At 33.0% G+C, this 135107-nt stretch overlaps 18 protein-coding genes and 2 non-coding genes across 32 annotated transcripts; 10 read left to right on the top strand and 10 right to left on the bottom strand.

The window, feature by feature from the left end:
- The first annotated feature begins 2682 nt into the window (after nt 1-2682).
- On the top strand, nt 2683-8190 carry LOC118052887 (uncharacterized). The gene is made up of 7 exons (XM_035063974.2): nt 2683-3021; nt 3176-3537; nt 5159-5253; nt 5339-5455; nt 5620-6438; nt 6774-6990; nt 7139-8190. The coding sequence occupies exons 2-7, from the start codon at nt 3234-3236 to the stop codon at nt 7648-7650; spliced, it is 2064 nt and encodes a 687-aa protein (XP_034919865.1). The 5' UTR covers nt 2683-3021; nt 3176-3233; the 3' UTR covers nt 7651-8190.
- Nucleotides 8191-8594: 404 nt separating this feature from the next.
- LOC118052886 (transcriptional adapter ADA2b) lies at nt 8595-14011 on the bottom strand. Of its 3 annotated transcripts, none has more exons than XM_035063973.2 (14): nt 13607-14011; nt 13433-13528; nt 13079-13134; nt 12430-12608; nt 12000-12065; nt 11768-11893; nt 11606-11681; nt 11156-11219; nt 11016-11071; nt 10801-10914; nt 10307-10529; nt 9799-10009; nt 9321-9587; nt 8595-9074 (listed from the first exon to the last, which is right to left on the bottom strand). In XM_035063973.2, exons 2-14 carry the CDS (start codon nt 13483-13485, stop codon nt 8883-8885), a joined length of 1683 nt encoding a protein of 560 aa, XP_034919864.1. In that variant the 5' UTR covers nt 13486-13528; nt 13607-14011; the 3' UTR covers nt 8595-8882. The 3 variants fall into 3 exon arrangements, with proteins under 3 accessions (XP_034919864.1, XP_034919863.1, XP_034919862.1); XM_035063972.2 differs by having other exon boundaries at nt 13433-13517; XM_035063971.2 differs by having other exon boundaries at nt 13433-14011.
- A 10650-nt stretch (nt 14012-24661) lies between these two features.
- Nucleotides 24662-27202, top strand: LOC118052885 (uncharacterized). The gene is made up of 5 exons (XM_035063969.2): nt 24662-25291; nt 25373-25591; nt 26050-26145; nt 26509-26613; nt 26732-27202. The coding sequence occupies exons 1-5, from the start codon at nt 24764-24766 to the stop codon at nt 26957-26959; spliced, it is 1176 nt and encodes a 391-aa protein (XP_034919860.1). The 5' UTR covers nt 24662-24763; the 3' UTR covers nt 26960-27202.
- A 729-nt stretch (nt 27203-27931) lies between these two features.
- Nucleotides 27932-29903, bottom strand: LOC118052884 (uncharacterized). Its single transcript, XM_035063968.2, has 3 exons — nt 29744-29903; nt 28863-29019; nt 27932-28109 (listed from the first exon to the last, which is right to left on the bottom strand). The coding sequence occupies exons 1-3, from the start codon at nt 29744-29746 to the stop codon at nt 28063-28065; spliced, it is 207 nt and encodes a 68-aa protein (XP_034919859.1). The 5' UTR covers nt 29747-29903; the 3' UTR covers nt 27932-28062.
- A 1328-nt stretch (nt 29904-31231) lies between these two features.
- On the bottom strand, nt 31232-36059 carry LOC118052883 (protein NAR1). The gene is made up of 11 exons (XM_035063967.2): nt 35783-36059; nt 35582-35649; nt 34873-35026; nt 34591-34777; nt 34192-34318; nt 33526-33697; nt 33341-33390; nt 33065-33236; nt 32688-32814; nt 32476-32567; nt 31232-31850 (listed from the first exon to the last, which is right to left on the bottom strand). Exons 1-11 carry the CDS (start codon nt 35915-35917, stop codon nt 31698-31700), a joined length of 1437 nt encoding a protein of 478 aa, XP_034919858.1. The 5' UTR covers nt 35918-36059; the 3' UTR covers nt 31232-31697.
- Nucleotides 36060-37653: 1594 nt separating this feature from the next.
- On the bottom strand, nt 37654-41261 carry LOC118052882 (CASP-like protein 2B2). The gene is made up of 3 exons (XM_035063966.2): nt 40676-41261; nt 40435-40567; nt 37654-38242 (listed from the first exon to the last, which is right to left on the bottom strand). Exons 1-3 carry the CDS (start codon nt 40897-40899, stop codon nt 37991-37993), a joined length of 609 nt encoding a protein of 202 aa, XP_034919857.1. The 5' UTR covers nt 40900-41261; the 3' UTR covers nt 37654-37990.
- Nucleotides 41262-42793: 1532 nt separating this feature from the next.
- LOC118052881 (PLASMODESMATA CALLOSE-BINDING PROTEIN 5) lies at nt 42794-43765 on the bottom strand. Its single transcript, XM_035063965.2, has 3 exons — nt 43608-43765; nt 43273-43524; nt 42794-43163 (listed from the first exon to the last, which is right to left on the bottom strand). Exons 1-3 carry the CDS (start codon nt 43717-43719, stop codon nt 43129-43131), a joined length of 399 nt encoding a protein of 132 aa, XP_034919856.1. The 5' UTR covers nt 43720-43765; the 3' UTR covers nt 42794-43128.
- A 6692-nt stretch (nt 43766-50457) lies between these two features.
- LOC118052880 (NADH-ubiquinone oxidoreductase 20.9 kDa subunit) lies at nt 50458-51115 on the top strand. Its single transcript, XM_035063964.2, has 2 exons — nt 50458-50685; nt 50782-51115. The coding sequence occupies exons 1-2, from the start codon at nt 50532-50534 to the stop codon at nt 50943-50945; spliced, it is 318 nt and encodes a 105-aa protein (XP_034919855.1). The 5' UTR covers nt 50458-50531; the 3' UTR covers nt 50946-51115.
- An 11524-nt stretch (nt 51116-62639) lies between these two features.
- Nucleotides 62640-66805, top strand: LOC118052879 (scarecrow-like protein 13). Of its 2 annotated transcripts, none has more exons than XM_035063961.2 (2): nt 62640-62758; nt 64706-66805. In XM_035063961.2, the coding sequence occupies exon 2, from the start codon at nt 64953-64955 to the stop codon at nt 66591-66593; it is 1641 nt and encodes a 546-aa protein (XP_034919852.1). In that variant the 5' UTR covers nt 62640-62758; nt 64706-64952; the 3' UTR covers nt 66594-66805. The 2 variants fall into 2 exon arrangements, with proteins under 2 accessions (XP_034919852.1, XP_034919853.1); XM_035063962.2 differs by having other exon boundaries at nt 62667-62767.
- A 798-nt stretch (nt 66806-67603) lies between these two features.
- LOC118052878 (uncharacterized) lies at nt 67604-70842 on the top strand. The gene is made up of 7 exons (XM_035063958.2): nt 67604-67790; nt 68237-68591; nt 68665-68823; nt 68995-69102; nt 69169-69306; nt 69440-69531; nt 70543-70842. The coding sequence occupies exons 2-5, from the start codon at nt 68240-68242 to the stop codon at nt 69291-69293; spliced, it is 744 nt and encodes a 247-aa protein (XP_034919849.1). The 5' UTR covers nt 67604-67790; nt 68237-68239; the 3' UTR covers nt 69294-69306; nt 69440-69531; nt 70543-70842.
- A 3761-nt stretch (nt 70843-74603) lies between these two features.
- On the top strand, nt 74604-74693 carry LOC118053208 (small nucleolar RNA SNORD96 family). The gene has a single exon (XR_004688326.1). It is a non-coding gene; the product is annotated as a small nucleolar RNA SNORD96 family (small nucleolar RNA).
- A 483-nt stretch (nt 74694-75176) lies between these two features.
- LOC118052877 (uncharacterized) lies at nt 75177-79491 on the bottom strand. 2 transcript variants are annotated; one of them, XM_073409734.1, is made up of 3 exons: nt 77114-79491; nt 76737-76880; nt 75957-76273 (listed from the first exon to the last, which is right to left on the bottom strand). In XM_073409734.1, the coding sequence occupies exon 1, from the start codon at nt 79293-79295 to the stop codon at nt 77121-77123; it is 2175 nt and encodes a 724-aa protein (XP_073265835.1). In that variant the 5' UTR covers nt 79296-79491; the 3' UTR covers nt 75957-76273; nt 76737-76880; nt 77114-77120. The 2 variants fall into 2 exon arrangements, with proteins under 2 accessions (XP_034919845.1, XP_073265835.1); XM_035063954.2 differs by lacking the exon at nt 75957-76273 and adding an exon at nt 75177-75921 and having other exon boundaries at nt 76737-79491.
- A 706-nt stretch (nt 79492-80197) lies between these two features.
- LOC118052876 (thymidine kinase a) lies at nt 80198-82817 on the bottom strand. The gene is made up of 4 exons (XM_035063951.2): nt 82358-82817; nt 81241-81385; nt 80840-80961; nt 80198-80679 (listed from the first exon to the last, which is right to left on the bottom strand). The coding sequence occupies exons 1-4, from the start codon at nt 82669-82671 to the stop codon at nt 80424-80426; spliced, it is 837 nt and encodes a 278-aa protein (XP_034919842.1). The 5' UTR covers nt 82672-82817; the 3' UTR covers nt 80198-80423.
- Nucleotides 82818-90226: 7409 nt separating this feature from the next.
- On the top strand, nt 90227-94222 carry LOC118052875 (heterogeneous nuclear ribonucleoprotein 1). 6 transcript variants are annotated; one of them, XR_012170214.1, is made up of 6 exons: nt 90227-90565; nt 90670-90710; nt 91068-91290; nt 92042-93236; nt 93677-93798; nt 93949-94222. XR_012170214.1 is itself a non-coding variant. In XM_035063949.2 (5 exons), exons 3-5 carry the CDS (start codon nt 91069-91071, stop codon nt 93960-93962), a joined length of 1431 nt encoding a protein of 476 aa, XP_034919840.1. In that variant the 5' UTR covers nt 90229-90565; nt 90670-90789; nt 91068; the 3' UTR covers nt 93963-94222. The 6 variants fall into 6 exon arrangements, 1 of the variants encoding a protein (XP_034919840.1); XR_012170212.1 differs by having other exon boundaries at nt 90228-90565; nt 90670-90789; XR_012170213.1 differs by having other exon boundaries at nt 90228-90565; nt 90670-90789; nt 93677-93838.
- A 9482-nt stretch (nt 94223-103704) lies between these two features.
- LOC118052873 (putative yippee-like protein Os10g0369500) lies at nt 103705-105085 on the bottom strand. The gene is made up of 3 exons (XM_035063948.2): nt 104856-105085; nt 104643-104751; nt 103705-103969 (listed from the first exon to the last, which is right to left on the bottom strand). The coding sequence occupies exons 1-3, from the start codon at nt 105026-105028 to the stop codon at nt 103889-103891; spliced, it is 363 nt and encodes a 120-aa protein (XP_034919839.1). The 5' UTR covers nt 105029-105085; the 3' UTR covers nt 103705-103888.
- A 760-nt stretch (nt 105086-105845) lies between these two features.
- LOC118052872 (ras-related protein RABA5a) lies at nt 105846-108853 on the bottom strand. 3 transcript variants are annotated; one of them, XM_073409647.1, is made up of 4 exons: nt 108639-108853; nt 107576-107640; nt 106561-107315; nt 105846-106334 (listed from the first exon to the last, which is right to left on the bottom strand). In XM_073409647.1, exons 3-4 carry the CDS (start codon nt 106898-106900, stop codon nt 105997-105999), a joined length of 678 nt encoding a protein of 225 aa, XP_073265748.1. In that variant the 5' UTR covers nt 106901-107315; nt 107576-107640; nt 108639-108853; the 3' UTR covers nt 105846-105996. The 3 variants fall into 3 exon arrangements, with proteins under 3 accessions (XP_073265748.1, XP_034919836.1, XP_034919837.1); XM_035063945.2 differs by lacking the exon at nt 107576-107640; XM_035063946.2 differs by lacking the exons at nt 107576-107640; nt 108639-108853 and adding an exon at nt 107933-108123.
- Nucleotides 108854-112953: 4100 nt separating this feature from the next.
- TRNAL-CAG (transfer RNA leucine (anticodon CAG)) lies at nt 112954-113034 on the top strand. Its single transcript has one exon. It is a non-coding gene; the product is annotated as a tRNA-Leu (tRNA).
- A 3759-nt stretch (nt 113035-116793) lies between these two features.
- LOC118052871 (inositol transporter 4) lies at nt 116794-119997 on the top strand. Its single transcript, XM_035063943.2, has 6 exons — nt 116794-117126; nt 117233-117303; nt 117390-117725; nt 117819-117926; nt 118413-119018; nt 119229-119997. Exons 1-6 carry the CDS (start codon nt 116988-116990, stop codon nt 119697-119699), a joined length of 1731 nt encoding a protein of 576 aa, XP_034919834.1. The 5' UTR covers nt 116794-116987; the 3' UTR covers nt 119700-119997.
- Nucleotides 119998-122044: 2047 nt separating this feature from the next.
- LOC118052870 (inositol transporter 4) lies at nt 122045-125266 on the top strand. 2 transcript variants are annotated; one of them, XM_035063941.2, is made up of 7 exons: nt 122045-122226; nt 122626-122815; nt 122964-123034; nt 123141-123476; nt 123558-123665; nt 123820-124425; nt 124623-125266. In XM_035063941.2, the coding sequence occupies exons 2-7, from the start codon at nt 122680-122682 to the stop codon at nt 125103-125105; spliced, it is 1740 nt and encodes a 579-aa protein (XP_034919832.1). In that variant the 5' UTR covers nt 122045-122226; nt 122626-122679; the 3' UTR covers nt 125106-125266. The 2 variants fall into 2 exon arrangements, with proteins under 2 accessions (XP_034919832.1, XP_034919833.1); XM_035063942.2 differs by having other exon boundaries at nt 122610-122815.
- Nucleotides 125267-128969: 3703 nt separating this feature from the next.
- On the bottom strand, nt 128970-131487 carry LOC118052869 (uncharacterized). The gene is made up of 2 exons (XM_035063940.2): nt 129628-131487; nt 128970-129488 (listed from the first exon to the last, which is right to left on the bottom strand). Exons 1-2 carry the CDS (start codon nt 130999-131001, stop codon nt 129414-129416), a joined length of 1449 nt encoding a protein of 482 aa, XP_034919831.1. The 5' UTR covers nt 131002-131487; the 3' UTR covers nt 128970-129413.
- Between the last annotated feature and the right edge of the window lie 3620 nt (nt 131488-135107).

Below are 135107 nucleotides of genomic sequence, written 5' to 3'. Positions count from 1 at the left end.
ATATTTTTGTATTTTTACAAGGATTCAAGTGACATTTTTTAATTTTTTGGGGGCTTTACATAAATTGTTTGCACAATGATTTTTTTACCCCAAAAAAGCAAAATAATTATACTTATCACTTGGGGGTATTCTTAGCATTTTAGATTTGATTGTGCAGTGAATTCACGAACTTACCCCGAAAGGAAAAGAAAAACAAGTGTGCAAGGGTATTTATATGTTTTTCTTTTAGTTTTTTGGGTAATTATTGAATTGAGGGAGGGGTTATCGTGTCTTTTACCAATTATATAATATTACTTAGATTATTAAATTGGAGGCGCATGGGGCTCAGAAAATTTGTGGCAACGAGTGTGGCCAAGTTAAGTGCCTAAATGATGGTTTTCCAAGGCGGTTATGAAATCGTATCGGTGGTTCCTACCTGACAATGTAACATGTGTTTCTTTTAAGCATGGGGTTGTGGCCTAGTGGTTGAAGGGATTTATTCTCTTCCTCTACACCAGGGTTCAAGCTCTACTTGTGTACGTCTGTCACCCTCGTGGTGCCTTACATGCTCACTGGGCTTGTAGGATGTTCAGCGAGCTCGGGGATTAGTTGTGGTGCGTGCAAGCTAGCTCGGACACCTCGGGTTACCAAAAAAAAAACGTGTTTCTTTTTTATTTTTGATTTGTTGTTAACAATCTTTTTCTTTTTTTTGCTTTTCATTTTTTCTCTCATCCTAGGAAAGCGTGATGTCCATAAAAAAATTCAATGCAACCTTTTAATTAGTTGTCTTCAGATACAGTCCTCATTCCCTAGTCTTTTTATTATTTTTTTTATTTAAAATAATTTATAAAAAAAAATTAAATTGTTTTTAATTTCATCCACAATGGATTTTTTTATCATTGAAATTTAATCCTTACAAAATTCAATGCAACCCTTCAATTATTTATGTTTGATCTTGCCTTTTAAAAATTCTTAATTAAATTAATCTATCTTACCTTTCAACATTAAACTTGTTTTATATTAAGCTTTTTAGTTGAGTCTAAATATAGAATTTAATGGTTTGCAACTTTGAAAAATTAACTTGGGTTTAGAAAATTCACCTAGATTTACTTGGTTTTTTCCTCTTTTTTAGCTCATTTTTTCAGTTTCATCCTCAAATATTTTTTTAGTTTTTTTTTCCACTTTCTATGGGAATTTTCAGTTTGTTTGAAAAAAAAAAACACATGTTGTCTAAATTTTTTTTTTTCAGGCTTTGTCTATTTTAGTTTTTTATGAGGATTTGTACTTTTGAATTAAATATAAGCATCAAGTGTTTTTCGTGCCTTGTTGTAATTTCTTTTGAAAATTTGGCCATCTTAAAGCCCCATGTCCTTTAAGTCACAAGTTAACTTATCGAGTCGCATATAGTTTTAAAATAATGTATTTTGATTTTTATTCAATTGTTATTTTTTTTTGTCAAATTGTTTCCTTTACTCTTTTTGTTTTTATCTTTGTTTTGGATTATTTTTGTGAAGTTGTGGCCTCAGGAATTTTTAATTTTACCATTTAATTTAATATTGGAGATTTTAGTTTTTAATGTTTTGATTTTTAATTTTTATTCTTCACTTTTTTAACAAATTTTCATTTGTTTTTAATTTTATCTTTAGATATTAATTTTTTTTTAATTTCATAACCCGGATGTGTTGATAATTTTTTCCTGATTTCATGTTTTGATTATTGGGGATTAACAATTATTTTTTTTTTCAATTTTCTTTCTATGATATCAATTCATCATTTTTTTTCTTTTTTTAAAATATACTTACAAAGCTTAAGTATTTTTTTTTTTCACAATTCAAAAAAATTAATCTAACCCATGGTGAAGCACGTGCAAGTTATCTAATGTTAACGATATTAGATTATTACAGTTACTATTCTGGAAATTTCAATTTCTAATTAAGGTGCTGAAATTTGATGAATGTTTCTTCAATGAAAAGTGACCTTTATTCAACACAGCCTAGTTGAATTAACGCGAGACTTAACTGACTTATTCTCTAATTTTTTTTAAATCAAATTAAAGTTAATTTAATTTATCGACGATTTAATCCATAATCATATTAATAAGGTCAAATCTCTTTATTTTTTTTAATTCAAATATATTATTTAAAAAAAAAAAAATTATTACCTTGAATTAATTGAAGTTCATCGTGTCAATCATCGGTAGCTAATAACATTACCGAAATCTGAATTCCCCCCCATCTCTCCCAGCCTAGCTAAAGGAAAGGGCATATCTTAATTAATTATAGTAATCAAAACCAATAAGGGAATTTGAGAGGTCTAAATTACTTTATATATATATATATATATATATATAAAAGTGAATTATTATTTATCCCTTTGGTTTTGGAAGCTCAATATTAAATCTCTATATCTTTATATTTTCTTACACGGTCATTGCATTGTTTTTCATGATAATTTAATTGTTTTTACTAATCAATTTAAAATGCATTTAAAAAGGGATAAATTATTAAAATAAAATAAAATTAAGAGTCAACTTTGGCCAATGAACTAACATATAATTTTCAAAATAAAAGGACTAAATTATAAAATCATTAAACAACAGGGATTACATTATAATTTACTTTTTAAAGGGGATTTCCTCGGGTTTAAATAAAAATTGTTTGACTTTTTTTTTTTCCTTCCAATTACAACGACATATTACACTTGTCTCTTATTCTTTTATTTTTTCATCAATTTTGTTTGCACTCTCAAGTCTCGTCTTTTATCCGTTTTTTTTAATCTTTGCATAGCAATCTTGAACTCATCACTTCCTTTTTTGGCTGCATTGGTGCCCCTGACCCTAAGCTCTTTGTAGCTTCTCAAGCTGAGTGAGACCGGCCCTCTTTGTTTTTTGACCTGGGTTTAGGATTTAAAACTCAAATCTTCTCTTTTTAGTCTCTTTTAAGCTGTTTTGCTTGCAACCCATTTGCTGGCTGCTGTTTGTGTGCTTGATAGAGAGGATAGTTTGGATAAAGTTTGAGTCTTGTGGGAGATTTTTAAGCAAAGGTGAGTTTTTTCTCAAATGGGTTTGGATTATTTTGTGTTTATGTTTATTGTCTTTAACTGGTTTTTTAAGTTTTTTGGGTGGCCATTAGGGTTTTTTGAACTGTGTTGGTTTAGTTAGTATCAAAGATTTATCGCTTGAGTTGGTGAATTTCAGGTAAAAATGTTGATAGAAACCATGAAGTTGAGATTTTGAGCTCTTTTGGGGGCTATTTATGGTCATTATGTCTGTTAGTGATGATGTTTTTGTGGCTTGGGAGGAGCACATTATATGCCATGAACGTGGTAGCCGTGTGGTTCATTATCACTTGAAGGATACCTTTGGGGGTTTAGTTCTTGCTGTTATAGGGACGGAGAGGAGTATAAGGCACATGACATATGTAGTTTCTGACGAGTTTTTGGAAGCCTATGGGTCCAATGAGTCCATCAATGCATCTACGAAATGGAGAGCCCGGCGAGAAGTTGTGGACTGGTTGACATCAATGGTGTCAAATGAAGGATCCCCTCTACATGTTTCAAGTACGTACTCTACGTGTTACTGGTTATGATTTTGTAGGTTTATATGGAATGATATTGAGGGATTACAGTTCTTATTTTGTAGTTGTATTTGTAATTACATTAAAAGCATTGCCTTGCCAATCTAGTTTTGAGGGTCGAGTATAGCTTTGGGAATAGACTGCATGTGATGTTCTGCTTTACTAATGACACCGGCATGATTTGAATTTCATCTTTACATCTGCTTTACATCTGTCCTAGCCTTATTTATTTTGTCGGAGTTGGTCAAGCATTGCCATTTTTTGAGATTTAAATTGCACATATTGCAACTCAATTTCTCAAGGTGGAAAACTAATTATGTTGAGATTTTTGTTAGTCATTTGGAAGTACCCTGTGATGTAAACCAATTTTGCATTTTATATCCTACTGGAGCATAGGAACCATGTGCTTAGTTTATCTATTGGTGGAGCCAATATCTTAGGCCATAAATGTCCATTCTCTGCCTTCATACCAGGGTGGATATCATGCCCTTCTTTTAATTGCGCATCCATTTTTTTTTCTGGATTGTGTTACACATGTGCTAAGACATCTAGCTTTATGTGTGCGTGAACTCACTCGCATAGTCAAAAAACAAAATAGCTCGATTTGTCATGAAGCTAATGGGTTACTCTCATAAAAAGCAGTACTCCACTACTTTATGAAACTTTCAATATAATTACAATCAAATGGTTTGTGAGCAATGACTTATGGAATCTGAACCATTCAATTTAAAATTAGTTATGTTATGAAACTTAGATTGCCAGCACCCTACTTCCAGTCTTATGAATTTAATGTATTTGGCATGACAAGGAAACTCGCATCTTATTACCTTTTTGTTATGGAAAGCTGAATTATAACACAGCATCTTTCCATATATGCAGAGGTTGTCTTTCACGTGTCTTCATGTGTTTGTTTTCATAAGCTCCTCTTATAATCTCATTCTCCATCACATCAGGCTTCTCGTTCTTTTTCTTTCTCCTCTTATCTGTCTCGATTGATTTCACATCAGGGTGAATTCAAAAACTAATGGAAGGCTTCTCGGGTGAAATTATTGTTTTATGCTTCAGAAGTATTCATGATAGCTTATGTTAAGATTGTTTATTTTCCTGTAATTATGTTTTTTTCACTGAATGCACATACATCCTTGAGTAAATAATGAGATGTTATAAGAAAAATTAGATGCCATAATTATGGGCATGAGTGTGTGATTCTGTGTTGCTTCGTCTAGTAATTGTGTGTATCCATGAAATGGGTAAAGGCAAATATGTGGAAATCACATAAGCATAGGCAGCCCCTCACACACTGTATATGATATTTGTAAAATAATGCTGTTTTCTGGATTGAAGGATATAATTCTCTGGTCCTTGAGTTTGCTTAATTCATGCCTGTCTTTTGTTCACTAGTTTTGATGTCCAGAGCACTAATTACCATTCTCACTTTTAAGCTCTCCATCTACATATGGTCCTCTTGGTGCATTTTCTTGCATATATCTAATTCTTTTAATTTCAAAGGGCTCGAAAAGTTTTATCAATTTAATCAGCAGTGGTGTTCACTTTCAACTGTTGGATCGGAAATTTATGAGAAATGCTAAAATCTCTTATGGCAGATGCACAGATAAATGGCTCAGCTCAAGGTTCAGGATCTTTTGGAGTATCAGTGACTGGATTCAATGCTTCAAAAACCTATTTGCCAGTTTGGATGGTAACCACTTATTGTAGTTGATATGCATAGTTTTTAGATTTTTTAACTTTCTTTGTGGTTGTTGACTCCGTCGCTTTGAATTCAGGCTCGAAGCAAATTGAAGGTTCAGAATTCACACATTAAGTGGTTTGGTGCGGCATGGATATGTGCTAAAGAACTCAAGCACTACCCAGCCTTTTTCAGAAATGGGAGTACCATAACTGTAAGTGTTTACCCATTGGCTAGTTATTTCTTTTTCTAGTTGCAAACTTATCTTTGTTGAGTGGTGTTACTTTTCTTCATCTTTCTGCACATTTGTCCTCATAAATTATTATTATTATTAGTGGTAGTGGTAGTAACATTTTTTAAACAAAACTTGATGGTTAGGTCCATTCCTTCGTATTTATAATGGCTGAAGAAAAAGGCCGCTACCTTGGATACCTGGAAGATATGTATGAAGACAAAAAGGGGCAGAAGAAGGTAAAGGTGCGGTGGTTTCACCATAACCTGGAAGTCAAGGGTGTAATTCCTCAACTGAATCCACACCCCCAAGAAGTTTTCATCACACCTAATGTCCAAGTGATCAGTGCAGAGTATATTGATTGCCCAGCAACAGTCTTGACACCCCGACATTATGATAAATGTATGGCTGGCGTTTCACATACATCAACATCTGGTGTCCACATGTGCTTTAGGCAGTTTAAAGACAACAAGATCAAGCCGTTTGCTCTTACTAAATTGCATGGATACTTCAATCAAGCAATCCTCTCTACTTTGGATGGATCTATTGTCCCTAAGAAAAAGGTTAGGTATGATAATCTGTACAAGGAAGACGAGGAGGAATTGACCCGTGGTAACCCTACCAGTGTAGGTAGCAAGAGAAGTAGAACATCCAAGGAGCAAGACAGACTTGAGAGTGGATCAGGTCTCAGAAATTGGGCCTGTGGAAACCAGATAGCAAAATGTAAATCAGGATACCCGAAACTGAAGCTACGGTTATCAAAGGTTTCCATGGGAATTGAGTTTGTTATACCCCAGTCCAAATGTTCTGCTCCTTTCAAAGTGAATGAAAAGATAGAGATGCTCTGCCAAGATAGTGGGATTCGAGGCTGCTGGTTTAGATGTAAGGTGTTGCAGTCCTCTCAGAAGCATCTGAAAATTCAATATGAAGATGTCCAGTATGTGGAGGGATCTGGAAATCTAGAGGTATGCAAATTCTCTTGTATCTCCTATTTGATACTGACAATCAGTAAATTTTGATGGTGGCAGGCAAAAACATTTGGTAGGATCATCGCATTGCCTAATTCTACACCTCTTACTCGAAAGAAGAGGTTGTATGTTTGAAATTTGAACCTCCCTCCCCAAATTATCAGAACTTTCTATTAGACCCGTGCCTCGGAGTGATCATCGAAAAATATTTTGATTCTTTAGTATTGTCATATTGGAGTGCATTACTTGGTCATAAAAATCATAACATTTTTCATTCTCTTTGAAGCTAACCTTAAATGGACTTAATTTTTGGAATTTTTATTGTGTCTTAGGAATGGGTCCCTGCTTCCAGAGTGGCTGCTCCTGATAAACTTGGCATGAGATGTTTAGGTCGCAAGACAATCCGGCCACATCCTCAAAATCATTCTACTGACCATATTTTTGAGGTTGGAGCCCCAGTTGATGCATGGTGGAGTGATGGATGGTGGGAGGGTGTTGTATCGGGAGTTGACATCTCTGGGAGTGATTGCCTGCAAGTTTACCTTCCTGGTATGGTACTGTATGGCAATATTGGATATATTTCTTCCTTCTTATTTTTTAATCATATTCATCATCTGGCATGAGATGCACTCGCTCATGCATTTGCAGTTCTATTTTAATTATGTTTGTTAGTAACCATGGTTAATGATGCTTTTAGGTGAAGGCAAGTTCCTGACTGTCCCAAGGAAGAATGTGAGGAGTTCCCGAGATTGGGTTGATAACAGATGGGTTGATGTAATGGCAAAGCCCGATATACTCCATCATCTATCTGCAGATGCCATTTCTATCATCAAGCTTGAGGCACGAGGGTGTGATACTGCTGCATCACTGGAGCACAAATTTGTCAAAACTTCCAGACTTGAAGCTATTGAAGAAGATGAACCCTTACCTGGTTCAGTTGTGTCTGGTGATCTCAAAAATGTTAAGAAGGTCTATTCGAGACAGAGGCATGGTGTAAATGAGAAGGATGAAATAAAAACACATGGAGCTGTTGATGATGATGATGATGTTGGTGGTGATTTTCATCATGAGGAGAAAGCGAAAAATGTTGCTACCACTGCTTATGTTGACAATGGTGGTGAAGATAGCTCTGGCAATAACACACAGTTTCTTTTGGACGAAGAACTTAAATCTGTTAACAAGATAAGTGAAGCGGCAAAAACTTTATAAACGATCACCCAAGTTCCATTAATAGATGACATAGCTAGAGTGAAGTTTTAACTGTGAAGGTGGGTTAGATGGCTTCCTGTGTATAAAGATAGAGAAAGGGTTGTCACAGCTACAAGAGTCAGATGACCTGCAAGTTTTCTCCAACTTCTAGAGAGTTGGCAGGTATATAGTAATATGAGTACCAACTTTTACTGAAATCAACTTAGTGTCAGAAGATGTTGGGTTTAGAACTTTGATGGAATCAAGTCAAGCTAGACAGTAGCTCAGTTCAATCATAGTAGTTTATGAGTTTGTTTCAGTTCAATCTTAAGATAGCTTTAAGTGTCGGTTTGCACCATGCAGTGAATGCTGGTGATGTATGTGCAACTTGAGAATTGCTCGTGTCATATAGGCTTATATTACAGTATGTGTTTGCAACTTTATGAACTGCATTTTAGTCAAATAGGCTTGTGTTTTACAGTGTAGTTTTTAAGGTTTAGCTGTGAAGGTTACAAGGTTGTTTTTGTTTGGAAAAGAAATAGAAATGTAGTTGTTATTTCACCTGCCTTTCTTCATATGTTTTTGTCTAGGCATTTGCTTCATTTATTTTGTTTATGATACCCAAAAACCCATTCCAGATTTTCATGTCCAGTTAGCTCTCTAGCCTATGTTGAACGAGAGATTGGCTTTCCAGCACTGCTTGGATAGGCCTAATTGGGTTACTCCATAACCTTCTCAGCGCTGCTTGGATGTGAAAAAATGCCCTAATGTTGATTTGTTCTTTTCCCTAATTATTGTCGTGTGCTTGTTTAATCCTTCATTTTATGTGATGCAAGGTTAATTTTGTCGGTTTGGCAAGTGAGAACATGATGATAACGTAGTAACATTCGTAATCTCTATTTCCTCCATTTTCAAGAAAATCTTACCCTATATTTTGGCTCTTTGACCATGATGTGCTGTAAAACTTTTGAAATGAAATCTTTACCCCATAACTGAGGGGGAATCAATATTTTTATACAATTGATAGAGCAAGTTAGCAAATGACTATCATGGAATCAAGCATGATGGGGGTATGGTTTTGCCTTCCAGAATGGCATGAATTCCATGAATTGGTACGCTAGTCTACATGGTACATGTGCACTGGCGAACTTGATGCAAGTTTAGAAAGGCTAAGGTAAAGCATATTTTTATTTCTTTAAAAGAAAATGAACACAACATAATTAAAGAAAATTGAGGACAAGCATTAATGAGCATCAAGGTTGAGCAATCCCCTTCTTCACAAGCATATCATACACCCTATCAACTTTGCTTGCTTCAATCTTGAACAAGGGGTGAGCATCCAATTTCTTAGCGATGTTACCGCTGAAGATCTCCTTGGTCATGACCTCTTGCATCTTGAGGTAGACAGGAGGTGGTAGGTGAATCTCACGGCATAGCCGTTTTTCCTGCCGACGCATTAAAGTTAGCAACCTCAATGGCAATCCAAAAGACATTATACTTGGGAATTCACAATGAAGCCTCAAGGGCAGTGCATGACATCGTTGGACAATTCTTTTGCCATTTAACTAAAGGAATGATGAATGCTCAGCAATAAGATGTTTGTTGTTGGTCCACAACAACAACTAACCAGATCGGGCATTGTTTACAAATGTTAATGAAGAAAAACTACCAACCAGGGATTTGATACTTACAGTTTCAGATAGTAGCTGCGTTTCATAAAAGCCTGTTGTGTCCAAACCATTGGCGTAGCTAGCAGAGCCCTGTCCTACAGGTCTAGTACTCGAATCCTTCCTAACAGACTCTGAAGGAATAAATGCATTGGGAGCACCATGATTGCTAGGACCAACCAGAGCATTGTCTTTCAGTCTACTGGAATTTTCCTCGGCTTCTTTTTTCCTCTTCTGCTCAAGGTACCTGTCTGCCTCAGCTGCTGTGCGGCAACCAGCTGCTTGAGCTTCCTGCATAGTTACAGCAACATGAGTTACAATTAAGCATATTAATCATTCACAAACAGAAGTCCATGTTCTTCAGTGTGAGTGGCAATTTTTCTGTTCAAATCAGTGCCCGCCAAATCCTGTTTATACAGGACATAGCAGCCAGTGTTATTTATTTCAAGGGAAAAGTGAATCAAGTAAGTATAAAGGTGCATTTTCAGAATAAATCAAAAACCTTCAGCTCTTCGATCCTTTTCAGCATCCGATGCTCTTCGACAACAACCTGAAGCAATTCCTCATGCTCTTCCTTGGAATGAAAACGCATGAAAGGGTCATAACGCCGACATAATGCCCTCTCTTCTGGAGTCAAGTCCTTTTCAAGAGGACTTGGTTGCAGCAGATTTCTTTCTAGTATGAAATCTTTTCTGCGCTTTCTCTCATCAAGCCTGTCAATATCCAGCAAGGTTATATTATTGTGAGATGAAATTAAACAGAATGACAGATATATTTGGTATAAGCAAGCAACTTGGCAGTATATCTTTTAACATTCAAAACAAAAATTCAGCATTAGAATTGTAGGTCAAATATGTTTGCTCTGTGATTTCATTTTCAATCCCCTTTAGTTTATGCACCTTTTACCTTAATGCCTATATATATAACTCCCTAATCCTCCCATGTGAACAAGCATGATGTAGCAAAGTTCGTTCAGACTAACAAACATTGCCAATTCATTTACTACCTACCGCTTTGAATATATATGCAGCACTCGCAATTTCAGCTCCCGCTCTTCCTCAGTGTCAGTTTCTTTAAATTCCATCTCAGCTAGCAACTGCTCAGCATCATTATCATATTCGGGATCAAACTCCTGCCTCTTGGGGTTATAACCGCTCAACTCCATTAAAGATGGACCCTCACTCCCAGAGGAATTCGGTTTCTTCCCCTTAGCATTTCGGTCCACCTGAGGATCTGCCACCAACAAAAACCATGATGACTAACTGATCCTCCATAGAATTGTTCACACATCGAGTAAGCAGACAATAACATAGTACTATCCTACAAATTAGAAGCGGGGAAGCAACAAATTTCAATGAGCAACAACATCCAAATCACATCAATTTCAATTATATCAGATGAAAGAGATTATTTTCAAAACAATCAAGCATCTAGAGGACAATGACAACAGCAACAACAATCACCTACTAAAAGCAATTTGGATAAGAAAAGTCATGTATCAAACCTTCCACTTTAACAACACTAGGTCCATCTTTAACCCGAGCAATGCTAGATGCCTTCTTATTAGCAGCTGTTGCTGCAGAGTTTGTGGTAGTAGGACGGCCAGCAGGTTCTACCTCTGAAGGTTAAAAAAAAAAGGATTCATTCGTTGCAGAAATGACATTATTTCAATTCATCTTCATGAAACATCTAGTTATTTGAGATATTATTCAAACTCACCCGAATTTAATGTTGATAATCGGCCAGAGGAACCTCCTTTATGCATTTCTTCGACTCTAAGTTAATCAAGGAAATTGGTAAAGGCATGTTTAATAGGTGATCAGATATAAATTATTAAGAGAGAAGAATGGAAACCGTACTTCACTCTTGAAGGAGAAAATGGAGATTCTTCCTTCAAAGTAAGATCCCCAAGCATAGCAGCACCTATAAATCATACATAATTTGTGATCAAAATTTCTTTTCAAAAGGTCATAGTTTCAAGAATTTGTATAGCAACAGTAAGTAACACAACCACGAGTGGCTTGTTCACCACTGAAGTAGGTTTTGCTTCCTACTTCAGTAGAAAATCCATTGCTTTTATGCTAGGAAATAGCAAGTTGAAACTAAGGCACACTAGAGCACCATGCACAATGTATATCAGGAACCACAGTTACAAGGAAAAATTCTAACCAGTACTGGGGATCAAAATATTAGCCTCAAGCCAAAGAACAAACTAAAATAAAGTTCCACCAAGGAAGCAGAAGTAGAAGAAAAATACAAAAACAACTATTGGTTGAGATATATAATGGTAAGCATGCATTAACACAAACCTTTTTTGTCCTCACTATATCCCTTGGCCATAGCAAGAAGTTCCTTTCTATTTTTCCCAACAACAAGCGACATGTCCTGAAAAGAAGAAAAATGTTCAATTTTATCTTCTTCTACTTAAATCAGAAACAGCTTGAAAAGAGAAGAGTTTTTCTATATCATACCGGGAGAGGGAAGTACTGGGATTGCATGTAAACACTATTATAGTGGTCAATACATGTGTCTTTACTCTTTGTTCCCACGTGCTCAGCAATTTCTGCCCAGTTCCCCAATCCATACATTTCAATTCCCTAAAGATCAACAGCATATCAGAATTACCTTGCAATGAACATTAAAATCCCAAACTAAAAAAAAAAACTTCTAAGAAATTGAAAAAAAGAAAGTTAAACCAAACACCTCTAGAAGCAGTATTTCTTCATCTGCATTCCAGTCAGGGCAAATAAGCGGGAAAGATAAATTATCCTGTAGAAATGAAAATGCATAAAAAATCATCTTGCCAGCTTTCTAATGTTATAGATTGAACGCTATGCCCACATAAGAATTGAGACTTATAGGTATTCCAACTAATTAAACCATGAAGAAACAAATGCAATAAATAAGTGAGCATATGCTAACATGAGAAAGAACAGTTCAAGTATAGTACAGTTACTAAATACTAAATAGAGATGCAACAGGAAAGCCAAAATTTCCTAAATATCTCATCAAACAAACCAGTAAGGTTCCCATGCTGATACAGGGACAAGCTCAATGCCAGATTAAAAAGGAATAATGAACAGAAGCACGCAAAATAACAAGTTGGCAAGTTGTTAGAAGGAGAAGCACTGACCATAACCCTGTAAGGGTGATTGCTTTTATGAGGTGTAACCTCAGCCCCTACAGAGAAGCACTCTAAGCATAGGTCAAAATCAGGGCACATAGCGCATTTGATACGGGTCTTCCCTGTTATATCTTTATTGCAATAATTGCAATGGTATAATGCCCTTTTCCCATCACCACTTCCTTGGCCTGGGCACATTAAAAAGTTAAGAAGAAAACAAAGAAAAAGGTCATCAAGATGAGGAGGAAAACAAAATCAATCATCCTTAGGATGCATAGAGATCATATGCATGATGGTACTTAGAAGAACAAAGAATTTGAGTAATAACAGCAGCATCAATTTTCGTGACATCTTTGAAATATTATTCTGTAATCAGTACCACCTTAACTATCTAGAAGTCTCTGTCAATTACAGTTTTTAAACCCCCTATTAGATAACAACTACAAGACACTGGTAGATTTCATGTTCAGAATAGGACTCTAACTTGTATTTTCTATTCTACGAACTGCTCATGAAGTAATTAATGCTTTAGATGAAACAATTCTTTAAGATGATGTTCTATTACACTGTGCAGCAGGTAATCATGAAAAAAATTGCTGTGAAAGTTCAAATCTAAAAAACTAATCATTTTTAATTTCCCACAAGGATGGAAAATTACCAGCCAATAAAGATTCGGAATTATCTCCACTTGCCGCATTCTTCTTCCTTCTTGATCTGCAATGCCAACAACGAAATTCAGGATATACTACACTCATATAGCCAAAATTGATACTCAGTAATCACATAAACAAAAGTAATGAGAGACAATCTACATTAACCACCTTCAATTATGCAGAGACGAATTCTACATTACTAAATTCTATCAAATGACACTTCAAATTCATTTCCATTTTCCATCTTACTAATTAACATTACAAAACACGCAAAAGTAACACCAACAAAAACAGAAAATAAAACAATCTACAAACTGAATCAGAAACCAAGAAAGCAAACAACTTCAAAAAACACAAACCTCTGAGTAGGGTCTTCATCATTAGAGTGAAAATTCCCTCGAGAACGACCCATTTGTTTCTGTAATCGAGTAAGCTCACGAGTACCTGTATATGTTTTGGTATATAAAACAAATAAGATAGACCAACCAAAAACCTGGTATTGATAGACCCAGAAAAACCCTAACAGTGCACACCTCAAAAAAGGTTGAACATCCAAAATTAGCAATGAAAATCAAACATGTAAGGATAATTTACGAATGGGAAATAATGGGTTAGAATCAAAATTGAGATAACACAAATGGGTTGGTGTCAAAATCTAAACTTTTTCAGATTTTTTGCATTTTCTTGAGGATTTTGGATAGAGATTGTTCTGATGATGATTTTAAAATTGTGGGCGTTGTATAGTTTGGTAAAATCTGGATAGTCCTTGCCATGTATGTAAGAAAAACAGCTTGGAATAATCTCTGAGTGTTGTAAGTGAGGTCTACTATCAGTTCTGAGGTTTTATTGCTATATATTTGCAATACTAGCAACTATAACAGGTCTGTTTGTTTCGCGAGAAAATTAAGTTGCCGGTCGAGAGAGAAAATAATGTGTGCTGTGTGTTTTTTTCCCCATGCCTTTTCCAAGGTGGGGTCTACTTGGTCTGAAAAAAACTATTATATTATAATTATGTTATAATTATATTATAATTTCTATTTTGCTTTTATAGGAGTAAATTGATAGAAATTCAAGGTATTTGTTTTTGTGGTTTAATTATATTTTCAAAAATTAATTTTTTTTATGTTTTTAAATTGTTTTGATATGTTGATGTTATAAATAAATCAAATATTAATTTGATATATTTTAAGTGAATTTTTTTTTAAAAGCAATCTTTACTTACAATTTCAAATACGTTCTATGTTAAATTGTTAAGAAAGAGAAAAGTTAAAGAAATAAGACTAAACTAAAAAAAAAAAAGAAAAAGAATACAATGGGTGGCATTTTCAAAATTCAAGTGAAAGTTTACTTCAATCCTTTTAATTTTAAATTAATATATTTTCAACTCTTGATATTTTAAAATTTTAATTATTGTACAAAACTTAATTTAAGTGGTCAAATTTTGGCTGTAGAGAGAGCTTCGAGTGACACAATCTTCTATCATAAAATGATTAATTTTGATGTCGGTCTATTTCATTTAATAAGAAAAGGTTTACTTAGGTGTTATATGTTATGTCTTTTCCATCGTCTGTGATGATAGATTTGAGCTCAAAAAATTTATTATTTCAAGTTGATTTTAGATTTTCGAATTATTTTTGGGTTGTTTGAGATCATAAATGGATTTGTTAATTTGTATAAGGTGTTTTTCTAAGTATTTTGGGTTTATTTTTTGGCAAAACAAAACTCATGGTTGGTTTGAATTTTTAGTCTTTGATCACCTAAAATTGGTCCGACAAGTGACCGGTCACCTTTTTTTTTATTATTATTATTAAGAGGTGGATGATAGGTGCACTATCTCTTAAAGAAAAAAAATTAAAACACAACCCAGGCACAAAGGCCAAAGCTTAAAAGTTGACATGTCTAGGCTTTTTCTAAGCTAAAGAGTGTTGAGTCACCCAAGTCAAGCATGTGTGCCATGATTTTTTATTTTTTTTTTCATTTTGTTCTTCTTCTTCAATTTTCATCCTTTGATGTTGGTTTTTTATTTTATTTTTTTATTGGCTATGTTTTCAATTTTGATAATTTTTTTAACAATTTCTTATGATGTTTTTAATATAATATGATTTAATTTTTACTTAATTTATAAATAAGATTTCAAAATTTTTTTATATATATTAGAAGACATTCTTTCTACGTGGTAGCACATGAATGTTTTTCTTTAATTTTATGCAATTGTTTTCCTGGGTGTCTTTTTATATGATCGTTTTGTTAAATAAAACATTGACTCCAAGAAATAAAGCCATTAGAAACAATCAAGACTATAACCCATATTTTGATATTAAATATCTACATTCATATCCATCTCTGAACTTTTTAACTTTATCTTCGGTTAAATAGCATTTAGTTTTTACTTGGTTTTTCACATAAATTGATAACATTTTTTCTAATATACGTAACCTTGAATAATATTTGTTTTTCTTTGATCATTTTTATATGTATTTATTTCTATTATCAATTGATTAAATGAAAATTTGATTCTAATAAACAAAAACACTAAATACAACTAGATACATGATCTATATTACGAAATTAAATGTCTTGATTCACATCCATCTCATAATGTTTTCAGTTTAGTATTTTGTCACAACCCGATTTCCGGATCCATGACTGGCACATAGGCAAGGTTTCCCTTCAAAGTTCCATATCTATGCGAACCCAAACTTATTACAATCTTATCCTTTAAATAACTCAATTAGAGATCAACACAACATTAACAACAAACTAACTTCATAATATAATTTCATTGTCTTAATACAAGAGTTAATATAATTTCATAGTTTTAGAGCACTAACTAGACATAAAAGGAAGGTATAAATTACAACCAAAAAGCAGGTTCGGAAGGTTCAACAAAAGTAACTCACTATCAAGCTATAAGCCTGAAAAGATAAATAATGAGAGGGTGAGTTCAACAACTCAGTGAGTAGATAACGTTCAATACACACACATGAGGTAATACTACGATGAGGAAAATATATATAATATATATATATATATATATATATATATATGTGTGTGTGTGTGTGTGTGTGTGTGTGTCTCTTTAGGTTCTTATAGGAAGGTTTATCAAATAGGCCATAATAAGAATACCATAAGGTAAAGCTCATCAGAAAATTAAAATGCAATTAGCATGAGGCTCCGTATTGTGGGATGATCAGTCCACACAAGTTGGTAACTCCCCTGACCAACTAGGGTTCAGATACGATGTGCACAAAGACTAACATTACCCTGTTAGCATAGGTATTCTGACTGCATACCATAGGTTCATAATCATAATCAAACACACATATTCATATCTCAAGGCTCAACTCATGACATCAATCAAATGAGGAGCTTTCAATTCAGAAGTCAATTCAAAGTATATATTGATTCATATCAAGAATTCAGATTCAATAATTGATCATGCTTTATTATAACAAAGATAATAATCAATATATATATTATCAAGAAACATGATCTAATTCATATTAACAAATCAAATATTTATAATATTTTTCATGCATATAGAAAATTATCCACTCACCTGACTCAAAAGCAAACACTGAAGAAAATCCTACTGACGTCCTGCTGGTAGAATATCAAGATTATCTAAATACAAAGGAGATATATTTAAGAACGACTCAAAAGAACATATAACCTATTTAATACACTTAACTAAGGGTCTATTCCATAACCCTATATGTTTTTAAACTAAACTAGTTATTTTCCTAAAAACCAAAAAATTAATGGTTTTCCCAAAATCTAATCCATAATAAAACAATTAATAAGACTTGATAATAATTCACTAAATAAACCTTATTTCTTCATCAAACCAATCTGAAAAATCTAATATTCCAGCTAGGGACTAATCTGGAATTTATCATATTTTTAGGGCCAAATTGTAATTTTTGTCTAATTGGAGGACCAAACTAAAAATATCATAAATTCATGAATATAGTGGAATTATGTCCATAATTCATCCTCATTTCTGTCCATAAAATCTAATTATGCTATAGGGACCATTTTGTAATTTTACCAAATTTTCAGGGCCAAATTGTAATTTTTGTCAAATTGGAGGACCAAATTGAAAGTGTTTAAAATTCATAACTCTACTGGAATTCTACCCATAATTCATATTTTATTCTGTTCAGAATCTCTGAATATGCTCCATGGACCAATTTGTAATTTTCCAAAGTTTGAGGGACTAAACTGTAATTTTTGCAATTTGAGGGACCAAACCGAAAATTTGTCATCTTCAACCTCCAACCTAGAATTTCAACAGAAAAACTACTTTTCTTTCCAAATTTCTAACTCAAAAATCACTATTTACACAAATCATAACTCAACTCATCATCTTTACCTACAATCTCTCATATTCAACTTAACAATCAATTACCCACAATAATCAACCATATAACATTCAAATTAATTCATCAATAAACCCTAAACACAATCAAAACCCTAACATTCATCAAAATCAAAATTTAAAGTTTAAAGAACACATTTATAGATTTATAAACCTAAATCTTACCTTTAAACTTATTTTCTTCAACTCCTTTATATTTTCCTTTTAATTTCCTTCTTTTCTTTTCTTCTTCTTCCCCTTTTCTTCTCTTCTCCCGTCAATTTTTCACTCTTAATTTCAGATCTCTCTTTGTTTTTTTTTTTTTCTATTTATATTTATCATCTCTTTATTCAATTACTACAATACCCCTAATTTAATTATACTTACTCTTTAAGCCTCCAAGGGCTTTGTTGCATTTTTCTATCTTTTTAATACAAAACATCACATATTTAGTTATTATTTTTTTGTATTTATATGGCTTTACTATCCGAATATACATTTAAGAGGACCACACAATGTCCAAAACAAGGACAGGCTTCTTATAGACCTTTATTTTCATGGTGGTGGTTACTATATTAGACATCCTAATACATACATATACTAACACTACTATATAAGGATCGTACGCTCGACTTAAACCATCTGTGTTTCATATTATCTTCGTCATGCCCCTGAGCATAAGCTCCTGGCTCCAAGTGAGGATGCTTATGTTGTATTTATTTGGCTTCAAGCCATTGCCTGGTGCGAATTATCTGATCAAAGTATCACAAGCTACGTTGCTTTTAGCCAAGTATATATAGTTGGGGATAACACAAGCGAAAATTTAGTTCATCAAGTACCAGTTCGAGTCGGGTTGGATGACATTGAACCATTAAGGATAGATCATTGAGGATAAGTGGTTATGTGGCTATGCACATGGGTTCGCATTGAAACAATTGCTGAGTAAATATTTTTTTGAATTACCATACAATCCATTATGAACACATGAAATGGAAAACATTTTCATGTCATTTGCTTTCCTTATTAGTAGTGTTGTAGCACTAAAAACCATCCAATTACATGCTCCATAGGTCCAAAAGCATTACTACTAACCACTCTAAAGCTTCCACCAATGTTGGTTATAGTGACAAAGTTGGATTTGCTTCATGATGGTGAATTGAAATATTATAAGGAAATGGAAAAAAGCTAGCAAGGAAGTTGAGGTTTTGATGAATCATAGAATGGGTCATACATGAGAGGAATATGTAGCAACTTTGTGATGAAATGAAAGAACATGTTTGAGATGTGTTAAAGATTGTTTTCCAAAGTATTTTTCACTAGGAAAGATATCAAAAATATTTTTTTTTATTTTTAAAATTTTATTTTTAATATTAACACATCAAAATAATAAAAAGAAACACAAAAAAAATAATTTAAACCTAAAAAAATTTCAAAAAAATTGCAAAAGCATGATCCAACCGCAAAGACAAACGTGACCAAAGTTGTCATCTTGTAATGAAAAGGATATGTGCATCATTGACACTATGTTTCTATATAGGGCATGTATGAGATAGCATTAGCATACAGATTGCAAGGCCTATCTAAAACTAACAACACAATTATCAATTGCATTTTCGTAAAACACAAACTTAAGTAAAAAGAAAACAAAGTAAAAAGAAAAAAAAAATAGAAGGAAAAAATGGAACGAGTAGCAGGCAAGGAATTGGATGCCTTAGAGTGAATCAATAAATCATAGGCATGTAGAAAAAAACTTCACCCGATACCAATCTTGCAGGAAAGGAATAAGCATAATTAAAGAGCAACCAAAAGCTGAATCGATAAATCATATGTCAAAAGAACATAAATTGCTTTCCCAATAGGATCATAAAAATTTAAAAAGAAAAAACCTATAAGAGAACCCTTCAATCACAAATACAAAAGAACATAGAGATCGAAAAAAAAATAATTGAAGAACATAACTACAAGAAAAAAACTTTAAAAAAGGAAAAAAAAAAAAACATCAAATTAGAAAGGCTCAATAATAGACATACATATTTCTCTAAAAAAACAAAAGGTAAAGAAAGAAATAACAAAGAAAATACGCAAACATCATGACCTCAACTCATTTCAAATAACATAAGACAATCAAACCTACAAACTAAGGCATTACTTCCTCAATGTAATCAATTTTTCCAAAGTCAAAGAAAAAATTCTCTTTCTTTTGAATTAATAATTGAACCTTACAAAAATCACAAACAAGATAACAGTAAAAAATAAAGTCCATAATTTGTAATTATCTCTTTAAATTGATTGAAATCTCATCGATTGACTATGAGGGCTTTGGCCTTTTTTTCTTCTTCCATAGATATTGTTTGTATCCAATTAATTTCCTTCATATGTCTAGAAATAGGCCAGAAAAATAAAATAGGGAAGATGGAGATTCAACACCTACATCTAGACATATATATCAACATGATAAATTGTTAAAACTTACAAAGTATATGTTTTTGTCATTCTAGATGAAAGATAAAGATGTTATTTATTTCCGCGGCTGGGCAACGCTTTTCAAAAAAATTAATTTTTTTTAATGTTTTTTAGATTTTTTTGATACATCAAATTTTAAGCTTAGTTCAACAAAAAATAATTTATGTTTTGAAACTTGCTAAAGTTGGATCCTTACAATTTTTGTATAAAAATATTGTACTTAGACAAGTTTAATATTGCCTAACATAACTTGATTCCTCTTTGTAACCGTGGAAGCCATAGTTTTTTATGTGCCTTCCTCATTCCTTCTTGTTTCTCTCTCTTTTTTTTTTTTTGTTTAGATGGATTGCATAAAATCTAAAAGTAGATTTAAAGTAAAGCTTCTTCTAAGGCATATGAAGTTGTCTTTCATACGAAACCTCACAACTTAACAGGTTCAACACTACCACATCATGCCTCTAGAGATCTAACTAAAGTTACTAAACATGGGCCTTTGATGCATCTTCAACTAGGTGAAAGTTTTGTGGCTGTAATATCATTGCTAAAGATGGCTAGAGAGGTGTTGAAGACTCATGATATTATCTTTGCATAAAGGCTAGAAAGACTTGCCTTTAAAATTTAGGATAAAAGATATTGTCTTCTCTCCATAAGGTGATTACTGGAGGCAAATAAGGAAAAATTGTACAATGAAACTCTTAAGTCCTAAGATAATTCTTCTCTATTCGACATGATGAGGTTTCAAAACTCATTAAGTCCATCCAGGCATTTACAAGAAGATTGATGGATTTTTAATGAAATTTTTTTCTTTTTAACAAGTGTAATAACTTGTAAAACAACATTGGGGAACTAATGAAAAGACCAAGATGCAATGATATCACTTACTAAGAAGGATCTCATTTGACATGAGGTTTCAATATAGTAGACTTATATCCTTCATTAGAGTTTCTTCTAGTCATTGGGATAAAACCTAAACTAAAGAAAGTACTTGATCAGATAAACACGATCATAGGTTCCATCATTAATGAGCATAAGGAAAAGTTAAAGGAAACATTGAAACAGGTAAAGGAGGATTTGGTTGATGTTCTTTTAAGATTTCAAGGGAGTGGAACCCTGAAAGGGCCTATTAAAAATAACCATATCAAAGTTGTCTTTTGGGTAAGTGCTTCTACTATTTACTTTTTTCTACAAACTTTCCATTGCAACTAAGCTTTGTGTAGGGTAATTGTTAGTTGTTACTTAGGTCACGTCTGGTTATTGTTTTAGGATAGAAGTGACAAATACAAAGGGCCAAAAAAATGTTCGGTTGAAGGAACAAATATTATATCACTATAAAGGTTTTTTAATGAATTTTTATTGTTTCAAAACATGATAGACAAAGACATGTTTCCTCTATCTCCACTATTTTTATCTTTTCTATCTTAAATAATAGCCAAAAGCTATCTTATATCTAATATCAATACAAATTAAGTCTAACATTAGTTCAAATCTAAATTATTTTTTTAAAATTTTTTTATCAGGGATATGTTTTTTTGATGGAACTATTAATTCATCAACAATAGTAGATTGGGCAATAACAAAAATGATAAGAAACCCTAGAGTCTTAAAGAAAGCACAGGTTGAGAAAAGGCAAGCCCTCATAGAGAATACAATAATTATCGAGGTAAACATTTAGGAACTGAATTATTTAAAGTCAGTGATCAAATACATTATGAGGCTACATCCTCTTGTCCCCTTGTTACTTCTAATAGAAAGTTGAGAAATGTGTGAGATTAATAGATATGTAACACTTATCAAAACCAAAGTGATGGTCAATACCTGGGCTATAATGAGTGATCCTGAGTACTGGAAAAATACTGATAACTTCATCCTTGAAATTTTAAATAGTAATACTACACTTGATTTTATAAGTACTAACTTCACATATATGCCAGTAGAGCTGGAAAAAGGATGTTGATGATGTCCTAAAATCCAAGATACATAAATAATAGGTTATTTAGTGTTTAAGATAATGGTTAATCAATTTGTTCTGATAGTTATTTTTTTCTCTCTAGACTAAGGAATTCCAGGCTTACGATAAAACTTGAGTACCTGCAAAAACAGTTCCAGTCGGGGGGACTTAAAACCCTCTAATGATAAAGTCAATAAATTTATGAGAAAGACAATAAATGAATTAAAAGAGCCTTAAATTCAAGGAACAAAGATATTTTTTCTTGAGTTTTAATTTAGTTAATGCTCTAAAATCTATTAATTTATCTTAAGAGATAAAAGTTCTGAGCTCTTACCTAGACGGTTTAGGAGGTATTTATAATTCGTGAACCTTGTCATTTTCAGAGAAGGGAATGACTAAAAATCGTTTTGCTTTCATCGACATTAATGGGATATACATATCTCTTACATATAATTAATGAGATAGTAAATATGATAAGTTTATTAAGAGACCTTGCATACACCTATAGCATAGGAAAATAATTGCATTAATATGGATGATTATTATAGATGAAAAGGCATGATGGTTTGCCATGCCTTCGATACTTTTATTTTAGAGGATAATCTAAGATCATGCATATAGCCTGAGAATTTAGTAATTGTTAAATCCAAATGTTTCGGATTTGACATATTTATCAGACCCTTATTTCTTTGAGCATGACTAACTGTCAAGTTTAAATGCTTTGAGTTTAACATGGTTGCCAGACCTTGGGTGTGGCTAATTGTCAAGCCCAAATGCTTTGGGTCTAGCATTATTGTTAAACTCATGCCATCTTGAACTTGGTTGATTGCCAAGTTCAAGTTTTTTGGGTCTGGTGTGTATGTGAGGTCCACGCCATCTTGGGCTTGGCTAATTACTAAGTTCAAGTTGTTTATGTTTTGTATGTTCTCCAGACTTATATTATCTTGGACTTTGCTAGTTGCCAAGTTCAAGTTCTTTAGGTATGACATGTTGGTCAAACCCATGCCACTTTGGGTATGGCTAACTGCTAAACCCAAGTGTTTTGGGTCTGGTAGGTTTGCTAGACTTATGCCATTTTGAACTTGGTTGATTGTCAAATTCAAGTTCTTTGAGTGTGACATGCTTGGTAGACCCATACTACCTTAAGCTTAGCTAACTGTTAAACTCAAGTTCTTTGGGTTTGATGTGTCTTCAAACACATTTTGTTTTTAAGATGATTTTTATTTATAAAAATCTATAAAAAAAGGTCAACTCATGAGATATGTCCTGGTGAATCATTTGGTGCTGTAATATGGAGCTTTCTTTTGCAAATTTACTCTTATCATTTCAACTGAGGACTCCTAAATAGGATCACACCAAAGAATTAAGGTTTGGAGAAGCTTAAAAATAGGATATGGATATCATATTATGTAGTTGAAATGTACATTTTCTTCGTTGAATATTTGAATTGCTTAAGGCTGATTAGGATAAACCTCTAATATGGTGAGTGAACTCAGTTCATATACATAGAGCCCTTGTAAATTTCACAAATCATCCTCACTCTCCTTTCTTTTCTTTTTTGTTTACTTGTATAGAGTAAATCATAAATTAATACCCTTAGTTATGTAAAACAAATTAAATAATATTTCTTCACTTTTAAAAACTAGTTAATTAGTTTTTTTTTTTATCTTAACTAAGTGTTGATACTACTTAATTTAATATTAATTTGTTTTTTTAAATATTATTTTTTCATGATATCTATCTATTTTTTTTTTATCTTTTCTATTTCTTAAAATAAAATAAAAAAGTGGATAAATAGGAAAAGGACATGAAATAGACCAAAAAAAAAAAAAACTAAACTACAGGAATTATTTAAACATTAGGCATTTAGGGGAGTTTGAGACTGTAGTGTATGATATTTTTATTTAAAAATATATTTAAATAAATTTTTATATAAATTTTTTTATTTTTTATATTAACACATAAAAAATACTAAAAAATATCAATTTAATATTTTTTTGAAATTAAAATCATTTTTCATAAGCATTTAAATACAGAAGCTTTGCCAAACACTTTTCATAAAAAAAAAAAAAAGTAGAATTATTTTCAGCAGAAGGTGCTACTTTTTCTCTAAGAAAAGTACATTAATCCTCTGTACATATTCAAAACTTAGATTCCTCACATTTTCCATCCTTCTTAGCTAGCATACGGCAATAATCCCAATTTTTCTCCCAATAAAGTGAAACATGAGAATCAAAAGAACAAAAGGTCGCCGTTCCTCTCTATTTTTTTTCCAGTTTAACATTTGGATTTAAGTATTCAAAGGACAATTTAATAAATAAAAACTGCATTTTTTTAGATCAAATCTTACCTACGATCATTAATATCATAAAGAGTAATTTATCAAAGAAATTTAATTTCTTATTAAATTCAAATTCAACCCAAATCAATTTAAAACAATATTATTCTAATTTTTTTTAAAAAATACAACATATTTTTTAAAAAATAAATCAAGTTTTAACCGGTTAACTTATCAATTCACTTAATTAATCAAATTAAACACATGAATTAAATCTTTCGAGTTTAATTTAGAACTTTAACCAAAAAAAAATATTCAATTTATTAAGTTATTAGATTAACCGATCAGATCAGTATGATAGAACCATCACAAAAATTGAAGTGCAGTTATCAAATACCAACAATTCAATTATTGAATATAATTAGAGTTGAATATGCTGAAACAATTGGTAAAACATGCCGCGCTTTCCAAGCTAAAGCAAAAATTTGAATTCAAACAGCGCCTCTCAATCATTCACTCCCACTTTGCCATCTGTCCTTAATCTTTCAAAACCTCAAACACAACAAAAACCCAACTTTTTTTTTTTTTATCTTCCCTGTTCTTCTCCTTCTTCTCTCTCTTTCCTAAAGATTCAATCTTTAATGGCTTCTCGCTACAATTCCTACGATTCAAGGTCCTCAACCACCTCATTCTTCTCAGACCCATCTTCATCCGCTGAGCTAAGCTACAAACACTCAACTTCACGCGCAATTGTCAAGTCCAAACCAGCAGATTTGTCAACAATCAAGGTAAAAAACAATGGAAATGATCACAATTTAAGCAAAATGGTGAAGAAATTCATGGAGAAGAAATCAGTATCTTCTGCGTCGAGTAAAGGGTCATCGAGTAAGGCTGTGGGGTTGGTGATTCCATCGGATCTAATCGCTGAGGACTTGAAAAAGACTGCGAGGAAAGGAACTGGTTTTATGGGGTTGCAGAAGAAGTTATTTGGAAAAGAAAATAAGAAGGAGAAAAAGGAAGTGAAGGCGTTGACAGAGGCGAAAGTGAATAGTAATACAAGGACTTTAGCTATGGTTTTGAAGAGTGAGAGAGAGCTTTTGAGTGCTACTAAAGAACAAAAATTGGAGATTGATAAGCTTAAGTTGATGCTTGAAGACAAGAACAGAGAAGTAAGTAGTGATTTTGTTGATTGTTTTTCCTCTTTGGGTTTTGGTTTTTGAGCTTATTGCTGGGCTTTTCTGTTTGTGTAGGTTGAGAAGTTGAAAGATTTGTGCTTGAAGCAAAGAGAAGAGATTAGGTCATTAAAAAGTTCAATACTTTTTCCTGACGCAATGAATTCTCAGCTTCAAGAGTTATTGAAGCAGCGAGGATCAGAATTGAAGCAAGCCAAACAACTCATTCCAACTCTTCAGAGGCAGGTCACTTCCCTTACAGGACAATTGCAATGCCTTGCAGAGGATCTTGCCGAGGTATTAACCTGAAAAGTCATCAATTTTTTGGATTTTTGAGTGGATTTAAATGTGGCTGGAATGAAATCTAAAGATTGTGCATGTATAAGTTCCTTGCTTTCTAGTCTATGGGAGAGTCCTTGAAGATACCAATGAAAGATTTGGTTGCATGAAGGACCATTAAGGTTCTCCGGTGATTATTATGCTAGCTGTATGTAATTTTCTATCTTAATTAGTATCTGCAGTTTTAGTGTAAAATCAGATTCGTCTTCAGATTATTAAAATCAATGCTGTTCAAATTATAATGTTTGTTATTGAAGGGTCTCAAGCATAGTTATCATGGCATAGTTATCATAAAATCAGATTCCCCAGTTATTTACCACATTTGTGTTGATAAAACCTTCAAAATTCAAACAAGGATGGCTTTATGATAGTATTTGGGGTGTACAGTTGTTTATTATATTTTTCTTCTTGAGAAGGTGAAGGCAGATAAATATGCAAGGGCACATATCCAATATCATGGCAGCTCACCAGGGACACCAACGTATGATCATGAAGAAACTGCAAATTCCTTAGTAAGCATGCCATTTTCCTACTCACATTTTGCGCTATAGTTGACAGTTGAACAACAAATAAGTTACTGTTTTTGTCAGAATTCTCCTGTGTGTTCTGTATTAAGAAAGGTCACTGTTCAACTCTTAGCAAAGAGTCACAGTTCCCTTCATCTATTTACTTTTCTGAGAATGAATTTGGTGATTGTTTCTATAGGCCATCATGTAATAATTGTTGAAATTTCCTTGTGGCTTAAGCAATGAAATGTTGTGTACTAAAAATGTCATGATCTTCTAAGCTCTGCTTCACGAATTTTATAAGCTTGTCGAGTCAAATTTTCTTTCCTTTACCTCTTCTTCCGTGACAATCTGTCTATAACAATTCAGGAGTTTAGCTCTTGCGATGGTGCAACCCCGGGGAGTCCAGATGACACGTTTCTTAAGGATTTTAATCCATGTTTAACGCCCTATTGTGCCAAGAAAAAGTCCAAGGTCAGCAGATAACTCTCCTTTGAGTTTTGACAATATCCAACCCAAAATGCTTGTCCTTTGACATGCACTCTTTGCAACCTTGCAAGGATAATACTGACAGAATGGACATTTCTTGCAGGAATTCGAGGCAATGGGCTACGAGTCTTCGCTTGATGGGAGCTTATCCGGGAGCAACACACAAATGGGCAATGAACTTAGCTTCAGCTCTCGTGTCAGGAAGTTATCCAAAAGTTCAGACTGTTACCAGAATTCCAACACAGGAAGCACAATGACCCGAGCAACTCGCAGGTCAGACGAAAGCAAAGGAGCATACACAAAGCAAATGCAGCAGCAAAGACATTTCTAGCATCTTGGTGGTGATTCTGCTCTCACGAGGCATGTCTGTCATCAATCGATGCTCTCTTGTACCTTTTATGCTGGTTATGGACTATAGTTGTATTGTGGACATTGCTGTAATGTCTCCTAGATGTAAACGGTACCGTCTAAGCACTTGAATAAGGGATGGAAAGCCATGTGTGAGTGCAAAACATGTTATAAGAAATGCTTCACGGTTGTGCTACAGTATTAATCACGTGCTATTTGTTTCAAATATGAGCTTCCAATAGAGTATTTTGATGGTGCGAGCTACTTTCTTCATTGTTACCAAGATTTTTTGTGTTTGGCGCTTAATGGAGAAACTTAGGAAAAGATATAGAACTAGAGTAAGAAAAAAGAAAACTCGAATTATTTTTTTCAATGTATTATTTCTCAAAATTGAAAGCTGGTTTTCCAGTTTTCTAAATTAATATGAAGTTTGTAAAACATATTTTATAGTTTCTATAATTTTCCTTTATGGGTTTTTCAAATAAAAAAAAAAATCATGAAGACTATAATTTCTTTTATATACATGTATATTTTTAACAAAGTAAAAGATTAGTATTTTTTTCTACTTTAATTAGTATCATAAAATTAATTTTTATTATAAATTTTAGTTAATAATATAACCTTTTATGATATTTCTTAATTTGAATAAAATAAAATTAATATTCTATAATTAGATTATCATACATTCAAAATATTAAGATGAATATTATAAATTATAATTTTATTCTTTTATATAAAAAAATGGTTGTTATATTAATGTATTCTTTTATTTTTTGATGGAAAAAAACATCTTCATTCTCAACAAAAGAACCCATTTTTCAACTTTTTATTGAAAACAAAAAAACAAAACTTGTCAATGCATCAGGATGTTCTTGGGGGTTTCTAGAAAGCCAGCACACTATTATGCAGAAGAAGCTCTCGAAAACTTGGAAAACGGAACACTGTACAAAACTGGTGGGAGAGAACACAATTTATTCATCATTTTGCATTAGAACTTTCACACGTGTTCTAACTTTACATTTTGATAGTAAAGCCCTAACTCGTTACAATGCTGCAGATTTCCATCATAAACATAACTCCAGTACCTTAGGCCATCCCACCACTAGATGCTGTCCTAATTATCTGGAAAAGAGCTGCCACGCAAAGGAGTAACAAGAAATTCAGTGGTGAATGCATAGCATCAAACACAAGTTATAATTACTGCACTATAAAACACAGTTCTGAAACAGCAGGACACCGAGGTGGTACTATTTTTAACAACTATCCAAGATAAAACATTTCTTTCAAACAATTTGTTCACCTTTAACATTTCAGTACTTTAAACGAGGAGTTGCCTTTGGGTCCATTTGGGAGTGTAATCTCAATATTGATCATCAACTAGATGGAGGTTTAAACAAAGTTTACAAAGATAACTTTCATTTGATGCTGCTGAAAACAAACTCCAGAAACTAAATGGCACAAATCAAAGTGAGACATTCATATAAATGTATGAATAGTGTAAAAGTTTAGAGGGAAAAGGGGAGGAAAGACTAAAATCACCCACAATATCTCTCCACCTCTCACTTCAGCAGTGACCAATAAACTTGCTGAAGATGACACATATACTTCAGCAGTGACCAATAAACTTTCTGAAGATGACACATATCATTAGCTATACATCAAAGTTCTTTTGATACCAAGCCAACAATTGCTCACAATAAACCCACAACAAAAAGCACCTCCAAAAATTGACTGCTAAAAATTTCGCAATAGATAATGATAAATGGATTACGCAAACCTATGACTTTTCACGGATGGAAGATTCAAGTAGCAAATTCATAAAAATAATGCAAGAAACAATAAGATAGACAGAATTTAAAGAGTTCAACACGGTAGAAAGAACATACATGATCCAATTACCACAAAGACAAAGAATCCAAGTAGTATTGGCCCAACTGGGTAGTCATATCCTTTCTTTGTCGAAGTTTCAGGAACAGATCCTCTCTTAGTGATATTCTTCTGAAACTTTGCCACTTTCCTCTCGGAAAGGCGCTTCGAAGTTGTCTGTCAAATCCAAATGATAATCAAAACAAGTTTTTATATATCCTATCTAACCAGGAAAAGAACATAAATGCTAGACTAACAAAGCTTGACACCATATCAAAACCATTAGGCCGCAATCAACCTTCAAACAACGACAAACAAAACTGCAAAACTATTCCAAAATCACAATAAGAGATGAATTTTTTGCTGTTATAGTGCCATCACAAGCTTCTTCAGTGAAATGGTGAAACTAAAATCAAAATATCCATTCTGTGACACAACTGATATGAGCAATATCCATTTCTAATTTTTCCTTTCCATGCCATTTATTTTATTTCTTTTCTCCAATTTGAAACTTTCATTTTCCTATTTAACAAGCAGAAAATTTTATTAAAGAGAAAACATGTAAAAATAAAAACTTGATCAGTTTTAGCAAAAAGATCCCCTTTATTCAAGATTCAGCAAAAGGAGCCTCCTTTCACATTCTTTTAGACCCAATGTATCAATTAAACTGAAACAGAAGAACTGATCCATCAAAAACATGCAAGAGATGATCAAACCAAGAACACGCAACAAGATCATGGATTCAAATTTAAGACTTGTACAATTTAGAGCAAACAACAATAAAAACTAAAAAAAAAAAACCGATGATTGTTCAATGAAAAAACCAAAACAGAAAAACCCCACAAACATTTATCTTCATAAAGCACAACAGAAAAACAAACAAAAGAGGAGATTTCATTACCATTGTTTTGGTCTCTCTGTGTGAGATGCAGGGGTTCCTCTTTTCTAACAAGGAGAAGACTTGTTGCTGGTGGTTGATTTTAGAGGTGAGGCGTGACACCGAACAGCTGTCTGTTTCTTATAAACAGTAGTAAGTAGCAGTATTGATTTGACTCCAGCTGGTGGGATTGGTAAGAGGGGACATAAATGGAAATGTTGATTTTTCCTTACTTTTTTCTGGAAATTCCGTTTCTGAAATTGGAAATGAAATATTAACTTGCCAATATTTAATGAAAAAACAAAATTCCCTTTATTACCATGACTTCATCCTCGTATATTGGAAAGAAGATTACGGTTTATAGTTTTGAGGAAGTATGATTGTAATAATTTTTTAAAATATTTTTTTTTATTTTAAAATATATTAAAATAATATATTTTTTTAAAAAAAATATTTTTGATATTAGTATATTAAAATGATTTGAAAATAAAAAAATAAAAAAATAAAAATAAATTTTAATTTTTTCAAAAACATTTCTAAAACACAATGTAAAACACACTGCTTTGGCTACATCAATTGTGTCTTATCTAATTTGGCTAAATATCTTTCCATTCTTGTATTTGGTTTTTATATAAAAAAAAAAATGTGACTAATATTTTATAAAATAAATTTTATCAAGAATTCATAATTAATCCTAATATTATAAAAAATAATTACAATCATAATAGCATATTGCACTCTTTGGTGACTAATAAATATTTATATTCTAATTGACAATGAAATAATTGTTGGTTAGTAGGTGTCTCGTGGTAAATCAAAATAATCTAATACTATATGTCAACTATTCTTTTTATATAACTAAAAAATTCAGCTCATTTGTTTATAGAAAACACTCTTCAATATTTATTTTGTAAATTTGTTAGTGTTAATCTTAGTTAATTTACAATCACTCACATTTATAATAATTTTAATGTCCAAGTCACCTTTTTATCACATAAACATAATTATTAAACCCTGCTTCCTTATTTGATGGTCTGGCTTGAAAAATTTAGTGCTTGATTTATGTTTTTATATTATTTTAATATGCTATAAATTTTAAAAAATAAAAAATATTATTTCATTTTATTTCTAAACAAAAACTATTTTACAAAAAAACACTTTAACAAAAATCACACAAAATCAAATTTAGTTAACATGACCGAACCTAGCATAGTTAAATCTTGTACAACCAAAAAAAAAAAAAAACCATAAGTTCAAGTTGGCTTGATAACTCACAAATTAACCTAGCTCTTTTCAGATCGGAACTATTAATTATGAAAACAGGCATTGTTTTTCTACTTGAAAATGTCAATGCTAGAAGTTGTCTATTAGTCTAAATAATTATATATATAAAAAAAAAGACCAGTAAAAGGACTTCCAGATTCAGAAACTCAAGCTGAAGCTAGATAAAAGAAACGAAACGCTCAAATGAACTTGCAGACCATCAGCATCCACATAACAAAGAATGGAAAGTAAAAAAAAAATTGCTGTGATTCCTCAATCTTGTATTTGTTGCTGATACAGAAGAAATTATTTTTGTTTTCAAAGGAGGGGATCATAATTCCCCAAACCTGTTGAATTATACAAAAATGAGAACATTATTCAACGAAGATATGTACATGAACTGAAGAGAACAATATTTGGAGCCAGATGACAAAGGGAAACAGATTAAAAAAGCACGAAATCGATTCTTTTATCTATCTAAAGGGCTTCTAGGATAGAACATATACATGAGTAAGAAGGGTACGAATAACAAATCTGTTTACTCTATCAAAATTGAACTGTGTTTTGCAAAAGGATATCCAGAGAACAAATATTCAGCCAGCAGTGGGTGGTGTTGTAAACGAGACCGGGTCCATGCCTTGGAGAGCCGAGACCAAGGATGATAACCTCGTGAAATTGCAACTTATTTGTAGAATGGAGAGGGACTGGAATGTGGTTACCAGTTATGCAATTGGGCAGTCACGCTTTTTACCACAGGGTGATATTCTGTATGCATGTGCCTTTTAGCTTTCTCCGAACCAGGTTGGTCAAGCCACTCATCGTATAAGGATTTAACAAGAGGATTCTCAAAAGGATCTTTTACCAAAATCTACAAGTCCAGAAAAAAAAATTGTTAAATTATGGAAGCATAATTATGGAAAGATTAAAACAAGCTTCGTACACAAAGACAGAACAGGCAAAGCATGTGAATGAAATAATCCCCGTTCAAGTTACCCTTTTCAGGGGGGTTGGAGAGGGGAAAAGGTAACCGTCACAGCTTGAGTGTATTCGAGACGATTTGTCTCATCCATCAAAACAACAACTGCACACCTAATGTAATTTACTTTGGTAATCTACTATGTTCAGCAATCTCGAGGAGATCTTGCATGACAATAAATAATCTAAGACACAGACCAAAACAGTTGAGCTTTAGAAGTGGCTCAGCCACAGGATAGCAGAATTCAAATCCCTGAAATGAATACATCAGGTTTGATATCTTCCTTTTGAGAACAGCTTTGATGGTAAGAGTACCTCATAAGCACAGATACATAAGGTCGAGAGCCATAAGCATTAAGCTGAAAGTTGCAAATGGTAATGTGTTTGATTATACTTGGTGCAAAACAATTAAAAATGAGCCTCTAGATTTAAAAGAAGAAGAAGAAAAGAAGAAGGCATCAAGCCAATCACAGTATGCATAGCCCTACAAAAATATCTGCAATGTTAGTGAAACTCACATTTTCCATATAAATAGTTTCTAGCGACTGAAGCAGCTCCCTTGGAGATTGTTGAAGCTTTGGCTTGATTTGACCACCACCATTCAGGCAACCTGTTTGATCATAAAGCTTAGTGAGTAAAGAATGTGTCAAATTTCAAGTGAAAACTGAATACCAATTAGATTAAACTGAAAGCCCCAATTAAGTGAGGATAGAAAGGGAAAAAAAGAAACCTGATGGGCATGCCATAATCTCCACAAAATGATAATCACATCTTCCCATTTTGACTTTTCTTACAATATTTTGTAGGTTTTGAAAGCCGTAACATAGGGCAAATTTCAGTACAACTTTTCCATCCACCTACATTAATGAGAAATATCACACCAGAAGCAATAACCAGATGTTAAAGCATGTACATAGAATTATCAAGTAAGTGTGATTAAGGCTTAAGTTATGGAACTAAGGTAAACAGGAAACAGAAAAGTTAGTCTTTTTTGAATTGTGATGATTATCCCTGATCCATGATGCATCAAGAAACTGTATTACAAATTATAGAGTACAATTTCATCTTCTAGAAGAAATGTACCAGATAGGAGAATGCAAAACTTACTTCCAAAGTAACTTCACAGAAATCCTTGTTTCTAAGACTTCTGAAGGCCAAAGGCCCTTCAATTTCTCTTCCAAATACCATTCTAGCAGCATACCGAAGCACTGTTTCAGCATAACCACCAGAACTTCCAGGTACTCCATAGAGATATCCTTCTTCACTAACATTTGTCAACCTGTAGAACAGTCAACACATTATTTTTACATCAGCACCTCAACCACATGGGGATGGAACCTCAGAAAGATGATTGTGGTTCATAGGACAACTGAGAACTCTTACATTTTATCTAGAGGTGAGTCATCTAAGGTTTCAATATCCACTGCTTTTAACTGCAATTTGACCCCAACAAACAGAAGGAACAAATACACATCAGTCGCCTCTCAGAGCTTGGGCCAGGAAGAAAAAAAGCAGAACTGAACAAGAAAGCTCACATAAACTACCAAAATTGGAAATCTCAATTTCACCTTTATCAAATCTAAGACTTCTCCAGTTGTCAAAACTGAATCAACCTCTGTAATCCTTAGACTATTCTTGTTTGCATCTTCTTGTTCCACTTCAAAAACAAAGTCACCCCTTGCTGCCTCAAGCTTCTTATCATAACAAGGCATCACAGTCACATGATAAACCTCATCTGGCCTATCAAACAAGTTTTTACCATTTACATAATTCAAGCACAAATGAAATCAGTAAGGTAACTCAATTTTTCTTCAATATTCCTAACTCTTTTTTTTTAAAAAAAGACAGACTACAAGGTTAGGGTGGTTGGGGGGATTCAGATGCAGTGAAAGTTCTTTTAATCTGTTTTTGCATCGTCTTCATTAATTTATTTAGTAGCACAGAAATGGGGTAGGGGTTGACTAAAGAGGAGTGAAGGGGATTGGTCCCCTTGTAAGCACAAAGAAGACCAAGAATGCATAACCAATGGTATATAATGACTCCTAATCTTAAATACAGAGATTAGCCATTATAGGGCATTTGAACATATAGGTTTCCTTGCAAAATAAAGTAGGTTATTCCAATGTTAATGTTTAGAAGGTACAATTTCTTACAGACCTGTAACTCCCAACAAAAACCTGCTTCACAAAAAAAGCTTTAAGCAAGAATAGGAAAGCACTAACATGGATGGTTACCTGAGGCCCATTTTTTGGCAAATGTGATGCTTAATGGTAGCTCCAATTGTTTGTTGCGGGCTCTTCACAGAAGATACATAAGGCAGAATGTAGGATCCTAGTTGCTTTTCAGCATAGCATATCCAACCTGCAATTACAGAGAAGATACAGGTAAAACAAATTTAAATCAGAGAACCCTTCCTCCCAAATGGCCCCACATTCCACAGACCCGTACATAGCCACATTCCATCACAGATTATGCTATCGGAAGCATTCTAAATTTTAATCATGATTTTGTATGTTGGCAGGGTGTTTCAGTTTTGTATTCTCTTCCTATTCTTCTTTCCCTTTTCTTTTCTAGGGGTAAAGTACAGGAGAATGCTATTTAATTTCTGAATTATAATAGGCTAAGAAATTAACCTGGACATGCTGAAGAAAGCATAGGCAAAGATGGATTAGATTTTTCATCAATGTTCAACTGGCTCTGTTTGTAACGACAAAGAAACTCATTACAAGTCTCTACAAGTGTTAAGTCCCTGCTGCAACTTGTATCAAATACAGCCTTCACTCCCAATGACTTAAAAAACGTTGTGAGTTTCTTAAAAACCTGCAAACTCGAAAAACATCTTAAGTCATTAGAATTTTGCAGAAAAGAAACACTATGTTATCTCATATCCTATCAAAATACAGCCCAGTGACCACCTGAAGTGGAGAGATGCCAAAATAAACAGCGAGAGAAGCTCTTGATTGTGGAGACAGAGAAACAATGATAGCTTTTCCTTTGTCAATATTGGATAAGAACTCATCCAAACTTTGCTTCTCAAGCATAACTGTCTCTGCTGATGTTATACACCCGCTGCATCATCACAAGACAAAAAAAACATAAATCCTAAACCTCTACTCAACCAGTATTTTGACAATAACAATATACATGTCAACACTAAGCATCACAAGATTTCCACAATTCCCGTTAATTCCACATATAACCTCGATCAAGAACTAAACATCTCCATATCATAAATATTTAACCACTACTTATCACCAACTAAAAATAAAAATAAAATCTATTAGACACTACATTACTTAAATTTTTCAAAACCCCATTCATCCCATATTCTTCTGCCTTCATCAGTAACAAAATTTCCACATCTCCTTCATTAGTACTAAGCATCTCCGACTTTAATCATAATTATCTTGACCTCAACTTAATCAACCAAATTACAAATAAAATACATTTTAAACACTAAATATCATAAAACTTCCACACTCCCATTAATCCCATATTTCATTTACCTTCATTGGAATCCCAAAATTTCCAAAATTCAATAAAATCCATAATTCATTTTGCCTCTAGCAACAACTACAAGTCTCTAATTTACTGTTCTTAACAAAATCAACATCAAGAAATTACCTGCAAGCCAAACAGTCCTTAAGAGAAATTTTAACAGGGTCATCCTGCTCTCTATTAGCAATAGCAACCTTTAAAACAAAAACACAGAAAACAAAAATCAATATTTTCACTCAAAAATCCAAAAATTTTCACAAAGTTGAAAACTTCAAGCTCAATTAACACTAATTTGCTAAAAATAAACTCCAGAACTTGCAGAAATACCTCAGGTTTGTCGCGTTTTCTGGTGTTAGGTGTTGTCGTTTTGAGACCTTTCAAAGAAACAACACAAGCTTGAGAAGGAGCTATAAAGTCACTCAGATCTCCAATTCTCAACGTCGGTGAGAATTTCTCCGACATGTTGTTTACTCAATAAGAGTTTTCGATAACCCAAAGAGAGAAATCGAAGATCAAACACAGAGAGATTCCAATTAGGGTTTTTCAGAGAGAGAGATATACATGCTAATGAAACTTGGCAGTGATGTTGGCTGTTATTTGAGTTCTTACGGAAGAGAAGTATTATAATGTGGGCGGGTATAGCGTTTGGTGGTTTGTTAGCGTATAGGATGTGATGGTTATGTGGAAAACGAAAGTAAATGATCCTACGTGCTAAGGGTTGTTGAATAATAGTCTTTATGGCACGTGCCGACCACATGCCTTATAGAATATTCCTTTTTTAATTATTATTTTTTTTGTTAAGATTCTACTTCTAGTTTGTATCGAAAAGTGGAATCTAAGTGAGATATTTTTCTCTTGATAAATATAGTTGTGATTATTTTTTTAAAAAAAATTTTATTAAATTATATTTTTTTTATTTTAAAAAAATTATTTTTGAAATCAACACATTAAAATAATAAAAAATACATAAAAAATTAATTTTTAACAAAAAATAAATAAATAATTGTTTTGAAAATACAGGTACAACCGCGTTTCCAAACGTAGTTAAAGAATAAATTCTTGCTTCTTAAAGTTAAAAATGAATATAATTTTACTTTTTTTTAATTATTAAAATAGCTTCTAGATTGAACATGTAAATATCATATTTTATAGTTATACATATCGTTAGAACTTTATAAATTAATATTATTTAGACCATGAAAACTCATTAGTTAATTGAGATATTATTTAAATTTTTAATTCAAGTCAAAATCTAATAAATATATTATTCAATCAAGGTTGTTAACTTATATGTATATAAGAAAATTTACATTTCGTGAGAATCAAATTTTGGAATATGTTTTTGATTTGTGCTAATTTTGAATTTATTACTCTAACTCAAAAATTCTCTAATTAGAACCATATTATATATAAAAAAAAACTTACTATTTCTTTTTGGATTACTTTTGCATAGAACTTGATTTCTTTATTCTCTAGTGATGTTTGGTGAAGTTCCAATAATAGGATGGGCCAAATTGCATAGAATTTGATTTCTTTGGACTAAGTTGTGAAAATGATTCACTCTAGTTATGTCTAGTGAAATTGACGGGGCCAAATTGAAGAGCATAAGAAAGTTGCTATCTCAAATTATGATTTGGCCAATTATTTACGTTTTTTTTTTTTTTGTTTTTTTTCACTCTAAGATAAGTTAAATTCTGTTTCATGTAGCTTTTAGGTAATACCATAAATATTTATGATACTTTCCTGTGGTAACACTAGACCTCCATGTACAATATGGAAGTACGGGGTAAGTTTGCTCTTTTTTGCTAATCCTTAATTCTCCTTATAAAGCATCATAGAACAACTTAATCAATTAATAAAGTTTAATTAGATAATCCGATGAAGTTTCAATCAGTTAAATCATTAAAAGCTAAATTGATTGAGTTTTATCCCATCAATATATTATTTGACTTAACTAAAAATTTAATTTAAATTAAATTTAAATTTTAAATTGATAACCTCGAAAAAATAAATTTAAAAACTGATCAATTAAACTATACCCTTTAAAGTCAAGAAGGAGCGAGAAGTGGCCCGTAAATCATGGGCATTCTAGGATCTAAGAACAGCCAAAAAATCTGAGGATGTAATGGATTAACCAGATGTATGACGACAAGATCTGCACAGGAGGGAACCATATTGCTGGCAATTAAGATTAAACAGAGTGCAAATATTAATTTGACATTCATATATAGATAAGAAAAATACAAGAAATGTAAACTATGACAAGCAGAAGGAACAATCCAAATCAAAATCCAGCACTCTGAGTCATAGTGAGTTGATAGAGGAAGCATGCTAAAGACACAAACTATAGATGTATCCACAGAACGCAACGTTGATTTATTGTCAGCATTGAGGTCACAGAGCATACACTATTTTACTTGCATCTTTTCATATCTAAGAAAAGGCCACCATATTAGAGGACATTCCGAATCACACACATATATATATATGGCAGAGAACGGTGGTGCAATGACCAGAAACGGTAGTTCTGAGAACCTACCGCCTTGCGCCGTCCCTGCCCTTGTTGCCACCATACAAGCGGAAGAGACTGAAAGACGAGATACAAGACAAGACGACCATGCTAACACTGACCAACAGCGCGCTTGCTATTCCCTCACCAACTTGGTTACAGAACTTTCCGTACATGTTGCATATCTTCATCCATTGGAGATCAGGCTGTCCCAACTTCGCAAATGATGCCGATTGCGCAGCAGCCGCCACTGCAGACAAAGTTAGGTATGCCATCATCTGCACAAACAAGTTGGTGTGGAAACATTAGGTGATTATATCAACATATTCTGATCTCATACTTTTGCATGGATAGCAACAAGTACACCGTCAAACGCAAACGAAAATAGACTCATTTTGAAAATTTATTGATTTCTTTCTCTATATATTTTAAAGAGCTTCATAAGAAAAATCAATTCCTCCTTAACAAGCACTCCAATTTCTTTAAATTCATCGAAGCAATTTCATCTAAATATTTTTCAGAGGTTATGACGTCTTCAATGCCAAAAATGTTTCTCTAATTCCAGAACATATTCATCATTCATAATGAAATCAATGTCTTTGTTACAAGTTCTTCCAAGGAACCAAATATAACCAGAGTATCTCTGAGATGACTAATTCAAATGCTTAGTCTGGCCCTATCCTGATGGCTCCAGGCTCGTGGAAACCCCATGAAATATCATCACCAAGAGTTAGGGTTAAGCATAAATGCCACTTTCTCTGTGAGTGCCCAGTTTACTGCCGGAAAAATCCATTGTATTCTAATCAATACGTAAGTTTCCCAGTAGCTTATCAATACTACTTCTAGGATCACTTTCAAGATGGCAGTGGGTTGTCTGTGTCAACCCAGGAATTCTGAAGTACTCAAGCTCCTACTCCAATATTCAAGGGTCATTGCCTACTTCAAAAACAAAATTATTTTATATCTTGTTTCGGAAAACTGCCCTACCGGCATTAGTTTGAGATTCACAAGTGTTTCTCATTCTCAAAAAGGAACAACACTACATCATTGAATAATCATAAGATAAAAGCCTAGTAATTATCCAGAACATTTAATTTCCACCACCTAGCATACCAACTGCTGAAAGATACAGATGCCCTTGGGAGAATGGATTATGAAATCCTCCCCTTTCCATTTCTATATAGCTTGGCTTCACCAATTTTTTATTGAATGCATGTCACATGGTAGATATTAATCCCAACCAACTTTGCATACCAAACACCATCCACGCCATGAACCTTGAATTTTCAGGTAGCGTGCTCCTGAAAAACACAATTACACATGGCATCTGTCGATATAGAATAGGAAAACCTATATTAAAGAAATGGAAAGGAGTTTCACCAGCAATTGGGACGACAGAGATCAATGAAGGCCAGTGACAGCATGCATAAGGCACCACTATAATTGGCACTCCAGTGACAGCATGCATAAGGCACCACTATAATTGGCACTCAGTTCTCCTTGCTCACAAGGAAGGTTGACAGGCTCAGTTGTCTTGCTCTGATCGTAAATTAACTAAACCATACTGAACTAACACTGACATTTAAATCCTAAAATCAGACCCTTAAACCTGTTCAAAGCATGTGACACTTAGAACCCATTCGGAGCCTTAAACAAGCAACAGCAAACTAGCTAAACCTTACTGAACTAGTACTGACATTTAAATCCTAAAATCAGACCCTTATTTGCTGTTCAAATCATGTGACACCTGAAAAGCACCAAGTCCAACTTGACCAAGCCATCACAAATGAGAAATGATTTCCTGCAGCAAGTTATGAAATGCCTTTCCCAAACAAAACATATGATTCCACCGATCACTTGATAGTCCTAACAAAGGATGGTGTTGTATTGAATGAACTTAGGTGGGAAACTGGGAGCCATTATTGCAAGAAATCATCCTGTGACATGTCATTCAAGGAATGAAGAATCTATTGGTGGTGTCTTATGTGGTTTCAGCTTTCCCAAAAATTAAATGTGTTTCTTGCTCTTGACACCAACCACCATAAGCACACACTAATTCTAACCAACACATTAAATGCAAACGGCTTCCTTAACAATATTAACTCTTATAGTTAAGATTAATTTTGACAAAATTTACAATCTAGGGCAAAGTTTTGATTTTTTTTGAAAAATTAGTTAGACGATTGTCTAACTGGAGTAGTAAATGGTAATTGGGACAGATTGACATTAAGAGGAAGAGCCTAGAGATTGGCACAATATGGATGAAGGCATTAATGTTAGTTGTCAAGTTGGCACCAATATACCACTTGCTCACCTAAGCTGAAAACACATGAAAACTGGGGCAAGTGTTAAAAACATCCCATAACAAAGTAGTTAATTGTGAGTATAAACCTTAAACCTGGTACTAGTGAACAACAAAAAAATTAAAAAAATTGTTGCCCAAAGAAGAAAAAAGGAAAGAAATCAACACCTGATCCCCAGAGAAAATAACCCAAGCCAAGGGCTTGCTAAACAGAACACTTCCTTTAACCATGCCCACAACACAGCGCACCCCTTGAACCAATGAGTAGGCTGCTGCTATCCCATTAGCCACCACCAAAAAGCTGCATCAAAACAAAACCCAAGCTAGTAAACTTATCATCAAACAGAAAGATTCAATCTTTGGAGCCATTTTTCAATGAAATTGAGAGAGGGGTTGATCAGAATCTTACACAAGAGCTTTCATGTCAGTGAACCTTGCTTTCTTTTGAATTGAAAAGATTTCTTTAACTTGAGAATCTGTACCAACAAGAACAGCAGCAAGAACACCTAATGCACAGATCACACACCTCAAAACCAACTCTGCTAGCCTCACTCTCCTATCAATAACCTTCAAGTTTATGCCATGATACACTGGTACATTTCCAGGACTAACACCAACACCTAAATAACTCATCTTTTTCTTTCTCAAAAGAAGAGGAGGAGTCTAAGAGATCGCCAGTTACTCTCGAAGTCTCTCGAACTCAACACACAAAGCACCATCTCACATCTGAAGAGTTCAACTACTTTAAATAGACATCCCCACGACAACAATATTGTGCATGCTTTCTTTTATGTTGGTGGGTTTGTTTCAAATTTCCAAATGTGTGATCAAGGTCCCCAGGTGTTTCCGGGTCCCATAGAAATTAAAAATAGTAGGATCTATCTAACTGAAAATTAACTGATTTTTTAGTAATTAATGTCTTTTTTAATTCAATTTAAAATATAATTTGAGTGAAGTTTAGAATCAAAAATTTTCTACATTGATTCTTCTGGTTAGATCATATCTAATAATTATAGTTTCAACTGGAGAGTTCTCCTCTTAGTGTTTGATTTAAAAAATAAAAAGAGTAATTCATATTATATCCACATTTGAATAGATCATTAGATCTATCTAAATATAATTAAATCAGATTAGAAAAGAATTTAGTATAGATCTATCTTAACAACCCCATGTTAAGAAAAGGGGGGGAAAGGACAAGGAACCCTTCGGCGCGATGCAAGTTCATGAAGATGCCAAATGGTAAAATGCATGAGCCATACAGACACTAGTATAAAGAGCATTGGATACATTTAGGGCAGCATTTATGGCCACCGCTAAAAGAAGGTAAAATGTGAGACTTTTTTTTTTTGTATTTTTCCTGGGGAGAGTCAACAGTTGCTTGTCCCAAGGGAAAAGGGTCAGAGAAGGGGTGAGGCCCCTCTTAATTTCTTTGTATACATACATTGAATTAGGGATGATTGTTTTTTATTTAAAAAATAATTGAATTTAATTTGTTTTTAAAAAAATTGAAATTAGTTTAAACTTAAGTTAGGTTATTTCAGAGCAAAAATCAAAACCCAACTGATTGACTCTGTTTTTTTCAATTTAACTTGGTCATTAAATTCGATTTATTTTTTTGATTTTAAATTTATAAAACAAAACCGAACTGTTTGATTTTTTAAAATATTTTAACCAATTTAATTAGTTTTTTTTATAATTTGGTTTTTTTATTATTTTTTTTAATTTAATCAATTTTTTTATTTATTGACACACCCCTGCATTGAATAGGGAAAGAAAAAGGTAATTGTGGCATTTTATTATGACCCATTTCTTTGTTTTGGTCTCCAATGTACAAGAAACAACAAAATGTATACTACTTGTAGTAGTGGTGGTGGAAGTATAAGAAAGATTTGATTACTATTTTGAAACAATAATAAAAAAATAGAAACCTCTTGTTTTTAAATAATAAAAATTAATTTTAAAATTATCATAAAAACCTATTTATTATATATATTTATTTTTATTTCTCTGATCAAACATGTTTCTGTATTTTTTATATATGTTTTTGTATCCTAATACATTAACTAAACATGTTTTTCTTTATATTTGTAAGATAATGAAATTATTGTTGAATAAAAAAAGTATAAAGATGATCAAAATGATTAAAGTGGTATATTTGGTGACAAATTTTATCTTGTGGTGGACCATTGTGGGGTTGGCAAGTTTAGGTGCGCATTGGTTTCACATGTATTTTTTGATTGATTTGGAAATTTATCTTATTTGAACAAGATGGGTTTGGAAATCCTACCTTGAATTCAAGTCATGGAATTGTAATGATTTTCTTTCACTAAAGGTCAAAAGATAAAGACATTATGCAATTGGTAATAATTTTTTTAAAAAAATTCATGGATTATTTGGTAATATGAAGATGGTAGTAATTAATATTTTTTTTTTAACACTTATACTTTCAAATAATATTATCTTTTGTGCATTGTAAAACATAAAATACCTTTTGTATAAGCAATTAGATCAATCTTCCTCCATCGCATAGCATAAAAACAAAAACTATAATATTAAATTTAGTTTGACTTGACGAAATGATGGTTTCAAAACTATGTTACAAACATCACACCGTTATGAATATAGATTAAGGTGTTCATTTCAACATTGGTTTCCTAAGGTCACATGAAGATATACCAATGTGGGACATAATTTGAATGCAACAAGTAACAACACTTTCTCAGAATGGAAAAAAGAAAAGCAACAATCCAAAACTAGTTCTGGAGAACCTGTCTTTTTATGACCAAACCAAAATTTGCGCCATGAAATAATCCATAAAATATATATTTGATCCAAAATCTTCAATTCCTTGAATTGCTTAGCTCAGGGAAGATAATCAAATTTGCAAGAGTGCTGACCTGCCATTAATTCAATAAGAAAAATTATCAGAGCTTGGGGGCTACATTGAGTATCAATTCAGAGTTGGGGGACTAATCTTGAAGTTTTCAACTAGAATAATTATCTTACTTGGATCAAGATCGGTGATGAGAGCAGCAGCATTGAAGTAACAAGTTGCTCCTTTATGCTTAAACTTCTGATAATAATCATTGAAGGCATAAGAGGCGTGATCCCTTATTGTATTTGGGATGTAACAAGGTTGATTCATTTGAATCTTGCTGCAATCTGCACCTCCCTTCCCACAGGCCCAGTCCATGGCCCTCTGCAACTCATCATCTGGTGTTTGTTCATCAGCTATGCACCATTCCTCAAATTGACCCTCTATAAATTCACCAAAAATCACCATTAAAACAGACATTTCCTTGCTCATCTGGGAGAAAAACTGAGCCTTATCAATGATTTACCTGATTTTTGCAGCATTAAAGCATGGAAGGACAGAGCTAGGAGAAGAATCCTTGGAAAATTTGGTGACATCTTGACAGAAACTTGTATCGATCCCTTGAAGTGAAAACTCATATAACCACAAACAGTTCTGATTAGTCCTGTTTATTTATGAAGTGAATTTGCCAGATCAAAGATGATATCCACTTTTTATAAAGTCGAGATTCCAATCTATCTACATTTCTTTGATCTCACGGCAAGAATTCAGGATTTGTTTAGAATACCTACATTACCCTGAATTTTTTATTCTTTTTGCTGTTCTTGTTACATATTCTGCAGTACTTTCTTCCATATTATTCTGATAGAGGATCAGAATAATATGTAAATTATGCATGCAGCAATACCCATAAGCATGACCATATTTTAATGGCCAGCAAGTTGCTAGCTAGTTTTTAGTGATCCAATAACAATATAACAATCTGATTAGCTTAATTATTGGGATTTTGCATGAAACATTTAACCAAAACTTACTTCATACTCACATGGAAATTTATTTTCCCCCAAAATCATTGTTTTATTTTTTTGCTCAAAAAGCTACAGGCATGCAAAGTGCATTACCGAGCCTTTAGTCTTTTGTCATGTGGACAACAAGAAGACTGTATTGGTGAAGCAAACTAAATAAAAGTGAAAAGAGGCAATCAGGCGATTCCATTTTCGGAATTCCTGTCGAGCTCTTTTTCCAACAGGTTCTTGGTGTACTGATGCAGCAAGCTAAAGAACTTTAACCTTCTAGGAGTGTCAACTTGAAACAAATTCATCAGATCATTGTATTTTTGCAGCAAAGGAATGGTGTGAATCATAGACATTCCATGATCATTCCAACTTCTTAGCTCTAAAATCAATCTGCCAGGTAGTTGGCTAAGGTGCAGGCCACTTGCATGAGCAGGTTTTGCTGTTTGCTTACGTTGTAGCAGAGATAATACCATTTCTTTATCGGTGCCATTTTGACACAGGGAAGGTGAAGAAACATTAAATTTTGATTTCAATGTTAAGCACTGGACTCATGTATAATCTACATTCAAACTAATCTGTGGTAAGGAATGTCTTGAATTACCACACTTGGGGCCAGACACCTCCAGCCCCATCTCCACTTCTGCAAACACTCTTAATCTCAAATGGATCTTTGTATTTTGTTCATCCTTGTTTCTCTTTTCGAAGTCTCTCAATCACAACCTGTCTTAACCTCACTGATGTACAAGCAGCAATGACTGACACTAGGTCACAGAATTTCTTTGGATTGACTTTCTTCCTTCCAATTGATCAAGAATTGACGAGGCACTCGATGTCACCAGAGCACCTTGAAGACTTCATGCTCAGCCACTCAATCCCAATGCCACCCACATTCTCTGGCTTGAATCATTTTCCAACAGGGACCATGGTTCCATCAGGGCTTGAGCATCAGCTGATCGAAATCAAAAACCGTGGGAAAGCAGATTTTTCTGTTAACAATGCCCAAGTTATAAAACCAAACCTTTGCGTAAATTATACAATCAAGTGCCATGGCATCGATTCAGTAATCAAGTTTGAAAATGATTACTCAATCAACAATAAACTAGATGAACTTCCTTAAGTAAGAAACTATATATAACTAATTCACCTAGTGGTGTTCTCTGCAGCTAAATGCATCAACAAAAACTCTCAATATCTATCTCTATTTGCCCCTCTAAGATGTTCTCCAGTGATTTCTTGATTACTACTTCTAGCAATGTTGATTTTAACTTTGAAGAAGGCATATGCATCTCTGCATATTAGCCATTTCTCTCAAAAAGCTTCAAGAAAGTCATCCTTAACAAGTTTATGTATGCATTACTACCAGTTTCTGGCAAGGGTCACAACAATCTGACTCAACAAGGACTTAATTGGTTTAAAAACTTGTGAGCAATGTTTTAGTTTGATACCTTAGTGATGATTATAGTACAGTCATTTTCTCATATGTCCAAGGAAAATCTTGTTTACTCAGTTGATCGCTGGATACAGTTTAGTTGGTGATGAGCTCCTTGTCACCTTAGAGTTTATCGGAAATCATTACAAAAATCCTGCCATTTTCTTTTTGTCTGATATTTGTACTTAAGTTTCCAATTCCTGATTCCTGGAACATGCTGATCCTGATAGTAACGTTTCCTCGCTACATGTCTATAAGGAAAGATAAGCAACACTGGCCATGGAGTTCATTCAGGCAATTGAGAGAATTACCATAAAACCCAAAACCGCACTGTTTGTTCTCAATCAAGATAATCCGCGAAAAAGAATTCCTCGAGAAAACGATGTGATGGACAGGATTTATAAGTATTTTTAGAGAAAACAACTTTTAATTAGCTCGAGCCTGTTTTAACATGCTTTGGACCCAAATATAGGTCATGGGCCCAGTCATTGGACACACACTAGCACTCGTGAGCGTAGTCACATGTTTGAGCCCAATGATCGATAGGCTCGGGCAACACACCCGGATCCAAGCATTAAGCGCATGCCCAACATTTTTTCTTAGATATGGCACATATCCTAGCTTTTTTAAAATTATCTGAACCCAACAGGTTTTTTTTATTTTTATTTTTATTTTTTCCTGGACCCTACTAATGTGCATTATTAGGTGTACAAGAGTCTATTATTAATATTTATCCTATGAATACTTATTTCTCAGTGGAATGACTCTTTACCTTTTCTTTTAAATAAAAATACAAGGTTCATATAATATAAAAACTCTATAAATTACTCTGATAAAAAGTTTATAATTTTTATTTTCAACATTAAACGACTTTCATTTTATACTAAGAACAAGATTAAACAAATTTATTTTTAAAACTTAATGTTATTTAGCATATTTATTACTCTTTTACTTTATAAAGATACTAACTTGGTATATATGAGGGTATCCAAATTCATCTAAAGTGGACTTGTTTTTTTAGATATTGGGATTCTTTTATTAATAGATTATCTTCTTTTTACTATGAAAAGTGGATTTAGTAGAATAAATACTTAATTAATCTATAATTCAATTACCAAAAAACTTTATTCTTAAGCATTTGAATTTTAAAATATTGTTGCATCAATGACAACAATTTAAATAGCTATATAACTAATCTTGACCAGAAAAAAAATGAAATCCTAATCAAATAGGAAAATAAAAGTTAAAATCCAAAATTAAAAAGGGAAAAAAATAAAAACAGCTTCTTGGCTTAATTTGAAGGTTTAATTTCTCGGTCATAACTAGTTATATTCAACTGGTCTACTACAGAACTGAGTTTGTAAAATTTACAAGTAAATTTCAAGCACAGTACAATTATCAAATAAAAAATCATATCTATTTCCATCTAGTAGATCATTAGGCATAACCAGATTTATCTAGTTCATAAATATATAAATATATCTTCTACGCTTTCCATATGGTTTTTTTTCATTACATCCATATCTGACTGTTAAGTTCCTGCTGCATCAAAATCACTGTAACAGGCAAACTGTCTCCGATCTGATCATAAGCTTCTTCTGTGGCAGTGCTTGAAGAAGAAACGAGATGTGGTTGCACTGATTGTAGCTACTAATCTACATCACACTCCTGCATTGAGACGAGCAGCAGACATTGGCCTTGTAGAGGCAGACCGGGGAACAAGAATGGCAAGAGACCACCTAGACCTCATGTTATGCGATGGAGCTTGGAGCCCATTAACTACCGAAAACATTCAGAAATTCATCCAACCAGAGCTAGCCATGATTGTTTCCAGGTTATCGACTGCTACCATCTTTTCAATATCATTAGGACAAGCTCTTACGACACCAATTCAGGTGTCTTGGAGTACTATCATGCATATGCAATAATGTTTCATTACTAATTCTTAAGGGGGGAAAAATTGTCACCACCTTTTTTTTTCTGAGAGGTGATGCATGCCTTATGAGACCAATCTTTGTAATAAATTAATGTATAGTCTTATCTGATATTACATCTCATCTTTGTTAATCGATGTTCCTTTAATCTCTCAATATTACCCATGAATTAAAAAACAATATTCATCCATCAATATGTTTATAGATTATGCTTACCCGGTCACCTGAAAAGATGACAACAAAGACATGCCACAAATCCGCCTACAATGTGCCCTTTTCATTTCTTTATTCCCGATGCAAAAGGGCATGCAAACATATAATAAAAATCCCCCATTTGCACGCCTTGCCTGAAAGCTCTAGAAAATGTTTTGTCTTCTCGATTCTTCACCCTTCAAACTTCGAAACACCAAAAGAAATAAAAATAATTCAAGGTGGGAGGCTTGATGTTGCAAAAAAGAAGCATCTGATCTATCACTAATATATATTAGCATCTGCAGCTTTCAGTTTTGCATGCCATGCCAATCCAACAAATTGAAGACAAAAAAATATATCTAAAGAGTGAGAATGTTTGGAACCTTTGTTCCTTGTCAACACATTATTGTTCAAATCAAGAAATTACAAGCTCCTAAAAAGATTATTCCCTCCTCTAACCCTTGTCTTGTACCCTTCACACCCCTCCCATTTCTTTCCTTCAACAAAGGGAAGCATGCAAAAGGTAGGCGAAGTGCTTGTGAACCCAAATGGTAAACATCCAAAACCCCGTCAACAAAAGAGAAAAAGGCTCCATCTTCTCCAAACCTAAAAAGGGTTTCTAGCTTGGGCATGCTGATAGGGTATCATACAACCTCTTATTCCTCCAAACATACCCTTCCATTTGCTAATTTCAACATGCTTTTGGACTCTTCTTTTTACCCTTTTCTACTTTGCCTCTACCCTCATTGCACTTAACCAAGAAACTCCTCCTCTTAGATTGGACTCGCAACCTTTTCTTTTTGGATTTTGCAACTTGGCTACCGATTCTCGGTCCATTACTAAATCATTTAGAATTTTATTGAAAAAATAAATGTGTCATATATTAATCTATACATCTCTATAGTAACCATGCCAACATACTATAAATACACACGTAATGCTATTCAAGCCTCCTTAGACTCCATCACTTCCATCGTCACCACACCTTTCGATAGCTAAAAAACCCTAAGAGAGCCAAAAACAATCTTTCTTCTCAAATGGGCAAGGAAAATACTGATCCTATTGTCATTCAATCCTCTATCGCTTTATTGCAAGAGAGATTTAGGCAATTACAAAGAGTGAAAGCAATGAGGGAGGAAAGGGAGCTATCAAGAAATATAAATGTGGAGAGTACCAAGCAGTCGAGTCCCACCATGCAATATCATGAGCCAGCAGCAGCCAACAGGCTGTTCTTTCACCCAGAATTGATCCTTCAACCAAGGTCACCACCCCATGTATGTCTCTCTCTTTGGCCAAACCCACAGAGCAAGCAGGCCGGCTTTCGGTTTGAGGAGACCCCGGCCTTGATGAGTTTATCTCCTACGAAAACTCCTCCTAAGCTTGGTGTGCTTGATAAATTTGATGCTTCTGCAACTGATGATGATGATGATGATATTGATACTTCTCTTCATTTGTAAACATTAATCTCGTAAACTTTTTGGTAACGTAATATTAGAAGAGTTACTTCTATATTATTATTAGTATGATCACTAGCTTACTTTCATCGAAGAGTTTTATACACATTCTGAACCCTTCCCAACATGATATTCTTAATATATATATATATGATTAAATTTGAAATAGTGGAATTTGATATTCTGAATTACATCAACGTGCATGCAAGACAAAAGGAAAATAAAGTCAAGTAGAGAAAAATTGAGTTTTTAATCAATAATTATTAGCTAAAATTAATCACACTATAAATTGCTCGAGCACTCTTTTAATGTCGATCTTTGAAATTCCTCCGATCATTGACTTTTCTAGTTAGAAATTTTGATAAAATAAACAATTAATTACACATTTGGTATTTTATTTTTTATCCATTAAAATCAAACATATATCCATAAAATATATTTAAACTCCAACATAAAATACGCACATGATATTAAATACCACAACATATATATTAAAGTAAAAAAAAAAAAAATTATAACCGATTTTGATTTAATTTTATTTTTTAAAAAAATATAAAGCAAAACAAGAAGAGCAAGAGCACTATATCATTTTAATAAAAATAATTAACTCAATAACTTTTATAACTACTTAAATGTTTTTTCAAGTCGGTTTTTTAATTAAATTTGACAACTATGATTTTTAAAGGATTGAGGAATGAAAATAAACTTAATCTAAGGAAATCTTAAGCTGAGCTTTCGGCTTTTAAAATTAAATTTGAAACTTAAATGGGTACATTTAAAAGGAAAAATCATTTCTCTCGTCTTTCTTATTATTCAAACTCCGGAGGTAGCCCTACCATGTTCGGAATATATCCCTTTGACATATGAAGGGCCAAGTTACATGATGAACTCATCCACCATGTCTACAATGGCCCAATTAAGTACTTGAGTCATTCTTTGATTCTAATTTCTAAACACTGTTAACATCCCAAAGGCCTAGGTCTAAAAAACACTTGAACGTAAGCATTCTTGTGAGATTTGGCTATTTGTGAGGAGGAGTTTTGTTGATATGCTAGCAAGAGTTAAAAATATACGGATAATTTTTTCTTTAAAAAAGTTTTTTATATCAGTTTTATTCCTAAAAGTTATTGATTTCTCAATTAGGGATTTTTTTTAAAATTAATTAACATAAAATGTTAATTTATGGAAGAAAATAAAACGTTGTTTCTCACTAAAAGATACAATTGGGATGTAATCCTCCAAGCATGCATGGAAATTTGGGGGATAAGATTTAAGAAACAAAAATGTTTAGGATTAAAATTGACACTATCTATATAGTTGGGGGCATTCTTAGGTTTGCCCAAACACACTTGCATATAGAGGGAGAGGGAGCAGCACACAACAACTCAACCAGAGTAAAGGTAAAAAACAAATCAAGACCGGAAGATGAACACAGACATCACAGCATCAGCAAAACCAGAGTACCCGGTAATAGATCGAAACCCAGAATTCACTAAGGTTGTTGGCAACTTCAACACCCTTGACTACTGTCGTTTCATCACCCTTACTGGTGTCTCTGTCACTGTTGGCTACCTCTCGGGTACAAATCTCACATCTTTAGCTCTTCTTTTAGCTTATTTATGTCGAAATTACTCATATGCAAATGGGTTTTTCTTTTTTTGTTTGTTTCTAATAGGGATAAAGCCAGGGATTAAGGGACCATCAATGGTGACAGGAGGATTGATTGGTTTAATGGGTGGTTTTATGTATGCTTATCAGAACTCCGCTGGGAGACTTATGGGTTTTTTCCCTAATGAGGGTGAGGTTGCTCGTTACCAGAAACGTGGTTTTAGCAGTTAAAGATTTCTACTTTTTAAAGTTCTTCGATGGAATGTGGCATCTTTGTTATGTTTTGAATCGTCTCGAATGATGACGATTAATAATAATTGGAACGTTGGAGGACTTATTGCATTTTGATGCTCTACTTTTGGTATATTTTAATGACAGCTTTGATTGATTTAGAGTTCAAATGTGTGTTTTTGGAACAAGATTGGTGGCTAAATGTTGAACCTTGATGGGTTTTTTTAGTTCCTTGAGTTGAGATTTCTGTGTGTTTGATGCAATTTGGTGGGGTTTTTTTGAGAAGGATTGAACTGCTATGTGAGTTAGGTGTCCCTGACTCATTTGTTTAAGCTCTCTTTAAATTCAAGCAAAGATCTTGACACCATTTGGAATTTAACTTTTGATGTTTCATCATCATTTAGAAGATTTTGTGCGTAATCTACTTAACAAAACCTTCCTTTTGCTTTCATGGGTGCCTGTCATCTTGTCTGATTTTGTTAGGGTATTTGCTCAATTTCTTTGTCAATGAGCTTATGCGGGTGGTATGTAAAAAATTCAGGGGCAGATGTTTATTCATCTTGTCTGAAATGTCACGTCTAGGTGGTCCAGGAGAAAAGGGTACTTGATGCCAGATAATCTAGTGGGAGTTCTAGGATAGATGATGATATTTCAGTTAGCTAGCTATATCTTCGACATATGATGATTTATTCGGTGAATGCTAAAGGTGTGCTAGTATTCAGCCACTACTTTTTTCAATGCTTAAATCTGGCCAATCAAGTGCTGTTATTTGGATGTTTACTTTCAGCTTTTTTCTGCAAAGACCTCAAGAATTTCGCTTTATACATGAATAGGCTGCTTAATTTAAGAGTTGGGCCATTCAATATGTGTAGTTTCTGTTAGGTTTCTTAAATGCTGCATTGATTTATTATTATTATTTTTTCCAGTCTGGACTATTTATCATGCATTGTATAGGACTTATTAGTTATTATCCCTATCGGAAAGTGGTATAGATGTTGTAGAATTTTGCTTGACAGTCATACTGATGTTGCAATAACGGTTTGAAAATATGAATGCCATGATAACCTCTGTCAAGACATGGAAGCTGTCTCCATCATGTATGCATCTGCTAACACCAGTGTTAACGCTGAGATAGGATTTGCCAAACAATAGCGGCGGAGAGATTGTAGTTTCTGTTAGGTTTCTTAAATGCTGCATTGATTTATTATTATTATTTTTTCCAGTCTGGACTATTTATCATGCATTGTATAGGACTTATTAGTTATTATCCCTATCGGAAAGTGGTATAGATGTTGTAGAATTTTGCTTGACAATCATACTGATGTTGCAATATCGGTTTGAAAATATGAATGCCATGATAACCTCTGTCAAGACATGGAAGCTGTCTCCATCATGTATGCATCTGCTAACACCAGTGTTAACGCTGAGATAGGATTTGCCAAACAATAGCGGCGGAGAGATTGTAGTTTCTGTTAGGTTTCTTAAATGCTGCATTGATTTATTATTATTATTTTTTCCAGTCTGGACTATTTATCATGCATTGTATAGGACTTATTAGTTATTATCCCTATCGGAAAGTGGTATAGATGTTGTAGAATTTTGCTTGACAATCATACTGATGTTGCAATATCGGTTTGAAAATATGAATGCCATGATAACCTCTGTCAAGACATGGAAGCTGTCTCCATCATGTATGCATCTGCTAACACCAGTGTTAACGCTGAGATAGGATTTGCCAAACAATAGCGGCGGAGAGATTGTAGTTTCTGTTAGGTTTCTTAAATGCTGCATTGATTTATTATTATTATTTTTTCCAGTCTGGACTATTTATCATGCATTGTATAGGACTTATTAGTTATTATCCCTATCGGAAAGTTGTATAGATGTTGTAGAATTTTGCTTGACAATCATACTGATGTTGCAATATCGGTTTGAAAATATGAATGCCATGATAACCTCTGTCAAGACATGGAAGCTGTCTCCATCATGTATGCATCTGCTAACACCAGTGTTAACGCTGAGATAGGATTTGCCAAACAATAGCGGCGGAGAGATTGTAGTTTCTGTTAGGTTTCTTAAATGCTGCATTGATTTATTATTATTATTTTTTCCAGTCTGGACTATTTATCATGCATTGTATAGGACTTATTAGTTATTATCCCTATCGGAAAGTGGTATAGATGTTGTAGAATTTTGCTTGACAATCATACTGATGTTGCAATATCGGTTTGAAAATATGAATGCCATGATAACCTCTGTCAAGACATGGAAGCTGTCTCCATCATGTATGCATCTGCTAACACCAGTGTTAACGCTGAGATAGGATTTGCCAAACAATAGCGGCGGAGAGATTGTAGTTTCTGTTAGGTTTCTTAAATGCTGCATTGATTTATTATTATTATTTTTTCCAGTCTGGACTATTTATCATGCATTGTATAGGACTTATTAGTTATTATCCCTATCGGAAAGTTGTATAGATGTTGTAGAATTTTGCTTGACAATCATACTGATGTTGCAATATCGGTTTGAAAATATGAATGCCATGATAACCTCTGTCAAGACATGGAAGCTGTCTCCATCATGTATGCATCTGCTAACACCAGTGTTAACGCTGAGATAGGATTTCCCAAACAATAGCGGCGGAGAGATTGTAGTAAGAAAAGGAAGACAGTGGATGGATGCCATGTAACTTAAGTCAGGACCTGTAAGCAGTCTTCTTTGATAACAGCAATATTAGCACTGAGATAGGATTTCTCAAGACATGAAATCTTATATTTCATGCTGCTATCTTTCGCCTACGCTGGAATCTGGTTTCTGACATTTGAAAACTCTTGATATGATTCTGGCAAGTTTGGTTGTGTCGTGTTCTGCGAGAGGGGTATTATTGTGTTGACTTCCTAGCTAAGCTTGGTTCCAGCCAAGCCGATAGTGTGGTGGTGGAGTGGCTTTTCCCTCCACAAAGGTGACTTTCCAGCCGCCTACAATTCATGACTTTGCTGATGTTGTTAACTGGAAGTCATGCGTGGTGCATCAATCTTATTCCTTGTAGGCATTCACAAAAGCAGTGCATCAATCTTGATGTTGCCTTCATTGCTTTGGAAAGTTCTGTATATTTCGAAGGAATCTGTTGGTAGGAGCGTGTTAGATACTGCTCTTTTGGGATATGAATCTTTCTGCGAAATCCAAGTATTAGGTCTTCAACGGGGTCAAAGGAATTACATAAAACTCTTAATGTAATTGTCAATTTAGTTTTTGATCCTGGGGAATGAAAAAAAAAAAAAAAAAGAATAGGTAGAGGGAGAAAAGTTAGGACCATATTTGAAATTTTGGGGACCTACTCATTGCATTATAAAGGGGGACAGCTATGATGTTTCTATCGAACAATGCTGACAAGATTGGTTTGTTTTGTGCAGTTCGACAAATAGTTACAGTTCTGGTTAGTGATCTTTTACGGATTTAGAAGTTCCTAGATTTGATCAATTACGTTGAGAGTGGTTTGCTTTGCATTTTCTGGTTCTATCAGCAGCTGTAGTAATTTTGATGTATCCTCAGTTGTTGTTGATGGCTTGATGCACATGCCTTCAAAGCTGTCTATGAGTTGGAAACCTGAAGGACCTCTGGTACACATTGCTGTCTCGCATAAAACTTCATGGTTTATTGCCTTTAGTTATGAATGTGACATGTTTTTCTTGATAAGCTGCTACTATGAAGAGAGATCGAGTAGCCTGTCTCGTGGGTCACAGTCTTACCAAATCTTTTGTCTCCAATCATGTAGTCATATCAACTGGCTAATCGCAATCTATGCTTGCTGAGCCACTACCGTATGAGGTGAAGCAGGGTAGAGAATTTGGTAACTGTTGGCTATCAACTATCAAGCTAACTGATATCCTTGTGAGTAATGGGCTCCAGAAAGTGTGCACTGAGTGGGATTGTGTTGCTTTCCTTTTATCACTAGCTTTGGGCCCTGAAGCAAAGTGCTCCAGTCAAGAGCACTTTATGGAGGGAGTAGTAGCTGACAGCGTTAGATAACCTTTTGGTGACTAGGGAAGTTTTGCTATCGAGGGAGTGAAAAGGGAAGGGTAAGGAAAGAACTTGGCTGGAGTATTTCCATGTTAGCAACAATGGTCCTGATGGATTAGCGGTGCTGTGCAGGTCTTGCTGTTCAGGCTTAGGGGGGAAAAAACAAAATGGAAAAAGCTTCCCATTGGTTGCTACTTAGCAGGTAGTGAAGTGGGCAGTTCAAGTGGAGGATCTGCAAAAAAAAGCACCATTGCCAAGAACATAAGATTGGGTTTGGAGTTGCTGGATTAAGAGCCCTATGTTATCGAGGCCAACCACGTGGTCGGCCGCGATATTGTTGTTTTTAACGTTGTCGGCCGTGATAACAAACAAATCCTTACAGGATTCACATCCCAGAAAAATAATGTAGTGGTAGTTGAAAGCAACTAGCACTTCAAATTAGATAGTAACAATCTTGCTAGTCTAAATCTGTGTGTTGTGTGACACCAATCAATACTCTAATGTTTCTAAAATATAATATAGTTCAGTCAAGTTGTTGCAGTGTATCCAAAAACAGAGAGTGGAAGCAATTTCATGGATATGCTTGGAGACGAAAAATACTTATGGACGCAGCAATGATTCATTCAATTCTCTCCTCCTTGACTCACTTTTTGTTCATCTGTAACACTTGCTTTTCTTTTCTTGTCAAGTGGTAAAAGAAGCCAGTGACCTCATCCCACCAAGTATTGTTTCAAAGCTTTTCAAGCCCTTTATTCTTCTAGCTATAAAGGAAGAGACTATTCCCACGCAAATCCATGAAAAAAGAAAATACGAAGAGTGTGTTTGTTTTAATGTTCGAGTATTTATAATTATTTAATAATGTTTTGCAGGGTTATGAACTTAGAAGCCAATTAAATTTGGCTGAATTCATGTTTTTTTTTTTTTGTTTAATTTAAATTGAGATTCTTTCAAGTTAATATACCTGGATTGAGTCGGGTTAGGTAAGGTTGATGAACAGAATACATAAAATTAAAGATAATCTCATATAATAAAGTCTCTTACAACATCCACCACCAAATTTTAAGGCCATGAGATTTTGATATGGTCTGTCCCTGCATGACGTAGTTGATGACTCGCCCAGGTCCCCTTTTGCTGACGTCAATTTAGATGGAAACGAGAGAATAGTAATAATTACGTGATAATGGAGTACAGATTTGATTATATTTCTTGTAGTTCCCATCTGATTTTTGTACTGAATTGTTTGAGGGTTGGACATCGTCTTTATAGTATTTATGATGCAACCAAAACACGTTTCAGTGTAGAAATTATAGAATGATTGTGACTTGGACAGTGATTATTTTTTAAAAATTATTTTTAATATTGACATATTAAAATCATCTAAAAATATAAAAACATATTAATTTAAAGTAAGTAAAAAATAAAAAAAATTAAAATTTTTTTAAATCATTTTAATATGTCAATATTAAAAATAATTCTTAAAAAATAAAAAATATTATTTAAATATATATTTTAAATAAAAATATTTTAAAAAAACAGAATATGTGGTAATCATACACAGGCTTTAAAGCATTTTTGAGTTGGGGTTGAGTGTGCATGCAAGCTACTTGCAACGGTGTTGATTTAGACTTTTTTTTTTTTTCAGGTGAGATGATCTTGTTTTTGTTATTGGGTTTTTTTAGTTTGAATTTTGGAATTGGTATTTGATAATAAAATAAAATAAATTATTTTAATACATTAAATTGATATAAATAACACGACTCTTAATTTATATAAGAATTAATGGGGTTTAGTTTTAATTAATATCTAGATTTGAAGATACTCTTTATTGTTTTTTTTTTAAATAAATTTAAATTGATTTAGTAATTTTTTGTATGCTTTAATTGACATATAATAATGCTTTTATTGTACTCAATATTTTTATCAAAATCAGTCTCGAAAATAATCTAACTATTAAATTATTTTGAATTACTATATAAGAAATTATGCTTCAAATTAGAGAAGGATTTCCAATTTTTCTCATTTTGGAACAGGATGTTTTATATGTATTGTATCAAATAAACACTAATATACTATCAATAATAAAATATAAAAATCCCACTTGCATCTTCAACAAAGTGTAGCTTGTTAATTAAAATAAGCTGACATTTTTTTTATGTCTAATCTTAAAATTTGTTTGGTACCACGGTGTTAAGTATTTTTTTTAATTAAAAAATATATTAAAATAGTATTTTTTTTATATATTTTTTTATCAATTCATCAAAAAAATAAAAACTTAAAAAAAAAATATATAAAAACATATCGATTTAGTTTGTCTGTACATAAAAAAAAAGAAAAAAGAAAAAAGATTATAACGGAGAAACAGAAACTTTACAAATCCCTGAAGTAACATTTTCTTTTTTTTTAGACTATGGTCTCACGAATAACATTAGCTATTACTCTACTTATAAATTGACAAATTTAATCCCATCAGATGTACTCAAGGATAAGAAAGTGGGCAAACAATAAATTTTTATTTTTCTTTTGCTCAAAATCTAAAGACTCGAGCTTTTCACACGAATAAAATCGTCCTTGGGAACTGTGTTGGAAAAAAAAAAAGTCCTTCAAAAATCTCTTATAGTTGTATTGTCTCCTCTTTCACCTGTTGTTTTCAGCTTTTCTTCACCCTTTTGTTGATTAAGTGACGATGCTTTGATCATCAACATAACAAGAAGTTAAAAATCATTGTGTTTTAATAAAAAAAATATTCATTAAATTAAACGGGGAGGCTGAGGATAAGAAGATGATTTTCATTGATATTTCTTTAAAAAAATTAATTTTTAACACCAGGATACTCTTAAACATTAAAAAATATTAAATAAAAATTTAAATTTTGATAAATTATAGTCTAAACATGGCTCAAAATAGTCTTTTAGTTTAGATATTTGATGGTTTATCTGAAATCAAATCATGTATTAAATTGAATTTTAATTTTATATTTTACTTGAATTCAATTAATATTTGATAAAATATTTATATTTAAATAAAATATTGAAACAAAAGGGATGAGAACAATTAAGCTTCACCCAATGAGAGAATCAAGGTTGAAAATCCAAGACTTGAGATAACCCGAAGAGAAATATTAGTAATAAAAACAAAAGAGTGAAAATCAACTCCAGCAGGAATATTCCAAACACAGGACAACAGGATCATCGTTCCAGTGTCCCTGTCTGCAAGAAGCTGTTAGACTGGGGGTTGGAAAAGGAGACACTGTGAGTCTTTTGGAAAAAAAAAAAAAAAGATTTGTGTTGTTAAGAATAAAATATTATTTTTCATGTTAATTTTAAAGGAATTATTGTTTCCACTCTGATTTTTTTAAAAAAAAAAATTAGCAATTGAAATTAAAATAATTTCAAATTAAAAAATCAATTTAATCCATTATAGTCATGCATCTCATCAAAACATTCACATTATGTCAGTGCGGAAATGTATTTTTAAAATCGATTAGAAAAAAAAACATTATTTGTAAAATTAAAAATTTTATTGTATTTTTAAATAATAATTTATTAAAATGCTTCTTTAACTAAATTCAAACTTAAAATTCAGAACAAATTGAGATTAATTTTTTTTTTTAAAAAAAAAAAACACCAAACATAATTTTAAAACTTGAAATGATTTATTAGGATATTTTAGGACCTAACTGACTTGAGACTTGAACTAATTGGAGTTAAAAAATAAAAACTTAATTGTTTGGATTGAAATTATATCAACTTTTTACTTTTTTTTTTAATTTTATTAATTAAAAAAATATTAAATTATTTTTTTTAAAAAAAATTGAGATTCAACCTTTTGGAGCCTTACCTGGATGGGGTTTTAACACCGCTGGCACCAACCCAAGAACGAGGTAACATTAAACACATGCTACAAAAATGCCGTCTTGTAACTGGTTGGTTATTTTACTGATCAAATGCTAGAATCAATTTACTCGTTTTGTGTAATATTTACTCGTTTACTGATCAAAGGCTAGAATCAATTTACTCGTTTTGTGTAATAGTGTATGATGTGATGTGATGTGATGTGATGCCTGATGAAAATGATTGATGAGAATCTACATCAACGCTGTGGTCGTAGTGCACACGTTATCTTTTTTTCAGTGGAGTGGAGTAGGAGGAGATGTTAATTGTCGTATCATCATCATAATCTATCCTACCTTTTCTAAACACCTCTTAAACATAAATTATTAGTATCAATAATTTCTAAATTAGGGATTAAGAACCATGAAAAAAAAACTCAACATATTTTTAAATTAGAAATTAATAATTATGGAAAACAAATAGTATGCTATTTATTTTTAATAAAATAAATTCAAGGGCGAGTAACTTCAATATCTTAAATAGTGTTACATTACTATTTTTAAATAAAACAATTAACAAGATGTGATATGTTTATTTACACTTTATGTTTTTTTTTTATAAAAAATAAAAATTCACTCTAAAATTAAAGTAAATATAAGTTTGTTGTTATTTCCCGTCTTTTTTTTTTAAATCAAATATTTTTTTATTAATATATCTCTTCTACATTATTCCATACTTTTTATAGCTTTCTATGATCTATAAAAAGAGCGTAGAACAAAGGGGATTGGGGAATTAAATAAATAAAAGAAGGCAAAATGTAGGCTCAAATATAAATAAATAAAAGTAGGTTTGCCAAAAATTAATAATAAAAGTAAGTAGCAGATGCTTCCAAGAATGTGAAGCATTGGTGGCCTTCCAGGTAGATGCACCCTTTAAACGACTGCCCTTGGATACTTGTTAAATTACTGAAGATGCCATGAAGCCGCGTCTCCTGAGTCCTGACGCGCTCCTCCTTTTCGCTGATGGTTACGCATGACGGCAGCTGCTCCCACTAAATTTATTTGAATGTCAACTACTTCAAAATAATAAATAATAATAATAAATATATATATATATATATATATATATATATATAAACTTCATTTTATAAAATATTTTATTGAATACAAGTTTTATTTTCTTGAACTTTGAAAAGTTTACTATTCAACTATTTGCATAAAATAATTACCTTGAAATCTTACATAATTTTAAGAAATTTTGATCGGTAGTTTAATTAATTATACAGTTAGTTGTACTATTAAGTATTAATTAAACGCTAAGTCTATAACTATATAAATACATTGGTAAATTTATTTTATATAAGATTTAAATTCTAAGAGTTAAAAAAAAATATAATTTTACTTAACACACCACTTCTTAATTTTTATATTGATATACTTAAATTGAAAATATTACTCATAGAAGTGTTATAAAAAAAGTTAATTAGTAAAATAAAATCGAGGGAAGTTCATTTTGTTTTGCTTTTTTTAATCTCTAACTCATGATTTTTATTATTATTATAAATGGAAAGTCTTAGCAGGAAATTTTTTTAAAGAAGAAAGAACATTAATATTAATAATGTTCTTGTGGTCTTTTGATACCATGTTATCAACAATTAATATTCAATCAATCAAAACCTAATCCATCTCAGAATAATCTCTTCGTTAGCTCTTTAATTACTTCAATCAATTAATAATGTTATTTTTTTTGGTGGAAAACATAATTAATTTACTTAAATACCTTACAAGTTCTAAGCCTTGGTTATATACCCGCGAATGAATTATTTCAAGGTCAACAACTACTCATAGCACCGTAGAAGAATTCAACAACTTTGCTCATAATTTTTTATATATTTATTTGACCACGTTATCATTATGTTGAAAATAAATAATTTAGTCTAAAACCCATGATTGATTGCACTTAATTCTAGCGTTTTTCTAAATAAGTTAGCGTTGAAGGTTGCCCTCCTTGCTCTTGAAGATTTAAGATATAATTTCAGTGAATTCAAACGATTTTCTTGACTGGTTTATCTTGAGTTGGTGAGCTTGTCAACACTCAATAACACGTTAGCATTTATTATATTTGAATTGGGTTTATATGCATGTAAATAACCATAATTTTCTCTCCATGATGAAGTAATTTTCATATTAGTTTTCATATTTTAAAAATAATTTTTTTTATATAAATGAACGTGCAACTAGATTAAGATATATATTTTTTCTAGAGTTGGGAAACTATTTTATAAAATAAACACAGAAAAAACTAAAAAATATTTCCCTATAAATTATCATATGCAAAATAAACAAACCTTTATCCATGTTCTCTAAATGTGCCTATGGCACCTCTCTAATGTGCAAACCTTGAAAGCATATTCTCTCATCAAATTATAATGAATATAACATGTGTTGCTCCTAATTGTTAAACACAACTTGAATTCATGGTTTGACTAAAATATTTTAAGATTGCAAACTTGAATTATACAAGATATTAACCAAATAAAACTTGATTAATCTTATTAAAATTTTAATCAATTAATCGATCTAACTAAAATCATTTCAAATCCAAAACAAATACTAGTATCCTTACTCACGTTATTTCTACATCCGAGTCTTAAGACTACGATGTTGAGCAATATAAAATGGGTATCAAAATTGATCAATTAGATGGTAGAATACGTAACGCTACACATATTAATATTGACAAGCACGACCTAATTTTCCATTTCAAGAACTCTACTCACTCTGAAACCCGACAAGAAGACAACCTCCCCCGGGGGAGGAAGACAAGAGTACCATAGTATGTGTGCTTATCGAAGTGGGCATGCAGTGCAAACCTTAAGCACAACAAGCCAACATTTGTTGCAGGATGGTTCAGTCCATATGCCCAACAAAACAAAGCTAACAAAACCCCAAAAGCTCCCCTAACTCACACGCAGAGAAAAAGTTTCAGATATCTACTTTCATAAGCCCAATGGCGGCAACAAATACCAAAAATATTCCCATTTCAATATGTATTTTTTAACCATACTGTACATATACGTATACCATCATTCTTGACCAAGTTGTATGAATACGTAAGGATTCATTCTTCTCTAAAGTACGACAGCCACTTGAATCCTTCACGTTAGAAAATACTAGTTCTAATATTTTTGTAACGTTTATGATATTCTAGAATTTGTTTTTCTATATTAATTTTTTTTTCAAGTCTTAACGGCTTGATCATATCCGAGTTTGTATTTTCTTTTTTGAGAACTACTTATTGTATTTGAATACAAAATAAATGTGGTTTGTTACAAGTCATAAATACAATATAATATGTTGAAATGATTCAACTTGAGAGCTGTGATTATTGTGATTTTTTTAAAAAAAAATTAATACTTGTTTAAAAAATATTTGATAAATTAGTATAAATAAAAAAATTTAAATTCTTAAATTATCTTTCTCGAAACAACCCAACCCATTAGAATGCGTTGCTCTTAACAAGATTACTTGATCTTTTTTAATATAAAAGTTGTGTTATATTTTTTTTAAAAAATTAGATTTTGCTGTTAAAAATAATGAAATTTATAAGGAATTACGCTGTTCCTAATAACGCTATGTTATAAGATTAGATTGTGATATTTTTCTATATATTTTTGGTCCCGTACGTAATAACTTGCTATTTTTTTTCTCTTGTGTTTAATTTAAGCTCGTCAATTCTAGGAATTAACGTAGTCCAATCATCACTCTGTACAGTGTACACGTTTGGTTGGTACTAATGTAAATAAATAAAATTCGAGGGGCATTTGTTTTTCACGTTGGACCATAAAATGCCAATAGATTTCCTCTTCCTTGAACCGCGGTTGCTGCTCTTTGCTAGCTGTACAAGAAATAATCAAACACAAACCGAAAACCTGAGAAAGCTTTGGAGTTTGGAGAGTTTAAGGTGTGCAAAGTAAATTCATCATCTCATTCACACCAATAATATATATATACATGCTCGTCATTTCATTAAATGTGATGATTAAGTATGATTTTCTTGATGGGTTCTGTCTTAAATTGTGCTTGTTATGGTTCTTTTTGAGGTTCCTGTTTGTTAACTAATGTTTTGGACTGAATTTGAGGTCCAAGTTCATTTATTTTTTAGAATTTATGAGTTTAAGGATGTGGGTTGGTGTTAGAATTCATGGAAATTTCTTTTCTTGTTTGAATTGAAAGTTAGCATCTTTAAGGGGAGATATAAGATTTAGTTCTTGTGGTATAGCTGTACACATCCTTTGAAAAGTTTTACTACTTACAGATATGTATTAACTGCCATGGATTTTAGCTATTTAAGGAGTGGAAAAGGCATGTTTAGGCTGCTTGATTGTGCTTGGAAATCAGTGCTTTAAATTGTTGAAAGATTAATTAGATTTGTCACAGAATGCATCCAGTCTGTTTGTTATCACAGGAAATTTTATGGCTTTTTCATTTTGTGACCTTTTTTGTTGGTTTGTGATTTTATGCTTTGTCATCTGGGAATGAGTTTTTCTATTCCTTTTTTTTTTTTTTTCATTTTATTTTTCTGGTTTATGTGTTGGTTTGTCCACTACAAGCACTTTTTGGCTTTTAAAGTGCCTTTTCTGCTTCTTCTTCTTCTTCTTATACTCGGTTGCTTTCGGTGTTTTCATTGAGGGAGTTGAATTTGTTCTAAAAGTAATGGTTTAAATTCTAGGTAACTCAATCGAATCTTTTTTTTCGGTTGACGATATAGCTTCTGATTCTAAGGATGGTCACTTTTAGCGGTTGTTGATGATCAATTATCATTATGGAATATATTTTTTTCCCATTTATTTTATACTTTTCGATATGGAGAAGCATGTGTTTATGAATTAGTTTTCATTTTCATTTGGATCTACATGTAGTTGATCATGCTTCTGCCAAACTCGATGTCTGTTCTTACAAGATTTGCGTATTTCTTCGTTGCTGCTTTTAAATTATTCTGCAATAGCGGGTTGAACTGCATAGGTTGATTGATAGCAGAAACCGGATTAGGGAGAAGGGATTCATAAGCCCTACTTCTAAATGGTAGATCTTGTATTTGTTCTCAGATTTTTTTTGCTTTTCCACTTTGTTTTCTACGGAGTTTGATCGAAAAGCTTTTTAAAAAAAAAAATTGATTGCTCAATTATCCTATTTTCTACTGATTGAATAGCCATTTCTTAATTCTCCCCAGAAATTTTTGCATTCGTATTTCTTGGACATGATATACCAAAAGCTAGAATTTATTTCGAAACAAAGATGTAATTTTCTTGCTTCTTGAAATCTTTTTTCTTTGCTGTTTCCTTCAACGAAACTGTCAATGATCTGTTTTTTCTCAAGTCTGTTTCTTGCGCGTTCATACTCCTCGCGGATTGGCTGACTTTATGGTCAATTGTTTTTGTATTTTTGAGTACCTCTTTAAGTGACTATAGCCAACAACTTGAGAAGTCAAAAAGAAGGGAAAAATTGGTACAGAGCATTGATTTTGCTCTCTTCTGGTTGTCATTGATGATCAAATTCGATTATTTTTATTAAAAGTTGACGGATCAGGTCATCCCGGAGATGCAATGACCCACAAAGCGACTTTGTTCCTTAGTATTATCAGCCCCAATCCAAGTTAGGACCTTCTTCACTTCTTTCACGTACCTGCTTGTACAGGTTGCCAAGTCCATGATTGTGCTAGGGTTTCATTTTCTGTTAAATTTGGTCACTTATTTGTACCATATACCAGGTTAATTTGGCCCCTTCGTTATTTTCTTGGATGGTCTTTCTACGTATAGTGATTATCACCTGCTCTCACTTGTCTGTTTCTTTTTTAATTAACTTTTCTGCTGTCAATACGCACTGATCATGTTGTGTGTCCTTGTAACAGATCGAGGTGGTCTTTTAATGCATAGCTGAGGATAAGGATGCATTTTGGACAGCAAAAATTTTTGTGGTGACGAGTGAATTTAGACTTGGCAGCTGCCTCGCTGTTTACAAGTGTTCAGTGATTATAGCATGTGGCCTTCTCAAAGTCATTGCGTTGCCAAGTGAAGGTGACAATTCTGATAGAGAAGGCTAGTTATCAATTCCACGATCTCTTGTCTTAGCTAAGCCCATCAGTGAGCTAGTTCTAGATGCAAACCTCTCAGAAACACCGATCAGCTGGCATCCATGGGTTTTACCACCAGCCAGTGCAAGAGATTGATCCATATGGTTTGTCTCATATCCAAATTTTAGACAAGAATATGTATTCAGATGCTGGAAGCCAAGGAACCAGTATTTCCTTTGAGACATGTCTAGGACAATTCTTTACCCTGGAATCATCCTCGGCGACTGCTGGTTTCGTTGTCTATGATTCTCCTGCTGCCAGCATCTCATCCAACAGAAGCCCCTTTTCATCCCAGGGTTCACATTCATGCATTTCTGATCCTCGTCATTCCCCTGAAAATATATATGGATCTCCTTTGAGTGGATCTTCCTCTGCTGACGACAGCAATATACTGAGGCAGAAATTGAGGGAGTTGGAAATTTCATTGCTTGGGCCTGAATCTGATATTACTGACAGCGGCAGTTTTTGCTTTGTGAGTGGAGGATACCAAGCAGAACCATATGCAAGTTGGGACTGGAAGCAAATGATGGAAATGATCCCTAGTTTGGATCTTAAGCATGTGCTCCTTGCCTGTGCTGATGCAGTATCAAATGCTGATATACAAAGAGCAGCAGGTCTAATGCATGTTTTGGACCAAATGGTGTCAGTCTCTGGAGAGCCACTCCAGCGGTTGGGTGCTTATATGTTAGAAGGGCTTAGGGCAAGGTTGGAACTCTCAGGAAGTAAAATCTACAGAGCCTTGAAGTGTGAGGCACCAATCAGCTCAGATCTGATGACTTACATGGGCATTCTCTATCAGATATGCCCTTATTGGAAGTTTGCATACACGTCGGCTAATGTTGTCATTAGAGAAGCTGTAGAATACGAACCCAGAATTCATATCATCGACTTCCAGATTGCACAGGGAAGCCAGTGGATTCTTCTAATACAGATGCTTGCTTGCCGGCCAGGTGGACCCCCAGCAATTCATATAACTGGTGTTGATGATTCTCAATCAGCTCATGCTCGTGGTGGAGGACTTGATATTGTGGGACAAAGGTTATCAAAAGTTGCTGAGTCCTGCAATGTGCCGTTTGAGTTCCATGATGTTGCCATGGATGGAAGCGAGGTTCAACTGGAACATCTAAGGGTCCAACCTGGGGAAGCTGTGGTTGTGAATTTTCCATACGTGTTGCACCACATGCCTGATGAGAGTGTGGACACATGGAATCACAGAGATAGATTGATAAGGATGGTGAAGAGTTTGTCACCAAAGATCGTGACACTCGTCGAGCAAGAATCCAACACTAACACCAAACCATTCTTTCCAAGATTCATCGAGACACTGGATTATTATGCAGCAATGTTTGAATCTATTGCCGCTGGTGGCTCTGTGGACGTCAAGCAGAGGATTAATGCAGAGCAGCAGTGTGTGGCTCGAGACATTGTCAATATGATCGCCTGCGAGGAAGCTGAGAGGGTTGAACGGCATGAACTTCTTGCGAAGTGGAGGTCTCGATTTACCATGGCAGGATTTAATCAGTACCCACTGGGTTCTTCAGCGACTGCTGCCGTTAAAGATTTGTTGAAGGAATACCACAGGGACTATAGTGTTCAGGAGAGAGACTGGGCTCTTTACCTACGCTGGCGAGATAGAGACATGGCAACTTCTTCTGCCTGGCGGTGAAAACCGAATAGCTTTAGCTCCTTAAATGTAATCTGTAAATGTAATCTTACCCTTTTTTTTCCTCATTTAGAGAACGATCAGTAGTGATGTTATCATTCTCGTAGAAATGGGATTAGCTTTTTTTGGGAGAATACAGCTAGTGTTGAGACAACCTCAAATCATTGTACATGTCCACAATGGAATGAAACAAGAGTAGGTCTGTGTTGTTTGCAGTCTCGGAGTTCGAAGTATGCACTTTTTGAACATTGTTAAGAACAGAAATGATGAATTTGCTAACTTTTCATTTTGAGATGCATCTTGTTCTCAGTGTCCAGGTATGGAGAATGCACCAATCTTTTTGAACATTGTTAAGAACAGAAATGATGAATTTGCAAACTTTTCATTTTGAGATGCATTTTATCAGACTCGGCATGGTGGTATCACAAGTGTAGCTCGGACCAAGTTTTTTCTCGAATTGGATTGGAAGTTTTTTTTCAAATCGCCGCAACTTGCCACTCCAATCAATTCCCTTGTACAACTCTTCTAAAAAATAATTGTGGTTACCACATACTTCAAAAAAAAAAAAATTGGTTAAAACAATAATTTTTAAAAAAATATTAAATGAATTACACGTGAATTTACATTTATTCCAAATCCAAAGAGAACACTGGAATAAGACTTATCTTTTCTTAAATTGTTTTGGGTTTTATAAATTATTTTAAAATTTAATTGAGAATTTAATCATGACAAAAACTGAATAACGAATTAGAAAAGTCTACTTAAAAAAAAATTAAAATAACATTATTTTGATAATTTATTTTCAAAAAATCAATGAATTAATGTCATGTCTACGTCAATTAGATCACAAGATTAATCAAGTTTTTTTTTTTTTAACCCAAATCAATTCAAGTTTCTGATCAGCCTGGCCTGTCTGAATTTTAAAATAATGGTTTCACATGACAATGGCCCATATTACCCCGTCCTAATTATATGCAAAAGGAATCGATTGATTAGGCCTAAATATGCATCAAATTACCCACTGATTTGGCAAAATTTGGTATTAACAATTCAGCACACAACCCGGTCGAAACAAAACAAGAGCAACCTCAAACCTTATTTGTCACTCTCTCCGTCTCTCTCTCTTCTCCGTCTCTCTCTTACAAATCAAGAAGACAAGTAAATCTTGGCTCCGACATTATAAAGATCACATTTTTTAAGGTTAGTTTGACAATTTTTTTGCATTGTTTTTTGTTTTCTTGTAATGTTTATCTTGTCCTTACAGTGCTAATCATGAGATTACTATGATCTTTTGGTTTCTTAATTGGATGAAATGAGTTGTGGGTTCTGTTTTTCATGAATTGGAGATGATAGTGTTGTTCCAGTTTTTCATCTGGAGCAAGAAAATGTGAAAGTTACGGTCTTTAATACGTTATTTTTTGTTGCGTATTGAGGCTGTTTTTGGATTTTTAATGCTTGAATTTTGATATCGAGGAGATTTTGATTAATGGGTTGGTGGTGGTTTTGATTATGGGTTTATAAAGCTTGTTGCTTTATGTATCTGGGTTGGTAAAGAAATTATCTTTTATGGTTTATTTTGTGTTTTGAGTGCTGAATTATTGGCTCAGATTGTGGGTTTATTGAGTTTTTTTATGAAATAATTGAAGAACATGAAGGAGTTAACGGAAAGAGCAGTGCTGAGGAATTTGCAAAAGGAGCAAGAAAGAGAAAGGCGGCGATTACGAGACAGACAAAGAAGGCAAGCAATGAGTGTTGAAGAGAGAGAGAAACATCTTGCAAGACGACGCAGAAACTATCAGTTGAGGAGACAAAGAGCACAAAATGTGAGAGACCCTCAGATCAATCAATCCGGTCTTGTGGATAGTGATGAATCGCCTATGCTCCTGAGTGATGAAAATCATCAAACAGCTATCTCGGTTCCTGTCCAATCTAATGGTGTCTGTCATGCTGATTTGGAACAAAGACAAGGAAGTTTTACTGCAGGCAATGCAAATTCCGTGGGTGAGGCTTGTCATTTTTGTAATGCCTTTGATATGAAGGCAGCTTGATACTTACTAATAGATTTTTTTAACAGGTTTAGAAGTTCCAGCGCATAAATTAGCTAAATTACCTATAAGGTCACGTCTAAACCATATAAAACAGCTTGCTCGGTCACTGGTTGATACCCTGGATATTGGTGATAGTCACAAAATTCCAGCAGATTTGACGATGAAGGGAGACACAGCTTCCAATTGTAAGCTTAAATATTGTTATTTTCATTTGATCCTGTATCATAAATATTTGTTCAAAATTGCTTGCTAATCGAGTGTCTCGTGTGAATCAAATTGTTTGTCAATCGAGTGTCCAATGTTGGTTATAATAGAGACATTTATGTATGTTCCACCTTATTGAAACCTTGGTTCAGGCATGCCTCCAAAAGCATTACGATTGAATCGTGTTAAGCATCTTGCACGTGTGTTAAGCTCTGATATAACAACGACAACAGCTCAAAATCACAATCGTGAAACAGATGGTAAGAAATACATGTTTAAGTTAGCTATCTTTTTCCGAGTCTGAATCAAGGAATTCTTGATTCCAGGAGAACATAATCTGCCAAGGGGAGAACATCTGATGAATAGCAATCTGCCAAGGGGAGAACATCTGATGAATAGCAATCTGCCAAAAGTTGTTCAGACTAACAATGTCAATGGTGGAGATGAATGACTCTGCCCCAATGGTAATAATCATGAATATTTGATTTGTTTTAACATAGTGCTTGCAGCTTATGGCACACTTTTCATATACAAGAGAACTATGACTAGAGATTTAATGAGTTTTTACCTGTTTATTTCACTATAGTTTCTCCCCAGGGAATCGAAGAAAGGAAGCTTTTTCTCAGCCACACACACAAGAGATGGAATTTTCCAAGCTCCACCTTAAAGTTTCTCAAATCGAATATAATGTGAGTTAGAATATGTTACCAATCTTTCTTAGGCTTGTATCTACTTGATGTTGTCTTGCTGTAACTAAATGAACAATGACTAGCTTTGCTTTTGTTGTGCATATTTAGGTGGCTCAATACTTTATAATGCAATCCTTTTGCTATTAATATCTGCTTTCTTTTATCTATGATCATTTGGATGTCAGAAAAATTTTCCATGGATGATTGCTGTGATTTTTACTGGAAAGTTTACTTGCAGTGTGTTTCCTAATTTTAAAATGGTTTATTCATTTATCTTATACACTTTACAAGATCCGGAGAATACCAAATAAACAGGATGGTGAAGCCTTTGTAGTACTTCCCATGCAGTGAACAAGATCTTGAGTTTTGTCGTGCATGCATGCACATGCGTGCCTGTGCACAGACAATAGTCAAGTTGACTGCCCTTCATTGAAATGGTTCATGTCTGTTACGAGTGCAAAAACCATCAAATGAATGTGCCGGCACAAAGACTAAGGGTTGAGCTTATGTGAGGATGAGATGGATTAATTAGCCAGCTGAAATATTAAAGGGTGAAGGGATGGGTTGTGATTTCTCCCTTTTCCATTCTCTGCATGTGATTAATCATATGGCCTAATGATTAACCGCACCTTTCTACACACACATAAATAGTTACAGATACACGGCTCTTGCTGTGTTGAGTAGGATTGGTAGTTTTTAGTTTTCAAACTGCAAAATGGATTAATTAATTTACGGATAAATTATACTAAAAATTCAATTAAGGGTCAATGAAAGAAAAAACAAAAGAGAGTGGGAACAATCATATAACAGCAAGTTATCTGTTATGAAATTCTTTAGTGGTTTCATGAACTTGATTATTGACGCCTACATGTTTAATTTTCAACATCTCTTTAAATCCGTAGTGGTTTGGGCAGCTCTTGTTAGAGACTTGTGCCATAGTGAGTATAGTAAGTTCATCAATTCTTCTCCTTCTCGACTCACCATACTACTGTTTTTCTTGTTATCCTGTAGATCGAGGACAAAGGAAGCAAAGGACGCTGCAAAAGAGCATTGTAGATAACTAATTAGATGGAGTTGGTGGATTTTAGATTAGAGGATAGTATGAAAGGCATAAAACTGGAGCTGGATTGTGTCCCTAGCAGCTGGGGTGCATTTCTTCTATCTTTTTTTTTGGTTGAGGATATTTAGAAAGAAAAATGTTTTAGAAGCCTTGAACACCATCTTCATGTATGTTTACTGTACTAGGATTTGCTTTGCAAACCCCGAATTCGGGGTGCATTGATTTTTTAAAGAAAATATTGTTGTCATGTAGTTTTGGCCTTTGCTCTTGTCTTGTTTCTAGGCGATGCATGTCTTTGTTTGCTCTCCTTGTACATTAGGTTACAAATAGCACTTAGAGCCTCATTTTCCCATGTATATAGGTAGTCTTCTTACAAACGATAGCTGCCTGTTAGGATTGTCATTAACATGACCCATTGCACTTCCCTGGCCATGAAATTTTTTATTTTTGATTTTGATATTTACAATTAGCATAGGAGAGTCCTTTTGAGCCACCACAGCTAGTTCTTCATGACTTCAAGGGGGCATCCCTTTTTCTCAGGTAGAGTTGGTGATTCCAAGGAGTCAGCGACTCACGAGGATAGGACTTGAATCCATGTCCTTCGCATATCCTAAACTTTAACCACTTGTGCTAACTATCGAGGGTTAATGATAATGAAGGAAGTTTTGTTATGCTAACTAGCACATTCCAACTCTTCTCCAGCAGCTTTTTTACTGCAATAAATCAAGGATATCGAAGCAAAGAACTTGCGGTTCCGTTTCAAGCATCCATGAACTCCTCAACATATTTGAAATTCTTTGCCCACATAGTTGCACAAGCTAGACCCGTGGTTGTCAGATGCAGCCTAAAACCCAGGTCATGGGTTGGCTTAGTCCACTCTTGGATTGACAAGTTAACTGAAACCGTTTCTAGTTTATGTTTTTAATGAAACCGTTTTTAGTTTATGTTTTTAATGAAACCGTTTTTAGTTTGAATAAAAATTAAAAATTCTTAGAGTTAAATCTGATTGAGTTAACTAAGTTATCATTATTACCGAGCACAGTTAGTATTTAAGTGGCTTGTCTGGTTATTAGCCAAGATTTTACTCAAATTCTCGAAGAGAGCTAGCTTCAATTCAATGTCTATTATACAAGCATAACTTCTAAGTTGAGGGACTGTATTTCACAGCTTGCAAATTGCTAGCTACTTGTCTTTTGTTTTCTTTTCTTTTGCTTGTTATGCAAGGCATCATGGAGAACCCAACTGTTTCGGTTTTTTTTTTTTTTTTTTTTGTGAACTCCTAAAACAAGTGGTTTTGAGTCTTTTGACAATCTTTCCAAATGTTTTAAGGTTCTTAGCATTCATGATGATGGTTCCTCTTCGAAACAATTCATTGGAGTGGTTTTTCAACTATAACTAAAGAAGTTATGGATCCTATACCAAGATATGGAGCTGCACTCATGAATCTAGACAGGATTTCTTTCGAATACTACACCTAGAAATGAGAATAGTTCGGCAAATCAAGGAAACTCATTATTATTGGTCAATGAAGCTAACTTTGCACCACAACGAGAGGGAGAGGCTTCTTCTTTGAAGTCAGTAATCAAAATCCTTTCTTTGGTCCATCGAATCAACCAGGGCCTTCTAATGTTTGGTCTCATATTGATTTCTTGCCAAGCTATGGTTTTCTTACTGATCAGGTTATGAGTGAAGAACTTGCAGACCTGCTGCAGCTAAAGCATCCTAGGATTATAAGAGACGTATTTGTAAAGGTCTCATCTTTTCCCTAATGAAAGACCGATATGGATGACACGCCTTTATACATTGATTAAAGCTTGGAAGAATCATCAACTTGAACTTATTGAAGAAAGATCAGCTTAAACTCCAACTTGTTTCTCGACATAGCAATATGTAGAGTCGGGCAAATCCTAAATTCCCATAACTTTTGAACAAACAATCTTCTATGTCTTTCATGTTTATCTTTATTATAAACTCATTGCTTGGCAATCTGGATAGGTCAGAGGCAGTTTGGAGTTATATTACAGTGCCTAGATGTCCTTCAACACGAGCAAAATGAGGTAAATTGATGCTCTCCTTTTGAGGTCTTCTTCTTATGACATAGAACATATAAGCTGAAACTTAATATATGTGATCCTGCAATATCTTGTATCTTAGTCTTCTTAGCAGATTCAATCCACAATTACAATGATAAGAGCCAGTGATGGTGTGATTGCATTCGGACACTAGCAGCTAATTGTTCCTCTTGGTTCAAGTATTTGCCAGTTAATCAAATGTACTTTCATATTAAACATAATACAACCCTTACGCGTTGTCAGACAACATACTGAATTTAGCACAAAACTATGTGTATTTGATGTTAAACAGTTCACATCACCCTTTTGATCTGAAAACACCTTGATCTGTCATTTGTTGTCTTAAAGTCTGACTGTTGTTTTGCAAAAACACAATTTGCGTAATATGATTACAGTTGCTATTTAGACAAGCCATGGAGTATTGTCCGAAATTGGCAATGGATCAACGAGGATGTGTCTCCTTGAAACCTTTCATCCTCCACAGCAAAGGTTACTACAAGAACGCACTTCTAGAACTCATCTGCAGCCATGGAGTATACCTCTCACAAGACCCTCCAAGGTAGAATAATTTCTGTCCTGCAAAGTATGGCCCAATTGTATGCAAGGATAACACGTATACTATCCAATTATCCTCTGATTTTGTTTTACAATTCCAATTGACGGTATAAACAGGTCATGTCATGCACCAGCACTCAACACATCTATTGGAACCATAACACAAGGAAACTTCCATAGCGGTTGAGTTTGATTAATGTTTTAGGATAGAAAAAGATAGACACAGGAAAACAAAAAACAAAATAAATATATTTTTGAGATAGTAAAAGAATACATGTCTCTTTTATTTTTGTTTTTTGTTTTTTTATTACGAGAAACTAACTAAACGCAAATGAGACTAATATGCTATCATAAATTGAAAGTAGAACATCTAATTTCATTGAAAAAAGAACAGAAAAATGACACTCTTAAACGCAATCAAGCATTTATTCACCACTTTAGAGTTAAGATCATTAGAGAGAATAAAACTGTATTTTCTAGTTCATGACCTTGTTTATGAAAAATGAGTTGGGCCCTGAAAAAAGGGGCTACCAGCTAGTAATAACCAAGCCCATCGTTGGCTAACGCAAGCTAGAAAAACCTCATGACACTTCTGTCGGCTATCTTCTAACCCTCACATCACCATCAGCCGCACGATATCCATCCAACAGTCCAGATTAATCCACAAACCTCTATAAGTTGTACCAGCCCCTAGGGTTTTAGTCATCTACTCATCTTTACATTGCCTTCTCTGCCTGCCTGCCTGCCTTTCAGCTGCAGCCTTCTCAAACAAAATAGTCTCCCTGGCACTTGCTTTCAACTCCTTTTAGCTTCATACACTTCAAAGTTCTGATCTTTTTTCCTGATTTTCAAAACAAAACCCAGTTCTTTGTTTCCATTACTTAGCACGTTAAGAGTTCAAAGATCTGATTTTTATGCTTGATAGACTTAAAAGGTTTAGACTTTTTACTGTTTGGTAAATACCAGGTCTTTTTTTTTTTGTTGATTAGCACTTGAAAACTTCAAATATTTGATCTTGATTAGTTTTATGAAATTTGATTTTGTAAATCGAAGTCGTGTTCTTATCATATTCTTTATTATTCTTGTTTAACTCTTAATAATGTTAGTTTTTGTTAAACGTGACGGGGATTTTTACTTCAAATCCTTACTATATAATTGGAGCAAACGATTTAAATCGATGTTTGTATATTCCAAAGTAAAACGTCACAAAGAAAATCCCAGGCATGTCGAGGTCCTCCACCGTGAGCTCCTCCGTGTAATGGGATGGTCTCATATTCCATTGCCTTGTGTAGCGGCGTCGCTGCCATTACAATTTGGGACTGGCCATGAGGCAAACATTTATATTTATAATTGTTTTTTAAAAAAATTTAATGTTAATCAGTGTGTCGCCAATGATGAGAATTAACACCATATTACCATCTTTCGGGACTGAATGGCTTTTAAAGCCTTGCTGTCATTCTGCAATTCTGAGGCATTAATATTTTTACATATAAACAGTTTTGTTCTTATTTTTTCTCATGTTTTCCCCTATTTGAAATCAAGTTATCTTAGATTTGCCATTGTAAGACTGCTTTGGATCATTTTGAGATTTGGGCTCGCAAGGCTAAATTTGAAAAGGGCACAGGACACAGTCGGCTTTGTAATCGGAGAAGAGATGTGTTTATTACATGGCTTTCAAATAAGTAATAAAGTGTTTCATGGAACCTGTCTTGTTCAACAATAAAAACCTGTCTTGTTCAACAACTAAAATGGACATTGAATTTTGAGTTTTTAATTATGGAAGAAGGTTAAACAAATTGTGAATTTTAATTCAATGATATTAATGTGCTTTATCAATGGAGATAGGGAGAGATCAACACTTGAGAGTTGGATGGGCAACATCCTCATAGAGGATTGTGTATGTGACTATGTGAGGCCTATGGCTGAAGTGCCTTGTCCAACAATTCGAGAGACCATCGGCATCTGAGCTTCTCGAGCATCCTTTATTTGATTAAACCAAAATCTCGAATGTTTACAACAATCAGCTAAGTTATAAAGATCAGTTCCTCTTCAAGACATGCAACTATAGAACTTCTGTAACCAAAAATGTTCCTCTATAAGGTCATTCATTTGTTTTATCTTTCAGAAAATTGTGGTGTAGAGTGGGATTAGAATGAGGGAGAGGAATCACAACTCACAAATTGAGATGAATCTAAAACTTGCATGAAAAAGAACAAAATCTGGCAGTAAACTTGGGGGAATGAGGGGGCGTGAAATAGGGAGCCCAATCCCTTTTAACAAGAACCTAGTCTCGATTTTTATTTTTCCTTGGCCACCCGCAAAAAATCGAGTCTTAAGTTCAGCTGACCTCAGATCCAGTGCTGTCTGCTAAAAAAAGCTCATGTGCATCGCTGTAGCTTGCCTACTCCAGAGAATAATGACGAACCAGCTTGCTATTGCTGTGCTCGAACGTTTCAGCTCTCTCAAGTTGCCCAACTAATGAATAACGATGTCCAGGTATTTCATAGCTGGTATGCACTCAAGCTTAAGCAGCCAGCATGTTTTGTTAGGAAGTGTTGCATCAAGGGCAAAAGTCGAGGATATGGAACCATTGAAGAAATTATGAATAAGCAGTCTCCAAGCATCAAAACAGTGCAATAGTGTTCACATTTGGAGATAATGGTTGGTCTGGTACCTATGGTGCCTAGAATTTCATCTGGTGTCCTGTTACAAGACAAGAGAAGACAGGAAAACTTAGTAACATACAAAAGGGGGAAAAACAGAACAAAACAAAAATAGAGATTATGAACATTAGCCAAATCAAAAGGTTTAGTTATAAGTGGTTTAGACAAGCCCTTGGAAAGGGGTCTTTCCTCCTACAATATTTGGCGCCTTTTTTTCTCTTCTCCGAAGTATTTAGGTAGAGCAAAACAGGAAAGGCAATTGAGGAATTGCATTATGCCTAGCCTTTCGAAGGCGGGAAAAAAAAGAAAAAGAAAGGCAGTCACTTACACTAAAACACACAGAGAAAGGAGAGATCCTGCTGAAACAGCCTAGACAGTAGTCCATATAAATACTGCAAAAAATGAACAAATAATTAAAATAGAAAAGGAAAAGAAAAGAATTCCAAGGCAAAAGAAATGAACCAAAATGAAAGGAGTATAACTTCAAGTTTCTTCAGAAAGCAGTAAGTTGAGGTTGTTATCCAACCGATGTCCAATAACCAAGGAAATAAAGAAAAATTACGTTCAAAGCATATAAAGTCTTTCAGTACTATTGTATACACACAGCAAACAATTATCTAGTATAAAAGAAATTTATTAGTTGTAAGAACAGCTTGACTATAGAAATATATCCATCCAAGTTATTCTGATATTTAAAATTTAATTATCTCCTTTCTTTGTATGGAATGCGCAACTAAGACTTAAACACAGCTTTAAAGGATTATGAATGGGGGACTACCAAGTACCAAAGACAAAAATGATAAGCAAATTGTTTGGCAGTAAATCAAAACTAAGAGATGAATATGGCATCTTCACCTTGAGTTCGGACCATTGAAGATTTCTGTTGGCAGACATTATTAAGGTGAAGCCTTTCACCTCAATAATTACTGGCTCAAACTTGTACCTATCTCCTTTACTTGTATCCAGCCAAAAATCCCACCAGCAGGCAAAGCATGAACCCTTTGACGTTCAAAAAAATCCAAAAGTGAACAAAACACAATATGATCACTACAAAATGAACGCTCATTTCATTCACCAAAGATTATTTCCAGAGCCCATAAATTATAATCCCAGCGATTCTTAGCAGCCAATGGCCTATCCAAACAGAAATTCTGATGTCCCAACTGGGACATGTTTCTTTTAGAATATAAAGTAGGCCAAACAAGATTCCATCTTTCAAGAGCAGAAGCTACCTTTCAGTCACGAAAACTGAGCATAGGTGATGGTCTGACACTCTGAGTTACTTTGTTTACCGAAATTGTAAACCAAGATATTCCATGTCACATCATTAGGTACAAAGCCATTCTCAACACCTCTATAGAGAAGAAAACATGCATCATCAAATGCTCCCTCTCTGCAGAGCCAGCAAATCAGAGTGTTATATGTAATAGAATCAGGTTGTATTCCTTCAGCCTGCAATTTCTCAAAGAGATTCAAAGCCTCTTGAATGCGTCCTCTCTTGCATAAACCATTAATTAGGCTATTGTAAGTGACTATGTCTGGCGAGAAACCTTGATGAATCATGTCTCTCATAAACTCTAGTGCATTATGTACTTTGCCAGCTGTACAGAAGCCATTGATCAGAATATTACAAGTGATAATGCTGGGGGTTAGCCCCTTCCTGATCATTTCTTCAAATAAACCCAATCCCTTCTCAACAGCCCCAGTTTTGCAAAGTGCCTTTATTAGACCATTGTAAGTGATTTCATCGAGAGGGCATCCTCTAAATAACATATCATTTACAAGCTTAAGGGCTTCTTGGATTTCACCTCTCCTCAAAAAAGCATGAATCAATGTGTTGAAAGTTACACTGTTAGCAATAACACCCTCTAAAACCATATCGCGGTAAAGAGCCAAAGCATCCTCCATCTCATCAACCCTGCACAGACCAAAAATTAAGGAATTAAAAGTAAATATGTCAGGCTTGCATCCTTTACTTGACATTTCACCAAACATGTCCAGGGCTTCATGAACCTTTCCATGCTTGCACAAGGCAGATATTAGGGCATTGTATCCCACTGTATTCAGACTAAGTCCCTTAGTTAACATCTCACGTAAAATAAGACCAGCTTCCTCTAGTTGGCCTTTCTTGCAGAACCCATCAATCAAAATTGTATATGTATTTAAGTTGGGCTTGCACCCCTTAGCATCCATGTCATTAACCAATTCAAGAGCAGAACCCAAAAGCCCCTTCTTGCAAAGACCATTAACAAGTGTGCTAAATGTGAAAACATCAGGAACATAGCCATTGTTTATCATCTTGTCATACACAAAAGCTGTGGCTTCATTCAATCTTCCATTCCTCACAAATCCATTAACCAGTGTATTGAAATGCACAACATTTGGACCAGGGACTTTGCTCAACAATGCCTGAGCTTCATCGATTCGACCTGTTTTACACAATCCATGCATTAGGTATCCGTAAGTCATGTCATCAGGGGTAAATCCCTTGAGAATCATCCGGTCAACCAATTTTGCTCCCTCAAGAACTCGATTGAGCCTACAGAAACCATAAATAACAGTATTGAAGGTATTGACATCAGGCTGGCAACCCATCAAGAACATTTCTTCCAAAAGTTTCAAGGCCTCGTCGACTCTATCTCTCTTGGAAAGTGCATCTATCAAAGTCTGGTAAATCATCGAATTTGGCACACAACCATGTTTAGTCATGTCCCTAAGCAGCAAGCAGGCATTATCCACCTCATTAACCATACAAAGTGCTTTCATCACCAGCCCAAATGTATAATCATTTGGCGAAACACCCTTACTCAACATGTCATAGAAAACATTGGATGCAACACTAGGACAATTACCAACTACTAATACATCCAACACAACACTATACGACCTAAAACTTGGTTCACAACAATAAACACCCTTCATATCCAATAACAACCTAGTAGCTTGTCCAGGCAAACCAGCTCTTCCATAATATTTCATAATCAAAATAAAAAGGGACTCTCTAAAAACAATCCCCTCCTCTTTCATTTGCAATAACAACCTATCTATAACCTTAAAACCCGCTGCCGCCCCAAGCTTATCAATCAACAAATAGTACACCCTAAATGAGTGACAATAGCCCTTTTGGGCACCAGCCCACTTGAATATCTCCATTGAAGTTTCCACATCGAGTGGCAATTCAAGAAGTTTACAAAGTTGAAATGGTGTAATCTTATTGAAAGATCTTCTAAGTTCTTTAAGGTCAAATGGCTTGAGTAATCTTTCCCATTCAGTCTCATGTGCCGACTCATTATCTTTTGAGTTAAAACCACTGAATTTTCTAACAAATCCAGATGGAAAAGGTGATAAAGACTGGGTTTTGATAAAAATTTGAAGGGTTTTGCTCACAGGGGCGAGCTTTGGTCCCTTCAACATTAGTGAACAAGGAAAACTAGCATAGGCTTTTAAAGACAACTAATAAAGATAGCCCTTTGAGAATAGTAACTGAGCATCACGTACCTTGATAGAAAGACAAGAAGAGAGAAAACTGAAGATCAAATGATGTTCTGTTTCTGAGACAGAAGCTGAAGTAGAACTAGGAAACATGGATGGAGCCAAATTTTCACCCGAGCTATCGGTCTTTAAGTGACAGAGGAGGTGGGTGGGTTTTTAGCCCTGGCCTTTTTGTTCTTCTGGGCCTAAGCTTCACACCATTTTAGGTCTTCCTTGAAAATCTTCAAATTTGGAATTCTGAAAAATTATCAGGTATTTCATCGATAACCATAGATATAAAATCTAAACTTGTACATTATCTGATTTATGTTTAGTTCATGGGTTAGAAAGATTAATTTAAATTAACTGAGTTAATTAAAATGATTTTATTTTAAGATTTTTTTTAAAAATAACTTGAGTAATATTATTTTAATTTTTTATTAAAATCAAATTAGATTGATAGTATCATGGATTAACTTGTCTAGTTAACTGGGTCGGCTCCCACATAGCTCAACATGAAACTTGTACCAACATATTTTTAAAGTTTTTTGTTGTGAATAATTGTTTTTAATATTTAGCATAGGCAGAACAATTTGCTTGATTTCTGATCGAGGTAAGGAGCATTGCTTACAATGATTTGCATGGCAGATTCGAGTAGGAAATGAGCAGACTTCTGTTAAAGATATCAGTGACAGTGATGGACACCTTAGTTTGGTCCTTGTCCATACTTCAAAAGGCAACTTGCCTGCACTTGGTCATTCCATACGTTTTCATCATCCACATAAAGTAGTAACAAAACATTTCACTTGGTCATTCCATACGTTTTCATCATCCACAAAAAGTAGTAACAAAAACATTTGTGGCTTGAAGCCTTTTTTTTTTTTTCCTGATTGCAAATGTTCAAGATCCCACATTCATCACAGTACAAATTTTCCCCTTTCAAAAGATCTAAGCTATATGTACAATCCTGCAGGGGGGACATGATAGATTAACAATTCAGTTTTGAACATATTGCAGCGACCAGCAGCACAATAGTGGAATCAGAGTATGGTGATGGTAAGAATAGATGAGCTACACACAAGAGCTACACTGAACCTTCTGGGATCCCAGGACCATTCTTGCAGCTTCAACTGCAACTTGTCCGCTGACATAGTGCTGGCGACATACAGGCATATAAACATCAGCCCCGCCAATCAGTTCTGTCTGTGTCTCCTCTGTCTTTCTTAAGGTGAAGAAAGCACGTTTTCCACAAATTTCACATCGAGCGCTTAACTTAGTTACGGAATCAGCAAGGGGAATTATATCAAGTACAGAACCAAAACTCCTCCTGTGAATATTTTATTCCAAGGTCAAAAGGGACTTCATTGAATTTGAGAAGAGGGTTATAATATATGAAGTTGTGAAACACATGATTAATAAAGTAAGGGGCAAGAGTTCGGGAGAAAACCACAAAATCATTGAAACAAAGTGGTAGGCTTGAAATATACCTCAGATAGTCGCCATCCAGGCCAGCAACTATTACAGTTTTGCCATCATGATCAGCAACTTCACGGCAGAAATCATACAAGTCTTCAAAGAACTGTGCTTCATCAATACCGATCACATCTAGCTGTCATCAAGTAGCTGTTGTGAGTCTTTATTACCAAGTTTACTTGCAAAAAGCTTGCAAAATGTATATGCTCAATCATCCAGTGTTCAAGAATTTTCCAGTGTACATCTTCCAAAAGCAATTTACCTTTCATTTTAAAGACAAGAACTAGAATTTGAAATGGATGTACAGGAAACTGACTGCTTAGCATTCATACATTAGAGTTCAGACAAGTTACTTAATAAATGCTATGGCAACATTCTATACAAGACAAATCACCAGATTTTGACGTTGAGATACCTGGTCATAAGCATCCTGACCGAATTTCTGTCTGAATGATGACAAATTGGGCAGCGCAAAACATGGCAATTTGACCCCATCATGTGTCGCTACTGAATCCAATCCATATCTATTATCCTTGTTTGATTTTATAATTGCTACGTTTCTGCATGACAGATAGAAAAGGAGAATGAATAACAAATCAAAAATTCTGTTGATAATATGCATTGTTTAATTCCCCATGGGACTCTACTTTAAACCATCTCACCAAAAGTTGTTAATTGGCAAGTCCTAAATTCCAAACACTGTTGGATATATACGTAATCTCCTTGCTAAAATTTCAATTTTAATTATCCCAACAGAATCTTTTTATTTATTTATCTATTTATTTATTGACAAGTATCAAGACAGAATCTTAATTTGTAATGAAAACCAAGTCTGAATTCTTCAAGCCCCTTTTGCACATATCCAGAAACCTGTGTGTTCCAAGAAATCAAGCTTTTATCCATCAATGTATCGAACAACACACGCATGATCTTCAAATCCCCAGATTTGGCATGCAATATTGTCAATTTAGTCTTCAGATACTTGTTCGGAACAAACCCAACAACAGCCATTTGTTGCAGGACTCTTCTCCCCTTCTACATTTTCCTGAAAATGCATTCTTGAAACAGGAGAGCACAGCTCCCACGGTCCAGTTCCAACCCCAATTGCCATAATAGCCACATGGCTTCATTCATTCTCCCTGTTATACAAAGAAACTTTAATGTTTTCTCCAATTCAAGCAAATTCCTAGCCTGAAAGCTGGCAATGTCTACCCATGATAATCACACTCCTTCAATCCAAAAAACATTGCCAAACTCCCACCTTTTAAAGTTCCAACCACACCATCAATCCATCTGTAATGTATCATACTGAAATCAAGTCTATAATGTACAATAACATGCGTGTTTCACTCTGTCTAATATGTGTCTCAAGACAGCTGCTATATCAACAATAAAACTAAAATATGATGCTAAACTGAACAAAAAATAAAAGAAACCCAAAGAACCAACATCACACAAACAACAAGATCAAATTCTAACAAAAACCCAGATCATAAAAACACAAAGATAAGCCAAGGAACAGAAATTCAAACCTGCCATCATTGATTTCAGCTTGAATACGATGAAGAAGAGTGGTAGTTTTGCCAGCAAACATAGGGCCAACAATCACATGAATTTCACCAGAAGTAGAAAGAGAGGATTTTGAATGAACACACCGAGTCTGAATTAGAAAATTTGAAGGCTCAAGTGAAATCATAATGCGTTTTAGAGGCAAAGAAGAAATGGGGGTTTGAGTTTTCGAGAAAAGATTGGATTTTGAAGCTAAAGAGAAGAGATTGGAAGCTAAAGGTGTGGCCTTTATGGACATAGGTGAGAATAAGAATGTTGGGGTGATTAGTGAAGTCATTCTTGAAATAGTAATTGTTTTGTGATTTTCATGGTTTTGCTAAATTTAGGGTTTAAGGGTTTCAGAGAGACAGGTTTTAAGGTTTCTGCTCTGTGTGTGTGTGTGTGTGTGTGTGTGTGAGAGAGAGAGAGAGAGAGAGAGAGAGAGTCATAATAATGTTTTGCTTATTTTTGTAGAGTTCGAGGTTTCGAGTAGTGTGGTGTCGTGTGTTTTTTTTTTCACCCAATGGTCATCGAGTGTCTCGGACCAAATTCTTTCTGACTTTTCTTTTTTTATCGGATGGTAAACATATCCATGGTTATCGGATCCGATTTGAATTTGATCCGGCTCAAGATTCATGGATAGTTTTGGATGGTGGTTGGATTATATTTTTTTAAAATTTTAAAATTTTATTTTTAAAAGATTTTTAAATTAATACTTTTTAGTATTTTTTATTATTTTATGTGTAGATATCAAAAATAAAAAAAATATATGAAATTTTTTTAAAAAAAGTTTTGAATTTTATTTTTGAAAAATTTCCAAATTAATATTTTTTTAGTGTTTTTTTTTTATTATTTTTATGTGTTGATATAAAAAAAAATATATTATTGTAATATATTTTCAATTGAAAAAGACTGTAAAAAACATCGTGCACCACAATCTCAAACATAACCTTAAATAGGAGGGTTGCTAGTAACCTGGTCAAAGTTTAGGTTACAAACTTTGTTTATTTAATCTAGGTTGAACTCTAGAATAATATCAACTTTTTTTTAATTAAAATGATATTGTTTTAAATTTAAAAATATTAAAATTAACTTAATCTAGTTTAATTAGTTCAAACTTTCTAACCAAATTAAAGTATAACTCATCTTGATTCAAACTTTAAGCTAATGAGTTACTCAACAAATCCACTCTATTCAATAATTACTAGTATATTGATCTGTGATTTGCAGTGGGTTAATATTATTTTTTTTTAAAGGTAAAAAAATATTAAGAATATAAAAAATATTTTAAATGCCTTGAGTCTAACAGTCATGCCAAATCCAGGAGCTTTGGGTCTGGCACCCAATTAATTTTGATCTTGCTTACTTGTCAAACCCAAATAAATATAGATCCAATACAGTCTTTTGAATTTAAAAATAATAAAACCAATGCTAGATCCAAGAGTTGGGGCATTGCTATTAAACACAAGTCACCTGGGTCTGGCCTAGTTTCTAGGCTCGGGCACTTGTGTCATGCCAGACCTAGGCATTGAGTTCAAAAAACATAGTTAAGAGAAAAAAAAAAAAAAGGGAAAACAAGAGAGAGAGAGAAAAAAAAAGAAATAATTTCCATTGAAGGAATAACAAATTGATAAATATAAAAATGAATTATTTCAATGTGAAGATATTGTTTGAATTTTTAGATCTAAAACGTTAAATTAGATTTTTGTGATGATTTTAATTTGTGAACTTGGATTTCTGTTTAGGATACTTTAAGGATAGTTTAAATGTTTTTTTTATAAAAAAAATAATATAAGTCTCAACATTTTAATTATCACCTGCTCAAACCTTAGTCACTTGGGTCATGCCAAACATAGACATTGAGTTAAAAAAATATATAGTTAGAGAGAATATATAGTTAGAGAGAGAGAGAGAGAGAGAGAGAATTTCTATTGAATGAATAACTAATTCATAAACATAAAAAATGAACTATTTGAATAGGAAAATATGATTTGAATTTTTAGATGTAAAATGTTAGATTATATATTTTTTTAATGATTTGTTGTTTATAAATAATTTATGAACTTAGATTTCTATTTAGGATACTTCAATGATAGTTTAAATGTATTTTTTAGAGGAAAAAAAATTATAAATCTTAACATTTTAATTATCATATGCTCAGATCAAAGTCGCCTAGGTCTGATATGGTTGTCAGACTCAAGCGCGTGAGTTTAGCATGGACCCAAGCATCATGGGTCTGGCAAACCATGACAGATCTAAGGTGCATTGGTCTTACCTAGGGTTTAGCAACCATGTTTGGCCCAATATACTTAGGTCTGGCAGCTACGTTAGACTCAACGTAGCCTTGTCAATGATACACATTTTTTATATGATAAACAACAGAAAAAAATAACAATTGTACATTTTAGTTGTCAGGATAGAGAAAAAAAATAAAAAATATAAACAATCAATCATCGGCAACAATCCAACCACTATCTGTTTACATGCGTCATATCATGTGGAAGAAAGCATGACTCTGCATCTAGTGAAACAACAAATAGCCATATTTGGTTACAGAGAAGTGTCAAACATGTCTTTTTAATGGTGCAAGTACCACCCACTTATTGAGATAAAAAAATATCTCGTAAAGAAATAAAAATTTTAAAAAAAAATTATTATTATAACCTATAATAAAATATTTTCTCATACCATTTAACTTTTTTATAATATCCGAGATACAAACTTCTTATGAGTTGATGCATCAAATAAACACTAAGTTACTTTTTTCAAGTAATATTAAAATATTATCTTTGTTTTGATTTGATGTTTCCAAAGAATAATGTTTTTGAACATGAAATTCATTGTTAAAGATAAACATGTAATTTAACTAATGGACCCATCTCTTTATCTTAAATTCGCTGGTCAGGAATTGAATGTTTAGAAATTCGTTGGGTTTTCTTTGCATTCATGTAAGGTATGATCTCGGCCATCCATCAACATTTAGCATTTTCAACATTAAATGCTGATGTTTTTATTGCTAATTTTATTTTTCATTAACCAAGTATTATTTGGGGTGGGATGTGATCCAAGTTTTATATATATATATATATATATATATATATCTTTCTTTCTTGCCAAGAGCACCACTAAGATTTCAATCCTTACCACCTGCTTTTATTTGCAAATTTGTAAGTTTATTAATTTTCTTTTATTAATCGAAAGTCTAGATCAAATTTTGGTTATATGATATTAATAACAATCTTTTTTATTGTTTTAGATTGTATTTGATAAATGTTTCATGAAAAGAAAGATATATACAAAAAAAATAAAAATATATTTGATTGAAAAAATAAAAATAAATATGTGTCTAGAATAGTTGTTTAGTGAATTTTTTTATTTTAAAAATAGAAAGTAAAAAATATCTCATTCATCTATGTTTTTTATTTATCAATATTTATAGAGTTTTAACCTAAAACATTTAATAAAAATTACAAGTATTAATTATACAACACCAGTGATTTACCAACTCGAGACCTGACTCGAGTCAGGTTTCATATCAAATAAGGTGGGGGTGATCCAATCAAACCTGATTGACTTGATTGATCAACTCATGACCGAATTAAAATCTAGGTCTAACGATCAATTTGTCTTAAAAAAAATTTAAAATAACATCGTTTTATTTTTTAAAAGCTATTGAAATAATGTTATTTTAGATTGACCAGTATTAACTCATCTACCTTATGATTCGGGCCTTAAATCAAGTCATAGGCCATGTTGATTTTTATAACTATGACTTGAGCAATATAATTAATAAAGTACAAAAGTGTTAAATTTAGAAAAAAAAAAAAAAGACGTGAACCTCTTGATCATATGGTTAAGCAACCCCCAATAAAGTAGATAACAATTTGGAAAATAAAAAAACCAGGTTAGATAGATCCTTGATCTAGAGGTAACCTTATATCTAAGAACCAAATGTATTGAAAAAAAACTTAGATACAGAGATAATATTGTACCTAAGAATCCTAAGTATGTGAATGATGCCACAAAACCAATTAATCTTCAATAAGTCAGTGCATTCGTTTTGTCCTTATTAACAAAAAAAAACCTCACATTTATTCTTCAAATTGATGCTGAAATTTTCAGCCAAAAAAACATATTATAGTCTCTTCTAACTAACTTTAATGAATTCTTTTTTAGCTGTAAGCTAATGATCCTAAACTAGTAATTAATTAACATTAGTCTAGTAATGAAATAAACCTCTGAACAATGTCTAATGAGCTATAACAAATCCAACTTAAAAAACAATTATTCAACATTAAGTAAATAAATAAAATGGGATAATAAAAACAAAGTTTATGTGCCAAAATTCCTTCATGTAGCCCGAATCTCTATTTTTGCATATTCTTAACAAATTTCCAATCTGACTTTAAACACGTTATTCTCTAGACAAACCTAAATGGTTGGAAAAATAAGATATCTAGTTTTCAGACCAACCTAAATCACAGCAAAATTTCACCTACAGCTCCATATATGCCCTAAACAATACACAAAGATCTAGTGACTTTAACCTCTAAAATAATATGTTTATGAATTTCATTTGACCTGAAAATTTACCAAAATATAGTTATATGTGTCTAATATGTCCCTGTAAAGTTTCAGCTGGTTTTGTTGTATGATTTGAAAAATATACTTGATCTTACAAAACTAGCTCGTAGATGTTTTAAAACCAAATTCAAACCTAACTTGGTTTGTATCTACAAGACTTTGTGTATTAATTTGATCTTTTTAAAAATAAAGAAAAAAAAATTACATAACACATTAAATTTTTTCCATTGTTGTTTATTTTACAATCACCTAGTTATGCATTAAACGAAACCCTAATCAATTACTCTCCCCCCTCTAAAATCAGATCACCTTTTGGTTTCACTTTTCCCTTTGTGGAGACTTTTCAAAGGGATAGCAGAGCTCTTTCATTATATCATCTGGTCCACCATGATAGCAACAGACCAAATATGAGAGATTGGGATATGGTAGTTTCACATCGATGCTAACAATGCAAACTTGTATTTCTTTGCCATTAATTTCATTGTAAGTATAGTTCAAACCTTTCCCATTTATGTTTGGTCTTTTTTGCGAACCCTAAGCACAAATTATAGGGTAAATCATGCATGGCTCTATTAGTTTGTATATTTAGCTGAATCAAACCCTCTACTTTAAATTTGATCAAATCAATCCCTGATTTACCCATAAAAGGCAATTTGAGATTATCCAACAAGAAATAGGTGGCGTAAATGGCATAAATTTGCTGTTTAGTTAGTAATGGAGTTGGAGAAAAGGGCTTAAATCACCTCAAATTGTAATTAGAGATTGATTTTATAAAATTGAAAGTAAAGATAACAGTTCGATCGAACTTGTAAAGTAGAGGGACCATGTAATGAATTTTATCCAAATAAACGGTCCTGAAAACTTATCCTATCTTAGTCATTTTTATGTCATCTACAACTCAGAGTTTCAAGTATTTATCCAAAAATAAAAAAATTCAAGTATCCGAGATTTGCCCAAGATTGTCCTCTTGTCCATTGCCTCTCAATTGATGGCTCTTTAGCACCAAAGTAAATAAATGTTGATTAAGATTTTCAACCTCGGCGTTCCTTTATTATCCATATTAGGTAAAACAGTAAGGAATTAAACCCATGTTCTTGGAAATTGCAAGTGATTAGATCAATGGATGCACAATCTTCTACCTATAACAGATAGCAATATAATATATATATATATATATATATAGGTGCTGGAAATGCGAAGCAATCAATGGATCGGGAGGTGATATATATATATATATATTGGTGCTGGAAATGCGAAGCATAATCAATGGCTCGGGAGGTGATTTTTTATTGTGATATTCTTGATTAAGGAAAAAGGTAAGTGGAGGGCAAGGCAGGGGAATTGTAATCCAATGACATCATGCATGTGCACCCATCCTACATATATATAAATATAAATATAAATATAAATGTAGGCACGAAATGAATATTAATGTTGATGCATCTATCTGTTCTTTGGATGAGTGGGAAGACAAGGGATCCCTTCTGTCTTTCACACATCTCCAGCTTTATTGAATATTATAATTAAAAGTTGTGCCCAAAGTTGTTTTCATGAAATAAGAAAGAAATAGCCATCTTATCTATTGAAACATTCATTCTAAGCATTACTTATCATCCCATGGACATTTTCAAAGTCACTTTATATTTCTATATATTATAATTTCTTCCAAGAACATGTAATGGGTGAGGATGAATAGTTCAAACCCTTGCCTCTGCATCAAACAATCCTTTTCTGTGGAAGAAAACAACCATATTTGATGTTTCTTTGGCATCATAAATTGAAAGGATTATGAAGGGACTACATTTACAACACCTGCTAAGTAACACTGGTTTTGGGATACGCTACATCATTAGCCCGTGTGAATTTGATTACTTTTTTTATTGTAAAAATAATTTTTGAGTGTTATTAATATATTTTTTAATATAAAAAATTTTAAATAATGTGGAGATTGGACTTTTATGATTCGGTCAACTTTACGGTTTTAAAGATAATTTGAACAATCATTAAAAACCATAATTTGACTAAAATAAATTTCAAGATATTTTTTTTAAATACTGAGATGAAACATATTTGATCGATTCAAATTAATTTGTCAAAATTCACGATCTTTATCATAAAACGATGATAACTTTATAAAAAAAAATTAAAAAAAATTTTAAAATTTAATTTCTTATCAATCCAATATTGAAAGTCGAAATTGAAAAAATAATTAATTAAAAAAATATTAGAAAAAAATAACTTGAGTCAACCTGTTAAATTTATAACTTGGATCAAATTTATAATCCAATAAGATTTAGAAAAAAATCTTATTATAATACTTTTATGGGAGTACTTATATGTCTGTACTAAGCTTTTGTCTTCTCTTTTTGAATTTTGAAAGCCTTTAAATTCTAAGTTTTACAAAATATTCATCTAATTAATATTTTTTATATATATAAAAAACATGTTTGGTAATATAAAAACACAACAAAGTACCATTTCTTTCTCCAAAAGTAAAGGAGCCAAAAATCTCATCTTTATATAGATCTTAGATGCCTAAGACATGGGATGATTAATGGTAGTCTTTAACTATTTCTCACCTTTTTGATAATTTACAATACAACTCAATTAAAAGAAAATAAAAAGAAGGTTAAAAAAATAACAAGGGAATCACTTTTAATCATCACTTACATTTTAATAGTTAAATGTATTTTTCTTTATAGCAAGACTAGAAATACCAAAAACATTTTTACATTTCAAATTCAAATACCTTCTCAATCAAGTTTTAAACAAATCATCCCCACTCAAATAACTATATTTACAATAAAATTCTTCCTTGTCAACTCCAATTTAATTTAAACCCCTTCATAAAAAAATAAATTTAAACTTGATATAATAATATAAAAATCAAACCACAAATTATTTAAATGTTCATTTATTATTTATTGTAATGCACCATAAACAACTTCACAATATAAATACAGAAATCATATTCTTATTGGAATGCAACACTAAATACCAAATGTAACCTAAACAAACACCTCACCTCAAGGCTAAAGCAATTTGCCAACCCCAAAAAGTTTTCACTCACGCAAGCAAAAAAACTTACTAAAAATTTACAAAAATCAAGTAAGCTAACCACAAAACAACAGGGTCCTAATTGAAAAGGGCTTGAAAGCACAATGGTGAAAACTTACTAAGAATAATAATAATTAAAGAAAAAGGAAAAGGTGGCAAAATTTATTTCTTTTAGTTGTTTAAATCAAAACTTGGAAAGTCACCATCCTCCCCATCGTCTCCTTTGTAACTTTCTTACACGAGAGGATAGCCAAACCTCTCTCCATCTTTCGCTATATATAACACACACACACACACACACGACACAAACTTAGGTACCCATTTTTTTGTTGTTGGAAACAAACCCATTTTCTCTCTCTGTGTTTGTGTCTTTCTTTGATAAATTTTAATCATCAACAACAACGACAACAGTAACTTGCAAAGAGAGAAAGAGGGAGGAGAGAGAGCAAAAAAGAAAGGGTCTCTCTCACCCTCTCTTATTGTTATGTCTCCTCGCAGATCTTAAATTCTTTCAGTTTTCTATCTGGGTTCTTCTTCTTTTTTTTTTCCTGGTAAATTTCCAATAAAAAAGCAATCTTTTTTGTAATGAATTCTGGGTTTTGGATCTTGTACTCATTTTCTTATCAAAGTTGGTATCTTTCTGTTTGTTTGTCAGGATTCTTGGATTGCTTTTGATTGATATTTGATTGCTCAAAGGTTGTTTCTACTTTTGGATTAAATCCAAGAGTGACCTTTTGTTGTAAATATCCAAGCTTTGCTTTGTATTTTTGACAAGGTATTGTTTTTCTTTGTATAATCTGCATTACGATATCATGTGTTTTGATTGTTTATGTTAACATAGTATTGTGTTCTATGCTGAGTTAGATGTTTTGTGGCAGTGAATATTGGATTGTATTTTGCTGTAGTGGTGTCCAATTCTGTGTTCGAATTAAGATCTGTTGTTTGATTGGTATAGGATTGGACATGATTTATTTTTTGATGAGATTATTAGTTTTATGTTTTGATTTTTTTTAAATGTTTGTTGGTGACTTTGTTGATGGGATTTGTGTGTAGAATGGAAATGGAGCTTGGAAAGTTGTTCATTGGTGGGATTTCATGGGACACGAACGAAGACCGTCTTAAGGAGTATTTCCGGGCTTTTGGGGAAGTTTTAGAAGCTGTCATAATGAAGGATCGGGCCACAGGTCGTGCTCGAGGATTTGGTTTTGTTGTTTTCGCAGACCCTGCTGTTGCTGAGAGAGTTGTGATGGAAAAGCACCTTATAGATGGTAGAAATGTAAGTTGTTACGTTTAAATTCTCAATAATTTGGATTTTGGCCTATACTGATTTACTGCTGGTTTAATCTGATCATCATAAATTTCTATCCTATGAGAAAAATAAATTCATCTTCGTGAATCTATGATGGTGTAGAGTAGATGACAACAATGGATTGTTGATTGTCCTGTGTATTGTCTATACAAATAAACATTTTCTTTTCCTTGGGAGGTAGATGGGGAGTTTTTTTGTTCTGTGTGTCAATATTGAACAATTCAGTTAAGGCTCAGAGCTTAAATATTTAGAAAGCTAGCTGGCATTACTCCCTGTTATATAGAATGTAACGTGAGCATTGTCGATGTTATAGTTCATTTTTTTCTTTTGGAAAACTTAAACAGCAATCGGAGATCAGAATTTCACAACACGATACGAATATTCCATTATTAGCACTGCTAGACAGTTCAGAAAATTTTATTTTAGAATAAAAGTACACATGCTTAGGGATATGAGAAATGGCTTCCATGAGAGTGAGGTTGATTGGAGGATATAAAAAAGACAAACTGTAATTAATGCCTCATCAATCGCTGATGATAATGGAAAAAAACCATTGGTGCAGAGTTAAAAATTTCGACCAGTTTCTCAATTCCAAGTGCCCACTGCTTACATTTGACAATCAGAAAATGTTTTTCTTCATCATTTTTTTAAGGAGTTATGAAACATTGGACTATTACTTATGTAAACTCTCATAGTCCTAATCAATCTTTCCATTCAGGTTGAGGCAAAGAAGGCAGTTCCTAGAGAGGATCAGAACACCCTGAACAAAAACAGTAGCAGCGTTAATGGTTCACCTGGCCCTGTCCGAACAAAGAAGATATTTGTAGGAGGTTTAGCATCTACAGTTACAGAGAGTGACTTTAGGAAGTACTTTGATCAGTTTGGGGTGATTACAGATGTGGTAGTTATGTATGATCACAACACTCAAAGGCCAAGAGGTTTTGGATTCATCACCTATGATGCAGAGGAAGCAGTGGATAGAGTATTGCACAAAACCTTTCATGAACTCAACGGTAAAATGGTTGAGGTCAAGCGGGCTGTCCCCAAAGAGTTATCTCCAGGGCCAACTAGGAACCAGTTAGGGGGGTTTAATTATAGTCCTAGTAGAGTCAGTAGCTTCCTCAATGGTTACACTCAGGGATACAATCCAAGTTTTGTTGGAGGGTATGGCGTTAGAATGGATGGCAGGTTTAGTCCTGTTACTGCTGGGCGGAGTAACTTTTCTCCATTTGGTAGTAGTTATGGGATGGGATTGAATTTTGAGCAGGTGTTGAACCCAATTTACGGGGGAAATTCAAACATCAGTTCTAATGCTGGCTATGGACGAGTAAGTCCATCATATAGTGGAAATGCAAGCAGGTACAGCAACCCCATTGGATTTAGTGGAGGCAATGGAGGAAGTAGTTCTGTCTTAAATCCAATTGCCCACTCTTTATGGGGAAATGGAAGTATTAATCATGCTTCTAACACCACAAACTCCAGTTCTTTTATGAGCTCTGGAACTGGGAGCTCAGGAATGGGTTCTTTTAGCAGTATGGGAGCACTTTGGGGTTCCTCTGCTAATTCTGAACAAGGTGGAGGAGTTCGCTCAGTCAATAGCAGTAATCTTAGCATTGGTGCTGGAGATTTTGATATTGGTCTAGGAGGGGTAGGGTATGGGAGGAACAATAGGACAGCTGTTGCACCAGCATCATCTCATGCTGCATCTAATGGTGGTTATGATGGGGCTTATGCAGACTTTTATGAGAAGGGCTCATTATACGGGGATAATACCTGGCAATCTTCACCTTCGGAACTGGATGTGTCTGGCTCATTTGGTTTTGGGCTTGGAAATGCAACTTCTGATGTTATGACTAAAAATTCTGCTGGTTATGTTGGTGGTTATAGTGTTGCTAATAGACAATCAAATAGAGGTAAGTGTTTTCCCCCTTCAATTTGTTGATTTCTTCTCTGATCACCAACGCTGCCTATCTTCATACAACATTACATTTTATATTATTACCAAGCTTTCATAACTCGGGAGAATATGATTAACATAGGCAAAATTGCAGAATATAACTGCATTAGTCTCTTGCAGTGGATTTCCCCATTGCAACTGTATAGTAGTACTCCAACTCTCCAACATCACGACCGACTGTACTGATTAATTGATTCAACAACTATTCACTGTCATTGATATGAATATTGATCATTAGGAATGTGGTCATTTTGGTTGGCTGACATATTCCTTAATTGCCATGTATGAAGTAAATGTGTTTCAAATGTACCGATTGTTTCAATAATTGCCTAAATACTTGAACATGTACTTGATCTTTACCTGCAGTCCTGAAAATTGCATTTCATCCTGTTTCAGAAAAGTGTAGGAATAAAAATAACCCATGAGATGAATTTCTTGGCGCTTTGCTGAACGTTACTCTCGATACATTCACTTTATCCAGATTATCATGTGCAAATTATCTGATGGAGATTGTCTGAGTCCGTACTTCTTTATCACTTAGTTCTTACTTTCAACTTGGTTGGTACATGTAACCAAGGCTGATTAAATTCTTTTCTTGGAAAACCTTACACTAGCAACACTATTCTCTATGGAACTGACATGGTCTTCTTGATTTTCATCTGTTTCAGGAATTGCTGCATAGGATGATTATGATATAGGTGACGTTGAAGTGAATTTCGTACATGTTTCTTGTTCAGATGATCATGTTTCAACTTTGCTCATCATATAGAGCAGTCACAAGGAAATCTGTGTATGGTTTGAGCTTTTGAGATTTTTCTAATATAGGTTTTCTTTCTTGGAATTTTATTATGTAAAATCACATTGTGGGGTATACTCAACATGATTGTATGATGCATCTTTGGTGACAGCTATATTAAAAAAGGAAACAATTTTTTAGCATTATTTTTGGGGTTTTCTTCTTCTTGTTAGTATTGTTTTTGGGTCAACTCTTCATTTTTATTTTTCCTTTTATAAATATGCTTTACCCATCCAACTAGACATAGGATATACAAATTAGTACACATGTGAAGAAATTCCACATGTGAAGAAAATACTTATTCGATTATGTGATTATATCACTCTAAAAGTAATTCCACATGTGAAGAAAATCATGTGCAAACTATCCAAATTAGTACAACATTGTATATATATTTTTTTAAGAATGATATAACATTATATTATTATTATTATATGATGAGTTGGTAAAAAAAGATTATTTTTTTTCTTTTACCTCCAATCAAACACTTTTAATTTCTTCTCCAACTATACATATTTTTACCTCTATGAATCTGTTTTTTTTATAACTCAAGCCGAAAATTATATCACATGGCCATGGAAATTGTGCTAAGAGCAAATTGATCATGCCGAAGAGAAGCATTCAATCAATTTCCCTTCCACCTACAGATTCGTCTTGATCATGCACATGGATGACAATGAAAGCTGAATCATCTCTTCATTGCAGGTTCGGTGAGCTTCTCATGAGTTGCTGAATCCATTTGGTAGCAACCAACGGCACAAATAAAACTTACAAGTTCATGTAAAAAGGGGGGAAAACAAATAAATTGTTGAGATGTTCTTGTCCTTTGTATCTGAGGAGGGAGTTTCAGTTAAACCTCTAGTAAATCAGAGGCAATCCAATTTCTCAGAGGCCAGAGTGTAAAATATTTTGAGATAAAGAAAAGAACTTGCATTATGCTAGCAAAGTTCAGCAAGCATTCAACTTCTGTTATCAATGGCAGATATATTAGCATAGAATCATTATCAATGTAGGATGAACCATCACTTAGTATCTGCTTCTTCGAAAACCAATTTCAAAACATCTCCAGCCCTCCTTCAACAGCCCACTTTCTTCTTACCATGGATTTGGTGTAATCCATATAGGTGGATACTTGAATGAATGCTCTGAATTCGACATGAAGGCTCCATAGTTTTCAGGGAAAAACTCCTCTTTAACTCTTCTTCCTAAACCGTATACTCCCATGTCTGCATAGTCACGTTGATCCATAGGAAGCATATGAAAATGGTTCCATAGGTCACATGAGTAATAGACACAGTTTCCTTCAAAGCCTGGAAAATCAATGGCAGGAACACATTTGGTGTGATTTCTTCCCAGGAATATGATCTGATTGCCTATGTTTTCCAGCCTAACCCATTTAGCAGGATCACTTGTTTCATCATCAAGCTTAAAAACTATGAACTGTATGGTAAATCCATGATCCCTTACTCTTACAACCATTAAAAGCTCACCGTTATTAGATTCTACTAAATACCTGAAATCACAACGCCCTCTCTCTTTCTTCTTTAGTTTCAAAGGTAATGTGTCTAATCTCCTCCATGCAATACTACCATCCCTTGCCTCGTCACATATATAAATTGCATTATAATATGATATGGCATATAATTTTCCTCTATAAAACGTGATATCAGTGATTGTTGTTACCGTTTCCTCTTCATCATCCAAGCCCTCCTCTATCTCCTCCTCACTGTCATCCTCCTCAGCCTGCCCATCGTTATCTATCTCTTGGACATCTTCATAATCTCCTTTAATTGACTCATACTCCTCCAGTTCTGAATCATCTTCATCATCTTTTTTATTAAATTCACCTTTATTAATGGGATATCCACATGCACATCCCCCATCCTCCTCCTCCTCCTCCTCCTCCTCCTCTTCCTCTCCCTCTTCTTGATCATCACCCTCGCCTTCCGCCTCCTCCTCCTCCTCTCCCTCTTCTTGATCATCACCCTCGCCTTCCTCCTCCTCCTCTTCCTGGTCCTCACCATCGCCATTAAGGGACCTAATGGTAAAGCAGGTCCATGCTTGGTCTCCTGGTCGACAAATACCTAAACTATCGACCTCAAAAAGCGCAGCAACCAAGCAATGACCGGCAGCAGTATTCTCTGGCGTGGGTTCTGAGGATAGGATAGCTTTAGTCATAAAATACGGATTAGAGGCAGGTCGTACAAAAGAGTAAGGTTGGTAATGGGTTGGTAATGGAATCCTAACACCAGAAAAAGGATTAAACAAGAAATCTCCTCGAGTTTTATGAGCCATTATAAACCAACCATAAGATGATCCAGCACACCAACTTCGACGCACCACTCTTGGTAATGGGATTTGGTAGAATTTTGAATCATGAAGACAAAAAAATCTACGAGTTTTCTTATTTCTATCATTGGAGAGCATTAACCATGGAAGATGAGAAGAAGGAGGTCTCATTGATGTTGTGCGTCTCCATGCAGTGCAAACCAACAAAAATCGATGATAGTCGGCCACACTTACCTTGCTTGCTATGTACTCTAGAATATCGGCAGGAACCTGAGCCCAGTCTCTTTGTCCATCCTTCAAGATCTCCATGCTCAAGGTTTTTGCTTTAGTAATTGTAGAAGAGAAATAGCTACGTATATATATGCAGCTTGTGGGCGGTAGGAAACCGACCTAGAATTTTTTTCTCCTTTTCCTATTAATTTATATAATAAAACCCTAATCCTTACAAAACACTAATTTAACTTGGTGTTTTACTGTTTTATTTACTGTAGACTCACTGTTTGCTTCTTCTTCTTCTTCTTCTTCTTCTTTTTTTCTTTTTCTTTTTTTCATCTTTTTTATTAGATCATTCCACATTTCGTTGATTTAAGATATGAATTTATAGTTTAATTCACTTAAATTAATATGGGGGTTTTACCTTGAAAAAGAAAACTGATTTTGAATTAAAACTCATTTTTGTGAAAGTTATTTTGATTTTTTGTTTTACAAATAGAACTAAAGAGATTATAATTGGAAATTGACAAAAAAAAAAAAAAAACAGAGTCCATTTTTGTTCAAGGAGAAAAAATTTCACGTGTGGGAAACAAAGAAAAAAAAAAGAAAAAAAAATGATCATCCTTGCCACAATAAACTTTCATTTTAGATACAACCCATCTTAAAAAAACAATGACGATATAAAAATTCCTACAACACCAAAAAAACTCGTTTTTTAAGGCCGTATGAGGCCTCAAGTACCATCTAAAATATGATGTCACCTTCTATTATCTGATTTGTGTTTTGCACATGATAACCTTTTTTTTTTTTTTTTTTAGTTTCTAAATCTATAATAACTTCTCAATTGAGTTTTGATTTTCAATTAACCTTAACTTAAGCCCTTTTCTTTCAATTTAATCCATACTTCCTTAATAATTGTTCAATTGAATCTTGAATATCATCCGACTCCAGTTCAATGAAGGCTTGATATTGGATTACCATGATAAAGCTGATTAAATTAATTAATCTAAATGAATTTCTACATTGTTCTTCAAAAAACAAAAAAATAATAAGAAAAATAAAATGTCAGAGATTTCATTTTCAGCAAAAGAGCAAAGACTTGGAACTTTCCAAGTAAATCCAAGTCTGCTCCACGCGAGTGATATGTCGTTGAGGTTTGGTATAACAAGACAAATGGAGTTGACCATGGAGGTCTTGGGAATTGTGGCAGAGTGCACGAATAACGTGTTGTCTAGAACAGACAATCACTTTACTAAGAGCCCGATTTTTATGTTTGGTCCCTTATAATATAATATATATATATATATATATATTTTTTTTTACTGAAAACTATTTTCTACATTTTCCCACTTTTGTTCTTAAAAAACACTTATAAAAAAAGAATATTTTTATTTTTTTATAATTATTATAATGTATATGGATAATTGTTTTAATTATAAAGTTAAAACATTGGATTTTAGTTGATAATTAAAGTTTTATTGGTGTTTTAATGCTTTTAAAGACAATATCTTCCAAGTATTTTATGCAATTTATATTTTTTAGGTGATGACCTACCGTGCAAACAATTGATTTTTAATGATAATTAATTCCTGACTTGCTAGAATACTTTAATTAAAAAACAACAAAAATCAAGAAAATGATATAATGATCATCTTTAAAAAAAAACAATCCTCCAATGAATTCATCACAATTTTTACATTCGTAATATTGATGTGAACGACTGTTTATATAGATTTATTATACCTTTCCATCATTGCTAGGTGGATTTGCTCTCCACATTATTATTTAAAGAAGGCTGCGAGATTATTATTATTATTATTATTATTATTATTATTATTATTATTATTATTAATGATTGCATTATTACCTACTGTAGATGGCTAGTTTAAAACTAGAGTGTGAGAAAATCGCATTCAACAGCTAGCCTAAACTATAGTCTATACGTAGGTAAAGATTTATCTCTGTGGAAATTAGGGTTCATTTGGATAGATATGAGATTAAAACTCCATTAAACCATGAAAGATATATAGCTCAAAAACAGTGTTCTTACCGCTAAAACCAATACAAAAAGCTCTATCACGTTTAGTTTTCAATAAAGATTATATATGTTGGTAGATACTAATAAAGACAATATATTTTTTAATAAACTTATAATAATGTCTGTATAATGTTGGTTTGATAATCTAATCTTATTTCAATTTTGTAATTCTTTATATATATATATATATATTTAATGATTGATGATCTTACGAATAACTTAAGACACCTACCTATCATAGCTTTGATAATATTATAATTATATTATATTAAAAATAATTCCCATAAAAAATTCATTGTGGGCTACTTTAAAACACTATGGACTACCATAATATTTTTTTTCTTTGAAGGCTTTGTGTTTTTTTCATTTAACCCCTAAATGATTTTTAAAATTTTTATTACTAAATAGTTAGTTGTTTCGCATTAAATGCTAACTAGTGATTGTTTTGGTTGGCTTACTATAGGAAACTTAGAGTAGCGATGACACACCTCGACACTTGGTTTATGCTCGATTTTATAAAAAAAAATATTTTTGTTGCTTGAGAAAAAATTAAAGATGCAGGGATCTAATTTGATATTAGAAAAAAAAATGCATTTCTTTTTCATGCTTAAAGGGAAAAAGAAACTAAAACATGCACATAAATAAAAGGGATGAGAGGGAAAAGAAAAGGAAAAGAAAGGAAAGAAAAATGGGTAGTTAGAGCCACACTAGTGATAGGTTCATCACCATGCACTTCTCTAAGAGGAATCCTTTGTCAAGACAATTCTAATTGTAACACGGAAGATCACAATCGAAGCTCAAAGAAAGTTGCACGCGCCTCCCCAGTACAATAAACATTCTCATATGCCTCCCCAAGTCATTTTTATTTTTATTTGGACAATGATTATTTGATAGCTCCCAAGATTTCATCACCGCTTGAACTGATGATCAATTTTCAATTTTATCATTTAACAACTCAATCTTCTTCTTCTTCTTCTTCTAGTTATTTTTGTTAATTTTATCATTCAATATTATATTATTTGAGAATTGGTCTACGTAACCTTTTTTCAACTTGTTATATATATATATATAGTTTTTCTAGTCTCATGGATTTAATTTTTTTAAAAAAAAATTTATCCTTTAACATTGGGTTCGTTGAAAACTAGGTTTTGTAATTTTTCTCAGTTTGATTTCTATCATGTTATCACAGTCTTACAACCCAAGTTGTAAGTTTGACAGGTCACTATTAGTTGCCTCGACTTTTTTTTGTTTTTTTTAATTGATTTTTTTTCAATTTTATTCTTCAAAGGTGAGTTGGTTGGGAATTGAGTTTTGTAATTTTTGTTGATTTACTTTTCATGGGGTTATCCTAATCTCATGATTTGAGTTGTAAGTTTGGCAGGTTAACCTAAGTTAACTCAGGACTTTTTTTACTATTTCTTAATTGATTTTTTTTCAATTTTATCTTTAAATACTGGATTGATTAAGAATTGAGCTTCATTGTAACGACTCTAATTTTCTACATCCATTATCGCAATACATTAGGAGTTTTCAGTGTAGTTTTTTTTTTTTTTTGTATACTTATCAGAACATATATGCGTAGTTCATCCATCTCACAAGTTACCACTAACACTTATCAATTATCCTCTACAACAATGACATAATATTCATTTCAAGATATCTCATTCTAGTACATGCACACAACTTGTTTAATTTATACACAATTAAGTCCATACATGTAAGGAAAGCTATTACCAAAACCTAATATTATTCGGGCATAATACATAGGAAAATATACAAGGAAGATAAGGTGATCTAAGGACACGCTGACAATGCAACTAAAAACTGCAATAAATAATAGTTAAGTAAAGAAAGTTCTTTGATGACATCATTAATCATATCATTTAATTCTAATACAAGATCAAGTAATATAAGAATATCATTGTTATCATTCTTTCAGATAAGTCAATGTAGTATAATCATTCCAATATTGATCCCACATATAATTATTCCCACTTAATAATTGTTCTCTATTCATCATTCTCTTATAATGAAAATTATAAGTCGATTTCCCAACATAAAACATTCATTCCTTCTTAATCATAAATCATCCCTTTATCCATAGATATTTCCTTAACCATTGTTATTCTTGATAATTCAAAATTTATTTCCTCAATCATCATTATTCTTGATAATTCCTTCATCATCAGTATCCTTAACAATCCATAATTGATTTCCTTATTCATCGGTATCCTCAACAAGGCATTGATTCTTAAACCAAGAACTAGTCATCCAACCCAGAACATGAAAACAATCTCGTATTAGATAAAAATACAATTGAATAATAAAGAATCTAACTATGATGTTTTAACAATTCTAAATAGAATATAATTAGTAAGGTGTCGAGCACCTACTTGCTCCTTTTTCTAAACGAGCCCTCTCTGACTACATGGACTTACTCTAGACACCTCTTTATTTTGGATTAAGAGGTATTATAAGTATCACTTCATGACTTTACCATAATGTAATTCTCATATCAATGAATTTTCTTTCATAAAAGTCCATTACTATAATAATGGAATTCATTCACCTTCAACTAATTTTTTCATTACACTTTCTATCCCCATTTTATTACTCAGGAGCATTGTTTCGTATTTTATTTATAAGTAGACTTATAGACCTTGGTTTTAAACTTGGATTAACTCTTTTGAAATATAAAACACTAATCTACAACTTTACTAAAGGGCAAAAAACTCAATTCTGCTTTTAATATACCCAGATTTACCTATTATCATACTTAATGAAATCTGTTCAACAAGGATTAATTTTGACATCCCTTTAGTTTTTAAGCCATATCTTGTGTTATGTAGCTCTAATTAAATCAAGGTCAGTTCCATTTGAAAGATAACACTTATACCTACAATTTTTATATAGAAATCAACTCCAAATTAAATCTCTTTAAGGTTTAAATTAAATAATCATAGTAATATATAAAACATGTCTAGATTTTCATGATTTAGACCTTCATTTAGTTTCTGGATCATATCTAGAGCTATATAACTTCAAATTAGCAAGGTTAGTTTCATTTGAAAGATAACATCTATATCTACAACTTCTATGCAGAACAACATTTCAAATTCTGTTTGTAACCACCCCAAAAGAACAAAAAAAACCTAAGAAAAGACCACAACACATAATCAAGTCAAAATTAGACAGTAGCCAAAACGGTCTCACCATTTTGAGAAACAATTTGATCATTTTTTGAATTGGCCTAGTTGTTTTTCAAAACGACTAGCTCGTTTCAGGTTCACATATAACCAATTCTGCCAACTGTTTTAAACAACCATAACTAACATAAGAATAATATTCAAGACACTCCTAATGATCAAATCATATGTTATCATAATAAGTATAACATATTCAAATATCATCTCCATCCAACAATCACATTACTAGAAAATGAAATTTAACCTAACTAACCTAAAAATTACAGGCCTAAGATTCAAGAAGATTTTTTGTTCGGAGTGTTTTTTCTAATCTCCACTGTTCTGGATTTTGATCACATCCGGACAAACAACAAATCCACATTCCAACCCAATCCAACGATGGAAGGAGGAGAAAATATTTGGTGAATGAGACTGTTCATAAGTGTTTTTTTCTAGTTTAATTAAGACTAATATTGAAAGTCCCCCTGTGAGAATGTATATGACATTGAGTCAAACAACATACCCATAACTCATCATAATCCAATGGTGGACATCAGAGATTTGTCTGCCTAAGTTTTATGCCATCAATATGTTTTCTCTCTGGCTTCTCTTTAAACTCTCTAGAGCACCTAAATATCTCTTTTTAATCACTTATTAACTCTTTTAATCACTCTAAGTTACCCTTTAGCGAAGATTTCATCAAGAAATGAGAATAAGAAATCAAATAACCCTAACCCTTCTCTTATTCTTGCAAGTCCACGGCTAGAGAGAAAGAATAAAAGGATATTTATAGAGCCATCCTGTTGTTAATTTCACTTTGAACCTCATTTTTTTTAATCATTTGTATATTAACCCTTAATCTTTTGTTATTTACACATTGACCCCTCTTAGTCTTACATATTCATTTTGACATCCCCGTAAAATTTTTCTTTCTAACAATTTAGTCATATACTCCCTTTTCATTTCATTAATTTAACCATTTTTATCCTGGTTAAGTTTTTTTAATTTAATTTGACCCTCGAGTTAATTTCTTATATTTTACTAACCTAGAAAAATTATAAGTGAGGGTTGGATTCATAGTTTATTTTTATTTGTTTTCTATAAGGTTATACGGTCTGATAATCTTGGTCACAAATTTCATAGATTAATCTTAGTTAATTTAGTGCATCATTGTCTTTTCATTTCACTTTTTTTTTTTTAAAAAAAAATTTAACCTTGGACAATTCATCATTTCACATTTACGCTTATTCATTGTTTCGCATTTGAGCCTAATTAGATTAGGTAAAGGTTAAAACAAGAGCAGTTTGATTTTTTTTTTTTTTTAATAGTATCAAGTGTTTAAGGAGTCAATAGTTGCATTTGGTTCCATTGGGTTGTGAAAGTCATGCCGTGCCGCTTCAATATACTTGAATATGAGACTCGAGCTTTTAATTCAAATTTTATTTTTATTTTTCAAAAAAAAAATTGACATAATTAAATAAAGATGTTCAATAGCATGATACAACTTGAAATCATGGTTTTTTTATCTGTATCGCTTAACATCCCGGTAGTGTCTTTGTTTATCACCACTGACTTTTTTCACCATTTAATATCACATATAATTATTAATTATAACTTTATTAAACATACAGGCCACGTTTTCAAACCCATAGCTGAAATTTTGATCCGGCCCACTGCTGTCACCATGACTAGTAAAAACTATAGGACAGGAATAGTTTGAAGGGTAATTTTCAAGATAGAAGCCCAACCTGCATTCCATTCCATATATCTTGCTCTTGCTTGCATGGATTTTGGTGGGATTAACAACCATGTTCCATGTCTTTAGATGTCACAGATTACACTGAATGAACTCTACAACTTTAACCTGAAACACAAATATTAAAGGCAAAGAAAAACAAGAAAGTGATACAAACACAATAAGAGTGTTCATTGATAGATAATTCGGAGTTCAAAATACATGTTCTAGTATCGAGTTGTTCAAAAATCCAAGAAATTACTCAAAGATGCAGCAGTTAAATGCCCCTCTTACAAATTCTATTTCTTACTAATGCTCACCAATAACTCTATGCTTACTTTTCAAAACATCATCAGCCCTCCTTCAACATCCGTTCCTTTTCCAAAATGTACATCCCTTCCTTGTACTTCTGGCTCTCTTCATAAGCTTTCTCCTACAATCATTACCATCAACAAGGATCAATGTAAAAAAAACAGGGCTCCCGAAACAGAACTCGCGGAATCTGAATTCTGAGGTGCATGATCATCAACCAAATGAGAATTTTTCTTACAAAGATATATAAATACATACATTCTCTATCAAACCACATTTTATCATGCATTGCTACCTATCCATGGAGGAGATGAGGATTGCTATTATAGAAGATTTTATTTTGAAAATCAAAACAAACCTAAGCCATTACTTCTTATGCCTAAGCATCCTCTTCCTCTTGGTATGGAAATCCTAGGTGTTGGGACAAACGATAGGCAGCCCGCACAAAGGCGTTAGGGATCCACAATAAGACAACCCATAACAGGCAGGCCGCACAAAGCCACTAGGGATCCACGATAAGATAACCCACACAAAACGCCCATTAATTTCCAACTAAGATCTAGTGGGATATGAGGATAAATTTGCCCAAGACCATCCGTCTAAGCTTTTGGAAGCAACTGACAGACTGTTCCTGCATCAACTTCCCCATGATCAAATGCTGCTGGCAAGTATCTCTCTTGATTCCATTAAAATCAATCAACTAAGAATCCATAAACTAATACTGATCAACAGCTTAATCACAGCCTAGCGAAATATAAATAAAATAAAATGAACATAAATTAAAAAATACTCACATATTTCCAACCTAAAATTTGCTGGCAAGAAGTACAATAAATATCACAAACGGTATGCCATCCACTCACTAGCAATCGCTCTTCGCTGGGTCCGAGCGAAATATTCACCCTGCATCCCCCATATCATCAATTTATTAATATTTTTTAAAATAAATAATTAAAAATCATCCAAATAATTAAAAAAAATAATGGAGAGGAGAAGAGAAGACATACACGTTTCTGAAGAGATAAGCACGGCCAAATCGGCCTTGAAACTCTTTGGACAGGATATCGTAATAAGAAGCGAATTCAACTTTACACCACTTGCACTTGAAGATCTTCCTTACTCTTCCTTCTCCTCCTTCTCCGCCGCTATCATGCACCGTCTCTATGTATAATCTCCCCATTTTTTTAATCTTTTTTAAGAAAAAATGATTCAGGCAGGCGTGGCTAGAGAAATAACTGCTGTTGTGTTGTTATAAAAGGGAAGGGACTTGACGACGTGTCGTTTAATGAGTGCGCTCTGATCTGCTTATCATACGCCGTCGTTTGGAATATTCTTTCTCTGACCCGTGCGCTCCTTTTCTTTTCTTTTTTCTAAGGGCTGGATGGTGATGAATCTGGTGATGTTGTTCCACGAAGGGGGAACCGTCGTTGGATATTTAAAAAAAAAAAAAAAAAAAATTATTTTGTTTTTTTTTTTTTTAAATCTAAATTTCACCACACTTGTTTTTAGAGTTTATTCGATTTTTTTCTCGAATCATTGAGTTAATAAATTTTATAGAGTTAATAATTTTATTTTCAAAAAACGAGACCGATATTCCTTTGATATGAAACCTGGTACTGAAATGTAAAGTTACAACATCTTGTTCTGATGTCGAGCTAACACACGGACCAGGCCCAATACAAGAGCTGTCATGTATTTATTACACATGAGACATGGTAGTTTTGAAAATGATTTTATTAAAAAATTAAATTAAGATAATATTTTTTATTTTTAAATATTAAAACAATTTGAAAATATATAAAAAAATATTAATTTTTTTAAAAAATAAATTTTAAACAAAATCCACCAAGACAACACAACAGGAGCTAAATCATGTCATGAAACCAAGGTTTGGGTCAGGAAAAAAAATTGGAAGACAAGAGCTGTCATGTATGATGTAGTAATTCTTTTGCCATTTACATTCGCTACTTCAATTTAACTTCTTGAACCATCATTAGTTTAGAGGAGCAAGTAAAAAGCATTCTGCTAGATAGACCAAAATGAGGGAACTGAACAGATGGAGAAGAAGTTGGGATGGAACATGAGTGGCAAATTCAGGCAATGGAGAAAGAAACAAGCAAAAAGAAGTAATTGGGCATCGTTTGATTGCTAAGATGAACAACACCATCCTTTTTTAGTCCCTGCATTGCCTTCTTGATCCCCATCTCCCTTTAAAACCACGGTCTTCCCGTTTCCCAGCTCGGGAGCACCTGGTTTATTGAGTTCTTGCGACATCATAACTTTCCGGCTTAATATATTGTAGATCTCTTTAACAACTGTCTGAAAGGCAGCAGCAACATTGGAGGAATCGAGCGCTGAAGTTTCCATGAAGAACAAACCCTGCGCCTCTGCCAAGGCCTTGCCTTCTGCTGTCGATACCTCTCTGGCATCCTTGAGATCAGATTTATTCCCGACAAGAATTGTTACTACATTCATGTCAGAATGAGCTGTGCAAAAGAAAACCAATCAAAAATCAATCTTCCATTTGAACGGAAAAGTACCAAAATAACTGGTGTAGGCATAGAGGTTCAAACAACAAATCAGTATGCAAAGCTAGTCATAATCATAATTTTACAGAAGGACTATCACCAAATAGTGGTCAAACCAAACATCAATCTGTACAGGAAAGATAACAAGATCCAAATATCCAGCCAATGTTGTTATGAAACTTACTATGAAGTTCGTTAAGCCATTTGCCAATGCTGTCAAATGTTTGGCGCCTGCTGATGTCATAAACCAGTAGAGCTCCAACTGCACCTCTGTAGTATGCAGAAGTTACAGCCCGAAATCTCTCCTGACCTGCTGTGTCCCAGATCTGTGCTTTAATTTCCTTTCCATTAATATCCATCTTTTGGGTTTGGAACTCTACCCCTATTGTTGACTTTGAGCTAGGGTAAAATTCATTTCTAGCAAATCTTGCAAGCAAATTTGATTTCCCAACAGCCGAGTCACCAATTAAAACAATCTTAAAAAGGTAATCATCTGCTTTGTCATCCTCAGAGTAAAAGGCCATCTTTCAGCTTTTACAGAATTGCTAATCTACAGAAGCATATCAATAATGACTAGCCTTCTGAAGTGCAGATCTTTTCAGGGGAGCTTATATATTTACCAAAGGAAGATCAAAAGCTCCCCTATACAAGACGAGGAAATGGAATTAGAATATCCAAAAATGAGGGCAGAATACGAAGGAAACTTGAAAGGCAGGGAAGGAATATAATAGGACAAGGGCAACAGTTAAGTAATTAAATAGAACATGTTGGCACCCAAGCAAATATCTATCTTCTGAAGCTAATGTTGGCGGGCCTCATGAAAGTGTAGTAAGTAGTAACATCTACTCCATCCTCTGCTTCCTGCCACTTGTGTAATTCTACCAGGTGCTTTTTCTTAGTGGAATCCAGTATTGCTCTTCAAAATCAGAATCACAGTCCCTGCAATATCAAGAAAGCATCAGCATCTAATTTACCATAGTTTAAGATAATGTACCCCTGTAAAAAGAAAGTAAAGAGAAGAAGATCAAGTGTAATGGAGCCAGAAGCTTGAGAATTTAAAGCAACACTTTCTCTTCAGGCATTAAGCTAACTCAATTGGCCATAATTTTTTTCAAAACAAGGGGTTCCTTTCTCCTCTATCCCTTATTTGACTCCATTAACAGCCTTTCTCCCTCTATATTAATCCAACTGCATCTCACCTCCTGTTTCGTGCTTCTAAGCTCACCACAGGACCACACAGTTGTGGCCAGATCCTTCTAGCAATCTACCCAATAAAATTTCCATGCAGTTAACACATTATGATCTCAAAACACCATATTAACCACAGATATGACATATGGAGATCAGAAGAAAACGGGTAAAAAAAAAATTCAAATCAAATGAGAAAATTAATGTCATCTTTTTGGACAAGTTGCGATTCTTCCCTGAAGAAACCTAAGAACACTCTTGTTACTCGTCACTCAAAGGTTACTGTCTCCTGGTACCTGCTTCTCTTCTACATTATGTTTTCTAAATAGCCATAGAATTATTTGCATTATTGCTCTACAGAAACTTACTGCTTCCATTCGTCTGAAGCCATAAATACATGGCTAGCACAAATGAACTAATTGTCATTGTATACAATCAAAGCTTGATGATCTCATTAACCATACAATTATGCACTAGAGCAAGGAAGAAAGAAAACCTCCGGACTACAGAGGCCGATAACTACATATCAAACAAGAAGCACACAACCCAACAACTTTAAAACTCAAAACATTGTAAGAAATCCAAAACAAAATTCCACTCAATCAACCTTTAAAGACTACATAGACAAGTAATTTCAATGTTAAAGACTCCACAGACAAGCGCCGTGATTTTTTCCAATCCTGTCAAATTGTAAACAATAAGCACTACAAGCTGCACATAAAGTCAACATTTTTATGCACAGTGATGTTCATAGTCAACAAAAGCAGTCATTACAGCAAAACAAAACATGCAAAACTAAGCTGTAAACACGATCACCTTAAATTTAAACAAAAATCCATAAAGGATTAGACCAATTTGAACCCAAAAAACAACATTACAACAAATTACAGATCATGTAATAACATCAAAAATGCGATTTTCCACCACGTTTTCAAATTTTATTGAGACCCCAGATGGAAACTTAACAAAAAATGAATAATCCTAAATTCTTTAAGCAACTACTAACTAATGAAGCACAACAAAAATTAACATTGAACAAAAAAAGGGCCAACAAAGAGAATAAGAAAAAAGTACCTTTTTTATGGCTTCCGAAGATCAAATCACGAAATTGAATAGCGAAATGGATCTGGCGGGATATTAAGAAAAATAAATTATTTAGCAATGGCGTTTGTTTACTTGAAAAATCAAGCGATTTTAGAAAGAGAAGCTAACGACAGAGAGTCGCGGCAGGAGACAGGCAGAGAGGGGGGGGGGCTTTTCTTCTCTTTTTTTTTTCTTTTTTTTTTTTGTTCAGAGTGCCTGTCTATGTCTAGTTTTAGCCGTTTAGGATATGTAATTAATGAGCTAATTATATTAATAATGTGATAAATAGAGATTGTTACTTTTCTTGTTGTTTAATTTTTATTTTTTATTTCTATTTTGGACTTTTGTCGAATCAATAGACAAATAATTTTTAAAAAAAATTTTATATACATCGGATGGTTTGTTTTTAACATGATTGAAGAGATAAATTTAATTTTAATGCGTAAATGTTGACTATAGAATATCCAATCTGTTTGAGATTTTTAAGTTCGAGTCATGTTAATGATTTTTCAGAAAGATAATATATTTTCATTTAATTAGTGTCATTAATAAATAAATTATAAATTTGACTTTTAAGTTTCTTTAAAAATATATAATTTTTTTCATTGAATATATGATAAATACACCCATTTTTTCACCATAAAAGAATATTATTGTTTGATTGTGAATATTATTCTCCAAAATAAATATAGAAAATATAAGATTTGTAACTTTTTTTTAATCTAGTGCCGTTTTGATTAGAGTTGTAATGTTGTATGGTGAAGAAAAAAAGGAGTTCATGAGATTATACAAATAAATTATTTATCTAATACTATTTTTGATTTGAGCATGGATGATAAAAACTATCCAAAATTATTTTGAAATTTTTTAATCAAGTTTGATTTTCTTTAATTTTATTAAAAAATTATTAATTTAAAGTAAAGAAAAAATAAAATAAAATTTAATTTTTTCAAAAATATTTTTAAAACGCAAAATCAAACAGGGTCTAAGTTAATTGGATCATACTGAGATAACTATAATACAATTTAATTTAAAGCTCGTGTTATATAAATGATATAATTAGAAGATTTCAAGTTTAACCCGCTGAGTTAGGTTAATGATATTGTTAAAAACTTCTTTTTAGTTTGAGTATTATTTTTTTTCATATAAAAAAATTACGGTCTCGCCACAATATAACATGAAAAATTATCTAGTAAATATTAAACCAGAGAAATCTTGTTACTTAGTTAATTGGTGAATCATGTGCATAAATCCATATTAATAACCTAACACATGAGGATAAGATTGTTTGTATATTATTTAATATAGTGTTTGGTTATTGTCTTAGAATAAAAAATATAAAAATAGTATAGATATAATTTGTCTATGAAAACATATTTTTTTACTTTTCATGTTTTAAAAATATAAAAATTTATTTTAAAAATAATTTTTTTATATAATTTTTTTTATTTTTTCAACTAAACGTAATTTTATTCTCAATGTCTCTCTCTATGATCCCACGAAAAATAACCCTATGCTACCTAAAATTTCATTTAATTTGATAAAAACATTTAAATACTAGATTATAATTTTTTTTCCCCCCACTAATGAGACAATCTTATAGCATTCACATCATAGCCCTAATGTGATTTGACAAGACTAGAAGAAACAAGAAAAGACCTAACAAGATCTTAATCTTCGTGCATGTTTTGTCAAAAAACATATTGATGAACCATAAACTTGGATCATACAACATGTGTGTTTGTGTTTAAACCAAACACTTTCTAGATGAACTCATGTATGTTTTGATGGAACAACCTCAACCATTTCTAGGTTTCCATACAAAATATGTGCACTTAGTGTACTTTGCAATAAACTAGAAATAAATCTTTTATGGATACTTTTGTCATATTTTTTATTTGTTTTTATATTTTAAAAGTATTTTTAAAAAAAATTAATTTTTTTTATTTTTTTCTTTGCTGAATTAATATTTTTTGATGTTTTTAGATCATTTTGATGCGCTGATATCAAAAATAATTTTTAAAAAAAAAAAATATTATTTTGATATATTTATGAGTGAAAAACACTTTAAAAAGCAACCGCAACCACACTCCTAAATAAAAATTAAGAATTAGTTCGGATCAAATAATTTTTTTATGTATAAAAACTAATTCAAGAATACTCTAACCATTTTAAAAAAAAATCAAAATTGATAGTTATCAATTTGAATCATGTTATGCGAAAGATCCATAATTATTAAACTCAACTTAACTCGTGTATTAATGCATGATACATAATTTATCTCGAATTGATTTTTATTTTAAATCAAATTTAATTAATTTGATCAATTTAAGTTATTTGATGAGCTGATTCACAATTTGATTGACCTAGATTAAAACCATGTAGGTCAAAACTTCAAGGAATTTTTAAAAATTGAAATGAGCTTTTTTAAGAGTGTGGTTGTAGTTGCTTTTCAAAATGCTTTTTCGTGTTAAAATGTATCAAAATAATATATATTTTTTATTTTAAAAAAATTTATTTTTGAGATCAGCGCATCAAAACAATCCTAAAATACAAAAAAAAAAATTAATTTTTAGCAAATAAAAAACATTAAAAACACATGCACAACCGCGTTTTCAAATATTTTAGAAGTACCCGGATTGACCCAATAACCCTTAGGATGATCCAATAATTTAGTGATTGTAACCCCTTTCTAGATTAAACTGTGAACCGGATCTGAATTGCCCTTTTTTGAAGACATTAATTTTACATGGTGAGCCTTTCCTATCAACATGTCGCCATTAATATTACCATCACTGTTAAACAAGCAAATTATAAGAATTCTTGTAAAGCATAAGGCGGGCCATGGACATAAACGTGAACCATTACTGTCAAGATATCTTTTAATTTTCTATGTTGATTTCACTGAAAACAATTTAAGTCATATTTTCCATTAATTATTATCATCCCTAATAAGTTATACACTCACTCACTCTAGAAATGGTGAAATTGACTGAATTACTCAAATATTCATAAAATTAAATTAAAGTTAACTGAATCAAATGATTTTCAAAAAATTTCAAAAAATTTTAATTGAAATATCTTAAAAATAAGTTCGGTTAAGTTTTAGTTTTGATTTCTGATTTTACAAATAAAAAACATATAGAACAAAAAAAACCCATTAATTAAATTGAATTTATTCTATTATTAAAAATATAAAACCAAACCCATAGATTTAATTTAATTACCAGTTTTGTTTAGAATTTTGAAAAAAAAAAATCAGATTGGTTGGATTTTTTTTTTGTTGTTGTCCAAACCAAACTATTTGAACCGAAATTCACCCTTCATTACATCCCTACCTCCATCAATAAACGAATATACTCTATTTTATCATCATGAATTTGAATGTAAAAAACAAATAATGGAAAAAAAAAGGACTTTTAAAAAAAAAACTCTTGACAGATATACTATACCTAATTTATGGTATTGATATTGCATTGTCAATTCTCTAGCATTTAAGGCATCAGCAGAAGGGTTATACGAGCTCCTGGTTAGGTATAGCTACAATCCAAAGAGGGACCCCCACCTTCCATACATCTCCTCTCTTAGATTGCGTGACGTTGATTTTTTTTTTAAAATTAATATTTTAATATTTTTAAATTCTTAGTTACAGGTTGGGTATTAAAAATAAATTTTAAAAGATAAAAAAAATTTAATATATTTAAAATAAAAAACATTTTAAAAATCCTACAACATAAATGATTGATCGCACGAAAAAAACTTGTGAAGTACAGGATAGAACATATTTTCGAGGTGAATATCTCAATGTGGATTTGACTATTCAGGAATTTTAAAGAGTTATAATTAGGTTTGCTTTGTGTGGCTGCTGTGTGCTGTGTTATAAGATCATGAACTATTGGATGTTTTGGGCTAAAATGCTATTTATTTAAAATTATTCTTTTATATTATTTTTAATACATTTTAAAATAAAAAATATTTTTAAATATAATACTTGCAACATTTTTAAACAGGTCTTCAATAATATAATGCAGTGAGGCTTGGTTTGTGCTGGGTTAATGAAAAAACATTTTTTTTTTTTAAAAAAATAATATTATTTTAAAATTTTATTTTCAAATAAAAGCTGGAGTTAATATGTATCAATTTCCCCTACCAAAAATCAAGTAAAACAAAAACGCTTAACCAAGTTGGTTTTTAGATATGGGCTACGAGCACAAGTCACCAAGAAGGTTGGATCGGCTTGAAGCTGCTCAGCCCATTTAATTACTAAATTAATAAATAAACAAAACTATGAAACCTCACAACAAATGTCAAGATGGCCGAGTTGGTCTAAGGCGCCAGTTTCAGGTACTGGTCCGAAAGGGCATGGGTTCGAATCCCATTCTTGACATTGTTTTTTAATTTCATGATAATAACATTTAAATTCTTTATTTTCTTAAATTAATTTCATGTAAAATTAATGATTTTTGAACATATAAACTGTATTTTTCAAAAATTAAAACATTTACTGTTATTAATTTATTTTTGGGTCTAGATTATTGAATTTAAAATTAATGAAATACAATTAATTACTTCTCCATTCATTAAAATATATGAAAATGATCGCTTCTATCTCATATCCACAAGATATTATAATTAATTAATGAAGCATGATCAATTATAATCCTACTACCCAAATAAGTTTATTGATTTATCCTATAATATCAACTATTAATACTTCAGATATATCATATTAATAGATTTTACCAAATATCAACTCTGTAATGACCAAGATTCTTCTCTCTCTCTCTCTCTTTTTTTTAAATAAGACATGTTTGAGAAATAGCATCATTATATATATATATATATTATGTTTTAAAATTTATTTTTGTTATCAGCACATCAAAATAATTTAAAAATATAAAAAATATATTTTTAAATAAAAAATATTTTTTGAATTTTTTATCAATCTTCATTACGACTGCACTCCTAATTTGAGGTGAGAAGAGATTATAAGGATTTAAAGATAAATTAGTTTAGAAGAGAAATTTTAATATAATGAAAATCAATATGTGGATATATATTATTCAAACCAATTTTTTGGTATGTTTGGTAACTTATAGATACAATTCTCTATCCTCTAAAAAAAAACTAATTTGCTAATTTTCTGATTTGAAAGCTGATATGTAATGATTATTTAAAATTAAGTATAACAACATGTGGTCCACATTCCATATTTCAACTTTCTTTGAAATTTAGTATTTGAAAAAATATTATAGATGATCTTTTTTTAATAATATATATATATACACACACACACACTGTATTTAAGAACATAAAAATAAATATAAGAGAGATAAACATTTTTAGTGAAAAAGATGTAAGGTGTTGGGAGAAAACTAGGTGTGGTAGGTGTTTATGGATAACCATAAAAAATAAGTAAAATTAAAGAACAAGAAGAAGATTTGAGAGGAAGACAATATTATTAAAAGTTTTCTCTTGTGTATTCTTCTTCAAGAACACTAAATTATGCTTTTGATTACAAGCTTATTTATAGGTTCCAAATCCTAGATAAATAAGAAATTAAACTACTCAAAGAAAATTGTAATATGAATAGTAAACGTATTATGTCACCTTAACTAGTCTGATTATTTTTGAACTAATTGACCAACTCATTTAATTGCTTGTATGTGAATACTTTTATTGTATAGACAACATATTTATAGGGGCATTTTACAAATCTGTTCTTCAAGAAATAATCATCAATACTATTATACTAATCCCTTGGAGCTTGTTTTAATCCATATAAGACTTTGTTTAACTTTAAAACATTTTCTAAATATCCCTTCACTTCATAACCCATAAGTTGCTTAATGTAGACATTCTCCTTAAAAAAAACCAATTAGAAAGGATGCTTGACATCCATTTACTAGATCTTTCAATTATGTTGAGTTGTTGTGACAATGATTAATCTAATAGTCTTTGATCTAACAACTAGATCTAATACTTCATCATAGTCAATCTCATGTTTTTTACTATAGTTTTTTTTCACTAACCTTTCTTTGTACCCCTCCATTTCTTCTTTGGCATTCTTTTTTTTTTTTTTGTAAATTCACTTGACACTATAAACTTTTTATTATTATTATTATTATTATTATTTTAGAAATCAATTTTCATATGTCATTCTTCTTAATCGATACAATCTCCTTATCCATAGTAATTTCTCCATTTTTCATCCTGTACTGCTTCTTCAAACACTGGAGGATCATATGTAGCATGATGATAATATAGTGTTACATTATCATCAATAGAGTTAGTTACCTCATATAAGTCATAAAGGCTCTTCATCTTTCTTGGTGGACTAGGTGGGCTGCCATTACTGGAATTTCCATTAGAAAAGAAAGATAAGGGTGAAATTGAGTTCATTGGTGATTATAAAGGTGTAGCTATAGGTTCTTGATGATATTCATATCTCTTATTCTCTTCATTAAGAACTGATAAAAAATCATTCTTCTCACCATCAATTACCTTTCAATCCCACACTCATTCTTCATTAAATTTGACATCTCTCCTAATCCCTGTTTTTTTTCATTGGAATTGTAAAGCTTATATCCTTTAGACTTTTGATCATAGCGCACAAAAATCATCTTTTTGCTCTTGTCATCTAGTTTGATCTTTACTTGATCATTTACATGCACATAACCAATGCTTTCAAACACTTTCAAGTGAGTAACACTTGACTTTCTTCCATTCCATGTTTCTTGTGGAGTTATGCAATTCAAGTATTTTGTAGGACACCTATTTAACAAGTAAACAACACAATCTCTAGCTAACCAATTTGCTTTATTCGGTCGATCGGTTGACCTATTGATGTTGCCTTAACCTCCTCTTCCAAATCTACCTCTTCCTCATTTTCCTTTATCTTGTCCACACCCTCTACCTCCTTGAGTATATCCAGAATCATCTTGCTTCTCTTTTGAATAGTGTATTGAAAAGAGTGCTTATACTCCTATATCTTCTTGAATGTCATTAACTATATCTTCATAGGTTTGTAGTTTTCTAATGAGTCCTTGAATTGTAAGAAAATTCAAATTTTATGACTCCTCTATCATGACCACAACATAATGCAACTTTTTTTGCCGCGAGCGTATAATATTTTCTACCATACGTGTTTCCACAATCTTCTCCTTATATCTTTTTATTTGATTGTATATAGTCAGCACTCTAGCAAAGTAATTTGAAATACTCTTCGATTCAAATATATGTAACTTTTCAAAGCTACCTCATAACTTTTGTAGGCGTACCTTTTTGACATTGTCACCTCTTTGGTTTGAGTGTTGCAAAACTTCTTATGCTTGGTTGATGATGGTTGCATTAGCCACTATTTCAAAAGTGAGGTTATCTAGACATTGGTGGATGATTGTGAATGCTTGTTAATCCTTCCTTTGTGCCTTTTGCACAACGTCCAACATTACTTCTTTTATAAGCTCGTCAAAGCTCTTTTCAACTGTTTCTCATACATCTTGGGAACCTAGCCAAGCTTTCACATTAGTACACTAAATTTCATAATTATTCTTTTTCAAACAAGGAAATTAAAAGGGATGTTTATATTGGCCATGTCGAATAATAAAAAACAAGCTCTGATATCACTTGTTGGAAGAAAATTAGGTGTGGTGGGTGTTTATGGATAGCAAAACAATAAGTAAAACTAAGAACAAAAAGAAGATTTGAGAGGAAAACAATCTTATCAAGTGTTTTCTCTTGTTTATTTCTCTCTGCACACACTAAATTATGCTTTTGATTACAAGCCTATTTATAAGCCCCAAGTCCTAGATAAACAATGGATTAAATTACTAAAAGAAAATCCTAATCTAAACAGTAAATATATTCTGCTAACTTAACTGGTCAACCAATTTTTCTTCTCAGATAAACCAAAAACTGATTTATTTTTAACATAAAAAACATGTATATCTTATTCCCTAGCCAAAAGCTACCTTAAATATCCTTCCCAAAAAGATAGCAAAACTTATCCATTACTTTTTATGATTAGGAAAGGTGCTGTATATGACTAATCAAAAAATATAATGCGACTCCCTCATGTCAATTTCCTTAATTAAAATCTGAAAATAAAGATAATGATATCTCTAAATCATATATAATTAATATTAGAATAAAATCATATGGTTTCCATAAGTGTTCATTTTCTCCTATAAAAGTAGTAGTGTTTTTGATAAATCAATGGTAATTCACTAGGTCCAAACCCTTTTGAAAAACTGAAAAATTTTCATTAATTAGTTTCTTTGCACTGTATACTCACTCAGATAAGAGACTTTAAGGCGGGTGAAACACTGAAAAAATAAAATAATGGTGGAAGGAGGTGTTGTGAAAGCAGCGGACAAGACAGAATTCACAGAATGTTGGAAGGTAACATGGAAGACTCCTTATATTATGAGGCTTGCTTTCTCCGCTGGAATTGGAGGTCTTCTTTTCGGCTACGATACAGGTACATATATAGATTCATTTGATTTTGAATCAGATTAACGTTTTGTGTTTTGTTTCTGGTTACATCGAAAATTCAGAACTAACATGTATTTGTTTATGGGGTGCAGGGGTTATTTCTGGTGCCTTGCTTTACATTAAAGAGGATTTTGAGGCAGTTGGCAGAAACACCTTTCTACAGGTGAATTTCTCTCCATTTTCTGAATCACAAAAAAGGGATATCTTTTCCTGTAGTGCTGATTTGATGTTCATTTTCTTGTTCTGCAGGAATTGATTGTGAGTACTTGTGTTTTAGGAGCAATTTTTGGGGCTGCAATTGGTGGATTTTGCAGTGACAGTTTAGGGAGGAGAAAAACCATTTTAGTTGCAGATTTTTTGTTCTTCGTTGGTGCAATAGTCATGGCTGTTGCTCCACATCCATGGATTATTATTGTCGGAAGATTTCTAGTTGGCTTAGGAGTTGGAATGGCATCCATGACTGCCCCTCTTTATATATCAGAAGCTTCACCTGCACGAATTCGAGGTGCTCTTGTTAGCATGAATGGCCTGATGATTACCGGGGGACAGTTCTTGGCTTACCTCATCAATCTGGCTTTCACTAGGGTGACGTAATTCGAAGCATAACCCTTTTGCTAGCTTCGACTTTCTGAAACTGACAACAAGTTATAATCTGTCATGGCTTCATGCATGTTTCAGGCTCCTGGAACTTGGCGTTGGATGCTTGGGGTGGCCGGAACCCCTGCTCTAATTCAATTTGTGCTGATGCTGTCGCTTCCTGAGTCTCCTAGATGGCTCTACCGAGCGGTAATAATTCCTTCTTTCTCAACAAAATTTGCATGTACTTTGTTTCAATCTTTAGACAGCAATTGACTTGGTCTATAGCAAAAGAAGGGAGAAGGAGGGCTTTTCAAACTCGAGGTTATAGTTCTAAACATAGAAAAAATCTCTATGTTTTATAAAATTTGAATAAAATGAATTTTTGTAACAAAACTAAGACATGGGTATGTTTAAATAGAAGCTAAAATCGATATATCTAATTAAAACCAATTTAAATTAAAATTTTGAAACCTTACGAAGAAATTAATCTTAAAATAAATAGGAAAATAAAGAAAAATTATCAACATTAAATTCTGAACCGAACTTGAATATGAAAACAGCCTTAGTCGACAAAAACAAGCTAACCTTTATAGCAAACTCTTAGCTCGATACAGAGATTAAATTTAAATATATGATTATTTTTTTTGTTAAAAAATTCGTTTGTTTGTGCTTCATCCCCCCCCCCCTCTACAGAACAGGGTTGATGAGGCTAGAACTATTCTCGCGAGAATATATCATCCTGATGAAGTTGAGATTGAGATAAATGCCTTGAAAGAATCCGTTCAAAATGAAAAGGAAATTGAAGATTCTATTGGAACAACCACACTCTCTAAGGTGAAGGGTGCTTTCAAAGACCCTGTTGTCCGCAGGGGACTCTACGCAGGCATTACAGTTCAAGTTGCTCAGCAATTTGTGGGCATCAACACTGTCATGTATTATTCCCCGACCATAGTTCAGTTTGCTGGATTTGCTTCAAAATCAGTGGCCTTAGCCCTTTCTCTGGTTACCTCTGGCCTCAATGCTCTAGGCTCCATTATTAGCATGCTTTTCGTTGACAGATATGGGAGGAGAAAGTTGATGATTATCTCAATGTTTGGCATCATTACTTGCCTTGTGGTTCTCGCGATCGTGTTTCAACAAGCTTCCATCCATTCTCCGGGGATTAGTCAAGTAGAATCTGCACATTTTGGTGCCAACTCTACATGTCAAAGTTATTTCTCTAATGTAAATAAAAATAAATGGGACTGCATGAGTTGCTTGAAAGCACAATGTTCTTTCTGTTCTAATGCTGAAAACCAAGTAAGTCTGTTCACCCCTCGCCCTGTTTTTGGCCAATTCTGAAACCGATACGAAATGATAGAGAGTAATATAGACTTATTCCTATAACCTCACCCAAACTGCTTAAGCTTTTAATTATCAGAAACTGGTTGATTAAACAGTTACAGGGTAGAAATTTTTGGGTTAAGATGGTTTATTAGCACTAATTTGATGTGTTCTCTTCTGTGATAGTACCATCCTGGAGCCTGCCTAGTTTCAAACGAGGATTTAAAAGGTTCATGTCTTGCGCAAAAACGCGTTTGGTTTGAGGAAGGTTGCCCAAGCAAAATTGGATTCTTTGCGGTTATACTTCTTGGCTTGTACATTGTTTCCTACTCGCCCGGAATGGGAACTGCGCCGTGGATCGTAAACTCGGAGATATATCCACTGAGATATAGGGGTGTAGGTGGAGGAATAGCAGCAGTGGCGAACTGGACTTCAAATCTGATTGTGAGTCTAACCTTCTTAACACTCACTGAAACCCTCACCGTTGCCGGAGCCTTCCTGCTATTCGCTGGAATTTCTTTCCTTGCACTTACCGCCATCTTCTTCTTGGTACCTGAAACCAAAGGTCTACAATTCGAGGAGATTGAGAAGATGCTGAAGTCTGGGTTCAGACCAAAACTATTCGGTAAAAACACAAAAGGAGCCGATTCTGTCTGAATTTAACTCGGAAAAAAACACCCTTTTCTAGCATTATATAGCTAGAATGCTTTGCCATTGGCACATTATTTTATGTTGCTGGTGCATTACTTTGTATCTCATTGGGTATCTGTAATAATGGTTTCCTCCTGTTCTGCAATCATTTTTAATTTCCTAGTTAGTTTAAGTTCTTGCTACTATGAACTTGCTGATGAGCTCTGCTATTATCAAAGCACAGCCCAAACAAGATTTTATTATTTCCATGTGAATTATGTCCTATGTCTCCACGAAAATGAAGGGATTTTACTGGTATTGTTCACTATTTGGTGCAAAAGCCTGCCTCATGATTTCTAGCTTTTAAATTCGAATTAGCAAAATCGATAGATAAGAGAAAAGCATGAGCTCAAGATTAGAAAAATCTTCTGAAGATGGGAAAAAGGGCATCCATGAAATCTCAATTAAGCTCTGACATTACCTTTTCTCATCCCAATCCATTGACAAGGTGCCATCAAAGAAAGCAGAGAGGCAGGTAAGACTCCATGGTCTGTATGTATGTAAAGAGAAGGAAGTTCTTGATGCAGACCATTGCCTCCTATATGCAGGAGATCGAGAAGAACACGCAACTTTGGACTCACAGCACTTTTAGGGCACATAAAAGGAAGTCCCTTTAGGAAATATCATATTTTTCATTGAAATTTTCTTTGATTTCTTTTGATATAATATTCAATTGGAAGATAATAATTTGCAGTGCTTTGTTTCCACAACTTATTCTATGGCTAATACATGGTTATGTGGGGCTATAAAAAACAAATACAGTAATTTTCTAGGTCAATAACACTGTCTATTACCATGATATAACACAATAAATATTATTATTATTATGACTAAAACACCAATTTTTCCACAATAATACTTATCCGTAAGATTCATGCATGGAATCCAAAAAAAAAAGGAGAAAAAAAGAGAGAGGGAAAGGAAACATTCCTTTCGGCCAAACTTGATGCTGTTGCAGGCCCATTTTTGTTTGTCATGAACTCATGGATGACTTTTCATCTCTTAAAATTATTTAATCAAGAGAATATTTATAGAGCACATGTTTTCCTTTAAATAAAGTTTATGACCATTCAAACACGGAAGGAGATATCTCTGGAAAAGTTGATGTGATTTTCATGTCGTTTTCATATATTATTTTTATTTTTTAAAATTCCATTAAACTTAAAGATAATATTTTAATATATTTTTAATTAAAAAATATTTTGCACCCAAAACATACACTAAATATATTAAATATATAAAAACAATGTTTTTCTTAAACCAATAATAAATTAACAATTATTTACTAGGTGTTTATTATCCGGTTTTGGTTTGGATAAAAAATCTAGAATGAAATTTTTAATTTTTATAAATTTTGATATAGATTGAAAAACCCGATTTCTTTAAATAAGTTTAATGTTTTTGGTTTTTAATGGGTCTATTTTAAATTTCACTTTAATAATTTATTATTGGAATAGCTGTTTTAGGTTTATTTTTTTATTTGGCTTTTTAAACCAAGCCAGCCCAACTCCATCAAAATTCTTAAACATAGAATCAAACTAAGATTTTCAATCTATTTCTAACAAAACGAAGTTAAGTGTTCTCAAGTATTTATAGTGATTAATTGGAAATGAAATGGATCTTAGACTCGGACTGAAGATTCCTTATTTATCAGAAAGATGACCTCAATAAGGATTTTGAGAGCAAAATACTAGACATATCTGTAAATAAAAGCATTTCAATTAATTTTTATAAATAAAAGCAAAATACTAGACATAATTCTATGTTTTTTATATATATTTTTCAATTAATTTTCATGATTTTCTGCCCTATTTTTTTTTAAAAACCCCTAGTTATTCAATGCGTTTATTTTGATTCTCACCTATTTATCTTTGTTTTGCATTTGCTAACAATTAAGATTTTGAAAGGTAATTTCATAAAAAAAAATATATTATTATATATATATATTTATGAGTTTATTTAAAAACATGATTGTAGTTATTTTTTAAAATAATTTTTAATTAGAAATATATCAAAATGATATTTTTTTTATTTTTTAAAAAAATTATTTTTAATATTAGTGTATTAAAATAATCTAAAAATATTAAAATAATATTAATTTAAAATAAAAAAATATTAAATTTTTTAAAAAATATTTTTAAAACATAACCACAAATATTACCATTATTTATACATTCAAAGAAGGAAATTTGTTTACAAGGTAACATCACCCTGTCAAAAATTTTACATGTGTCAAACTTCTTCTAGGACTCCTTAAATACTGTATTAATTACATGATCCAAAAATCAAGAAAACCAAGTCAATATCACCTTCTTTTTTCTGTTTTTTGATAAATCAACATTAGCAAATTTTATCTCTTTCCGTGTCATGTCATGAAAGTATAGTGTATATTTAGGACTGGTACTTTTAGCATATCCATTAGAACAGCAGAAGGCATCATTGTTTGCACCCAGAAAAGGGTTTAGAAGAAGAAGATAAACAGTCTATAGTGAAGGTAGTAACAGGTTTCATTTTCTTTTTTCTCCTTTTGGGTTGTTTTGAACGTACTCTGCGTGGTTATAATTAAGTTAATCAAAGCATAATTTGAAAGAATCTTTGTGTTTAATTTTTTTCCCAGAGACAAGGAAGTAAGACAAAGAGAGAGTGTAAATATATGAAGGATTTTTTATTTACATTTGTTTATTAGATAGATTTGGTCTGTTGTTTGATGTAGGATTAATAGTCTGTTTGACATTATAGATAGTGAAGATTCTTATTTTGATTAATTCAATGTTTTATCTTATTTTTTCATAGGAATTTGATGCTTTGTGTCAATAGTTGTCAGCGTCGATTGACCTTACTGTAAAGAGGTGTTTATGAGGTTCTGATAATTTTCAGGGCTGTGAATTTGCAGATTGTATCTCAGTTTATCAGTTAGCTCCTCTGAAATTTACTTCCATCTGCAAAAATGGTGGAAGGAGGTGTCGCCACTGCTGACAAGACAGAGTTTACAGAGTGCTGGAGGACTGTATGGAAGACTCCTTATATTATGAGGCTTGCACTTTCAGCTGGCATTGGAGGGCTCCTGTTTGGTTACGATACAGGTAACAAATTCAACTCTTGGATAGGTTTTATTAGTAGGATTAATAGTCTGTTTTCAAGACTGTCTGTCTCTTATAAGTTTGCTTTAATTTGTGGTCTTTGTGATTCATTAAAACATAGTAATGAGTCGTTTGTTATGGCAATTTTTAGGAGTTATTTCTGGTGCTTTGCTTTACATTCGTGAAGATTTCGAAGATGTTGACAGAAAAACATGGCTGCAGGTTAGTTAAAATATGTTTTACTATGTTGTTTCTTGAGAGAAAGAGATAAGAGATATTTGGGTATCATCTTTGTTCTCGCTTTGATAAGTTTGTTTCATATCGGCAGGAAACCATAGTGAGTATGGCTGTCGCCGGAGCTATTGTTGGTGCTGCGTTTGGTGGATATATTAATGACAGGTGGGGCAGGAGAGTGGCAATTTTAGGTGCCGATGTTGTGTTCTTTTTTGGTGCAATTGTCATGGCTGTAGCTCCAAAACCTTGGGTGATTGTTATCGGAAGAATTTTTGTTGGCTTGGGAGTGGGAATGGCATCCATGACTGCTCCTCTTTACATTTCGGAAGCTTCACCTGCAAGAATTAGAGGTGCTCTTGTTAGCACAAATGGATTGCTAATTACTGGAGGACAATTTCTGGCTTATCTTATCAATCTTGGTTTCACCAAGGTATGTGTTCTGACAATCACTACTTGCTCCTTAACCTCTCGAAGTTAAACAAGGTTTTAATGTCTCAAAATCGTGTTTCAGGTTCCTGGAACCTGGCGATGGATGCTTGGAGTTGCTGGAGTCCCAGCTTTGGTTCAATTTGTGTTGATGCTATCGCTTCCCGAATCTCCTCGATGGCTCTACAGAAAGGTTATGATCATGCTTCTTAAAGAAACTCCCCACATGTTTAAATCTATTATAAAACACTGAAATTTGTTATCTCGCAAAAACAATGATGTCCTCACAGACTAGTCATTCCACTCTAAGATGTTTTGTGCTACTGCAATATGTTTTTGATATTCAGGACAGGGTAGATGAGGCAAGGGCAATCTTGGAGAAAATCTATCCTGCTCATGAAGTTGAAAATGAGTTGAATGCCTTGAAATCATCCGTTGAAGCCGAGAAGGCTGATGAAGCTGCTATTGGAGAGGGCATGATAACTAAAGTGATGGGTGCATTTAAAAACAAGGTAGTTCGCAGGGGGCTCTATGCAGGTATCACTGTTCAAGTTGCTCAGCAGTTTGTGGGTATAAATACAGTCATGTACTATGCCCCAACTATAGTTCAGTTTGCCGGATTTGCTTCGAACTCAGTTGCCTTGACACTCTCTCTCATTACTTCTGGCCTAAATGCGATTGGCTCCCTTGTTAGCATGTGTTTTGTCGACAGATATGGAAGGAGAAGGTTGATGATTATTTCAATGATCGGAATCATCTCCTTCCTCGTGATCTTATCTGTTGTGTTTATTGAAGCTTCTGATCATGCTCCTAAAGTTAGTGGGATTGAAACAGCCCACTTTGGAACAAACTCTACTTGTCCGCGTTTCTTGACAGCCTCGGATGCATCAAGGTGGAGCTGCATGACTTGTTTGAAAGCTCATTGTGGGTTCTGTTCTAATGCAGTCAGCGAAGTTAGTTCTTTCACTTTCTCAATTGTTTGGCTATATACATTGTGCGTATGCTGAATTACTTAATTTTTCCACACGAACCCTTGCTACGTTCAGTGAATTGTTACTGTTAATTTGATCATACCATATCCTTTAATAACATTTTGAAGTGTACAAGTTTATCAAACTGACACCGATAATGATCTTTTTTACATGAACAGACCCATCCTGGAGCATGCCTGGATTCAACCAAGGCAATTAAGGGTGACTGCCGTGCAGAAAAACGTGTTTTTTTCGAGAAGGGTTGCCCGAGCAGATTCGGATTTCTTGCCGTCATACTCCTCGGACTATACATCATTTCCTATTCTCCTGGAATGGGAACCGTGCCATGGATTGTGAACTCAGAAATCTATCCATTGAGATACAGAGGTGTCTGTGGAGGTATTGCTGCTGTGTCCAATTGGTGTTCAAATCTCATTGTCAGCGAATCATACTTATCTCTCACCGAAGCTCTTGGTGCCGGTGGCACATTCTTCTTATTCGCCGGAATTTCTACCATTAGCCTCACATTCATCTACTTCCTAGTGCCTGAGACTAAAGGCCTGCAATTTGAGGAGGTCGAAAAGCTACTAGAGGATGGCTACAAACCAAGATTATTTAGAGGAAAGAAAGAAAAATCCAAGTACCGAGTTGAATCTGCATAAAAGAATTGCCTTTAACACCCTAGGTTGCAATTGCATCTATTAGTTGCAATTAAACAGCTCTATTGTTACTTTAATGAATAAAACTAGGGCAGCCTGTTGTTGCCAATTGACTGAATGATGCATGAGCCATGTAGCTATAACAATGAATCTTTCTCGATCAACTTCCTGCGGAGTTAATTATTTGCTTAAAGTACTAACCGTTCGTGTTTTACAAAGCTTCAAATCGGTTCGCAACCCGGAAAACAACCGCGTGGAAGGATAAGAAGGAGGAACTGACACCTGATTATTTTGATTCCGTTCAATCTTCACTTACCTTGGACTAGCTTTGAGATTGCGGCCATGAAACGGCTGGACATGAACTTCCTCGCTGACTACCTCGGGAAGTTCACACTTGGGTCAGTGAAGAAGATAGGAATGTTCAAGTGGGCTTGTCGTTTCTTGTTTCGAAAATAGACGGTTTGATTCAGAAAAATGTCCAGATAGCTGGATTATTTTTATTAAAATGATATCTAGCAGCTAAATGATTCAACTTTCACCGAGTCATGAATCACTCAGCTAGGTAAATGATCACGAGTCAATCTAGCCAGATTAACCAAGTCAATATCTTTTTTTCATTCAAAACTGGGATTTTTTTCGGAGAAAAAAAGAATATAAATGTTAATTAAACAATATACTCAATCAAATTTCTCCAGGTCCTTATCCAGCAATAATTCCAGGTCTATAATATACTTTTTCATTTTCACAAACTGCCATTTTGCAGGCATGGGAGCCAACCTTGGCAACGAAATAAATACTTGAAGCCCAAAAAAGGTCTTGATTTTCGGCTGTTCCCTTCATTAAAAACCTATATTTTGCCATTACCGGGATGTTTGTGGCGGCAGCAGAAGCTGATAGGATAAGAGCATCCCTTTCCTCAGAAATCATCTAGCAATTGATTAGTTGGTCAAAACACACAGGAAATTTTTTTCACTACTCTAACATATATTGGTCCAAATTCAGAGCAAGGTTGTTAAAATCGCGAGTTGACTTTTAAAATCTTACAATTTTACGAGTTAACATGTATATAACATGTTAAATCGGGTTAAAACTCGAAATCGGTCAAACTTAGTCAAAATTGGTCAAACTCGCTTAAAATCGGTAAAATCAGACGATTTTACGAGTTTGACCAATTTCGAGTTTTAACCTGCAAAAGCTAAAAAATTTACTACCTCCCTGTCTGAATCCCCTGACACTCCACTACATAGTTCCCACTCCCCAATCTCCCCTTTCCCCGTTGCCCAAATCTGAAATTTTCAATCTTAGCAGACTAACACTTGCATTACAGGATCTTGGGTATGAGAAAGCCTTCTACTGTATTTTAGATCGGGATAGCATGATCGGAAGATCGAAACCATGGAAAGACAGAGGTAGATGGTGATAAATCAAATAAGTAAAATAAGAGATAGAAATTCTTATATAGAGAGAAATATTGTGTTTTAGACTAACCATTTGTTAATTACAAAAAGAGACGACAAAGACTAAGAGAGAACTCGAAATACAAGTCTTGCTTGGTGGGATATTTGGACATTATTTCTAGGACTTGTTATTAACATAAAAAAGGTGGAAGGTGAGGTGACATTCGATTAAATTGATGTCATTTTGTATGTTTTTGTTCTCGTTGTCACGAGTTCATTGTATTGGTCTCTATTTTTTTTTTTTTTTTTTTAAGTTGGTGATACACCTTAAAATGTTGTATCATCTCACTAGTTGCCTGCAGTATGTTTCAAAATCTGTCCTCTAGAAAATATTCTTAAACTTTATCAATAAAACATAGTTGTTTAATCTTTTTTTTTTCTTTTTGTATTTTTAAGTTATTTAAACCATGTATGAATTTTTATTTGAATTATATATTTTAAGGTATTTGGATATTTGTATTGTTTATTTTATTTTTATTTTAATTGTGTTATATTATTATTTACTACTTGACTGAAATTGACAATATATAATTAGTTAAAATATTTTTTTCTTGCGATTTTACGATCCGAGTTTATATTATATATTTCGTATCGTGTCAAAAAAGCATTTTTAACAACCTTGATCCAGAGGCTTTTTTTATATATATTACAATATTAAAATCATAAAAAAAAACACTAGAAAATATTGATTTAATGCTTTTTTCAAATCAAGTATAGTTTTAAAAAACATCCAAAAGCCGAAGCTAAATTATTAGTAGCAAAATCAAGTATAGTTTTTTTTTTCTCTCGAGGGGGAGTAAATATACTTCAACAACAAAGGATTGTTGCTGGTGAGAAGATGGCTGCCTGCCTAACCTTTCCATAATAAGCAAGTTGTTCATTAAGAAGAAGAACAAACAAGAAATCATGTCCGTGAGCGCCAAGAATTTGGTCCCTTTGAGCCCGTTTTCTATAAAATATCAAAAACCCTAGCAAGTTGCAGGACAACACATACCTGCTATGCCAGCTGCAACACATTGAACAACGACAAGGAAAGTTTATAAAATGCTGTAAGGAAATCCATGGTGCGATTTCAGTGGTTGGTGGCTTTCTCCGAGGCTTATTTTTATGCTCTTGTTGCGATCCACTCTACAGTGCACCGCCTTCCTCCTTACTTTGGGTGTTTGGGGCGGAGTATTTTAAAAAAAATTTATTTATTTTTATTTTTTAAATATTTATTAATATCAAAAAATAAATTTGTAAAAGTAAAAAAAATATTTTTATATATTTTTAAATAAAAAATACTTTAAAAAAACTTCACCACCGTCCTAAACAACATTATCTCAAATAGACTATTAATGATCATGATGCAGAATATTATTTAAATTAAGGGTGTTTTTAAATTGAAAATATAAAAAAATCATGTTTTTCAAGATTTTTTTTTTGTTGATATAAGCTCATCAAACTCGTATAAAAAAACACATAAAAAATATTTATTTAATATATTTTCAAATAAAAAATAATTTAAACAATAAAAGCTAGCACAACAAACAAACACTTAGAAGATAATAATTATTATTTAAAATATTTTTTATTTGAAAATATATTTAAATAATATTTTTTTATTTTTTAAAATTTATTTTTAATATCAACAAATCTAAAAATATCAGTTAAAGCAAAATAAAAATCCAATTTTAACAAAAATAAAATTGAAAAATTTGGCAAATACAAATAAAGATTTAGTGTATGATTCATATTGATTAACCTGACAATTTTAAAACTGTGAAAGCAGCAAAACGCAATTTAACCACGCAGCAGTGTACTCCCATCAAAGGAAGTACAGCAGACAGACAGGCGGTGATGGAAAGCACAGAGCAGAAAAAACGACTCGACACCAAAGACAAGGAGATCAAAGGGGCCTACCATGCATGACATGTTCATGTGCTTCCATCAAATAAATATTAACTCTTCTCTTGACCTCAGATTCAAACCCCTCAACAATGGTGGAAGGCATGAAACCATTGCCTTCCTTCTGGTAGCAGAAACTCTGAGCAACAAAAATGGTAATCAAAGGAGGAAATGAACACAGATTGCCAACGCAAAATCACTCACTCGGGGTAATTCTTGACTGGGTGAACTTGCACGAGGCCTTATCAACATTATAAGATTTTAAAGATTTCTTGCCTGTTCTTTATTAGACAGAAAGCACATGACAATACAAGGTACAAGATTGCATTTTTCTGATACCAGAGACATCTCTAAAGGAGAAATCACCATGGTGGGTGAAAATCCCAGAAGATCTAGTGCCACGAGGAGAGAGATCAAGAGAATAGAAAATGTTCACAATCTTCAGAATAAGATCTAGTCAATCTAGATTGCCCACTAGCAAAGCTGAAATCAACACAACATACATGGAATCCAAGCTACAAGATGCAATAAAAACATGCTGCAAGAAGGAGCATGCTCTTTTATCTTCACTAGTTTAATTAAACAAGAACAATCAGTAAACAGAATTTGGGTCATCCAAGCGATACAAAAGGAATAAGCCCAAATTCCCATCATCAACCAACCAAAACCCGCAAATCAAACAAGTAATCCCCCTGTGGAAATTCCATCAGAATCACAAACCCCCCAACTTCCAAAACCTAGTTCAAGTCAAACTCGTACATCTAAAGCAAGTCAGTCTATGAGTATTTCTCCCTAGCTTCCCCTAATTTTCCATTTACTAATCATTCCACCCAATTTATCATCCACACTGTACAAACCATACAAAAAACACTACCTATATATACACACCAAGAACAGCCAACCGCTCATTCTAATCAGTACTAGTAATTACCTCTAAGAATAGTAAAAAAGATCAAAATCCACCACCTCATTGAGGGCTTGAAGATGAAGCAGCGGCAGACTCTTGCCTTGGTTCTCTCAAGTACCCAAGTAGCCTCTCAGCCTGCAACAACACCACCCCCACCATCAATACCACTCCAATCAAAACATTAATAACTCAAACTAATGACTACTGGGATCAAAATTAACTTGAAAAGCTGTAAAATCTAGTACTGAATCCATCAGAATCAACAAGAATTTACCTTGTTCTTAGCGGGAATGCTCCCATTCTGCGAAAGCGCAACAAGAGGAGGAATTGCACCTTCTCTGACAAGTAAGCCGCGATTTCTAACACTATCATTACATAATTGCAACAAAGTGACAACAGCAAACTCTTTCCCTTTAACAGAACCATCTTCAATAGCCTCAACAAGTGCAGCAATCCCACCTTCTTCAACGATTGTTTCTCTCCCTTCTTCAATCGCAGCCAAACTACTCAACACCACCATTGCCTTCTCCGCCATCATCCCTGCCCCTGCCTCCACCACCATCCCCACCAATGGCTTAACTGCCCCAGCAGCCACAGCCCTCTCTTTATTCTGCTTTATCGAACAAATCTTATACAATGTGGTCAATGCATCCTTCTTGCCCCTGTTCGAACCATTAATCAAAAGCGATACCAATGGCGGTATCGCCCCACAAGCTCCAATCGAGCTTTTGTTCTCTTCGATCAAAGCCAGACTAAGCAACGCACACGCCGCGTTTTGCTTAGCATTTTCAGTCCCAGATTTAAGCACATAAACAAAAGACTTAATCGCACCCGAATTCGTAATCCTCTTCTTGTTCTCCTCGTACAATGACAAGTTCAACAAGGCCGTCACCGCATGTTCTTGCGCCCACGGATCACTTTGTTTAAGCAACGGGATTAAAGCAGAAATCGCCCCCGATTCACCAATCAACGCCCTGTTATCCGCTCTATTCTTTGCCAAAAACCTCAACTTTTCCGCAGCAGATCTTTTAACAGTAATCGACAGAGACTGTAACCCGTCAACACAGATGTTCACCGTCGGCTGAAGATCCTCCGGGGAAATACTTTCAATGATTTCCGTCGAAAAAGATTCCCTTTGTAAGAACCCATGACAAGGCTCAGCTACAATTTCCATTGATGGGTTCTTCTCCTTACACCCTTCCACTTCACCATCATGCATTGGAGACGATGGCAAGCATGCAAGACGTTGCAGTTCTCCAGAAATATCAGAGCTGCAGCCAGAAAAATCAGAAAAAGCTTCTGCAATATCAAGAAACTCCTCCTCCGAGGAAGACGACGTCGACAACAAATTTTTCTTAAAACTGCCATGATTGCCATTGCTATTTTGGTTTAAAGTTTTCGCGAGCTCGCCGAGTCGCATGTCAATGACAGACTCAGTTAAGTTTTCAGAATCAAAGGGAGTTGAAGCAGCTGAGTTGTTGGGAAGTGAAGCGAAGGAGCTGGAGCTTGTCTGAAAGAAAGTAGAGCGGATGGTCCGCATGGAACGGCCGACGTGTCGGTGGATTTTGATAGGGGAAGGAGAGGCTGAGGTTAAAGGGAAGCGATTTGGAGTGGAGTATTGAGAGTGGGAATCTTGAAGGGAAACCATATTTTGGAAAAAGAGTTTTTCTTTTCCTTTTTCTTTTTGAGTTATTTCAATTCCTCCTCGAATGGAATTAAATTACCATGGAATTGGATGTTTGGAGTTTCAAGAAAGTTTCATGGTGGAGAGAGAGAGAGAGAGATGAAGGAGAATGGCTTTCGCTTTATCCAGGGGATGATGATAAAGTTGCATGGTCACAGGTGGACGCGCTTTGAGCGCTTACACAACCTTTGTTGCATAGCTTAGAGGGCATTGTTAGATTACTCGGTTTAAACTCATACATCATCGGGTCAATTCGAGTTGGCATTGTTAGATTACTCGATTTGAACTCATTCATCATCGGGTCAATTCGAGTTGGCGCTGTTAGAGTACTCGGTTTGAACTCAATCATCATCTGGTCAATTCGAGTTCTTAACTTTCGAAGTAAGTTAGAATGGCTTTTACTTGACGATAAAATTTCTCCATTTTTGCTGCAGAGTTGTTAGACAAAATATAGGGACTGATCGAGTTTAAAATCTACAATTAATCAATCCGTTCGATTAGAGTGAATTATTTTTATTAAAATAATAATATTTTTTTTTACAGGACATTAATGATGTTGAGTTTGAATTAGGAATTTGAAATCGTGGTATTGTTTTTAAAGTTTTTAATTTTAAAGAATATTAAAATAATATATTTTTTTATTTTTAAAGTTTATTTTTAAGATTATTATATTACAATTTAAAATTGTGGTAACAACTGTTTTTATTTTTTTTTAATTTTAAAACATATTAAAATAATATTTATTTTTTATTTTTTAAAAGTTTATTTTTTATATTAATACATTATAATGATTTAAAAGACATAAAAAAATAATTTTAAAAGCTCTTTGACCTCACCAAGTTAACTTGAAATCTTTAACTCGATCATAAATCGAATAAAAAAAATTGATTTGACTAGAAAACCAAACCAAAACCAAAACTTAAAACGAATCAAACTTAAAAAAAAAATAGAAAAACATAAATTTTTTTTTATCAAAAACAAAAAAAATCAAGAACAACGTAAGAACACAGAAGAACATTCAAACCATTTCTAACAACACAAATTCTAATCCAGATTAGATTTCATAAAATCAAAAGCATAAAAAGATTGGAAATCATTTAAGGATCAAAAATCTAATATACATTCACTTTGATTAGCACTTACAAGCCACAATTTTGTCAAAATAAATCTCGGGTCAAAAATCAAAACCCTAATATTAAAACCCCAAAAAAACTTTTAATCTAATGTAGTTACACCAATGTCAAACTTAATAATCATTTATAAAGTTTAGCATCCTTTTCAATTAGATCTTTGATTCTTGATTTATGCAAATTGATGATCAACTGACCATAAAACTTTTAATTGTCTTTAATTTGGCCCTTAAGTTTGCCGATTTAAGTCTCTAAAATCCCGCATCTTTTACGGTTTGGTCATTGATTTTGAATTTCTTCAATCAAGCTCCTTAATTACCTATCTAACTTTAATATTTGTACAACTAAGCCTTTGATTTGACCAAATTACCTTTTCAAAAGTGCAATCCAACCTCTAAACTTCAATATCTTCCAATTAAAACCTAAATGAATTCAAAAATCAATTTTCTTTACAATTAAACTCTCAATAAATTCAATTAAACCTTGCAAAATCTCAATTAAATTATTAAACGTCCAATTTTAAATTTCTCTTACCAAATTAATTTTTTATTGTTAATATGGCCTTCATCAGTTAAAAATGAGATGTCAATTTGTCAACTTTAAGTATTTTGATCCTCCTCAACTAGTCTTTGACAATTGTTTTGGACATTCTTCATGTTTTTTTACACTGATGTATTTTTTTCCAACCTTTTTTTTTATTTTTTTTTGTATATTTTATGCGGGGTCCTAAAATGGGTAACAATAACCTTTTATTTTTTCCAAGTTGTTGGTGTTTAGAAAATAATACAAATCATATATTAGGACCTCACCTAGCAGCTTAAACTATTGGGTTGAGATTATTTTTTGATAAGGTATCAAAGCTTTAATAACCAAGTGATCACGAGTTTGAATCTCACCATCTCTATTTATTTGATAAAAATTAAGCACAAGATAGTGTAAGTTCGCAAGTTTTAAACCTCAAAGGCCTTTTCATTTAAGGAAGTGTGTTAGAAAATAATATAAATAATATTTTGGGACCTCATCTAACAGTTTAACCTATTGAATTGAGATAATTCTTTAACAGTTCGTATAACACAATCAGGCTTTTATGAGGCTTAACTTTGTCTTATTAATCTATAAATATATATGTTAGATTTTCTGAGTGAGTTATTAATAACATATCCTATGACAAGTCTTCATCTAACTACCCAGAACCTTCATTGTTTTCAATCTAGTTACACTGGTTAGAATTTATATTAACCTAAATTAATTTAGTGTATTTAGAAGGATTAAAGTAGAGAAACACTAATTATTATTTGAAGAAAACATAACAAAAAATTTATTGATTTACTTTATAAATTTTATTTTTTAGAAAAAAAATAGTTAATAATTTTAAAAATAGCAAAGACTACTTACATCTCATAAAAAAAAACATTTTGTTTTAATTTATTATTTCATATCCTAAAAAAAAAACATTTTTTTTAATTTTATTATTTCAAAGATAAAAAAAAAATCAAGAAGAAAAATTCTTTGGCTATTTAGGTTAATCTAATATACTTTCCAATCAAAAAAAAAGGCAAGAATAATGGTTTATTTATGTGAATTTTCTCTAAACAATTTTATATTGTAGGTCTCCAATACAGACCACACGTGCGGTAAAAAAGCTTAGCCAATGCTAGTTATTGATTTTCATCTGTCCGATCAAATATCTAACGGTCAACAAAGGATTCTATTGGCGGGATTGGTGATCAAACAGTTAAAGCTATTAAGTATAATAAATTAGTAATTATTTTTTAAAGTATTTTTTTATATAAAATATATATATATTTTATTTTTTAAAATTTATTTTTGATATCAACATATTAAAATAATATAAAAATACTAAATAAAAATTAATTTAAATAAAAAAAAAAAATTTTAAATTTTTTAAAAAATATTTTTTCACCGCAAAAACAAATAGGCTCTAAAAAACTGAAATAGCTGCATGGAAAGCTGCATCACTCACACGTGCTGGGGAGACGAACCTATTAGATATACTTTAAAATAGAGTTGTCAAACCTGAATTTAGGATATATAATTTATATGAAAACAACATTGTCTTAATAATTTTTTTTTAAAAAAATTGTGTTGATGTGAGTTTAATTAATTAATTAGATCACATATTAATCTAATTATATTTAACAAGTTTAGCTAGATCAATATCAAAACTAATTTAAATTAAATTAGGTTTTAAATTTTGAATTTCAAATCAATCTGTTATACAAAACCGAGTCTAATAATTTTACATAGAAAAGATATTTTTCAAACCAAATTTCATGTACCAACACTAATTTTGTTATAGTTGAGACTTGATCCTAATCATCTATGTTTGGATTATTTTTATTATTTGATAGATATACTTGTTTTCAAATTAATTTATATATTAATAATTTTTTTTAAATAATGATTAAAAAAAACATATATTTATTATCTGTCCGTGTATTTAGAAGAGTACATCTATTTAATTATCTAAAATTTTTCTTAAAATTATCTGCATTTTAATCCACCTAGCTAGAAGAAACTTACTTGAGATTCGTTCTAGAAAAAACTTTCTAAGCAATTATTTGTCGTCTAACATTTAACAAATTCATTAGAGGGTGGGTTGGTATAGACTTTAGGGAAAGGTCAAATTAAAAAAAATGCTTCCCTTCTAAAGCATTGTTTTTCTTCTTCTAAGTTTCTATGTGGTCAACTAAGTTCAACTTGAAAGTGTCATATTCTATGGTTTCCTATTCCCATGGAATACTTTTTTTCAGTCACTAATCATAGTCTTTTTTATAATCATAATTTAATCTTATGTCAAGGTTAAAGTTAGCTAGGTAGGTGCACATAATTTGGGAGAGACGTGTGCATTATTTTTGGCTTCCTAGTAATATAATGCATAATTATAAAGCTTAAATCCACGGCCTAGGATCTAGTTTT

Source organism: Populus alba, chromosome 6 (assembly GCF_005239225.2).
Source record: "Populus alba chromosome 6, ASM523922v2, whole genome shotgun sequence".
Taxonomy (NCBI): Eukaryota; Viridiplantae; Streptophyta; class Magnoliopsida; order Malpighiales; family Salicaceae; genus Populus; species Populus alba.
This window is presented reverse-complemented; position numbering and strand designations above follow the sequence as displayed.

Excerpts from the sequence above, each read along its gene's own strand:
- LOC118052877 (XM_035063954.2), bottom strand. The coding sequence starts at position 79,295 with ATGTTGAAGGGACCAAAGCTCGCCCCTGTGAGCAAAACCCTTCAAATT.
- LOC118052872 (XM_073409647.1), bottom strand. The coding sequence starts at position 106,900 with ATGGCCTTTTACTCTGAGGATGACAAAGCAGATGATTACCTTTTTAAG. Across the intron at positions 106,335-106,560 it reads ATGGCTTAACGAACTTCATA|CTCATTCTGACATGAATGTA; the intron begins GTAAGTTTCATA and ends TCTTTTGCACAG.
- LOC118052879 (XM_035063961.2), top strand. The coding sequence starts at position 64,953 with ATGCAAACCTCTCAGAAACACCGATCAGCTGGCATCCATGGGTTTTAC.
- LOC118052869 (XM_035063940.2), bottom strand. The coding sequence starts at position 131,001 with ATGGTTTCCCTTCAAGATTCCCACTCTCAATACTCCACTCCAAATCGC. Across the intron at positions 129,489-129,627 it reads GCATTCCCGCTAAGAACAAG|GCTGAGAGGCTACTTGGGTA; the intron begins GTAAATTCTTGT and ends GTGTTGTTGCAG.
- LOC118052871 (XM_035063943.2), top strand. The coding sequence starts at position 116,988 with ATGGTGGAAGGAGGTGTTGTGAAAGCAGCGGACAAGACAGAATTCACA. Across the intron at positions 117,304-117,389 it reads GCAGAAACACCTTTCTACAG|GAATTGATTGTGAGTACTTG; the intron begins GTGAATTTCTCT and ends CTTGTTCTGCAG. Across the intron at positions 119,019-119,228 it reads GTTCTAATGCTGAAAACCAA|TACCATCCTGGAGCCTGCCT; the intron begins GTAAGTCTGTTC and ends CTTCTGTGATAG.
- LOC118052880 (XM_035063964.2), top strand. The coding sequence starts at position 50,532 with ATGAACACAGACATCACAGCATCAGCAAAACCAGAGTACCCGGTAATA. Across the intron at positions 50,686-50,781 it reads CACTGTTGGCTACCTCTCGG|GGATAAAGCCAGGGATTAAG; the intron begins GTACAAATCTCA and ends TGTTTCTAATAG.
- LOC118052882 (XM_035063966.2), bottom strand. The coding sequence starts at position 40,899 with ATGAGTTATTTAGGTGTTGGTGTTAGTCCTGGAAATGTACCAGTGTAT. Across the intron at positions 40,568-40,675 it reads ACTGACATGAAAGCTCTTGT|CTTTTTGGTGGTGGCTAATG; the intron begins GTAAGATTCTGA and ends GTTTTGATGCAG. Across the intron at positions 38,243-40,434 it reads TTATTTTCTCTGGGGATCAG|ATGATGGCATACCTAACTTT; the intron begins GTGTTGATTTCT and ends TTGTTTGTGCAG.
- LOC118052887 (XM_035063974.2), top strand. The coding sequence starts at position 3,234 with ATGGTCATTATGTCTGTTAGTGATGATGTTTTTGTGGCTTGGGAGGAG. Across the intron at positions 5,254-5,338 it reads CCTATTTGCCAGTTTGGATG|GCTCGAAGCAAATTGAAGGT; the intron begins GTAACCACTTAT and ends CTTTGAATTCAG. Across the intron at positions 5,456-5,619 it reads GAAATGGGAGTACCATAACT|GTCCATTCCTTCGTATTTAT; the intron begins GTAAGTGTTTAC and ends CTTGATGGTTAG.
- LOC118052886 (XM_035063971.2), bottom strand. The coding sequence starts at position 13,485 with ATGGGTCGTTCTCGAGGGAATTTTCACTCTAATGATGAAGACCCTACT. Across the intron at positions 13,135-13,432 it reads GATGAAGACCCTACTCAGAG|ATCAAGAAGGAAGAAGAATG; the intron begins GTTTGTGTTTTT and ends TTGGCATTGCAG. Across the intron at positions 10,915-11,015 it reads ATTATCAACATTAAATTCGG|AGGTAGAACCTGCTGGCCGT; the intron begins GTGAGTTTGAAT and ends TTTAACCTTCAG.
- LOC118052878 (XM_035063958.2), top strand. The coding sequence starts at position 68,240 with ATGAAGGAGTTAACGGAAAGAGCAGTGCTGAGGAATTTGCAAAAGGAG. Across the intron at positions 68,592-68,664 it reads AGGCAATGCAAATTCCGTGG|GTTTAGAAGTTCCAGCGCAT; the intron begins GTGAGGCTTGTC and ends TTTTTTTAACAG. Across the intron at positions 69,103-69,168 it reads TCACAATCGTGAAACAGATG|GAGAACATAATCTGCCAAGG; the intron begins GTAAGAAATACA and ends TCTTGATTCCAG.
- LOC118052884 (XM_035063968.2), bottom strand. Across the intron at positions 28,110-28,862 it reads CTTTGTGGTAATTGGATCAT|CTCTTTTCCAGATAATTAGG; the intron begins GTATGTTCTTTC and ends TTTGCGTGGCAG.
- LOC118052885 (XM_035063969.2), top strand. The coding sequence starts at position 24,764 with ATGGCTTCTCGCTACAATTCCTACGATTCAAGGTCCTCAACCACCTCA. Across the intron at positions 25,592-26,049 it reads TTGCAGAGGATCTTGCCGAG|GTGAAGGCAGATAAATATGC; the intron begins GTATTAACCTGA and ends CTTCTTGAGAAG. Across the intron at positions 26,146-26,508 it reads AAGAAACTGCAAATTCCTTA|GAGTTTAGCTCTTGCGATGG; the intron begins GTAAGCATGCCA and ends ATAACAATTCAG.
- LOC118052876 (XM_035063951.2), bottom strand. The coding sequence starts at position 82,671 with ATGACTTCACTAATCACCCCAACATTCTTATTCTCACCTATGTCCATA. Across the intron at positions 81,386-82,357 it reads GCTGAAATCAATGATGGCAG|AAACGTAGCAATTATAAAAT; the intron begins GTTTGAATTTCT and ends TCTGTCATGCAG. Across the intron at positions 80,962-81,240 it reads GTCAGGATGCTTATGACCAG|CTAGATGTGATCGGTATTGA; the intron begins GTATCTCAACGT and ends ACTTGATGACAG.
- LOC118052870 (XM_035063941.2), top strand. The coding sequence starts at position 122,680 with ATGGTGGAAGGAGGTGTCGCCACTGCTGACAAGACAGAGTTTACAGAG. Across the intron at positions 123,477-123,557 it reads TCAATCTTGGTTTCACCAAG|GTTCCTGGAACCTGGCGATG; the intron begins GTATGTGTTCTG and ends ATCGTGTTTCAG. Across the intron at positions 124,426-124,622 it reads GTTCTAATGCAGTCAGCGAA|ACCCATCCTGGAGCATGCCT; the intron begins GTTAGTTCTTTC and ends TTACATGAACAG.
- LOC118052881 (XM_035063965.2), bottom strand. The coding sequence starts at position 43,719 with ATGAGTTTTCACTTCAAGGGATCGATACAAGTTTCTGTCAAGATGTCA. Across the intron at positions 43,525-43,607 it reads TTTAATGCTGCAAAAATCAG|AGGGTCAATTTGAGGAATGG; the intron begins GTAAATCATTGA and ends GTGAATTTATAG. Across the intron at positions 43,164-43,272 it reads CATCACCGATCTTGATCCAA|GTCAGCACTCTTGCAAATTT; the intron begins GTAAGATAATTA and ends AATTAATGGCAG.
- LOC118052873 (XM_035063948.2), bottom strand. The coding sequence starts at position 105,028 with ATGGGGAGATTATACATAGAGACGGTGCATGATAGCGGCGGAGAAGGA. Across the intron at positions 104,752-104,855 it reads GCTTATCTCTTCAGAAACGT|GGTGAATATTTCGCTCGGAC; the intron begins GTATGTCTTCTC and ends TGGGGGATGCAG. Across the intron at positions 103,970-104,642 it reads AAATTTTAGGTTGGAAATAT|GAGAAAGCTTATGAAGAGAG; the intron begins GTGAGTATTTTT and ends TAATGATTGTAG.
- LOC118052875 (XM_035063949.2), top strand. The coding sequence starts at position 91,069 with ATGGAAATGGAGCTTGGAAAGTTGTTCATTGGTGGGATTTCATGGGAC. Across the intron at positions 91,291-92,041 it reads ACCTTATAGATGGTAGAAAT|GTTGAGGCAAAGAAGGCAGT; the intron begins GTAAGTTGTTAC and ends CTTTCCATTCAG.
- LOC118052883 (XM_035063967.2), bottom strand. The coding sequence starts at position 35,917 with ATGTCGGAGAAATTCTCACCGACGTTGAGAATTGGAGATCTGAGTGAC. Across the intron at positions 35,027-35,581 it reads AAGGACTGTTTGGCTTGCAG|CGGGTGTATAACATCAGCAG; the intron begins GTAATTTCTTGA and ends GTGATGATGCAG. Across the intron at positions 33,391-33,525 it reads AAGTCTTAGATTTGATAAAG|TTAAAAGCAGTGGATATTGA; the intron begins GTGAAATTGAGA and ends GTCAAATTGCAG.